The sequence below is a fragment of the Podarcis muralis genome, chromosome 13 (genome assembly GCF_964188315.1).
Source record: "Podarcis muralis chromosome 13, rPodMur119.hap1.1, whole genome shotgun sequence".
Classification (NCBI taxonomy): domain Eukaryota; kingdom Metazoa; phylum Chordata; class Lepidosauria; order Squamata; family Lacertidae; genus Podarcis; species Podarcis muralis.
Window position 1 is genome coordinate 43,582,296 of NC_135667.1, and position 143,063 is coordinate 43,725,358.

A 143,063-nucleotide genomic window follows, 5' to 3' on the forward strand; every position below is an offset into this window, starting at 1 on the left:
TTATTATGTTTTTATACATGATGGATGCCGCCCAGAGCGGCTGGGGCAACCCAGTCAGTTGTGTGGGGTATAAAGAATAAAATTATCATTATGGAATGGGGCGTCCCCGTGTCTCTGTGTGTGCGTGCTTGTGTAATGCACTTGGAGGGAAGAGCTGGCTGGAACTCTAAACAGAAGCAGCAGAACACACTGCAACAATTGGGTGCAGGTCCCATTTGTGACATACCACAGATGAAGTCCCCACTTTGAAGCATTTACCATATAGAAATCCTCCTCCTCCTTTTGTGCTGACCTCTGTAAAAGCAGGAGACAAAAGGACCAGGAAGGAAAGAGGAAACGTTGCACAATCTGGAAGAGTGTGAAAGAAGGAAAGAGTGGTAAAGGAAATAAAGAAAACAAAAAACCTGAGATTAGGTGGGGGGGGGGGGGAGAGAAGAGGAAAAGTCAAATCCAGAGGGAAAAGAGAGCGCAGGCCATTGGCCTGAGCGCAGGCCATTGGCCTGAGCGCAGGCCATTGGCCTGAGCGCAGGCCATTGGCCTGAGCGCAGGCCATTGGCCTGAGCGCAGGCCATTGGCCTGAGCGCAGGCCATTGGCCTGAGCGCAGGCCATTGGCCTGAGCGCAGGCCATTGGCCTGAGCGCAGGCCATTGGCCTGAGCGCAGGCCATTGGCCTGAGCGCAGGCCATTGGCCTGAGCGCAGGCCATTGGCCTGAGCGCAGGCCATTGGCCTGAGCGCAGGCCATTGGCCTGAGCGCAGGCCATTGGCCTGAGCGCAGGCCATTGGCCTGAGCGCAGGCCATTGGCCTGAGCGCAGGCCATTGGCCTGAGCGCAGGCCATTGGCCTGAGCGCAGGCCATTGGCCTGAGCGCAGGCCATTGGCCTGAGCGCAGGCCATTGGCCTGAGCGCAGGCCATTGGCCTGAGCGCAGGCCATTGGCCTGAGCGCAGGCCATTGGCCTGAGCGCAGGCCATTGGCCTGAGCGCAGGCCATTGGCCTGAGCGCAGGCCATTGGCCTGAGCGCAGGCCATTGGCCTGAGCGCAGGCCATTGGCCTGAGCGCAGGCCGGGCCTGCTGGTTTTATACCTACTGCTGGGAGTGAAAATGCTCCCTCTGATTGGTTGACAAGGCTGCTGGCATTGACAAACGGCTTCTGGTTGGTTGACAAGGCTGCTGGGTTTGCAAAGCTGCCTCTGGTTGGTTGACAAGGCATTCTTTGATTGACAAGGCATCTGACCCTCCCCTTTACCTCATAGCTCACCAATTAACCCATTAACCAACGCATAGCCAAACCACTTGAAGGATTACTGTTAATCTCTTTTCCTTAGGGTGTCCCTATTTTCAAAGGAGAAATGTTGGGGGGTATGGAGTTCTCCGACTCCCAAGCCGTCTGAAGGCAATCTTGTACACTGAAGGGTGTTTTTTTAAAAACATCTAGTGTTTTATTATGTTTTTATACATGATGGATGCCGCCCAGAGCGGCTGGGGCAACCCAGTCAGTTGTGTGGGGTATAAAGAATAAAATTATCATTATGGAATGGGGCGTCCCCGTGTCTCTGTGTGTGCGTGCTTGTGTAATGCACTTGGAGGGAAGAGCTGGCTGGAACTCTAAACAGAAGCAGCAGAACACACTGCAACAATTGGGTGCAGGTCCCATTTGTGACATACCACAGATGAAGTCCCCACTTTGAAACATTTACCATATAGAAATCCTCCTCCTCCTTTTGTGCTGACCTCTGTAAAAGCAGGAGACAAAAGGACCAGGAAGGAAAGAGGAAACGTTGCACAATCTGGAAGAGTGTGAAAGAAGGAAAGAGTGGTAAAGGAAATAAAGAAAACAAAAAACCTGAGATTAGGTGGGGGGGGGGGGGAGAGAAGAGGAAAAGTCAAATCCAGAGGGAAAGGAGAGCGCAGGCCATTGGCCTGAGCGCAGGCCATTGGCCTGAGCGCAGGCCATTGGCCTGAGCGCAGGCCATTGGCCTGAGCGCAGGCCATTGGCCTGAGCGCAGGCCATTGGCCTGAGCGCAGGCCATTGGCCTGAGCGCAGGCCATTGGCCTGAGCGCAGGCCATTGGCCTGAGCGCAGGCCATTGGCCTGAGCGCAGGCCATTGGCCTGAGCGCAGGCCATTGGCCTGAGCGCAGGCCATTGGCCTGAGCGCAGGCCATTGGCCTGAGCGCAGGCCATTGGCCTGAGCGCAGGCCATTGGCCTGAGCGCAGGCCATTGGCCTGAGCGCAGGCCATTGGCCTGAGCGCAGGCCATTGGCCTGAGCGCAGGCCATTGGCCTGAGCGCAGGCCATTGGCCTGAGCGCAGGCCATTGGCCTGAGCGCAGGCCATTGGCCTGAGCGCAGGCCATTGGCCTGAGCGCAGGCCATTGGCCTGAGCGCAGGCCGGGCCTGCTGGTTTTATACCTACTGCTGGGAGTGAAAATGCTCCCTCTGATTGGTTGACAAGGCTGCTGGCATTGACAAACGGCTTCTGGTTGGTTGACAAGGCTGCTGGGTTTGCAAAGCTGCCTCTGGTTGGTTGACAAGGCATTCTTTGATTGACAAGGCATCTGACCCTCCCCTTTACCTCATAGCTCACCAATTAACCCATTAACCAACGCATAGCCAAACCACTTGAAGGATTACTGTTAATCTCTTTTCCTTAGGGTGTCCCTATTTTCAAAGGAGAAATGTTGGGGGGTATGGAGTTCTCCGACTCCCAAGCCGTCTGAAGGCAATCTTGTACACTGAAGGGTGTTTTTTTAAAAACATCTAGTGTTTTATTATGTTTTTATACATGATGGATGCCGCCCAGAGCGGCTGGGGCAACCCAGTCAGTTGTGTGGGGTATAAAGAATAAAATTATCATTATGGAATGGGGCGTCCCCGTGTCTCTGTGTGTGCGTGCTTGTGTAATGCACTTGGAGGGAAGAGCTGGCTGGAACTCTAAACAGAAGCAGCAGAACACACTGCAACAATTGGGTGCAGGTCCCATTTGTGACATACCACAGATGAAGTCCCCACTTTGAAACATTTACCATATAGAAATCCTCCTCCTCCTTTTGTGCTGACCTCTGTAAAAGCAGGAGACAAAAGGACCAGGAAGGAAAGAGGAAACGTTGCACAATCTGGAAGAGTGTGAAAGAAGGAAAGAGTGGTAAAGGAAATAAAGAAAACAAAAAACCTGAGATTAGGGGGGGGGGGGAGAGAAGAGGAAAAGTCAAATCCAGAGGGAAAGGAGAGCGCAGGCCATTGGCCTGAGCGCAGGCCATTGGCCTGAGCGCAGGCCATTGGCCTGCTGGTTTTATACCTACTGCTGGGAGTGAAAATGCTCCCTCTGATTGGTTGACAAGGCTGCTGGCATTGACAAACGGCTTCTGGTTGGTTGACAAGGCTGCTGGGTTTGCAAAGCTGCCTCTGGTTGGTTGACAAGGCATTCTTTGATTGACAAGGCATCTGACCCTCCCCTTTACCTCATAGCTCACCAATTAACCCATTAACCAACGCATAGCCAAACCACTTGAAGGATTACTGTTAATCTCTTTTCCTTAGGGTGTCCCTATTTTCAAAGGAGAAATGTTGGGGGGTATGGAGTTCTCCGACTCCCAAGCCGTCTGAAGGCAATCTTGTACACTGAAGGGTGTTTTTTTAAAAACATCTAGTGTTTTATTATGTTTTTATACATGATGGATGCCGCCCAGAGCGGCTGGGGCAACCCAGTCAGTTGTGTGGGGTATAAAGAATAAAATTATCATTATGGAATGGGGCGTCCCCGTGTCTCTGTGTGTGCGTGCTTGTGTAATGCACTTGGAGGGAAGAGCTGGCTGGAACTCTAAACAGAAGCAGCAGAACACACTGCAACAATTGGGTGCAGGTCCCATTTGTGACATACCACAGATGAAGTCCCCACTTTGAAGCATTTACCATATAGAAATCCTCCTCCTCCTTTTGTGCTGACCTCTGTAAAAGCAGGAGACAAAAGGACCAGGAAGGAAAGAGGAAACGTTGCACAATCTGGAAGAGTGTGAAAGAAGGAAAGAGTGGTAAAGGAAATAAAGAAAACAAAAAACCTGAGATTAGGTGGGGGGGGGGGAGAGAAGAGGAAAAGTCAAATCCAGAGGGAAAAGAGAGCGCAGGCCATTGGCCTGAGTGCAGGCCATTGGCCTGAGCGCAGGCCATTGGCCTGCTGGTTTTATACCTACTGCTGGGAGTGAAAATGCTCCCTCTGATTGGTTGACAAGGCTGCTGGCATTGACAAACGGCTTCTGGTTGGTTGACAAGGCTGCTGGGTTTGCAAAGCTGCCTCTGGTTGGTTGACAAGGCATTCTTTGATTGACAAGGCATCTGACCCTCCCCTTTACCTCATAGCTCACCAATTAACCCATTAACCAACGCATAGCCAAACCACTTGAAGGATTACTGTTAATCTCTTTTCCTTAGGGTGTCCCTATTTTCAAAGGAGAAATGTTGGGGGGTATGGAGTTCTCCGACTCCCAAGCCGTCTGAAGGCAATCTTGTACACTGAAGGGTGTTTTTTTAAAAACATCTAGTGTTTTATTATGTTTTTATACATGATGGATGCCGCCCAGAGCGGCTGGGGCAACCCAGTCAGTTGTGTGGGGTATAAAGAATAAAATTATCATTATGGAATGGGGCGTCCCCGTGTCTCTGTGTGTGCGTGCTTGTGTAATGCACTTGGAGGGAAGAGCTGGCTGGAACTCTAAACAGAAGCAGCAGAACACACTGCAACAATTGGGTGCAGGTCCCATTTGTGACATACCACAGATGAAGTCCCCACTTTGAAACATTTACCATATAGAAATCCTCCTCCTCCTTTTGTGCTGACCTCTGTAAAAGCAGGAGACAAAAGGACCAGGAAGGAAAGAGGAAACGTTGCACAATCTGGAAGAGTGTGAAAGAAGGAAAGAGTGGTAAAGGAAATAAAGAAAACAAAAAACCTGAGATTAGGTGGGGGGGGGGGGGAGAGAAGAGGAAAAGTCAAATCCAGAGGGAAAGGAGAGCGCAGGCCATTGGCCTGAGCGCAGGCCATTGGCCTGAGCGCAGGCCATTGGCCTGCTGGTTTTATACCTACTGCTGGGAGTGAAAATGCTCCCTCTGATTGGTTGACAAGGCTGCTGGCATTGACAAACGGCTTCTGGTTGGTTGACAAGGCTGCTGGGTTTGCAAAGCTGCCTCTGGTTGGTTGACAAGGCATTCTTTGATTGACAAGGCATCTGACCCTCCCCTTTACCTCATAGCTCACCAATTAACCCATTAACCAACGCATAGCCAAACCACTTGAAGGATTACTGTTAATCTCTTTTCCTTAGGGTGTCCCTATTTTCAAAGGAGAAATGTTGGGGGGTATGGAGTTCTCCGACTCCCAAGCCGTCTGAAGGCAATCTTGTACACTGAAGGGTGTTTTTTTAAAAACATCTAGTGTTTTATTATGTTTTTATACATGATGGATGCCGCCCAGAGCGGCTGGGGCAACCCAGTCAGTTGTGTGGGGTATAAAGAATAAAATTATCATTATGGAATGGGGCGTCCCCGTGTCTCTGTGTGTGCGTGCTTGTGTAATGCACTTGGAGGGAAGAGCTGGCTGGAACTCTAAACAGAAGCAGCAGAACACACTGCAACAATTGGGTGCAGGTCCCATTTGTGACATACCACAGATGAAGTCCCCACTTTGAAGCATTTACCATATAGAAATCCTCCTCCTCCTTTTGTGCTGACCTCTGTAAAAGCAGGAGACAAAAGGACCAGGAAGGAAAGAGGAAACGTTGCACAATCTGGAAGAGTGTGAAAGAAGGAAAGAGTGGTAAAGGAAATAAAGAAAACAAAAAACCTGAGATTAGGTGGGGGGGGGGGGAGAGAAGAGGAAAAGTCAAATCCAGAGGGAAAAGAGAGCGCAGGCCATTGGCCTGAGCGCAGGCCATTGGCCTGCTGGTTTTATACCTACTGCTGGGAGTGAAAATGCTCCCTCTGATTGGTTGACAAGGCTGCTGGCATTGACAAACGGCTTCTGGTTGGTTGACAAGGCTGCTGGGTTTGCAAAGCTGCCTCTGGTTGGTTGACAAGGCATTCTTTGATTGACAAGGCATCTGACCCTCCCCTTTACCTCATAGCTCACCAATTAACCCATTAACCAACGCATAGCCAAACCACTTGAAGGATTACTGTTAATCTCTTTTCCTTAGGGTGTCCCTATTTTCAAAGGAGAAATGTTGGGGGGTATGGAGTTCTCCGACTCCCAAGCCGTCTGAAGGCAATCTTGTACACTGAAGGGTGTTTTTTTAAAAACATCTAGTGTTTTATTATGTTTTTATACATGATGGATGCCGCCCAGAGCGGCTGGGGCAACCCAGTCAGTTGTGTGGGGTATAAAGAATAAAATTATCATTATGGAATGGGGCGTCCCCGTGTCTCTGTGTGTGCGTGCTTGTGTAATGCACTTGGAGGGAAGAGCTGGCTGGAACTCTAAACAGAAGCAGCAGAACACACTGCAACAATTGGGTGCAGGTCCCATTTGTGACATACCACAGATGAAGTCCCCACTTTGAAGCATTTACCATATAGAAATCCTCCTCCTCCTTTTGTGCTGACCTCTGTAAAAGCAGGAGACAAAAGGACCAGGAAGGAAAGAGGAAACGTTGCACAATCTGGAAGAGTGTGAAAGAAGGAAAGAGTGGTAAAGGAAATAAAGAAAACAAAAAACCTGAGATTAGGTGGGGGGGGGGGGAGAGAAGAGGAAAAGTCAAATCCAGAGGGAAAAGAGAGCGCAGGCCATTGGCCTGAGCGCAGGCCATTGGCCTGCTGGTTTTATACCTACTGCTGGGAGTGAAAATGCTCCCTCTGATTGGTTGACAAGGCTGCTGGCATTGACAAACGGCTTCTGGTTGGTTGACAAGGCTGCTGGGTTTGCAAAGCTGCCTCTGGTTGGTTGACAAGGCATTCTTTGATTGACAAGGCATCTGACCCTCCCCTTTACCTCATAGCTCACCAATTAACCCATTAACCAACGCATAGCCAAACCACTTGAAGGATTACTGTTAATCTCTTTTCCTTAGGGTGTCCCTATTTTCAAAGGAGAAATGTTGGGGGGTATGGAGTTCTCCGACTCCCAAGCCGTCTGAAGGCAATCTTGTACACTGAAGGGTGTTTTTTTAAAAACATCTAGTGTTTTATTATGTTTTTATACATGATGGATGCCGCCCAGAGCGGCTGGGGCAACCCAGTCAGTTGTGTGGGGTATAAAGAATAAAATTATCATTATGGAATGGGGCGTCCCCGTGTCTCTGTGTGTGCGTGCTTGTGTAATGCACTTGGAGGGAAGAGCTGGCTGGAACTCTAAACAGAAGCAGCAGAACACACTGCAACAATTGGGTGCAGGTCCCATTTGTGACATACCACAGATGAAGTCCCCACTTTGAAGCATTTACCATATAGAAATCCTCCTCCTCCTTTTGTGCTGACCTCTGTAAAAGCAGGAGACAAAAGGACCAGGAAGGAAAGAGGAAACGTTGCACAATCTGGAAGAGTGTGAAAGAAGGAAAGAGTGGTAAAGGAAATAAAGAAAACAAAAAACCTGAGATTAGGTGGGGGGGGGGGAGAGAAGAGGAAAAGTCAAATCCAGAGGGAAAAGAGAGCGCAGGCCATTGGCCTGAGCGCAGGCCATTGGCCTGAGCGCAGGCCATTGGCCTGCTGGTTTTATACCTACTGCTGGGAGTGAAAATGCTCCCTCTGATTGGTTGACAAGGCTGCTGGCATTGACAAACGGCTTCTGGTTGGTTGACAAGGCTGCTGGGTTTGCAAAGCTGCCTCTGGTTGGTTGACAAGGCATTCTTTGATTGACAAGGCATCTGACCCTCCCCTTTACCTCATAGCTCACCAATTAACCCATTAACCAACGCATAGCCAAACCACTTGAAGGATTACTGTTAATCTCTTTTCCTTAGGGTGTCCCTATTTTCAAAGGAGAAATGTTGGGGGGTATGGAGTTCTCCGACTCCCAAGCCGTCTGAAGGCAATCTTGTACACTGAAGGGTGTTTTTTTAAAAACATCTAGTGTTTTATTATGTTTTTATACATGATGGATGCCGCCCAGAGCGGCTGGGGCAACCCAGTCAGTTGTGTGGGGTATAAAGAATAAAATTATCATTATGGAATGGGGCGTCCCCGTGTCTCTGTGTGTGCGTGCTTGTGTAATGCACTTGGAGGGAAGAGCTGGCTGGAACTCTAAACAGAAGCAGCAGAACACACTGCAACAATTGGGTGCAGGTCCCATTTGTGACATACCACAGATGAAGTCCCCACTTTGAAGCATTTACCATATAGAAATCCTCCTCCTCCTTTTGTGCTGACCTCTGTAAAAGCAGGAGACAAAAGGACCAGGAAGGAAAGAGGAAACGTTGCACAATCTGGAAGAGTGTGAAAGAAGGAAAGAGTGGTAAAGGAAATAAAGAAAACAAAAAACCTGAGATTAGGTGGGGGGGGGGGGAGAGAAGAGGAAAAGTCAAATCCAGAGGGAAAAGAGAGCGCAGGCCATTGGCCTGAGCGCAGGCCATTGGCCTGCTGGTTTTATACCTACTGCTGGGAGTGAAAATGCTCCCTCTGATTGGTTGACAAGGCTGCTGGCATTGACAAACGGCTTCTGGTTGGTTGACAAGGCTGCTGGGTTTGCAAAGCTGCCTCTGGTTGGTTGACAAGGCATTCTTTGATTGACAAGGCATCTGACCCTCCCCTTTACCTCATAGCTCACCAATTAACCCATTAACCAACGCATAGCCAAACCACTTGAAGGATTACTGTTAATCTCTTTTCCTTAGGGTGTCCCTATTTTCAAAGGAGAAATGTTGGGGGGTATGGAGTTCTCCGACTCCCAAGCCGTCTGAAGGCAATCTTGTACACTGAAGGGTGTTTTTTTAAAAACATCTAGTGTTTTATTATGTTTTTATACATGATGGATGCCGCCCAGAGCGGCTGGGGCAACCCAGTCAGTTGTGTGGGGTATAAAGAATAAAATTATCATTATGGAATGGGGCGTCCCCGTGTCTCTGTGTGTGCGTGCTTGTGTAATGCACTTGGAGGGAAGAGCTGGCTGGAACTCTAAACAGAAGCAGCAGAACACACTGCAACAATTGGGTGCAGGTCCCATTTGTGACATACCACAGATGAAGTCCCCACTTTGAAGCATTTACCATATAGAAATCCTCCTCCTCCTTTTGTGCTGACCTCTGTAAAAGCAGGAGACAAAAGGACCAGGAAGGAAAGAGGAAACGTTGCACAATCTGGAAGAGTGTGAAAGAAGGAAAGAGTGGTAAAGGAAATAAAGAAAACAAAAAACCTGAGATTAGGTGGGGGGGGGGGGAGAGAAGAGGAAAAGTCAAATCCAGAGGGAAAAGAGAGCGCAGGCCATTGGCCTGAGCGCAGGCCATTGGCCTGCTGGTTTTATACCTACTGCTGGGAGTGAAAATGCTCCCTCTGATTGGTTGACAAGGCTGCTGGCATTGACAAACGGCTTCTGGTTGGTTGACAAGGCTGCTGGGTTTGCAAAGCTGCCTCTGGTTGGTTGACAAGGCATTCTTTGATTGACAAGGCATCTGACCCTCCCCTTTACCTCATAGCTCACCAATTAACCCATTAACCAACGCATAGCCAAACCACTTGAAGGATTACTGTTAATCTCTTTTCCTTAGGGTGTCCCTATTTTCAAAGGAGAAATGTTGGGGGGTATGGAGTTCTCCGACTCCCAAGCCGTCTGAAGGCAATCTTGTACACTGAAGGGTGTTTTTTTAAAAACATCTAGTGTTTTATTATGTTTTTATACATGATGGATGCCGCCCAGAGCGGCTGGGGCAACCCAGTCAGTTGTGTGGGGTATAAAGAATAAAATTATCATTATGGAATGGGGCGTCCCCGTGTCTCTGTGTGTGCGTGCTTGTGTAATGCACTTGGAGGGAAGAGCTGGCTGGAACTCTAAACAGAAGCAGCAGAACACACTGCAACAATTGGGTGCAGGTCCCATTTGTGACATACCACAGATGAAGTCCCCACTTTGAAGCATTTACCATATAGAAATCCTCCTCCTCCTTTTGTGCTGACCTCTGTAAAAGCAGGAGACAAAAGGACCAGGAAGGAAAGAGGAAACGTTGCACAATCTGGAAGAGTGTGAAAGAAGGAAAGAGTGGTAAAGGAAATAAAGAAAACAAAAAACCTGAGATTAGGTGGGGGGGGGGGGGAGAGAAGAGGAAAAGTCAAATCCAGAGGGAAAAGAGAGCGCAGGCCATTGGCCTGAGCGCAGGCCATTGGCCTGAGCGCAGGCCATTGGCCTGCTGGTTTTATACCTACTGCTGGGAGTGAAAATGCTCCCTCTGATTGGTTGACAAGGCTGCTGGCATTGACAAACGGCTTCTGGTTGGTTGACAAGGCTGCTGGGTTTGCAAAGCTGCCTCTGGTTGGTTGACAAGGCATTCTTTGATTGACAAGGCATCTGACCCTCCCCTTTACCTCATAGCTCACCAATTAACCCATTAACCAACGCATAGCCAAACCACTTGAAGGATTACTGTTAATCTCTTTTCCTTAGGGTGTCCCTATTTTCAAAGGAGAAATGTTGGGGGGTATGGAGTTCTCCGACTCCCAAGCCGTCTGAAGGCAATCTTGTACACTGAAGGGTGTTTTTTTAAAAACATCTAGTGTTTTATTATGTTTTTATACATGATGGATGCCGCCCAGAGCGGCTGGGGCAACCCAGTCAGTTGTGTGGGGTATAAAGAATAAAATTATCATTATGGAATGGGGCGTCCCCGTGTCTCTGTGTGTGCGTGCTTGTGTAATGCACTTGGAGGGAAGAGCTGGCTGGAACTCTAAACAGAAGCAGCAGAACACACTGCAACAATTGGGTGCAGGTCCCATTTGTGACATACCACAGATGAAGTCCCCACTTTGAAGCATTTACCATATAGAAATCCTCCTCCTCCTTTTGTGCTGACCTCTGTAAAAGCAGGAGACAAAAGGACCAGGAAGGAAAGAGGAAACGTTGCACAATCTGGAAGAGTGTGAAAGAAGGAAAGAGTGGTAAAGGAAATAAAGAAAACAAAAAACCTGAGATTAGGTGGGGGGGGGGGGAGAGAAGAGGAAAAGTCAAATCCAGAGGGAAAAGAGAGCGCAGGCCATTGGCCTGAGCGCAGGCCATTGGCCTGCTGGTTTTATACCTACTGCTGGGAGTGAAAATGCTCCCTCTGATTGGTTGACAAGGCTGCTGGCATTGACAAACGGCTTCTGGTTGGTTGACAAGGCTGCTGGGTTTGCAAAGCTGCCTCTGGTTGGTTGACAAGGCATTCTTTGATTGACAAGGCATCTGACCCTCCCCTTTACCTCATAGCTCACCAATTAACCCATTAACCAACGCATAGCCAAACCACTTGAAGGATTACTGTTAATCTCTTTTCCTTAGGGTGTCCCTATTTTCAAAGGAGAAATGTTGGGGGGTATGGAGTTCTCCGACTCCCAAGCCGTCTGAAGGCAATCTTGTACACTGAAGGGTGTTTTTTTAAAAACATCTAGTGTTTTATTATGTTTTTATACATGATGGATGCCGCCCAGAGCGGCTGGGGCAACCCAGTCAGTTGTGTGGGGTATAAAGAATAAAATTATCATTATGGAATGGGGCGTCCCCGTGTCTCTGTGTGTGCGTGCTTGTGTAATGCACTTGGAGGGAAGAGCTGGCTGGAACTCTAAACAGAAGCAGCAGAACACACTGCAACAATTGGGTGCAGGTCCCATTTGTGACATACCACAGATGAAGTCCCCACTTTGAAGCATTTACCATATAGAAATCCTCCTCCTCCTTTTGTGCTGACCTCTGTAAAAGCAGGAGACAAAAGGACCAGGAAGGAAAGAGGAAACGTTGCACAATCTGGAAGAGTGTGAAAGAAGGAAAGAGTGGTAAAGGAAATAAAGAAAACAAAAAACCTGAGATTAGGTGGGGGGGGGGGGAGAGAAGAGGAAAAGTCAAATCCAGAGGGAAAAGAGAGCGCAGGCCATTGGCCTGAGCGCAGGCCATTGGCCTGCTGGTTTTATACCTACTGCTGGGAGTGAAAATGCTCCCTCTGATTGGTTGACAAGGCTGCTGGCATTGACAAACGGCTTCTGGTTGGTTGACAAGGCTGCTGGGTTTGCAAAGCTGCCTCTGGTTGGTTGACAAGGCATTCTTTGATTGACAAGGCATCTGACCCTCCCCTTTACCTCATAGCTCACCAATTAACCCATTAACCAACGCATAGCCAAACCACTTGAAGGATTACTGTTAATCTCTTTTCCTTAGGGTGTCCCTATTTTCAAAGGAGAAATGTTGGGGGGTATGGAGTTCTCCGACTCCCAAGCCGTCTGAAGGCAATCTTGTACACTGAAGGGTGTTTTTTTAAAAACATCTAGTGTTTTATTATGTTTTTATACATGATGGATGCCGCCCAGAGCGGCTGGGGCAACCCAGTCAGTTGTGTGGGGTATAAAGAATAAAATTATCATTATGGAATGGGGCGTCCCCGTGTCTCTGTGTGTGCGTGCTTGTGTAATGCACTTGGAGGGAAGAGCTGGCTGGAACTCTAAACAGAAGCAGCAGAACACACTGCAACAATTGGGTGCAGGTCCCATTTGTGACATACCACAGATGAAGTCCCCACTTTGAAGCATTTACCATATAGAAATCCTCCTCCTCCTTTTGTGCTGACCTCTGTAAAAGCAGGAGACAAAAGGACCAGGAAGGAAAGAGGAAACGTTGCACAATCTGGAAGAGTGTGAAAGAAGGAAAGAGTGGTAAAGGAAATAAAGAAAACAAAAAACCTGAGATTAGGTGGGGGGGGGGGAGAGAAGAGGAAAAGTCAAATCCAGAGGGAAAAGAGAGCGCAGGCCGAGCGCAGGCCATTGGCCTGCTGGTTTTATACCTACTGCTGGGAGTGAAAATGCTCCCTCTGATTGGTTGACAAGGCTGCTGGCATTGACAAACGGCTTCTGGTTGGTTGACAAGGCTGCTGGGTTTGCAAAGCTGCCTCTGGTTGGTTGACAAGGCATTCTTTGATTGACAAGGCATCTGACCCTCCCCTTTACCTCATAGCTCACCAATTAACCCATTAACCAACGCATAGCCAAACCACTTGAAGGATTACTGTTAATCTCTTTTCCTTAGGGTGTCCCTATTTTCAAAGGAGAAATGTTGGGGGGTATGGAGTTCTCCGACTCCCAAGCCGTCTGAAGGCAATCTTGTACACTGAAGGGTGTTTTTTTAAAAACATCTAGTGTTTTATTATGTTTTTATACATGATGGATGCCGCCCAGAGCGGCTGGGGCAACCCAGTCAGTTGTGTGGGGTATAAAGAATAAAATTATCATTATGGAATGGGGCGTCCCCGTGTCTCTGTGTGTGCGTGCTTGTGTAATGCACTTGGAGGGAAGAGCTGGCTGGAACTCTAAACAGAAGCAGCAGAACACACTGCAACAATTGGGTGCAGGTCCCATTTGTGACATACCACAGATGAAGTCCCCACTTTGAAGCATTTACCATATAGAAATCCTCCTCCTCCTTTTGTGCTGACCTCTGTAAAAGCAGGAGACAAAAGGACCAGGAAGGAAAGAGGAAACGTTGCACAATCTGGAAGAGTGTGAAAGAAGGAAAGAGTGGTAAAGGAAATAAAGAAAACAAAAAACCTGAGATTAGGTGGGGGGGGGGAGAGAAGAGGAAAAGTCAAATCCAGAGGGAAAAGAGAGCGCAGGCCATTGGCCTGAGCGCAGGCCATTGGCCTGAGCGCAGGCCATTGGCCTGCTGGTTTTATACCTACTGCTGGGAGTGAAAATGCTCCCTCTGATTGGTTGACAAGGCTGCTGGCATTGACAAACGGCTTCTGGTTGGTTGACAAGGCTGCTGGGTTTGCAAAGCTGCCTCTGGTTGGTTGACAAGGCATTCTTTGATTGACAAGGCATCTGACCCTCCCCTTTACCTCATAGCTCACCAATTAACCCATTAACCAACGCATAGCCAAACCACTTGAAGGATTACTGTTAATCTCTTTTCCTTAGGGTGTCCCTATTTTCAAAGGAGAAATGTTGGGGGGTATGGAGTTCTCCGACTCCCAAGCCGTCTGAAGGCAATCTTGTACACTGAAGGGTGTTTTTTTAAAAACATCTAGTGTTTTATTATGTTTTTATACATGATGGATGCCGCCCAGAGCGGCTGGGGCAACCCAGTCAGTTGTGTGGGGTATAAAGAATAAAATTATCATTATGGAATGGGGCGTCCCCGTGTCTCTGTGTGTGCGTGCTTGTGTAATGCACTTGGAGGGAAGAGCTGGCTGGAACTCTAAACAGAAGCAGCAGAACACACTGCAACAATTGGGTGCAGGTCCCATTTGTGACATACCACAGATGAAGTCCCCACTTTGAAGCATTTACCATATAGAAATCCTCCTCCTCCTTTTGTGCTGACCTCTGTAAAAGCAGGAGACAAAAGGACCAGGAAGGAAAGAGGAAACGTTGCACAATCTGGAAGAGTGTGAAAGAAGGAAAGAGTGGTAAAGGAAATAAAGAAAACAAAAAACCTGAGATTAGGTGGGGGGGGGGGAGAGAAGAGGAAAAGTCAAATCCAGAGGGAAAAGAGAGCGCAGGCCATTGGCCTGAGCGCAGGCCATTGGCCTGAGCGCAGGCCATTGGCCTGCTGGTTTTATACCTACTGCTGGGAGTGAAAATGCTCCCTCTGATTGGTTGACAAGGCTGCTGGCATTGACAAACGGCTTCTGGTTGGTTGACAAGGCTGCTGGGTTTGCAAAGCTGCCTCTGGTTGGTTGACAAGGCATTCTTTGATTGACAAGGCATCTGACCCTCCCCTTTACCTCATAGCTCACCAATTAACCCATTAACCAACGCATAGCCAAACCACTTGAAGGATTACTGTTAATCTCTTTTCCTTAGGGTGTCCCTATTTTCAAAGGAGAAATGTTGGGGGGTATGGAGTTCTCCGACTCCCAAGCCGTCTGAAGGCAATCTTGTACACTGAAGGGTGTTTTTTTAAAAACATCTAGTGTTTTATTATGTTTTTATACATGATGGATGCCGCCCAGAGCGGCTGGGGCAACCCAGTCAGTTGTGTGGGGTATAAAGAATAAAATTATCATTATGGAATGGGGCGTCCCCGTGTCTCTGTGTGTGCGTGCTTGTGTAATGCACTTGGAGGGAAGAGCTGGCTGGAACTCTAAACAGAAGCAGCAGAACACACTGCAACAATTGGGTGCAGGTCCCATTTGTGACATACCACAGATGAAGTCCCCACTTTGAAGCATTTACCATATAGAAATCCTCCTCCTCCTTTTGTGCTGACCTCTGTAAAAGCAGGAGACAAAAGGACCAGGAAGGAAAGAGGAAACGTTGCACAATCTGGAAGAGTGTGAAAGAAGGAAAGAGTGGTAAAGGAAATAAAGAAAACAAAAAACCTGAGATTAGGTGGGGGGGGGGGAGAGAAGAGGAAAAGTCAAATCCAGAGGGAAAAGAGAGCGCAGGCCATTGGCCTGAGCGCAGGCCATTGGCCTGAGCGCAGGCCATTGGCCTGCTGGTTTTATACCTACTGCTGGGAGTGAAAATGCTCCCTCTGATTGGTTGACAAGGCTGCTGGCATTGACAAACGGCTTCTGGTTGGTTGACAAGGCTGCTGGGTTTGCAAAGCTGCCTCTGGTTGGTTGACAAGGCATTCTTTGATTGACAAGGCATCTGACCCTCCCCTTTACCTCATAGCTCACCAATTAACCCATTAACCAACGCATAGCCAAACCACTTGAAGGATTACTGTTAATCTCTTTTCCTTAGGGTGTCCCTATTTTCAAAGGAGAAATGTTGGGGGGTATGGAGTTCTCCGACTCCCAAGCCGTCTGAAGGCAATCTTGTACACTGAAGGGTGTTTTTTTAAAAACATCTAGTGTTTTATTATGTTTTTATACATGATGGATGCCGCCCAGAGCGGCTGGGGCAACCCAGTCAGTTGTGTGGGGTATAAAGAATAAAATTATCATTATGGAATGGGGCGTCCCCGTGTCTCTGTGTGTGCGTGCTTGTGTAATGCACTTGGAGGGAAGAGCTGGCTGGAACTCTAAACAGAAGCAGCAGAACACACTGCAACAATTGGGTGCAGGTCCCATTTGTGACATACCACAGATGAAGTCCCCACTTTGAAGCATTTACCATATAGAAATCCTCCTCCTCCTTTTGTGCTGACCTCTGTAAAAGCAGGAGACAAAAGGACCAGGAAGGAAAGAGGAAACGTTGCACAATCTGGAAGAGTGTGAAAGAAGGAAAGAGTGGTAAAGGAAATAAAGAAAACAAAAAACCTGAGATTAGGTGGGGGGGGGGGAGAGAAGAGGAAAAGTCAAATCCAGAGGGAAAAGAGAGCGCAGGCCATTGGCCTGAGCGCAGGCCATTGGCCTGAGCGCAGGCCATTGGCCTGAGCGCAGGCCATTGGCCTGAGCGCAGGCCATTGGCCTGAGCGCAGGCCATTGGCCTGAGCGCAGGCCATTGGCCTGAGCGCAGGCCATTGGCCTGAGCGCAGGCCATTGGCCTGAGCGCAGGCCATTGGCCTGAGCGCAGGCCATTGGCCTGAGCGCAGGCCATTGGCCTGAGCGCAGGCCATTGGCCTGAGCGCAGGCCATTGGCCTGAGCGCAGGCCATTGGCCTGAGCGCAGGCCATTGGCCTGAGCGCAGGCCATTGGCCTGAGCGCAGGCCATTGGCCTGAGCGCAGGCCATTGGCCTGAGCGCAGGCCATTGGCCTGAGCGCAGGCCATTGGCCTGAGCGCAGGCCATTGGCCTGAGCGCAGGCCATTGGCCTGAGCGCAGGCCATTGGCCTGAGCGCAGGCCATTGGCCTGAGCGCAGGCCATTGGCCTGAGCGCAGGCCATTGGCCTGAGCGCAGGCCGGGCCTGCTGGTTTTATACCTACTGCTGGGAGTGAAAATGCTCCCTCTGATTGGTTGACAAGGCTGCTGGCATTGACAAACGGCTTCTGGTTGGTTGACAAGGCTGCTGGGTTTGCAAAGCTGCCTCTGGTTGGTTGACAAGGCATTCTTTGATTGACAAGGCATCTGACCCTCCCCTTTACCTCATAGCTCACCAATTAACCCATTAACCAACGCATAGCCAAACCACTTGAAGGATTACTGTTAATCTCTTTTCCTTAGGGTGTCCCTATTTTCAAAGGAGAAATGTTGGGGGGTATGGAGTTCTCCGACTCCCAAGCCGTCTGAAGGCAATCTTGTACACTGAAGGGTGTTTTTTTAAAAACATCTAGTGTTTTATTATGTTTTTATACATGATGGATGCCGCCCAGAGCGGCTGGGGCAACCCAGTCAGTTGTGTGGGGTATAAAGAATAAAATTATCATTATGGAATGGGGCGTCCCCGTGTCTCTGTGTGTGCGTGCTTGTGTAATGCACTTGGAGGGAAGAGCTGGCTGGAACTCTAAACAGAAGCAGCAGAACACACTGCAACAATTGGGTGCAGGTCCCATTTGTGACATACCACAGATGAAGTCCCCACTTTGAAACATTTACCATATAGAAATCCTCCTCCTCCTTTTGTGCTGACCTCTGTAAAAGCAGGAGACAAAAGGACCAGGAAGGAAAGAGGAAACGTTGCACAATCTGGAAGAGTGTGAAAGAAGGAAAGAGTGGTAAAGGAAATAAAGAAAACAAAAAACCTGAGATTAGGTGGGGGGGGGGGAGAGAAGAGGAAAAGTCAAATCCAGAGGGAAAGGAGAGCGCAGGCCATTGGCCTGAGCGCAGGCCATTGGCCTGAGCGCAGGCCATTGGCCTGCTGGTTTTATACCTACTGCTGGGAGTGAAAATGCTCCCTCTGATTGGTTGACAAGGCTGCTGGCATTGACAAACGGCTTCTGGTTGGTTGACAAGGCTGCTGGGTTTGCAAAGCTGCCTCTGGTTGGTTGACAAGGCATTCTTTGATTGACAAGGCATCTGACCCTCCCCTTTACCTCATAGCTCACCAATTAACCCATTAACCAACGCATAGCCAAACCACTTGAAGGATTACTGTTAATCTCTTTTCCTTAGGGTGTCCCTATTTTCAAAGGAGAAATGTTGGGGGGTATGGAGTTCTCCGACTCCCAAGCCGTCTGAAGGCAATCTTGTACACTGAAGGGTGTTTTTTTAAAAACATCTAGTGTTTTATTATGTTTTTATACATGATGGATGCCGCCCAGAGCGGCTGGGGCAACCCAGTCAGTTGTGTGGGGTATAAAGAATAAAATTATCATTATGGAATGGGGCGTCCCCGTGTCTCTGTGTGTGCGTGCTTGTGTAATGCACTTGGAGGGAAGAGCTGGCTGGAACTCTAAACAGAAGCAGCAGAACACACTGCAACAATTGGGTGCAGGTCCCATTTGTGACATACCACAGATGAAGTCCCCACTTTGAAGCATTTACCATATAGAAATCCTCCTCCTCCTTTTGTGCTGACCTCTGTAAAAGCAGGAGACAAAAGGACCAGGAAGGAAAGAGGAAACGTTGCACAATCTGGAAGAGTGTGAAAGAAGGAAAGAGTGGTAAAGGAAATAAAGAAAACAAAAAACCTGAGATTAGGTGGGGGGGGGGGAGAGAAGAGGAAAAGTCAAATCCAGAGGGAAAAGAGAGCGCAGGCCATTGGCCTGAGCGCAGGCCATTGGCCTGCTGGTTTTATACCTACTGCTGGGAGTGAAAATGCTCCCTCTGATTGGTTGACAAGGCTGCTGGCATTGACAAACGGCTTCTGGTTGGTTGACAAGGCTGCTGGGTTTGCAAAGCTGCCTCTGGTTGGTTGACAAGGCATTCTTTGATTGACAAGGCATCTGACCCTCCCCTTTACCTCATAGCTCACCAATTAACCCATTAACCAACGCATAGCCAAACCACTTGAAGGATTACTGTTAATCTCTTTTCCTTAGGGTGTCCCTATTTTCAAAGGAGAAATGTTGGGGGGTATGGAGTTCTCCGACTCCCAAGCCGTCTGAAGGCAATCTTGTACACTGAAGGGTGTTTTTTTAAAAACATCTAGTGTTTTATTATGTTTTTATACATGATGGATGCCGCCCAGAGCGGCTGGGGCAACCCAGTCAGTTGTGTGGGGTATAAAGAATAAAATTATCATTATGGAATGGGGCGTCCCCGTGTCTCTGTGTGTGCGTGCTTGTGTAATGCACTTGGAGGGAAGAGCTGGCTGGAACTCTAAACAGAAGCAGCAGAACACACTGCAACAATTGGGTGCAGGTCCCATTTGTGACATACCACAGATGAAGTCCCCACTTTGAAACATTTACCATATAGAAATCCTCCTCCTCCTTTTGTGCTGACCTCTGTAAAAGCAGGAGACAAAAGGACCAGGAAGGAAAGAGGAAACGTTGCACAATCTGGAAGAGTGTGAAAGAAGGAAAGAGTGGTAAAGGAAATAAAGAAAACAAAAAACCTGAGATTAGGTGGGGGGGGGGGGAGAGAAGAGGAAAAGTCAAATCCAGAGGGAAAGGAGAGCGCAGGCCATTGGCCTGAGCGCAGGCCATTGGCCTGAGCGCAGGCCATTGGCCTGAGCGCAGGCCATTGGCCTGAGCGCAGGCCATTGGCCTGAGCGCAGGCCATTGGCCTGAGCGCAGGCCATTGGCCTGAGCGCAGGCCATTGGCCTGAGCGCAGGCCATTGGCCTGAGCGCAGGCCATTGGCCTGAGCGCAGGCCATTGGCCTGAGCGCAGGCCATTGGCCTGAGCGCAGGCCATTGGCCTGAGCGCAGGCCATTGGCCTGAGCGCAGGCCATTGGCCTGAGCGCAGGCCATTGGCCTGAGCGCAGGCCATTGGCCTGAGCGCAGGCCATTGGCCTGAGCGCAGGCCATTGGCCTGAGCGCAGGCCATTGGCCTGAGCGCAGGCCATTGGCCTGAGCGCAGGCCATTGGCCTGAGCGCAGGCCATTGGCCTGAGCGCAGGCCATTGGCCTGAGCGCAGGCCATTGGCCTGAGCGCAGGCCATTGGCCTGAGCGCAGGCCATTGGCCTGAGCGCAGGCCGGGCCTGCTGGTTTTATACCTACTGCTGGGAGTGAAAATGCTCCCTCTGATTGGTTGACAAGGCTGCTGGCATTGACAAACGGCTTCTGGTTGGTTGACAAGGCTGCTGGGTTTGCAAAGCTGCCTCTGGTTGGTTGACAAGGCATTCTTTGATTGACAAGGCATCTGACCCTCCCCTTTACCTCATAGCTCACCAATTAACCCATTAACCAACGCATAGCCAAACCACTTGAAGGATTACTGTTAATCTCTTTTCCTTAGGGTGTCCCTATTTTCAAAGGAGAAATGTTGGGGGGTATGGAGTTCTCCGACTCCCAAGCCGTCTGAAGGCAATCTTGTACACTGAAGGGTGTTTTTTTAAAAACATCTAGTGTTTTATTATGTTTTTATACATGATGGATGCCGCCCAGAGCGGCTGGGGCAACCCAGTCAGTTGTGTGGGGTATAAAGAATAAAATTATCATTATGGAATGGGGCGTCCCCGTGTCTCTGTGTGTGCGTGCTTGTGTAATGCACTTGGAGGGAAGAGCTGGCTGGAACTCTAAACAGAAGCAGCAGAACACACTGCAACAATTGGGTGCAGGTCCCATTTGTGACATACCACAGATGAAGTCCCCACTTTGAAGCATTTACCATATAGAAATCCTCCTCCTCCTTTTGTGCTGACCTCTGTAAAAGCAGGAGACAAAAGGACCAGGAAGGAAAGAGGAAACGTTGCACAATCTGGAAGAGTGTGAAAGAAGGAAAGAGTGGTAAAGGAAATAAAGAAAACAAAAAACCTGAGATTAGGTGGGGGGGGGGAGAGAAGAGGAAAAGTCAAATCCAGAGGGAAAAGAGAGCGCAGGCCATTGCGTGAAAGAAGTGTGAAAGAAGGAAAGAGTGGTAAAGGAAATAAAGAAAACAAAAAACCTGAGATTAGGTGGGGGGGGGGGAGAGAAGAGGAAAAGTCAAATCCAGAGGGAAAAGAGAGCGCAGGCCATTGGCCTGAGCGCAGGCCATTGGCCTGAGCGCAGGCCATTGGCCTGCTGGTTTTATACCTACTGCTGGGAGTGAAAATGCTCCCTCTGATTGGTTGACAAGGCTGCTGGCATTGACAAACGGCTTCTGGTTGGTTGACAAGGCTGCTGGGTTTGCAAAGCTGCCTCTGGTTGGTTGACAAGGCATTCTTTGATTGACAAGGCATCTGACCCTCCCCTTTACCTCATAGCTCACCAATTAACCCATTAACCAACGCATAGCCAAACCACTTGAAGGATTACTGTTAATCTCTTTTCCTTAGGGTGTCCCTATTTTCAAAGGAGAAATGTTGGGGGGTATGGAGTTCTCCGACTCCCAAGCCGTCTGAAGGCAATCTTGTACACTGAAGGGTGTTTTTTTAAAAACATCTAGTGTTTTATTATGTTTTTATACATGATGGATGCCGCCCAGAGCGGCTGGGGCAACCCAGTCAGTTGTGTGGGGTATAAAGAATAAAATTATCATTATGGAATGGGGCGTCCCCGTGTCTCTGTGTGTGCGTGCTTGTGTAATGCACTTGGAGGGAAGAGCTGGCTGGAACTCTAAACAGAAGCAGCAGAACACACTGCAACAATTGGGTGCAGGTCCCATTTGTGACATACCACAGATGAAGTCCCCACTTTGAAACATTTACCATATAGAAATCCTCCTCCTCCTTTTGTGCTGACCTCTGTAAAAGCAGGAGACAAAAGGACCAGGAAGGAAAGAGGAAACGTTGCACAATCTGGAAGAGTGTGAAAGAAGGAAAGAGTGGTAAAGGAAATAAAGAAAACAAAAAACCTGAGATTAGGTGGGGGGGGGGGGAGAGAAGAGGAAAAGTCAAATCCAGAGGGAAAGGAGAGCGCAGGCCATTGGCCTGAGCGCAGGCCATTGGCCTGAGCGCAGGCCATTGGCCTGAGCGCAGGCCATTGGCCTGAGCGCAGGCCATTGGCCTGAGCGCAGGCCATTGGCCTGAGCGCAGGCCATTGGCCTGAGCGCAGGCCATTGGCCTGAGCGCAGGCCATTGGCCTGAGCGCAGGCCATTGGCCTGAGCGCAGGCCATTGGCCTGAGCGCAGGCCATTGGCCTGAGCGCAGGCCATTGGCCTGAGCGCAGGCCATTGGCCTGAGCGCAGGCCATTGGCCTGAGCGCAGGCCATTGGCCTGAGCGCAGGCCATTGGCCTGAGCGCAGGCCATTGGCCTGAGCGCAGGCCATTGGCCTGAGCGCAGGCCATTGGCCTGAGCGCAGGCCGGGCCTGCTGGTTTTATACCTACTGCTGGGAGTGAAAATGCTCCCTCTGATTGGTTGACAAGGCTGCTGGCATTGACAAACGGCTTCTGGTTGGTTGACAAGGCTGCTGGGTTTGCAAAGCTGCCTCTGGTTGGTTGACAATCATTCTTTGATTGACAAGGCATCTGACCCTCCCCTTTACCTCATAGCTCACCAATTAACCCATTAACCAACGCATAGCCAAACCACTTGAAGGATTACTGTTAATCTCTTTTCCTTAGGGTGTCCCTATTTTCAAAGGAGAAATGTTGGGGGGTATGGAGTTCTCCGACTCCCAAGCCGTCTGAAGGCAATCTTGTACACTGAAGGGTGTTTTTTTAAAAACATCTAGTGTTTTATTATGTTTTTATACATGATGGATGCCGCCCAGAGCGGCTGGGGCAACCCAGTCAGTTGTGTGGGGTATAAAGAATAAAATTATCATTATGGAATGGGGCGTCCCCGTGTCTCTGTGTGTGCGTGCTTGTGTAATGCACTTGGAGGGAAGAGCTGGCTGGAACTCTAAACAGAAGCAGCAGAACACACTGCAACAATTGGGTGCAGGTCCCATTTGTGACATACCACAGATGAAGTCCCCACTTTGAAACATTTACCATATAGAAATCCTCCTCCTCCTTTTGTGCTGACCTCTGTAAAAGCAGGAGACAAAAGGACCAGGAAGGAAAGAGGAAACGTTGCACAATCTGGAAGAGTGTGAAAGAAGGAAAGAGTGGTAAAGGAAATAAAGAAAACAAAAAACCTGAGATTAGGTGGGGGGGGGGAGAGAAGAGGAAAAGTCAAATCCAGAGGGAAAGGAGAGCGCAGGCCATTGGCCTGAGCGCAGGCCATTGGCCTGAGCGCAGGCCATTGGCCTGAGCGCAGGCCATTGGCCTGAGCGCAGGCCATTGGCCTGAGCGCAGGCCATTGGCCTGAGCGCAGGCCATTGGCCTGAGCGCAGGCCATTGGCCTGAGCGCAGGCCATTGGCCTGAGCGCAGGCCATTGGCCTGAGCGCAGGCCATTGGCCTGAGCGCAGGCCATTGGCCTGAGCGCAGGCCATTGGCCTGAGCGCAGGCCATTGGCCTGAGCGCAGGCCATTGGCCTGAGCGCAGGCCATTGGCCTGAGCGCAGGCCATTGGCCTGAGCGCAGGCCATTGGCCTGAGCGCAGGCCATTGGCCTGAGCGCAGGCCATTGGCCTGAGCGCAGGCCGGGCCTGCTGGTTTTATACCTACTGCTGGGAGTGAAAATGCTCCCTCTGATTGGTTGACAAGGCTGCTGGCATTGACAAACGGCTTCTGGTTGGTTGACAAGGCTGCTGGGTTTGCAAAGCTGCCTCTGGTTGGTTGACAAGGCATTCTTTGATTGACAAGGCATCTGACCCTCCCCTTTACCTCATAGCTCACCAATTAACCCATTAACCAACGCATAGCCAAACCACTTGAAGGATTACTGTTAATCTCTTTTCCTTAGGGTGTCCCTATTTTCAAAGGAGAAATGTTGGGGGGTATGGAGTTCTCCGACTCCCAAGCCGTCTGAAGGCAATCTTGTACACTGAAGGGTGTTTTTTTAAAAACATCTAGTGTTTTATTATGTTTTTATACATGATGGATGCCGCCCAGAGCGGCTGGGGCAACCCAGTCAGTTGTGTGGGGTATAAAGAATAAAATTATCATTATGGAATGGGGCGTCCCCGTGTCTCTGTGTGTGCGTGCTTGTGTAATGCACTTGGAGGGAAGAGCTGGCTGGAACTCTAAACAGAAGCAGCAGAACACACTGCAACAATTGGGTGCAGGTCCCATTTGTGACATACCACAGATGAAGTCCCCACTTTGAAGCATTTACCATATAGAAATCCTCCTCCTCCTTTTGTGCTGACCTCTGTAAAAGCAGGAGACAAAAGGACCAGGAAGGAAAGAGGAAACGTTGCACAATCTGGAAGAGTGTGAAAGAAGGAAAGAGTGGTAAAGGAAATAAAGAAAACAAAAAACCTGAGATTAGGTGGGGGGGGGGGGGAGAGAAGAGGAAAAGTCAAATCCAGAGGGAAAAGAGAGCGCAGGCCATTGGCCTGAGCGCAGGCCATTGGCCTGAGCGCAGGCCATTGGCCTGAGCGCAGGCCATTGGCCTGAGCGCAGGCCATTGGCCTGAGCGCAGGCCATTGGCCTGAGCGCAGGCCATTGGCCTGAGCGCAGGCCATTGGCCTGAGCGCAGGCCATTGGCCTGAGCGCAGGCCATTGGCCTGAGCGCAGGCCATTGGCCTGAGCGCAGGCCATTGGCCTGAGCGCAGGCCATTGGCCTGAGCGCAGGCCATTGGCCTGAGCGCAGGCCATTGGCCTGAGCGCAGGCCATTGGCCTGAGCGCAGGCCATTGGCCTGAGCGCAGGCCATTGGCCTGAGCGCAGGCCATTGGCCTGAGCGCAGGCCATTGGCCTGAGCGCAGGCCATTGGCCTGAGCGCAGGCCATTGGCCTGAGCGCAGGCCATTGGCCTGAGCGCAGGCCATTGGCCTGAGCGCAGGCCATTGGCCTGAGCGCAGGCCGGGCCTGCTGGTTTTATACCTACTGCTGGGAGTGAAAATGCTCCCTCTGATTGGTTGACAAGGCTGCTGGCATTGACAAACGGCTTCTGGTTGGTTGACAAGGCTGCTGGGTTTGCAAAGCTGCCTCTGGTTGGTTGACAAGGCATTCTTTGATTGACAAGGCATCTGACCCTCCCCTTTACCTCATAGCTCACCAATTAACCCATTAACCAACGCATAGCCAAACCACTTGAAGGATTACTGTTAATCTCTTTTCCTTAGGGTGTCCCTATTTTCAAAGGAGAAATGTTGGGGGGTATGGAGTTCTCCGACTCCCAAGCCGTCTGAAGGCAATCTTGTACACTGAAGGGTGTTTTTTTAAAAACATCTAGTGTTTTATTATGTTTTTATACATGATGGATGCCGCCCAGAGCGGCTGGGGCAACCCAGTCAGTTGTGTGGGGTATAAAGAATAAAATTATCATTATGGAATGGGGCGTCCCCGTGTCTCTGTGTGTGCGTGCTTGTGTAATGCACTTGGAGGGAAGAGCTGGCTGGAACTCTAAACAGAAGCAGCAGAACACACTGCAACAATTGGGTGCAGGTCCCATTTGTGACATACCACAGATGAAGTCCCCACTTTGAAGCATTTACCATATAGAAATCCTCCTCCTCCTTTTGTGCTGACCTCTGTAAAAGCAGGAGACAAAAGGACCAGGAAGGGAAGAGGAAACGTTGCACAATCTGGAAGAGTGTGAAAGAAGGAAAGAGTGGTAAAGGAAATAAAGAAAACAAAAAACCTGAGATTAGGTGGGGGGGGGGGGAGAGAAGAGGAAAAGTCAAATCCAGAGGGAAAAGAGAGCGCAGGCCATTGGCCTGAGCGCAGGCCATTGGCCTGCTGGTTTTATACCTACTGCTGGGAGTGAAAATGCTCCCTCTGATTGGTTGACAAGGCTGCTGGCATTGACAAACGGCTTCTGGTTGGTTGACAAGGCTGCTGGGTTTGCAAAGCTGCCTCTGGTTGGTTGACAAGGCATTCTTTGATTGACAAGGCATCTGACCCTCCCCTTTACCTCATAGCTCACCAATTAACCCATTAACCAACGCATAGCCAAACCACTTGAAGGATTACTGTTAATCTCTTTTCCTTAGGGTGTCCCTATTTTCAAAGGAGAAATGTTGGGGGGTATGGAGTTCTCCGACTCCCAAGCCGTCTGAAGGCAATCTTGTACACTGAAGGGTGTTTTTTTAAAAACATCTAGTGTTTTATTATGTTTTTATACATGATGGATGCCGCCCAGAGCGGCTGGGGCAACCCAGTCAGTTGTGTGGGGTATAAAGAATAAAATTATCATTATGGAATGGGGCGTCCCCGTGTCTCTGTGTGTGCGTGCTTGTGTAATGCACTTGGAGGGAAGAGCTGGCTGGAACTCTAAACAGAAGCAGCAGAACACACTGCAACAATTGGGTGCAGGTCCCATTTGTGACATACCACAGATGAAGTCCCCACTTTGAAACATTTACCATATAGAAATCCTCCTCCTCCTTTTGTGCTGACCTCTGTAAAAGCAGGAGACAAAAGGACCAGGAAGGAAAGAGGAAACGTTGCACAATCTGGAAGAGTGTGAAAGAAGGAAAGAGTGGTAAAGGAAATAAAGAAAACAAAAAACCTGAGATTAGGTGGGGGGGGGGGGAGAGAAGAGGAAAAGTCAAATCCAGAGGGAAAGGAGAGCGCAGGCCATTGGCCTGAGCGCAGGCCATTGGCCTGAGCGCAGGCCATTGGCCTGCTGGTTTTATACCTACTGCTGGGAGTGAAAATGCTCCCTCTGATTGGTTGACAAGGCTGCTGGCATTGACAAACGGCTTCTGGTTGGTTGACAAGGCTGCTGGGTTTGCAAAGCTGCCTCTGGTTGGTTGACAAGGCATTCTTTGATTGACAAGGCATCTGACCCTCCCCTTTACCTCATAGCTCACCAATTAACCCATTAACCAACGCATAGCCAAACCACTTGAAGGATTACTGTTAATCTCTTTTCCTTAGGGTGTCCCTATTTTCAAAGGAGAAATGTTGGGGGGTATGGAGTTCTCCGACTCCCAAGCCGTCTGAAGGCAATCTTGTACACTGAAGGGTGTTTTTTACACTGAAGGGTGTTTTTTTAAAAACATCTAGTGTTTTATTATGTTTTTATACATGATGGATGCCGCCCAGAGCGGCTGGGGCAACCCAGTCAGTTGTGTGGGGTATAAAGAATAAAATTATCATTATGGAATGGGGCGTCCCCGTGTCTCTGTGTGTGCGTGCTTGTGTAATGCACTTGGAGGGAAGAGCTGGCTGGAACTCTAAACAGAAGCAGCAGAACACACTGCAACAATTGGGTGCAGGTCCCATTTGTGACATACCACAGATGAAGTCCCCACTTTGAAGCATTTACCATATAGAAATCCTCCTCCTCCTTTTGTGCTGACCTCTGTAAAAGCAGGAGACAAAAGGACCAGGAAGGAAAGAGGAAACGTTGCACAATCTGGAAGAGTGTGAAAGAAGGAAAGAGTGGTAAAGGAAATAAAGAAAACAAAAAACCTGAGATTAGGTGGGGGGGGGGGGAGAGAAGAGGAAAAGTCAAATCCAGAGGGAAAAGAGAGCGCAGGCCATTGCGTGAAAGAAGTGTGAAAGAAGGAAAGAGTGGTAAAGGAAATAAAGAAAACAAAAAACCTGAGATTAGGTGGGGGGGGGGGGAGAGAAGAGGAAAAGTCAAATCCAGAGGGAAAAGAGAGCGCAGGCCATTGGCCTGAGCGCAGGCCATTGGCCTGAGCGCAGGCCATTGGCCTGCTGGTTTTATACCTACTGCTGGGAGTGAAAATGCTCCCTCTGATTGGTTGACAAGGCTGCTGGCATTGACAAACGGCTTCTGGTTGGTTGACAAGGCTGCTGGGTTTGCAAAGCTGCCTCTGGTTGGTTGACAAGGCATTCTTTGATTGACAAGGCATCTGACCCTCCCCTTTACCTCATAGCTCACCAATTAACCCATTAACCAACGCATAGCCAAACCACTTGAAGGATTACTGTTAATCTCTTTTCCTTAGGGTGTCCCTATTTTCAAAGGAGAAATGTTGGGGGGTATGGAGTTCTCCGACTCCCAAGCCGTCTGAAGGCAATCTTGTACACTGAAGGGTGTTTTTTTAAAAACATCTAGTGTTTTATTATGTTTTTATACATGATGGATGCCGCCCAGAGCGGCTGGGGCAACCCAGTCAGTTGTGTGGGGTATAAAGAATAAAATTATCATTATGGAATGGGGCGTCCCCGTGTCTCTGTGTGTGCGTGCTTGTGTAATGCACTTGGAGGGAAGAGCTGGCTGGAACTCTAAACAGAAGCAGCAGAACACACTGCAACAATTGGGTGCAGGTCCCATTTGTGACATACCACAGATGAAGTCCCCACTTTGAAACATTTACCATATAGAAATCCTCCTCCTCCTTTTGTGCTGACCTCTGTAAAAGCAGGAGACAAAAGGACCAGGAAGGAAAGAGGAAACGTTGCACAATCTGGAAGAGTGTGAAAGAAGGAAAGAGTGGTAAAGGAAATAAAGAAAACAAAAAACCTGAGATTAGGTGGGGGGGGGGGAGAGAAGAGGAAAAGTCAAATCCAGAGGGAAAGGAGAGCGCAGGCCATTGGCCTGAGCGCAGGCCATTGGCCTGAGCGCAGGCCATTGGCCTGAGCGCAGGCCATTGGCCTGAGCGCAGGCCATTGGCCTGAGCGCAGGCCATTGGCCTGAGCGCAGGCCATTGGCCTGAGCGCAGGCCATTGGCCTGAGCGCAGGCCATTGGCCTGAGCGCAGGCCATTGGCCTGAGCGCAGGCCATTGGCCTGAGCGCAGGCCATTGGCCTGAGCGCAGGCCATTGGCCTGAGCGCAGGCCATTGGCCTGAGCGCAGGCCATTGGCCTGAGCGCAGGCCATTGGCCTGAGCGCAGGCCATTGGCCTGAGCGCAGGCCATTGGCCTGAGCGCAGGCCATTGGCCTGAGCGCAGGCCATTGGCCTGAGCGCAGGCCATTGGCCTGAGCGCAGGCCATTGGCCTGAGCGCAGGCCATTGGCCTGAGCGCAGGCCATTGGCCTGAGCGCAGGCCATTGGCCTGAGCGCAGGCCATTGGCCTGAGCGCAGGCCATTGGCCTGAGCGCAGGCCGGGCCTGCTGGTTTTATACCTACTGCTGGGAGTGAAAATGCTCCCTCTGATTGGTTGACAAGGCTGCTGGCATTGACAAACGGCTTCTGGTTGGTTGACAAGGCTGCTGGGTTTGCAAAGCTGCCTCTGGTTGGTTGACAAGGCATTCTTTGATTGACAAGGCATCTGACCCTCCCCTTTACCTCATAGCTCACCAATTAACCCATTAACCAACGCATAGCCAAACCACTTGAAGGATTACTGTTAATCTCTTTTCCTTAGGGTGTCCCTATTTTCAAAGGAGAAATGTTGGGGGGTATGGAGTTCTCCGACTCCCAAGCCGTCTGAAGGCAATCTTGTACACTGAAGGGTGTTTTTTTAAAAACATCTAGTGTTTTATTATGTTTTTATACATGATGGATGCCGCCCAGAGCGGCTGGGGCAACCCAGTCAGTTGTGTGGGGTATAAAGAATAAAATTATCATTATGGAATGGGGCGTCCCCGTGTCTCTGTGTGTGCGTGCTTGTGTAATGCACTTGGAGGGAAGAGCTGGCTGGAACTCTAAACAGAAGCAGCAGAACACACTGCAACAATTGGGTGCAGGTCCCATTTGTGACATACCACAGATGAAGTCCCCACTTTGAAACATTTACCATATAGAAATCCTCCTCCTCCTTTTGTGCTGACCTCTGTAAAAGCAGGAGACAAAAGGACCAGGAAGGAAAGAGGAAACGTTGCACAATCTGGAAGAGTGTGAAAGAAGGAAAGAGTGGTAAAGGAAATAAAGAAAACAAAAAACCTGAGATTAGGTGGGGGGGGGGAGAGAAGAGGAAAAGTCAAATCCAGAGGGAAAGGAGAGCGCAGGCCATTGGCTTGAGCGCAGGCCATTGGCCTGAGCGCAGGCCATTGGCCTGAGCGCAGGCCATTGGCCTGCTGGTTTTATACCTACTGCTGGGAGTGAAAATGCTCCCTCTGATTGGTTGACAAGGCTGCTGGCATTGACAAACGGCTTCTGGTTGGTTGACAAGGCTGCTGGGTTTGCAAAGCTGCCTCTGGTTGGTTGACAAGGCATTCTTTGATTGACAAGGCATCTGACCCTCCCCTTTACCTCATAGCTCACCAATTAACCCATTAACCAACGCATAGCCAAACCACTTGAAGGATTACTGTTAATCTCTTTTCCTTAGGGTGTCCCTATTTTCAAAGGAGAAATGTTGGGGGGTATGGAGTTCTCCGACTCCCAAGCCGTCTGAAGGCAATCTTGTACACTGAAGGGTGTTTTTTTAAAAACATCTAGTGTTTTATTATGTTTTTATACATGATGGATGCCGCCCAGAGCGGCTGGGGCAACCCAGTCAGTTGTGTGGGGTATAAAGAATAAAATTATCATTATGGAATGGGGCGTCCCCGTGTCTCTGTGTGTGCGTGCTTGTGTAATGCACTTGGAGGGAAGAGCTGGCTGGAACTCTAAACAGAAGCAGCAGAACACACTGCAACAATTGGGTGCAGGTCCCATTTGTGACATACCACAGATGAAGTCCCCACTTTGAAGCATTTACCATATAGAAATCCTCCTCCTCCTTTTGTGCTGACCTCTGTAAAAGCAGGAGACAAAAGGACCAGGAAGGAAAGAGGAAACGTTGCACAATCTGGAAGAGTGTGAAAGAAGGAAAGAGTGGTAAAGGAAATAAAGAAAACAAAAAACCTGAGATTAGGTGGGGGGGGGGGGAGAGAAGAGGAAAAGTCAAATCCAGAGGGAAAAGAGAGCGCAGGCCATTGGCCTGAGCGCAGGCCATTGGCCTGAGCGCAGGCCATTGGCCTGAGCGCAGGCCATTGGCCTGAGCGCAGGCCATTGGCCTGAGCGCAGGCCATTGGCCTGAGCGCAGGCCATTGGCCTGAGCGCAGGCCATTGGCCTGAGCGCAGGCCATTGGCCTGAGCGCAGGCCATTGGCCTGAGCGCAGGCCATTGGCCTGAGCGCAGGCCATTGGCCTGAGCGCAGGCCATTGGCCTGAGCGCAGGCCATTGGCCTGAGCGCAGGCCATTGGCCTGAGCGCAGGCCATTGGCCTGAGCGCAGGCCATTGGCCTGAGCGCAGGCCATTGGCCTGAGCGCAGGCCATTGGCCTGAGCGCAGGCCATTGGCCTGAGCGCAGGCCATTGGCCTGAGCGCAGGCCATTGGCCTGAGCGCAGGCCATTGGCCTGAGCGCAGGCCATTGGCCTGAGCGCAGGCCGGGCCTGCTGGTTTTATACCTACTGCTGGGAGTGAAAATGCTCCCTCTGATTGGTTGACAAGGCTGCTGGCATTGACAAACGGCTTCTGGTTGGTTGACAAGGCTGCTGGGTTTGCAAAGCTGCCTCTGGTTGGTTGACAAGGCATTCTTTGATTGACAAGGCATCTGACCCTCCCCTTTACCTCATAGCTCACCAATTAACCCATTAACCAACGCATAGCCAAACCACTTGAAGGATTACTGTTAATCTCTTTTCCTTAGGGTGTCCCTATTTTCAAAGGAGAAATGTTGGGGGGTATGGAGTTCTCCGACTCCCAAGCCGTCTGAAGGCAATCTTGTACACTGAAGGGTGTTTTTTTAAAAACATCTAGTGTTTTATTATGTTTTTATACATGATGGATGCCGCCCAGAGCGGCTGGGGCAACCCAGTCAGTTGTGTGGGGTATAAAGAATAAAATTATCATTATGGAATGGGGCGTCCCCGTGTCTCTGTGTGTGCGTGCTTGTGTAATGCACTTGGAGGGAAGAGCTGGCTGGAACTCTAAACAGAAGCAGCAGAACACACTGCAACAATTGGGTGCAGGTCCCATTTGTGACATACCACAGATGAAGTCCCCACTTTGAAGCATTTACCATATAGAAATCCTCCTCCTCCTTTTGTGCTGACCTCTGTAAAAGCAGGAGACAAAAGGACCAGGAAGGAAAGAGGAAACGTTGCACAATCTGGAAGAGTGTGAAAGAAGGAAAGAGTGGTAAAGGAAATAAAGAAAACAAAAAACCTGAGATTAGGTGGGGGGGGGGGAGAGAAGAGGAAAAGTCAAATCCAGAGGGAAAAGAGAGCGCAGGCCATTGGCCTGAGCGCAGGCCATTGGCCTGAGCGCAGGCCATTGGCCTGCTGGTTTTATACCTACTGCTGGGAGTGAAAATGCTCCCTCTGATTGGTTGACAAGGCTGCTGGCATTGACAAACGGCTTCTGGTTGGTTGACAAGGCTGCTGGGTTTGCAAAGCTGCCTCTGGTTGGTTGACAAGGCATTCTTTGATTGACAAGGCATCTGACCCTCCCCTTTACCTCATAGCTCACCAATTAACCCATTAACCAACGCATAGCCAAACCACTTGAAGGATTACTGTTAATCTCTTTTCCTTAGGGTGTCCCTATTTTCAAAGGAGAAATGTTGGGGGGTATGGAGTTCTCCGACTCCCAAGCCGTCTGAAGGCAATCTTGTACACTGAAGGGTGTTTTTTTAAAAACATCTAGTGTTTTATTATGTTTTTATACATGATGGATGCCGCCCAGAGCGGCTGGGGCAACCCAGTCAGTTGTGTGGGGTATAAAGAATAAAATTATCATTATGGAATGGGGCGTCCCCGTGTCTCTGTGTGTGCGTGCTTGTGTAATGCACTTGGAGGGAAGAGCTGGCTGGAACTCTAAACAGAAGCAGCAGAACACACTGCAACAATTGGGTGCAGGTCCCATTTGTGACATACCACAGATGAAGTCCCCACTTTGAAGCATTTACCATATAGAAATCCTCCTCCTCCTTTTGTGCTGACCTCTGTAAAAGCAGGAGACAAAAGGACCAGGAAGGAAAGAGGAAACGTTGCACAATCTGGAAGAGTGTGAAAGAAGGAAAGAGTGGTAAAGGAAATAAAGAAAACAAAAAACCTGAGATTAGGTGGGGGGGGGGGAGAGAAGAGGAAAAGTCAAATCCAGAGGGAAAAGAGAGCGCAGGCCATTGGCCTGAGCGCAGGCCATTGGCCTGAGCGCAGGCCATTGGCCTGAGCGCAGGCCATTGGCCTGAGCGCAGGCCATTGGCCTGAGCGCAGGCCATTGGCCTGAGCGCAGGCCATTGGCCTGAGCGCAGGCCATTGGCCTGAGCGCAGGCCATTGGCCTGAGCGCAGGCCATTGGCCTGAGCGCAGGCCATTGGCCTGAGCGCAGGCCATTGGCCTGAGCGCAGGCCATTGGCCTGAGCGCAGGCCATTGGCCTGAGCGCAGGCCATTGGCCTGAGCGCAGGCCATTGGCCTGAGCGCAGGCCATTGGCCTGAGCGCAGGCCATTGGCCTGAGCGCAGGCCATTGGCCTGAGCGCAGGCCATTGGCCTGAGCGCAGGCCATTGGCCTGAGCGCAGGCCATTGGCCTGAGCGCAGGCCATTGGCCTGAGCGCAGGCCATTGGCCTGAGCGCAGGCCATTGGCCTGAGCGCAGGCCATTGGCCTGAGCGCAGGCCATTGGCCTGAGCGCAGGCCATTGGCCTGAGCGCAGGCCGGGCCTGCTGGTTTTATACCTACTGCTGGGAGTGAAAATGCTCCCTCTGATTGGTTGACAAGGCTGCTGGCATTGACAAACGGCTTCTGGTTGGTTGACAAGGCTGCTGGGTTTGCAAAGCTGCCTCTGGTTGGTTGACAAGGCATTCTTTGATTGACAAGGCATCTGACCCTCCCCTTTACCTCATAGCTCACCAATTAACCCATTAACCAACGCATAGCCAAACCACTTGAAGGATTACTGTTAATCTCTTTTCCTTAGGGTGTCCCTATTTTCAAAGGAGAAATGTTGGGGGGTATGGAGTTCTCCGACTCCCAAGCCGTCTGAAGGCAATCTTGTACACTGAAGGGTGTTTTTTTAAAAACATCTAGTCAAGCCGTCTGAAGGCAATCTTGTACACTGAAGGGTGTTTTTTTAAAAACATCTAGTGTTTTATTATGTTTTTATACATGATGGATGCCGCCCAGAGCGGCTGGGGCAACCCAGTCAGTTGTGTGGGGTATAAAGAATAAAATTATCATTATGGAATGGGGCGTCCCCGTGTCTCTGTGTGTGCGTGCTTGTGTAATGCACTTGGAGGGAAGAGCTGGCTGGAACTCTAAACAGAAGCAGCAGAACACACTGCAACAATTGGGTGCAGGTCCCATTTGTGACATACCACAGATGAAGTCCCCACTTTGAAACATTTACCATATAGAAATCCTCCTCCTCCTTTTGTGCTGACCTCTGTAAAAGCAGGAGACAAAAGGACCAGGAAGGAAAGAGGAAACGTTGCACAATCTGGAAGAGTGTGAAAGAAGGAAAGAGTGGTAAAGGAAATAAAGAAAACAAAAAACCTGAGATTAGGTGGGGGGGGGGAGAGAAGAGGAAAAGTCAAATCCAGAGGGAAAGGAGAGCGCAGGCCATTGGCCTGAGCGCAGGCCATTGGCCTGAGCGCAGGCCATTGGCCTGAGCGCAGGCCATTGGCCTGAGCGCAGGCCATTGGCCTGAGCGCAGGCCATTGGCCTGAGCGCAGGCCATTGGCCTGAGCGCAGGCCATTGGCCTGAGCGCAGGCCATTGGCCTGAGCGCAGGCCATTGGCCTGAGCGCAGGCCATTGGCCTGAGCGCAGGCCATTGGCCTGAGCGCAGGCCATTGGCCTGAGCGCAGGCCATTGGCCTGAGCGCAGGCCATTGGCCTGAGCGCAGGCCATTGGCCTGAGCGCAGGCCATTGGCCTGAGCGCAGGCCATTGGCCTGAGCGCAGGCCATTGGCCTGAGCGCAGGCCATTGGCCTGAGCGCAGGCCATTGGCCTGAGCGCAGGCCATTGGCCTGAGCGCAGGCCATTGGCCTGAGCGCAGGCCATTGGCCTGAGCGCAGGCCATTGGCCTGAGCGCAGGCCATTGGCCTGAGCGCAGGCCGGGCCTGCTGGTTTTATACCTACTGCTGGGAGTGAAAATGCTCCCTCTGATTGGTTGACAAGGCTGCTGGCATTGACAAACGGCTTCTGGTTGGTTGACAAGGCTGCTGGGTTTGCAAAGCTGCCTCTGGTTGGTTGACAAGGCATTCTTTGATTGACAAGGCATCTGATCCTCCCCTTTACCTCATAGCTCACCAATTAACCCATTAACCAACGCATAGCCAAACCACTTGAAGGATTACTGTTAATCTCTTTTCCTTAGGGTGTCCCTATTTTCAAAGGAGAAATGTTGGGGGGTATGGAGTTCTCCGACTCCCAAGCCGTCTGAAGGCAATCTTGTACACTGAAGGGTGTTTTTTTAAAAACATCTAGTGTTTTATTATGTTTTTATACATGATGGATGCCGCCCAGAGCGGCTGGGGCAACCCAGTCAGTTGTGTGGGGTATAAAGAATAAAATTATCATTATGGAATGGGGCGTCCCCGTGTCTCTGTGTGTGCGTGCTTGTGTAATGCACTTGGAGGGAAGAGCTGGCTGGAACTCTAAACAGAAGCAGCAGAACACACTGCAACAATTGGGTGCAGGTCCCATTTGTGACATACCACAGATGAAGTCCCCACTTTGAAGCATTTACCATATAGAAATCCTCCTCCTCCTTTTGTGCTGACCTCTGTAAAAGCAGGAGACAAAAGGACCAGGAAGGAAAGAGGAAACGTTGCACAATCTGGAAGAGTGTGAAAGAAGGAAAGAGTGGTAAAGGAAATAAAGAAAACAAAAAACCTGAGATTAGGTGGGGGGGGGGAGAGAAGAGGAAAAGTCAAATCCAGAGGGAAAAGAGAGCGCAGGCCATTGGCCTGAGCGCAGGCCATTGGCCTGAGCGCAGGCCATTGGCCTGAGCGCAGGCCATTGGCCTGAGCGCAGGCCATTGGCCTGAGCGCAGGCCATTGGCCTGAGCGCAGGCCATTGGCCTGAGCGCAGGCCATTGGCCTGAGCGCAGGCCATTGGCCTGAGCGCAGGCCATTGGCCTGAGCGCAGGCCATTGGCCTGAGCGCAGGCCATTGGCCTGAGCGCAGGCCATTGGCCTGAGCGCAGGCCATTGGCCTGAGCGCAGGCCATTGGCCTGAGCGCAGGCCATTGGCCTGAGCGCAGGCCATTGGCCTGAGCGCAGGCCGGGCCTGCTGGTTTTATACCTACTGCTGGGAGTGAAAATGCTCCCTCTGATTGGTTGACAAGGCTGCTGGCATTGACAAACGGCTTCTGGTTGGTTGACAAGGCTGCTGGGTTTGCAAAGCTGCCTCTGGTTGGTTGACAAGGCATTCTTTGATTGACAAGGCATCTGACCCTCCCCTTTACATCATAGCTCACCAATTAACCCATTAACCAACGCATAGCCAAACCACTTGAAGGATTACTGTTAATCTCTTTTCCTTAGGGTGTCCCTATTTTCAAAGGAGAAATGTTGGGGGGTATGGAGTTCTCCGACTCCCAAGCCGTCTGAAGGCAATCTTGTACACTGAAGGGTGTTTTTTTAAAAACATCTAGTGTTTTATTATGTTTTTATACATGATGGATGCCGCCCAGAGCGGCTGGGGCAACCCAGTCAGTTGTGTGGGGTATAAAGAATAAAATTATCATTATGGAATGGGGCGTCCCCGTGTCTCTGTGTGTGCGTGCTTGTGTAATGCACTTGGAGGGAAGAGCTGGCTGGAACTCTAAACAGAAGCAGCAGAACACACTGCAACAATTGGGTGCAGGTCCCATTTGTGACATACCACAGATGAAGTCCCCACTTTGAAGCATTTACCATATAGAAATCCTCCTCCTCCTTTTGTGCTGACCTCTGTAAAAGCAGGAGACAAAAGGACCAGGAAGGAAAGAGGAAACGTTGCACAATCTGGAAGAGTGTGAAAGAAGGAAAGAGTGGTAAAGGAAATAAAGAAAACAAAAAACCTGAGATTAGGTGGGGGGGGGGGGAGAGAAGAGGAAAAGTCAAATCCAGAGGGAAAAGAGAGCGCAGGCCATTGGCCTGAGCGCAGGCCATTGGCCTGCTGGTTTTATACCTACTGCTGGGAGTGAAAATGCTCCCTCTGATTGGTTGACAAGGCTGCTGGCATTGACAAACGGCTTCTGGTTGGTTGACAAGGCTGCTGGGTTTGCAAAGCTGCCTCTGGTTGGTTGACAAGGCATTCTTTGATTGACAAGGCATCTGACCCTCCCCTTTACCTCATAGCTCACCAATTAACCCATTAACCAACGCATAGCCAAACCACTTGAAGGATTACTGTTAATCTCTTTTCCTTAGGGTGTCCCTATTTTCAAAGGAGAAATGTTGGGGGGTATGGAGTTCTCCGACTCCCAAGCCGTCTGAAGGCAATCTTGTACACTGAAGGGTGTTTTTTTAAAAACATCTAGTGTTTTATTATGTTTTTATACATGATGGATGCCGCCCAGAGCGGCTGGGGCAACCCAGTCAGTTGTGTGGGGTATAAAGAATAAAATTATCATTATGGAATGGGGCGTCCCCGTGTCTCTGTGTGTGCGTGCTTGTGTAATGCACTTGGAGGGAAGAGCTGGCTGGAACTCTAAACAGAAGCAGCAGAACACACTGCAACAATTGGGTGCAGGTCCCATTTGTGACATACCACAGATGAAGTCCCCACTTTGAAGCATTTACCATATAGAAATCCTCCTCCTCCTTTTGTGCTGACCTCTGTAAAAGCAGGAGACAAAAGGACCAGGAAGGAAAGAGGAAACGTTGCACAATCTGGAAGAGTGTGAAAGAAGGAAAGAGTGGTAAAGGAAATAAAGAAAACAAAAAACCTGAGATTAGGTGGGGGGGGGGGAGAGAAGAGGAAAAGTCAAATCCAGAGGGAAAAGAGAGCGCAGGCCATTGGCCTGAGCGCAGGCCATTGGCCTGAGCGCAGGCCATTGGCCTGCTGGTTTTATACCTACTGCTGGGAGTGAAAATGCTCCCTCTGATTGGTTGACAAGGCTGCTGGCATTGACAAACGGCTTCTGGTTGGTTGACAAGGCTGCTGGGTTTGCAAAGCTGCCTCTGGTTGGTTGACAAGGCATTCTTTGATTGACAAGGCATCTGACCCTCCCCTTTACCTCATAGCTCACCAATTAACCCATTAACCAACGCATAGCCAAACCACTTGAAGGATTACTGTTAATCTCTTTTCCTTAGGGTGTCCCTATTTTCAAAGGAGAAATGTTGGGGGGTATGGAGTTCTCCGACTCCCAAGCCGTCTGAAGGCAATCTTGTACACTGAAGGGTGTTTTTTTAAAAACATCTAGTGTTTTATTATGTTTTTATACATGATGGATGCCGCCCAGAGCGGCTGGGGCAACCCAGTCAGTTGTGTGGGGTATAAAGAATAAAATTATCATTATGGAATGGGGCGTCCCCGTGTCTCTGTGTGTGCGTGCTTGTGTAATGCACTTGGAGGGAAGAGCTGGCTGGAACTCTAAACAGAAGCAGCAGAACACACTGCAACAATTGGGTGCAGGTCCCATTTGTGACATACCACAGATGAAGTCCCCACTTTGAAGCATTTACCATATAGAAATCCTCCTCCTCCTTTTGTGCTGACCTCTGTAAAAGCAGGAGACAAAAGGACCAGGAAGGAAAGAGGAAACGTTGCACAATCTGGAAGAGTGTGAAAGAAGGAAAGAGTGGTAAAGGAAATAAAGAAAACAAAAAACCTGAGATTAGGTGGGGGGGGGGGGAGAGAAGAGGAAAAGTCAAATCCAGAGGGAAAAGAGAGCGCAGGCCATTGGCCTGAGCGCAGGCCATTGGCCTGAGCGCAGGCCATTGGCCTGCTGGTTTTATACCTACTGCTGGGAGTGAAAATGCTCCCTCTGATTGGTTGACAAGGCTGCTGGCATTGACAAACGGCTTCTGGTTGGTTGACAAGGCTGCTGGGTTTGCAAAGCTGCCTCTGGTTGGTTGACAAGGCATTCTTTGATTGACAAGGCATCTGACCCTCCCCTTTACCTCATAGCTCACCAATTAACCCATTAACCAACGCATAGCCAAACCACTTGAAGGATTACTGTTAATCTCTTTTCCTTAGGGTGTCCCTATTTTCAAAGGAGAAATGTTGGGGGGTATGGAGTTCTCCGACTCCCAAGCCGTCTGAAGGCAATCTTGTACACTGAAGGGTGTTTTTTTAAAAACATCTAGTGTTTTATTATGTTTTTATACATGATGGATGCCGCCCAGAGCGGCTGGGGCAACCCAGTCAGTTGTGTGGGGTATAAAGAATAAAATTATCATTATGGAATGGGGCGTCCCCGTGTCTCTGTGTGTGCGTGCTTGTGTAATGCACTTGGAGGGAAGAGCTGGCTGGAACTCTAAACAGAAGCAGCAGAACACACTGCAACAATTGGGTGCAGGTCCCATTTGTGACATACCACAGATGAAGTCCCCACTTTGAAGCATTTACCATATAGAAATCCTCCTCCTCCTTTTGTGCTGACCTCTGTAAAAGCAGGAGACAAAAGGACCAGGAAGGAAAGAGGAAACGTTGCACAATCTGGAAGAGTGTGAAAGAAGGAAAGAGTGGTAAAGGAAATAAAGAAAACAAAAAACCTGAGATTAGGTGGGGGGGGGGAGAGAAGAGGAAAAGTCAAATCCAGAGGGAAAAGAGAGCGCAGGCCAGCCATTGGCCTGCTGGTTTTATACCTACTGCTGGGAGTGAAAATGCTCCCTCTGATTGGTTGACAAGGCTGCTGGCATTGACAAACGGCTTCTGGTTGGTTGACAAGGCTGCTGGGTTTGCAAAGCTGCCTCTGGTTGGTTGACAAGGCATTCTTTGATTGACAAGGCATCTGACCCTCCCCTTTACCTCATAGCTCACCAATTAACCCATTAACCAACGCATAGCCAAACCACTTGAAGGATTACTGTTAATCTCTTTTCCTTAGGGTGTCCCTATTTTCAAAGGAGAAATGTTGGGGGGTATGGAGTTCTCCGACTCCCAAGCCGTCTGAAGGCAATCTTGTACACTGAAGGGTGTTTTTTTAAAAACATCTAGTGTTTTATTATGTTTTTATACATGATGGATGCCGCCCAGAGCGGCTGGGGCAACCCAGTCAGTTGTGTGGGGTATAAAGAATAAAATTATCATTATGGAATGGGGCGTCCCCGTGTCTCTGTGTGTGCGTGCTTGTGTAATGCACTTGGAGGGAAGAGCTGGCTGGAACTCTAAACAGAAGCAGCAGAACACACTGCAACAATTGGGTGCAGGTCCCATTTGTGACATACCACAGATGAAGTCCCCACTTTGAAGCATTTACCATATAGAAATCCTCCTCCTCCTTTTGTGCTGACCTCTGTAAAAGCAGGAGACAAAAGGACCAGGAAGGAAAGAGGAAACGTTGCACAATCTGGAAGAGTGTGAAAGAAGGAAAGAGTGGTAAAGGAAATAAAGAAAACAAAAAACCTGAGATTAGGTGGGGGGGGGGGAGAGAAGAGGAAAAGTCAAATCCAGAGGGAAAAGAGAGCGCAGGCCATTGGCCTGAGCGCAGGCCATTGGCCTGAGCGTTTTATACCTACTGCTGGGAGTGAAAATGCTCCCTCTGATTGGTTGACAAGGCTGCTGGCATTGACAAACGGCTTCTGGTTGGTTGACAAGGCTGCTGGGTTTGCAAAGCTGCCTCTGGTTGGTTGACAAGGCATTCTTTGATTGACAAGGCATCTGACCCTCCCCTTTACCTCATAGCTCACCAATTAACCCATTAACCAACGCATAGCCAAACCACTTGAAGGATTACTGTTAATCTCTTTTCCTTAGGGTGTCCCTATTTTCAAAGGAGAAATGTTGGGGGGTATGGAGTTCTCCGACTCCCAAGCCGTCTGAAGGCAATCTTGTACACTGAAGGGTGTTTTTTTAAAAACATCTAGTGTTTTATTATGTTTTTATACATGATGGATGCCGCCCAGAGCGGCTGGGGCAACCCAGTCAGTTGTGTGGGGTATAAAGAATAAAATTATCATTATGGAATGGGGCGTCCCCGTGTCTCTGTGTGTGCGTGCTTGTGTAATGCACTTGGAGGGAAGAGCTGGCTGGAACTCTAAACAGAAGCAGCAGAACACACTGCAACAATTGGGTGCAGGTCCCATTTGTGACATACCACAGATGAAGTCCCCACTTTGAAGCATTTACCATATAGAAATCCTCCTCCTCCTTTTGTGCTGACCTCTGTAAAAGCAGGAGACAAAAGGACCAGGAAGGAAAGAGGAAACGTTGCACAATCTGGAAGAGTGTGAAAGAAGGAAAGAGTGGTAAAGGAAATAAAGAAAACAAAAAACCTGAGATTAGGTGGGGGGGGGGAGAGAAGAGGAAAAGTCAAATCCAGAGGGAAAAGAGAGCGCAGGCCATTGGCCTGAGCGCAGGCCATTGGCCTGAGCGCAGGCCATTGGCCTGCTGGTTTTATACCTACTGCTGGGAGTGAAAATGCTCCCTCTGATTGGTTGACAAGGCTGCTGGCATTGACAAACGGCTTCTGGTTGGTTGACAAGGCTGCTGGGTTTGCAAAGCTGCCTCTGGTTGGTTGACAAGGCATTCTTTGATTGACAAGGCATCTGACCCTCCCCTTTACCTCATAGCTCACCAATTAACCCATTAACCAACGCATAGCCAAACCACTTGAAGGATTACTGTTAATCTCTTTTCCTTAGGGTGTCCCTATTTTCAAAGGAGAAATGTTGGGGGGTATGGAGTTCTCCGACTCCCAAGCCGTCTGAAGGCAATCTTGTACACTGAAGGGTGTTTTTTTAAAAACATCTAGTGTTTTATTATGTTTTTATACATGATGGATGCCGCCCAGAGCGGCTGGGGCAACCCAGTCAGTTGTGTGGGGTATAAAGAATAAAATTATCATTATGGAATGGGGCGTCCCCGTGTCTCTGTGTGTGCGTGCTTGTGTAATGCACTTGGAGGGAAGAGCTGGCTGGAACTCTAAACAGAAGCAGCAGAACACACTGCAACAATTGGGTGCAGGTCCCATTTGTGACATACCACAGATGAAGTCCCCACTTTGAAGCATTTACCATATAGAAATCCTCCTCCTCCTTTTGTGCTGACCTCTGTAAAAGCAGGAGACAAAAGGACCAGGAAGGAAAGAGGAAACGTTGCACAATCTGGAAGAGTGTGAAAGAAGGAAAGAGTGGTAAAGGAAATAAAGAAAACAAAAAACCTGAGATTAGGTGGGGGGGGGGAGAGAAGAGGAAAAGTCAAATCCAGAGGGAAAAGAGAGCGCAGGCCATTGGCCTGAGCGCAGGCCATTGGCCTGCTGGTTTTATACCTACTGCTGGGAGTAAAAATGCTCCCTCTGATTGGTTGACAAGGCTGCTGGCATTGACAAACGGCTTCTGGTTGGTTGACAAGGCTGCTGGGTTTGCAAAGCTGCCTCTGGTTGGTTGACAAGGCATTCTTTGATTGACAAGGCATCTGACCCTCCCCTTTACCTCATAGCTCACCAATTAACCCATTAACCAACGCATAGCCAAACCACTTGAAGGATTACTGTTAATCTCTTTTCCTTAGGGTGTCCCTATTTTCAAAGGAGAAATGTTGGGGGGTATGGAGTTCTCCGACTCCCAAGCCGTCTGAAGGCAATCTTGTACACTGAAGGGTGTTTTTTTAAAAACATCTAGTGTTTTATTATGTTTTTATACATGATGGATGCCGCCCAGAGCGGCTGGGGCAACCCAGTCAGTTTTGTGGGGTATAAAGAATAAAATTATCATTATGGAATGGGGCGTCCCCGTGTCTCTGTGTGTGCGTGCTTGTGTAATGCACTTGGAGGGAAGAGCTGGCTGGAACTCTAAACAGAAGCAGCAGAACACACTGCAACAATTGGGTGCAGGTCCCATTTGTGACATACCACAGATGAAGTCCCCACTTTGAAGCATTTACCATATAGAAATCCTCCTCCTCCTTTTGTGCTGACCTCTGTAAAAGCAGGAGACAAAAGGACCAGGAAGGAAAGAGGAAACGTTGCACAATCTGGAAGAGTGTGAAAGAAGGAAAGAGTGGTAAAGGAAATAAAGAAAACAAAAAACCTGAGATTAGGTGGGGGGGGGGAGAGAAGAGGAAAAGTCAAATCCAGAGGGAAAAGAGAGCGCAGGCCATTGGCCTGAGCGCAGGCCATTGGCCTGCTGGTTTTATACCTACTGCTGGGAGTGAAAATGCTCCCTCTGATTGGTTGACAAGGCTGCTGGCATTGACAAACGGCTTCTGGTTGGTTGACAAGGCTGCTGGGTTTGCAAAGCTGCCTCTGGTTGGTTGACAAGGCATTCTTTGATTGACAAGGCATCTGACCCTCCCCTTTACCTCATAGCTCACCAATTAACCCATTAACCAACGCATAGCCAAACCACTTGAAGGATTACTGTTAATCTCTTTTCCTTAGGGTGTCCCTATTTTCAAAGGAGAAATGTTGGGGGGTATGGAGTTCTCCGACTCCCAAGCCGTCTGAAGGCAATCTTGTACACTGAAGGGTGTTTTTTTAAAAACATCTAGTGTTTTATTATGTTTTTATACATGATGGATGCCGCCCAGAGCGGCTGGGGCAACCCAGTCAGTTGTGTGGGGTATAAAGAATAAAATTATCATTATGGAATGGGGCGTCCCCGTGTCTCTGTGTGTGCGTGCTTGTGTAATGCACTTGGAGGGAAGAGCTGGCTGGAACTCTAAACAGAAGCAGCAGAACACACTGCAACAATTGGGTGCAGGTCCCATTTGTGACATACCACAGATGAAGTCCCCACTTTGAAGCATTTACCATATAGAAATCCTCCTCCTCCTTTTGTGCTGACCTCTGTAAAAGCAGGAGACAAAAGGACCAGGAAGGAAAGAGGAAACGTTGCACAATCTGGAAGAGTGTGAAAGAAGGAAAGAGTGGTAAAGGAAATAAAGAAAACAAAAAACCTGAGATTAGGTGGGGGGGGGGGGAGAGAAGAGGAAAAGTCAAATCCAGAGGGAAAAGAGAGCGCAGGCCATTGGCCTGAGCGCAGGCCATTGGCCTGAGCGCAGGCCATTGGCCTGAGCGCAGGCCATTGGCCTGAGCGCAGGCCATTGGCCTGAGCGCAGGCCATTGGCCTGAGCGCAGGCCATTGGCCTGAGCGCAGGCCATTGGCCTGAGCGCAGGCCATTGGCCTGAGCGCAGGCCATTGGCCTGAGCGCAGGCCATTGGCCTGAGCGCAGGCCATTGGCCTGAGCGCAGGCCATTGGCCTGAGCGCAGGCCATTGGCCTGAGCGCAGGCCATTGGCCTGAGCGCAGGCCATTGGCCTGAGCGCAGGCCATTGGCCTGAGCGCAGGCCATTGGCCTGAGCGCAGGCCATTGGCCTGAGCGCAGGCCATTGGCCTGAGCGCAGGCCATTGGCCTGAGCGCAGGCCATTGGCCTGAGCGCAGGCCATTGGCCTGAGCGCAGGCCGGGCCTGCTGGTTTTATACCTACTGCTGGGAGTGAAAATGCTCCCTCTGATTGGTTGACAAGGCTGCTGGCATTGACAAACGGCTTCTGGTTGGTTGACAAGGCTGCTGGGTTTGCAAAGCTGCCTCTGGTTGGTTGACAAGGCATTCTTTGATTGACAAGGCATCTGACCCTCCCCTTTACCTCATAGCTCACCAATTAACCCATTAACCAACGCATAGCCAAACCACTTGAAGGATTACTGTTAATCTCTTTTCCTTAGGGTGTCCCTATTTTCAAAGGAGAAATGTTGGGGGGTATGGAGTTCTCCGACTCCCAAGCCGTCTGAAGGCAATCTTGTACACTGAAGGGTGTTTTTTTAAAAACATCTAGTGTTTTATTATGTTTTTATACATGATGGATGCCGCCCAGAGCGGCTGGGGCAACCCAGTCAGTTGTGTGGGGTATAAAGAATAAAATTATCATTATGGAATGGGGCGTCCCCGTGTCTCTGTGTGTGCGTGCTTGTGTAATGCACTTGGAGGGAAGAGCTGGCTGGAACTCTAAACAGAAGCAGCAGAACACACTGCAACAATTGGGTGCAGGTCCCATTTGTGACATACCACAGATGAAGTCCCCACTTTGAAGCATTTACCATATAGAAATCCTCCTCCTCCTTTTGTGCTGACCTCTGTAAAAGCAGGAGACAAAAGGACCAGGAAGGAAAGAGGAAACGTTGCACAATCTGGAAGAGTGTGAAAGAAGGAAAGAGTGGTAAAGGAAATAAAGAAAACAAAAAACCTGAGATTAGGTGGGGGGGGGGGGAGAGAAGAGGAAAAGTCAAATCCAGAGGGAAAAGAGAGCGCAGGCCATTGGCCTGAGCGCAGGCCATTGGCCTGAGCGCAGGCCATTGGCCTGAGCGCAGGCCATTGGCCTGAGCGCAGGCCATTGGCCTGAGCGCAGGCCATTGGCCTGAGCGCAGGCCATTGGCCTGAGCGCAGGCCATTGGCCTGAGCGCAGGCCATTGGCCTGAGCGCAGGCCATTGGCCTGAGCGCAGGCCATTGGCCTGAGCGCAGGCCATTGGCCTGAGCGCAGGCCATTGGCCTGAGCGCAGGCCATTGGCCTGAGCGCAGGCCATTGGCCTGAGCGCAGGCCATTGGCCTGAGCGCAGGCCATTGGCCTGAGCGCAGGCCATTGGCCTGAGCGCAGGCCATTGGCCTGAGCGCAGGCCATTGGCCTGAGCGCAGGCCATTGGCCTGAGCGCAGGCCATTGGCCTGAGCGCAGGCCATTGGCCTGAGCGCAGGCCATTGGCCTGAGCGCAGGCCGGGCCTGCTGGTTTTATACCTACTGCTGGGAGTGAAAATGCTCCCTCTGATTGGTTGACAAGGCTGCTGGCATTGACAAACGGCTTCTGGTTGGTTGACAAGGCTGCTGGGTTTGCAAAGCTGCCTCTGGTTGGTTGACAAGGCATTCTTTGATTGACAAGGCATCTGACCCTCCCCTTTACCTCATAGCTCACCAATTAACCCATTAACCAACGCATAGCCAAACCACTTGAAGGATTACTGTTAATCTCTTTTCCTTAGGGTGTCCCTATTTTCAAAGGAGAAATGTTGGGGGGTATGGAGTTCTCCGACTCCCAAGCCGTCTGAAGGCAATCTTGTACACTGAAGGGTGTTTTTTTAAAAACATCTAGTGTTTTATTATGTTTTTATACATGATGGATGCCGCCCAGAGCGGCTGGGGCAACCCAGTCAGTTGTGTGGGGTATAAAGAATAAAATTATCATTATGGAATGGGGCGTCCCCGTGTCTCTGTGTGTGCGTGCTTGTGTAATGCACTTGGAGGGAAGAGCTGGCTGGAACTCTAAACAGAAGCAGCAGAACACACTGCAACAATTGGGTGCAGGTCCCATTTGTGACATACCACAGATGAAGTCCCCACTTTGAAGCATTTACCATATAGAAATCCTCCTCCTCCTTTTGTGCTGACCTCTGTAAAAGCAGGAGACAAAAGGACCAGGAAGGAAAGAGGAAACGTTGCACAATCTGGAAGAGTGTGAAAGAAGGAAAGAGTGGTAAAGGAAATAAAGAAAACAAAAAACCTGAGATTAGGTGGGGGGGGGGAGAGAAGAGGAAAAGTCAAATCCAGAGGGAAAAGAGAGCGCAGGCCATTGGCCTGAGCGCAGGCCATTGGCCTGCTGGTTTTATACCTACTGCTGGGAGTGAAAATGCTCCCTCTGATTGGTTGACAAGGCTGCTGGCATTGACAAACGGCTTCTGGTTGGTTGACAAGGCTGCTGGGTTTGCAAAGCTGCCTCTGGTTGGTTGACAAGGCATTCTTTGATTGACAAGGCATCTGACCCTCCCCTTTACCTCATAGCTCACCAATTAACCCATTAACCAACGCATAGCCAAACCACTTGAAGGATTACTGTTAATCTCTTTTCCTTAGGGTGTCCCTATTTTCAAAGGAGAAATGTTGGGGGGTATGGAGTTCTCCGACTCCCAAGCCGTCTGAAGGCAATCTTGTACACTGAAGGGTGTTTTTTTAAAAACATCTAGTGTTTTATTATGTTTTTATACATGATGGATGCCGCCCAGAGCGGCTGGGGCAACACAGTCAGTTGTGTGGGGTATAAAGAATAAAATTATCATTATGGAATGGGGCGTCCCCGTGTCTCTGTGTGTGCGTGCTTGTGTAATGCACTTGGAGGGAAGAGCTGGCTGGAACTCTAAACAGAAGCAGCAGAACACACTGCAACAATTGGGTGCAGGTCCCATTTGTGACATACCACAGATGAAGTCCCCACTTTGAAGCATTTACCATATAGAAATCCTCCTCCTCCTTTTGTGCTGACCTCTGTAAAAGCAGGAGACAAAAGGACCAGGAAGGAAAGAGGAAACGTTGCACAATCTGGAAGAGTGTGAAAGAAGGAAAGAGTGGTAAAGGAAATAAAGAAAACAAAAAACCTGAGATTAGGTGGGGGGGGGGAGAGAAGAGGAAAAGTCAAATCCAGAGGGAAAAGAGAGCGCAGGCCATTGGCCTGAGCGCAGGCCATTGGCCTGAGCGCAGGCCATTGGCCTGAGCGCAGGCCATTGGCCTGAGCGCAGGCCATTGGCCTGAGCGCAGGCCATTGGCCTGAGCGCAGGCCATTGGCCTGAGCGCAGGCCATTGGCCTGAGCGCAGGCCATTGGCCTGAGCGCAGGCCATTGGCCTGAGCGCAGGCCATTGGCCTGAGCGCAGGCCATTGGCCTGAGCGCAGGCCATTGGCCTGAGCGCAGGCCATTGGCCTGAGCGCAGGCCATTGGCCTGAGCGCAGGCCATTGGCCTGAGCGCAGGCCATTGGCCTGAGCGCAGGCCATTGGCCTGAGCGCAGGCCATTGGCCTGAGCGCAGGCCGGGCCTGCTGGTTTTATACCTACTGCTGGGAGTGAAAATGCTCCCTCTGATTGGTTGACAAGGCTGCTGGCATTGACAAACGGCTTCTGGTTGGTTGACAAGGCTGCTGGGTTTGCAAAGCTGCCTCTGGTTGGTTGACAAGGCATTCTTTGATTGACAAGGCATCTGACCCTCCCCTTTACCTCATAGCTCACCAATTAACCCATTAACCAACGCATAGCCAAACCACTTGAAGGATTACTGTTAATCTCTTTTCCTTAGGGTGTCCCTATTTTCAAAGGAGAAATGTTGGGGGGTATGGAGTTCTCCGACTCCCAAGCCGTCTGAAGGCAATCTTGTACACTGAAGGGTGTTTTTTTAAAAACATCTAGTGTTTTATTATGTTTTTATACATGATGGATGCCGCCCAGAGCGGCTGGGGCAACCCAGTCAGTTGTGTGGGGTATAAAGAATAAAATTATCATTATGGAATGGGGCGTCCCCGTGTCTCTGTGTGTGCGTGCTTGTGTAATGCACTTGGAGGGAAGAGCTGGCTGGAACTCTAAACAGAAGCAGCAGAACACACTGCAACAATTGGGTGCAGGTCCCATTTGTGACATACCACAGATGAAGTCCCCACTTTGAAGCATTTACCATATAGAAATCCTCCTCCTCCTTTTGTGCTGACCTCTGTAAAAGCAGGAGACAAAAGGACCAGGAAGGAAAGAGGAAACGTTGCACAATCTGGAAGAGTGTGAAAGAAGGAAAGAGTGGTAAAGGAAATAAAGAAAACAAAAAACCTGAGATTAGGTGGGGGGGGGGGAGAGAAGAGGAAAAGTCAAATCCAGAGGGAAAAGAGAGCGCAGGCCATTGGCCTGAGCGCAGGCCATTGGCCTGCTGGTTTTATACCTACTGCTGGGAGTGAAAATGCTCCCTCTGATTGGTTGACAAGGCTGCTGGCATTGACAAACGGCTTCTGGTTGGTTGACAAGGCTGCTGGGTTTGCAAAGCTGCCTCTGGTTGGTTGACAAGGCATTCTTTGATTGACAAGGCATCTGACCCTCCCCTTTACCTCATAGCTCACCAATTAACCCATTAACCAACGCATAGCCAAACCACTTGAAGGATTACTGTTAATCTCTTTTCCTTAGGGTGTCCCTATTTTCAAAGGAGAAATGTTGGGGGGTATGGAGTTCTCCGACTCCCAAGCCGTCTGAAGGCAATCTTGTACACTGAAGGGTGTTTTTTTAAAAACATCTAGTGTTTTATTATGTTTTTATACATGATGGATGCCGCCCAGAGCGGCTGGGGCAACCCAGTCAGTTGTGTGGGGTATAAAGAATAAAATTATCATTATGGAATGGGGCGTCCCCGTGTCTCTGTGTGTGCGTGCTTGTGTAATGCACTTGGAGGGAAGAGCTGGCTGGAACTCTAAACAGAAGCAGCAGAACACACTGCAACAATTGGGTGCAGGTCCCATTTGTGACATACCACAGATGAAGTCCCCACTTTGAAACATTTACCATATAGAAATCCTCCTCCTCCTTTTGTGCTGACCTCTGTAAAAGCAGGAGACAAAAGGACCAGGAAGGAAAGAGGAAACGTTGCACAATCTGGAAGAGTGTGAAAGAAGGAAAGAGTGGTAAAGGAAATAAAGAAAACAAAAAACCTGAGATTAGGTGGGGGGGGGGGGGAGAGAAGAGGAAAAGTCAAATCCAGAGGGAAAAGAGAGCGCAGGCCATTGGCCTGAGCGCAGGCCATTGGCCTGCTGGTTTTATACCTACTGCTGGGAGTGAAAATGCTCCCTCTGATTGGTTGACAAGGCTGCTGGCATTGACAAACGGCTTCTGGTTGGTTGACAAGGCTGCTGGGTTTGCAAAGCTGCCTCTGGTTGGTTGACAAGGCATTCTTTGATTGACAAGGCATCTGACCCTCCCCTTTACCTCATAGCTCACCAATTAACCCATTAACCAACGCATAGCCAAACCACTTGAAGGATTACTGTTAATCTCTTTTCCTTAGGGTGTCCCTATTTTCAAAGGAGAAATGTTGGGGGGTATGGAGTTCTCCGACTCCCAAGCCGTCTGAAGGCAATCTTGTACACTGAAGGGTGTTTTTTTAAAAACATCTAGTGTTTTATTATGTTTTTATACATGATGGATGCCGCCCAGAGCGGCTGGGGCAACCCAGTCAGTTGTGTGGGGTATAAAGAATAAAATTATCATTATGGAATGGGGCGTCCCCGTGTCTCTGTGTGTGCGTGCTTGTGTAATGCACTTGGAGGGAAGAGCTGGCTGGAACTCTAAACAGAAGCAGCAGAACACACTGCAACAATTGGGTGCAGGTCCCATTTGTGACATACCACAGATGAAGTCCCCACTTTGAAGCATTTACCATATAGAAATCCTCCTCCTCCTTTTGTGCTGACCTCTGTAAAAGCAGGAGACAAAAGGACCAGGAAGGAAAGAGGAAACGTTGCACAATCTGGAAGAGTGTGAAAGAAGGAAAGAGTGGTAAAGGAAATAAAGAAAACAAAAAACCTGAGATTAGGTGGGGGGGGGGAGAGAAGAGGAAAAGTCAAATCCAGAGGGAAAAGAGAGCGCAGGCCATTGGCCTGAGCGCAGGCCATTGGCCTGCTGGTTTTATACCTACTGCTGGGAGTGAAAATGCTCCCTCTGATTGGTTGACAAGGCTGCTGGCATTGACAAACGGCTTCTGGTTGGTTGACAAGGCTGCTGGGTTTGCAAAGCTGCCTCTGGTTGGTTGACAAGGCATTCTTTGATTGACAAGGCATCTGACCCTCCCCTTTAACTCATAGCCTCCCCTTTAACTCATAGCTCACCAATTAACCCATTAACCAACGCATAGCCAAACCACTTGAAGGATTACTGTTAATCTCTTTTCCTTAGGGTGTCCCTATTTTCAAAGGAGAAATGTTGGGGGGTATGGAGTTCTCCGACTCCCAAGCCGTCTGAAGGCAATCTTGTACACTGAAGGGTGTTTTTTTAAAAACATCTAGTGTTTTATTATGTTTTTATACATGATGGATGCCGCCCAGAGCGGCTGGGGCAACCCAGTCAGTTGTGTGGGGTATAAAGAATAAAATTATCATTATGGAATGGGGCGTCCCCGTGTCTCTGTGTGTGCGTGCTTGTGTAATGCACTTGGAGGGAAGAGCTGGCTGGAACTCTAAACAGAAGCAGCAGAACACACTGCAACAATTGGGTGCAGGTCCCATTTGTGACATACCACAGATGAAGTCCCCACTTTGAAGCATTTACCATATAGAAATCCTCCTCCTCCTTTTGTGCTGACCTCTGTAAAAGCAGGAGACAAAAGGACCAGGAAGGAAAGAGGAAACGTTGCACAATCTGGAAGAGTGTGAAAGAAGGAAAGAGTGGTAAAGGAAATAAAGAAAACAAAAAACCTGAGATTAGGTGGGGGGGGGGGAGAGAAGAGGAAAAGTCAAATCCAGAGGGAAAAGAGAGCGCAGGCCATTGGCCTGAGCGCAGGCCATTGGCCTGAGCGCAGGCCATTGGCCTGCTGGTTTTATACCTACTGCTGGGAGTGAAAATGCTCCCTCTGATTGGTTGACAAGGCTGCTGGCATTGACAAACGGCTTCTGGTTGGTTGACAAGGCTGCTGGGTTTGCAAAGCTGCCTCTGGTTGGTTGACAAGGCATTCTTTGATTGACAAGGCATCTGACCCTCCCCTTTACCTCATAGCTCACCAATTAACCCATTAACCAACGCATAGCCAAACCACTTGAAGGATTACTGTTAATCTCTTTTCCTTAGGGTGTCCCTATTTTCAAAGGAGAAATGTTGGGGGGTATGGAGTTCTCCGACTCCCAAGCCGTCTGAAGGCAATCTTGTACACTGAAGGGTGTTTTTTTAAAAACATCTAGTGTTTTATTATGTTTTTATACATGATGGATGCCGCCCAGAGCGGCTGGGGCAACCCAGTCAGTTGTGTGGGGTATAAAGAATAAAATTATCATTATGGAATGGGGCGTCCCCGTGTCTCTGTGTGTGCGTGCTTGTGTAATGCACTTGGAGGGAAGAGCTGGCTGGAACTCTAAACAGAAGCAGCAGAACACACTGCAACAATTGGGTGCAGGTCCCATTTGTGACATACCACAGATGAAGTCCCCACTTTGAAGCATTTACCATATAGAAATCCTCCTCCTCCTTTTGTGCTGACCTCTGTAAAAGCAGGAGACAAAAGGACCAGGAAGGAAAGAGGAAACGTTGCACAATCTGGAAGAGTGTGAAAGAAGGAAAGAGTGGTAAAGGAAATAAAGAAAACAAAAAACCTGAGATTAGGTGGGGGGGGGGAGAGAAGAGGAAAAGTCAAATCCAGAGGGAAAAGAGAGCGCAGGCCATTGGCCTGAGCGCAGGCCATTGGCCTGAGCGCAGGCCATTGGCCTGAGCGCAGGCCATTGGCCTGAGCGCAGGCCATTGGCCTGAGCGCAGGCCATTGGCCTGAGCGCAGGCCATTGGCCTGAGCGCAGGCCATTGGCCTGAGCGCAGGCCATTGGCCTGAGCGCAGGCCATTGGCCTGAGCGCAGGCCATTGGCCTGAGCGCAGGCCATTGGCCTGAGCGCAGGCCATTGGCCTGAGCGCAGGCCATTGGCCTGAGCGCAGGCCATTGGCCTGAGCGCAGGCCATTGGCCTGAGCGCAGGCCATTGGCCTGAGCGCAGGCCATTGGCCTGAGCGCAGGCCATTGGCCTGAGCGCAGGCCATTGGCCTGAGCGCAGGCCATTGGCCTGAGCGCAGGCCATTGGCCTGAGCGCAGGCCGGGCCTGCTGGTTTTATACCTACTGCTGGGAGTGAAAATGCTCCCTCTGATTGGTTGACAAGGCTGCTGGCATTGACAAACGGCTTCTGGTTGGTTGACAAGGCTGCTGGGTTTGCAAAGCTGCCTCTGGTTGGTTGACAAGGCATTCTTTGATTGACAAGGCATCTGACCCTCCCCTTTACCTCATAGCTCACCAATTAACCCATTAACCAACGCATAGCCAAACCACTTGAAGGATTACTGTTAATCTCTTTTCCTTAGGGTGTCCCTATTTTCAAAGGAGAAATGTTGGGGGGTATGGAGTTCTCCGACTCCCAAGCCGTCTGAAGGCAATCTTGTACACTGAAGGGTGTTTTTTTAAAAACATCTAGTGTTTTATTATGTTTTTATACATGATGGATGCCGCCCAGAGCGGCTGGGGCAACCCAGTCAGTTGTGTGGGGTATAAAGAATAAAATTATCATTATGGAATGGGGCGTCCCCGTGTCTCTGTGTGTGCGTGCTTGTGTAATGCACTTGGAGGGAAGAGCTGGCTGGAACTCTAAACAGAAGCAGCAGAACACACTGCAACAATTGGGTGCAGGTCCCATTTGTGACATACCACAGATGAAGTCCCCACTTTGAAGCATTTACCATATAGAAATCCTCCTCCTCCTTTTGTGCTGACCTCTGTAAAAGCAGGAGACAAAAGGACCAGGAAGGAAAGAGGAAACGTTGCACAATCTGGAAGAGTGTGAAAGAAGGAAAGAGTGGTAAAGGAAATAAAGAAAACAAAAAACCTGAGATTAGGTGGGGGGGGGGAGAGAAGAGGAAAAGTCAAATCCAGAGGGAAAGGAGAGCGCAGGCCATTGGCCTGAGCGCAGGCCATTGGCCTGAGCGCAGGCCATTGGCCTGAGCGCAGGCCATTGGCCTGAGCGCAGGCCATTGGCCTGAGCGCAGGCCATTGGCCTGAGCGCAGGCCATTGGCCTGAGCGCAGGCCATTGGCCTGAGCGCAGGCCATTGGCCTGAGCGCAGGCCATTGGCCTGAGCGCAGGCCATTGGCCTGAGCGCAGGCCATTGGCCTGAGCGCAGGCCATTGGCCTGAGCGCAGGCCATTGGCCTGAGCGCAGGCCATTGGCCTGAGCGCAGGCCATTGGCCTGAGCGCAGGCCATTGGCCTGAGCGCAGGCCATTGGCCTGAGCGCAGGCCATTGGCCTGAGCGCAGGCCATTGGCCTGAGCGCAGGCCATTGGCCTGAGCGCAGGCCATTGGCCTGAGCGCAGGCCATTGGCCTGAGCGCAGGCCATTGGCCTGAGCGCAGGCCATTGGCCTGAGCGCAGGCCGGGCCTGCTGGTTTTATACCTACTGCTGGGAGTGAAAATGCTCCCTCTGATTGGTTGACAAGGCTGCTGGCATTGACAAACGGCTTCTGGTTGGTTGACAAGGCTGCTGGGTTTGCAAAGCTGCCTCTGGTTGGTTGACAAGGCATTCTTTGATTGACAAGGCATCTGACCCTCCCCTTTACCTCATAGCTCACCAATTAACCCATTAACCAACGCATAGCCAAACCACTTGAAGGATTACTGTTAATCTCTTTTCCTTAGGGTGTCCCTATTTTCAAAGGAGAAATGTTGGGGGGTATGGAGTTCTCCGACTCCCAAGCCGTCTGAAGGCAATCTTGTACACTGAAGGGTGTTTTTTTAAAAACATCTAGTGTTTTATTATGTTTTTATACATGATGGATGCCGCCCAGAGCGGCTGGGGCAACCCAGTCAGTTGTGTGGGGTATAAAGAATAAAATTATCATTATGGAATGGGGCGTCCCCGTGTCTCTGTGTGTGCGTGCTTGTGTAATGCACTTGGAGGGAAGAGCTGGCTGGAACTCTAAACAGAAGCAGCAGAACACACTGCAACAATTGGGTGCAGGTCCCATTTGTGACATACCACAGATGAAGTCCCCACTTTGAAGCATTTACCATATAGAAATCCTCCTCCTCCTTTTGTGCTGACCTCTGTAAAAGCAGGAGACAAAAGGACCAGGAAGGAAAGAGGAAACGTTGCACAATCTGGAAGAGTGTGAAAGAAGGAAAGAGTGGTAAAGGAAATAAAGAAAACAAAAAACCTGAGATTAGGTGGGGGGGGGGGGAGAGAAGAGGAAAAGTCAAATCCAGAGGGAAAAGAGAGCGCAGGCCATTGGCCTGAGCGCAGGCCATTGGCCTGAGCGCAGGCCATTGGCCTGCTGGTTTTATACCTACTGCTGGGAGTGAAAATGCTCCCTCTGATTGGTTGACAAGGCTGCTGGCATTGACAAACGGCTTCTGGTTGGTTGACAAGGCTGCTGGGTTTGCAAAGCTGCCTCTGGTTGGTTGACAAGGCATTCTTTGATTGACAAGGCATCTGACCCTCCCCTTTACCTCATAGCTCACCAATTAACCCATTAACCAACGCATAGCCAAACCACTTGAAGGATTACTGTTAATCTCTTTTCCTTAGGGTGTCCCTATTTTCAAAGGAGAAATGTTGGGGGGTATGGAGTTCTCCAACTCCCAAGCCGTCTGAAGGCAATCTTGTACACTGAAGGGTGTTTTTTTAAAAACATCTAGTGTTTTATTATGTTTTTATACATGATGGATGCCGCCCAGAGCGGCTGGGGCAACCCAGTCAGTTGTGTGGGGTATAAAGAATAAAATTATCATTATGGAATGGGGCGTCCCCGTGTCTCTGTGTGTGCGTGCTTGTGTAATGCACTTGGAGGGAAGAGCTGGCTGGAACTCTAAACAGAAGCAGCAGAACACACTGCAACAATTGGGTGCAGGTCCCATTTGTGACATACCACAGATGAAGTCCCCACTTTGAAGCATTTACCATATAGAAATCCTCCTCCTCCTTTTGTGCTGACCTCTGTAAAAGCAGGAGACAAAAGGACCAGGAAGGAAAGAGGAAACGTTGCACAATCTGGAAGAGTGTGAAAGAAGGAAAGAGTGGTAAAGGAAATAAAGAAAACAAAAAACCTGAGATTAGGTGGGGGGGGGGGAGAGAAGAGGAAAAGTCAAATCCAGAGGGAAAAGAGAGCGCAGGCCATTGGCCTGAGCGCAGGCCATTGGCCTGCTGGTTTTATACCTACTGCTGGGAGTGAAAATGCTCCCTCTGATTGGTTGACAAGGCTGCTGGCATTGACAAACGGCTTCTGGTTGGTTGACAAGGCTGCTGGGTTTGCAAAGCTGCCTCTGGTTGGTTGACAAGGCATTCTTTGATTGACAAGGCATCTGACCCTCCCCTTTACCTCATAGCTCACCAATTAACCCATTAACCAACGCATAGCCAAACCACTTGAAGGATTACTGTTAATCTCTTTTCCTTAGGGTGTCCCTATTTTCAAAGGAGAAATGTTGGGGGGTATGGAGTTCTCCGACTCCCAAGCCGTCTGAAGGCAATCTTGTACACTGAAGGGTGTTTTTTTAAAAACATCTAGTGTTTTATTATGTTTTTATACATGATGGATGCCGCCCAGAGCGGCTGGGGCAACACAGTCAGTTGTGTGGGGTATAAAGAATAAAATTATCATTATGGAATGGGGCGTCCCCGTGTCTCTGTGTGTGCGTGCTTGTGTAATGCACTTGGAGGGAAGAGCTGGCTGGAACTCTAAACAGAAGCAGCAGAACACACTGCAACAATTGGGTGCAGGTCCCATTTGTGACATACCACAGATGAAGTCCCCACTTTGAAGCATTTACCATATAGAAATCCTCCTCCTCCTTTTGTGCTGACCTCTGTAAAAGCAGGAGACAAAAGGACCAGGAAGGAAAGAGGAAACGTTGCACAATCTGGAAGAGTGTGAAAGAAGGAAAGAGTGGTAAAGGAAATAAAGAAAACAAAAAACCTGAGATTAGGTGGGGGGGGGGAGAGAAGAGGAAAAGTCAAATCCAGAGGGAAAAGAGAGCGCAGGCCATTGGCCTGAGCGCAGGCCACTGGCCTGAGCGCAGGCCACTGGCCTGAGCGCAGGCCACTGGCCTGAGCGCAGGCCACTGGCCTGAGCGCAGGCCACTGGCCTGAGCGCAGGCCACTGGCCTGAGCGCAGGCCACTGGCCTGAGCGCAGGCCACTGGCCTGAGCGCAGGCCACTGGCCTGAGCGCAGGCCACTGGCCTGAGCGCAGGCCACTGGCCTGAGCGCAGGCCACTGGCCTGAGCGCAGGCCACTGGCCTGAGCGCAGGCCACTGGCCTGAGCGCAGGCCACTGGCCTGAGCGCAGGCCACTGGCCTGAGCGCAGGCCACTGGCCTGAGCGCAGGCCACTGGCCTGAGCGCAGGCCACTGGCCTGAGCGCAGGCCACTGGCCTGAGCGCAGGCCACTGGCCTGAGCGCAGGCCACTGGCCTGAGCGCAGGCCACTGGCCTGAGCGCAGGCCGGGCCTGCTGGTTTTATACCTACTGCTGGGAGTGAAAATGCTCCCTCTGATTGGTTGACAAGGCTGCTGGCATTGACAAACGGCTTCTGGTTGGTTGACAAGGCTGCTGGGTTTGCAAAGCTGCCTCTGGTTGGTTGACAAGGCATTCTTTGATTGACAAGGCATCTGACCCTCCCCTTTACCTCATAGCTCACCAATTAACCCATTAACCAACGCATAGCCAAACCACTTGAAGGATTACTGTTAATCTCTTTTCCTTAGGGTGTCCCTATTTTCAAAGGAGAAATGTTGGGGGGTATGGAGTTCTCCGACTCCCAAGCCGTCTGAAGGCAATCTTGTACACTGAAGGGTGTTTTTTTAAAAACATCTAGTGTTTTATTATGTTTTTATACATGATGGATGCCGCCCAGAGCGGCTGGGGCAACCCAGTCAGTTGTGTGGGGTATAAAGAATAAAATTATCATTATGGAATGGGGCGTCCCCGTGTCTCTGTGTGTGCGTGCTTGTGTAATGCACTTGGAGGGAAGAGCTGGCTGGAACTCTAAACAGAAGCAGCAGAACACACTGCAACAATTGGGTGCAGGTCCCATTTGTGACATACCACAGATGAAGTCCCCACTTTGAAGCATTTACCATATAGAAATCCTCCTCCTCCTTTTGTGCTGACCTCTGTAAAAGCAGGAGACAAAAGGACCAGGAAGGAAAGAGGAAACGTTGCACAATCTGGAAGAGTGTGAAAGAAGGAAAGAGTGGTAAAGGAAATAAAGAAAACAAAAAACCTGAGATTAGGTGGGGGGGGGGGGAGAGAAGAGGAAAAGTCAAATCCAGAGGGAAAAGAGAGCGCAGGCCATTGGCCTGAGCGCAGGCCATTGGCCTGCTGGTTTTATACCTACTGCTGGGAGTGAAAATGCTCCCTCTGATTGGTTGACAAGGCTGCTGGCATTGACAAACGGCTTCTGGTTGGTTGACAAGGCTGCTGGGTTTGCAAAGCTGCCTCTGGTTGGTTGACAAGGCATTCTTTGATTGACAAGGCATCTGACCCTCCCCTTTACCTCATAGCTCACCAATTAACCCATTAACCAACGCATAGCCAAACCACTTGAAGGATTACTGTTAATCTCTTTTCCTTAGGGTGTCCCTATTTTCAAAGGAGAAATGTTGGGGGGTATGGAGTTCTCCGACTCCCAAGCCGTCTGAAGGCAATCTTGTACACTGAAGGGTGTTTTTTTAAAAACATCTAGTGTTTTATTATGTTTTTATACATGATGGATGCCGCCCAGAGCGGCTGGGGCAACCCAGTCAGTTGTGTGGGGTATAAAGAATAAAATTATCATTATGGAATGGGGCGTCCCCGTGTCTCTGTGTGTGCGTGCTTGTGTAATGCACTTGGAGGGAAGAGCTGGCTGGAACTCTAAACAGAAGCAGCAGAACACACTGCAACAATTGGGTGCAGGTCCCATTTGTGACATACCACAGATGAAGTCCCCACTTTGAAACATTTACCATATAGAAATCCTCCTCCTCCTTTTGTGCTGACCTCTGTAAAAGCAGGAGACAAAAGGACCAGGAAGGAAAGAGGAAACGTTGCACAATCTGGAAGAGTGTGAAAGAAGGAAAGAGTGGTAAAGGAAATAAAGAAAACAAAAAACCTGAGATTAGGTGGGGGGGGGGGGGGGAGAGAAGAGGAAAAGTCAAATCCAGAGGGAAAAGAGAGCGCAGGCCATTGGCCTGAGCGCAGGCCATTGGCCTGCTGGTTTTATACCTACTGCTGGGAGTGAAAATGCTCCCTCTGATTGGTTGACAAGGCTGCTGGCATTGACAAACGGCTTCTGGTTGGTTGACAAGGCTGCTGGGTTTGCAAAGCTGCCTCTGGTTGGTTGACAAGGCATTCTTTGATTGACAAGGCATCTGACCCTCCCCTTTACCTCATAGCTCACCAATTAACCCATTAACCAACGCATAGCCAAACCACTTGAAGGATTACTGTTAATCTCTTTTCCTTAGGGTGTCCCTATTTTCAAAGGAGAAATGTTGGGGGGTATGGAGTTCTCCGACTCCCAAGCCGTCTGAAGGCAATCTTGTACACTGAAGGGTGTTTTTTTAAAAACATCTAGTGTTTTATTATGTTTTTATACATGATGGATGCCGCCCAGAGCGGCTGGGGCAACCCAGTCAGTTGTGTGGGGTATAAAGAATAAAATTATCATTATGGAATGGGGCGTCCCCGTGTCTCTGTGTGTGCGTGCTTGTGTAATGCACTTGGAGGGAAGAGCTGGCTGGAACTCTAAACAGAAGCAGCAGAACACACTGCAACAATTGGGTGCAGGTCCCATTTGTGACATACCACAGATGAAGTCCCCACTTTGAAGCATTTACCATATAGAAATCCTCCTCCTCCTTTTGTGCTGACCTCTGTAAAAGCAGGAGACAAAAGGACCAGGAAGGAAAGAGGAAACGTTGCACAATCTGGAAGAGTGTGAAAGAAGGAAAGAGTGGTAAAGGAAATAAAGAAAACAAAAAACCTGAGATTAGGTGGGGGGGGGGAGAGAAGAGGAAAAGTCAAATCCAGAGGGAAAAGAGAGCGCAGGCCATTGGCCTGAGCGCAGGCCATTGGCCTGCTGGTTTTATACCTACTGCTGGGAGTGAAAATGCTCCCTGATTGGTTGACAAGGCTGCTGGCATTGACAAACGGCTTCTGGTTGGTTGACAAGGCTGCTGGGTTTGCAAAGCTGCCTCTGGTTGGTTGACAAGGCATTCTTTGATTGACAAGGCATCTGACCCTCCCCTTTACCTCATAGCTCACCAATTAACCCATTAACCAACGCATAGCCAAACCACTTGAAGGATTACTGTTAATCTCTTTTCCTTAGGGTGTCCCTATTTTCAAAGGAGAAATGTTGGGGGGTATGGAGTTCTCCGACTCCCAAGCCGTCTGAAGGCAATCTTGTACACTGAAGGGTGTTTTTTTAAAAACATCTAGTGTTTTATTATGTTTTTATACATGATGGATGCCGCCCAGAGCGGCTGGGGCAACCCAGTCAGTTGTGTGGGGTATAAAGAATAAAATTATCATTATGGAATGGGGCGTCCCCGTGTCTCTGTGTGTGCGTGCTTGTGTAATGCACTTGGAGGGAAGAGCTGGCTGGAACTCTAAACAGAAGCAGCAGAACACACTGCAACAATTGGGTGCAGGTCCCATTTGTGACATACCACAGATGAAGTCCCCACTTTGAAGCATTTACCATATAGAAATCCTCCTCCTCCTTTTGTGCTGACCTCTGTAAAAGCAGGAGACAAAAGGACCAGGAAGGAAAGAGGAAACGTTGCACAATCTGGAAGAGTGTGAAAGAAGGAAAGAGTGGTAAAGGAAATAAAGAAAACAAAAAACCTGAGATTAGGTGGGGGGGGGGGAGAGAAGAGGAAAAGTCAAATCCAGAGGGAAAAGAGAGCGCAGGCCATTGGCCTGAGCGCAGGCCATTGGCCTGAGCGCAGGCCATTGGCCTGCTGGTTTTATACCTACTGCTGGGAGTGAAAATGCTCCCTCTGATTGGTTGACAAGGCTGCTGGCATTGACAAACGGCTTCTGGTTGGTTGACAAGGCTGCTGGGTTTGCAAAGCTGCCTCTGGTTGGTTGACAAGGCATTCTTTGATTGACAAGGCATCTGACCCTCCCCTTTACCTCATAGCTCACCAATTAACCCATTAACCAACGCATAGCCAAACCACTTGAAGGATTACTGTTAATCTCTTTATCTTAGGGTGTCCCTATTTTCAAAGGAGAAATGTTGGGGGGTATGGAGTTCTCCGACTCCCAAGCCGTCTGAAGGCAATCTTGTACACTGAAGGGTGTTTTTTTAAAAACATCTAGTGTTTTATTATGTTTTTATACATGATGGATGCCGCCCAGAGCGGCTGGGGCAACCCAGTCAGTTGTGTGGGGTATAAAGAATAAAATTATCATTATGGAATGGGGCGTCCCCGTGTCTCTGTGTGTGCGTGCTTGTGTAATGCACTTGGAGGGAAGAGCTGGCTGGAACTCTAAACAGAAGCAGCAGAACACACTGCAACAATTGGGTGCAGGTCCCATTTGTGACATACCACAGATGAAGTCCCCACTTTGAAGCATTTACCATATAGAAATCCTCCTCCTCCTTTTGTGCTGACCTCTGTAAAAGCAGGAGACAAAAGGACCAGGAAGGAAAGAGGAAACGTTGCACAATCTGGAAGAGTGTGAAAGAAGGAAAGAGTGGTAAAGGAAATAAAGAAAACAAAAAACCTGAGATTAGGTGGGGGGGGGGGAGAGAAGAGGAAAAGTCAAATCCAGAGGGAAAAGAGAGCGCAGGCCATTGGCCTGAGCGCAGGCCATTGGCCTGAGCGCAGGCCATTGGCCTGCTGGTTTTATACCTACTGCTGGGAGTGAAAATGCTCCCTCTGATTGGTTGACAAGGCTGCTGGCATTGACAAACGGCTTCTGGTTGGTTGACAAGGCTGCTGGGTTTGCAAAGCTGCCTCTGGTTGGTTGACAAGGCATTCTTTGATTGACAAGGCATCTGACCCTCCCCTTTACCTCATAGCTCACCAATTAACCCATTAACCAACGCATAGCCAAACCACTTGAAGGATTACTGTTAATCTCTTTTCCTTAGGGTGTCCCTATTTTCAAAGGAGAAATGTTGGGGGGTATGGAGTTCTCCGACTCCCAAGCCGTCTGAAGGCAATCTTGTACACTGAAGGGTGTTTTTTTAAAAACATCTAGTGTTTTATTATGTTTTTATACATGATGGATGCCGCCCAGAGCGGCTGGGGCAACCCAGTCAGTTGTGTGGGGTATAAAGAATAAAATTATCATTATGGAATGGGGCGTCCCCGTGTCTCTGTGTGTGCGTGCTTGTGTAATGCACTTGGAGGGAAGAGCTGGCTGGAACTCTAAACAGAAGCAGCAGAACACACTGCAACAATTGGGTGCAGGTCCCATTTGTGACATACCACAGATGAAGTCCCCACTTTGAAACATTTACCATATAGAAATCCTCCTCCTCCTTTTGTGCTGACCTCTGTAAAAGCAGGAGACAAAAGGACCAGGAAGGAAAGAGGAAACGTTGCACAATCTGGAAGAGTGTGAAAGAAGGAAAGAGTGGTAAAGGAAATAAAGAAAACAAAAAACCTGAGATTAGGTGGGGGGGGGGAGAGAAGAGGAAAAGTCAAATCCAGAGGGAAAGGAGAGCGCAGGCCATTGGCCTGAGCGCAGGCCATTGGCCTGCTGGTTTTATACCTACTGCTGGGAGTGAAAATGCTCCCTCTGATTGGTTGACAAGGCTGCTGGCATTGACAAACGGCTTCTGGTTGGTTGACAAGGCTGCTGGGTTTGCAAAGCTGCCTCTGGTTGGTTGACAAGGCATTCTTTGATTGACAAGGCATCTGACCCTCCCCTTTACCTCATAGCTCACCAATTAACCCATTAACCAACGCATAGCCAAACCACTTGAAGGATTACTGTTAATCTCTTTTCCTTAGGGTGTCCCTATTTTCAAAGGAGAAATGTTGGGGGGTATGGAGTTCTCCGACTCCCAAGCCGTCTGAAGGCAATCTTGTACACTGAAGGGTTTTTTTTTAAAAACATCTAGTGTTTTATTATGTTTTTATACATGATGGATGCCGCCCAGAGCGGCTGGGGCAACCCAGTCAGTTGTGTGGGGTATAAAGAATAAAATTATCATTATGGAATGGGGCGTCCCCGTGTCTCTGTGTGTGCGTGCTTGTGTAATGCACTTGGAGGGAAGAGCTGGCTGGAACTCTAAACAGAAGCAGCAGAACACACTGCAACAATTGGGTGCAGGTCCCATTTGTGACATACCACAGATGAAGTCCCCACTTTGAAGCATTTACCATATAGAAATCCTCCTCCTCCTTTTGTGCTGACCTCTGTAAAAGCAGGAGACAAAAGGACCAGGAAGAAAGAGGAAACGTTGCACAATCTGGAAGAGTGTGAAAGAAGGAAAGAGTGGTAAAGGAAATAAAGAAAACAAAAAACCTGAGATTAGGTGGGGGGGGGGGAGAGAAGAGGAAAAGTCAAATCCAGAGGGAAAAGAGAGCGCAGGCCATTGGCCTGAGCGCAGGCCATTGGCCTGCTGGTTTTATACCTACTGCTGGGAGTGAAAATGCTCCCTCTGATTGGTTGACAAGGCTGCTGGCATTGACAAACGGCTTCTGGTTGGTTGACAAGGCTGCTGGGTTTGCAAAGCTGCCTCTGGTTGGTTGACAAGGCATTCTTTGATTGACAAGGCATCTGACCCTCCCCTTTACCTCATAGCTCACCAATTAACCCATTAACCAACGCATAGCCAAACCACTTGAAGGATTACTGTTAATCTCTTTTCCTTAGGGTGTCCCTATTTTCAAAGGAGAAATGTTGGGGGGTATGGAGTTCTCCGACTCCCAAGCCGTCTGAAGGCAATCTTGTACACTGAAGGGTGTTTTTTTAAAAACATCTAGTGTTTTATTATGTTTTTATACATGATGGATGCCGCCCAGAGCGGCTGGGGCAACCCAGTCAGTTGTGTGGGGTATAAAGAATAAAATTATCATTATGGAATGGGGCGTCCCCGTGTCTCTGTGTGTGCGTGCTTGTGTAATGCACTTGGAGGGAAGAGCTGGCTGGAACTCTAAACAGAAGCAGCAGAACACACTGCAACAATTGGGTGCAGGTCCCATTTGTGACATACCACAGATGAAGTCCCCACTTTGAAGCATTTACCATATAGAAATCCTCCTCCTCCTTTTGTGCTGACCTCTGTAAAAGCAGGAGACAAAAGGACCAGGAAGGAAAGAGGAAACGTTGCACAATCTGGAAGAGTGTGAAAGAAGGAAAGAGTGGTAAAGGAAATAAAGAAAACAAAAAACCTGAGATTAGGTGGGGGGGGGGGAGAGAAGAGGAAAAGTCAAATCCAGAGGGAAAAGAGAGCGCAGGCCATTGGCCTGAGCGCAGGCCATTGGCCTGCTGGTTTTATACCTACTGCTGGGAGTGAAAATGCTCCCTCTGATTGGTTGACAAGGCTGCTGGCATTGACAAACGGCTTCTGGTTGGTTGACAAGGCTGCTGGGTTTGCAAAGCTGCCTCTGGTTGGTTGACAAGGCATTCTTTGATTGACAAGGCATCTGACCCTCCCCTTTACCTCATAGCTCACCAATTAACCCATTAACCAACGCATAGCCAAACCACTTGAAGGATTACTGTTAATCTCTTTTCCTTAGGGTGTCCCTATTTTCAAAGGAGAAATGTTGGGGGGTATGGAGTTCTCCGACTCCCAAGCCGTCTGAAGGCAATCTTGTACACTGAAGGGTGTTTTTTTAAAAACATCTAGTGTTTTATTATGTTTTTATACATGATGGATGCCGCCCAGAGCGGCTGGGGCAAACCCAGTCAGTTGTGTGGGGTATAAAGAATAAAATTATCATTATGGAATGGGGCGTCCCCGTGTCTCTGTGTGTGCGTGCTTGTGTAATGCACTTGGAGGGAAGAGCTGGCTGGAACTCTAAACAGAAGCAGCAGAACACACTGCAACAATTGGGTGCAGGTCCCATTTGTGACATACCACAGATGAAGTCCCCACTTTGAAGCATTTACCATATAGAAATCCTCCTCCTCCTTTTGTGCTGACCTCTGTAAAAGCAGGAGACAAAAGGACCAGGAAGGAAAGAGGAAACGTTGCACAATCTGGAAGAGTGTGAAAGAAGGAAAGAGTGGTAAAGGAAATAAAGAAAACAAAAAACCTGAGATTAGGTGGGGGGGGGGGGAGAGAAGAGGAAAAGTCAAATCCAGAGGGAAAAGAGAGCGCAGGCCATTGGCCTGAGCGCAGGCCATTGGCCTGAGCGCAGGCCATTGGCCTGCTGGTTTTATACCTACTGCTGGGAGTGAAAATGCTCCCTCTGATTGGTTGACAAGGCTGCTGGCATTGACAAACGGCTTCTGGTTGGTTGACAAGGCTGCTGGGTTTGCAAAGCTGCCTCTGGTTGGTTGACAAGGCATTCTTTGATTGACAAGGCATCTGACCCTCCCCTTTACCTCATAGCTCACCAATTAACCCATTAACCAACGCATAGCCAAACCACTTGAAGGATTACTGTTAATCTCTTTTCCTTAGGGTGTCCCTATTTTCAAAGGAGAAATGTTGGGGGGTATGGAGTTCTCCGACTCCCAAGCCGTCTGAAGGCAATCTTGTACACTGAAGGGTGTTTTTTTAAAAACATCTAGTGTTTTATTATGTTTTTATACATGATGGATGCCGCCCAGAGCGGCTGGGGCAACCCAGTCAGTTGTGTGGGGTATAAAGAATAAAATTATCATTATGGAATGGGGCGTCCCCGTGTCTCTGTGTGTGCGTGCTTGTGTAATGCACTTGGAGGGAAGAGCTGGCTGGAACTCTAAACAGAAGCAGCAGAACACACTGCAACAATTGGGTGCAGGTCCCATTTGTGACATACCACAGATGAAGTCCCCACTTTGAAGCATTTACCATATAGAAATCCTCCTCCTCCTTTTGTGCTGACCTCTGTAAAAGCAGGAGACAAAAGGACCAGGAAGGAAAGAGGAAACGTTGCACAATCTGGAAGAGTGTGAAAGAAGGAAAGAGTGGTAAAGGAAATAAAGAAAACAAAAAACCTGAGATTAGGTGGGGGGGGGGGGAGAGAAGAGGAAAAGTCAAATCCAGAGGGAAAAGAGAGCGCAGGCCATTGGCCTGAGCGCAGGCCATTGGCCTGAGCGCAGGCCATTGGCCTGAGCGCAGGCCATTGGCCTGAGCGCAGGCCATTGGCCTGAGCGCAGGCCATTGGCCTGAGCGCAGGCCATTGGCCTGAGCGCAGGCCATTGGCCTGAGCGCAGGCCATTGGCCTGAGCGCAGGCCATTGGCCTGAGCGCAGGCCATTGGCCTGAGCGCAGGCCATTGGCCTGAGCGCAGGCCATTGGCCTGAGCGCAGGCCATTGGCCTGAGCGCAGGCCATTGGCCTGAGCGCAGGCCATTGGCCTGAGCGCAGGCCATTGGCCTGAGCGCAGGCCATTGGCCTGAGCGCAGGCCATTGGCCTGAGCGCAGGCCATTGGCCTGAGCGCAGGCCGGGCCTGCTGGTTTTATACCTACTGCTGGGAGTGAAAATGCTCCCTCTGATTGGTTGACAAGGCTGCTGGCATTGACAAACGGCTTCTGGTTGGTTGACAAGGCTGCTGGGTTTGCAAAGCTGCCTCTGGTTGGTTGACAAGGCATTCTTTGATTGACAAGGCATCTGACCCTCCCCTTTACCTCATAGCTCACCAATTAACCCATTAACCAACGCATAGCCAAACCACTTGAAGGATTACTGTTAATCTCTTTTCCTTAGGGTGTCCCTATTTTCAAAGGAGAAATGTTGGGGGGTATGGAGTTCTCCGACTCCCAAGCCGTCTGAAGGCAATCTTGTACACTGAAGGGTGTTTTTTTAAAAACATCTAGTGTTTTATTATGTTTTTATACATGATGGATGCCGCCCAGAGCGGCTGGGGCAACCCAGTCAGTTGTGTGGGGTATAAAGAATAAAATTATCATTATGGAATGGGGCGTCCCCGTGTCTCTGTGTGTGCGTGCTTGTGTAATGCACTTGGAGGGAAGAGCTGGCTGGAACTCTAAACAGAAGCAGCAGAACACACTGCAACAATTGGGTGCAGGTCCCATTTGTGACATACCACAGATGAAGTCCCCACTTTGAAACATTTACCATATAGAAATCCTCCTCCTCCTTTTGTGCTGACCTCTGTAAAAGCAGGAGACAAAAGGACCAGGAAGGAAAGAGGAAACGTTGCACAATCTGGAAGAGTGTGAAAGAAGGAAAGAGTGGTAAAGGAAATAAAGAAAACAAAAAACCTGAGATTAGGTGGGGGGGGGGAGAGAAGAGGAAAAGTCAAATCCAGAGGGAAAGGAGAGCGCAGGCCATTGGCCTGAGCGCAGGCCATTGGCCTGCTGGTTTTATACCTACTGCTGGGAGTGAAAATGCTCCCTCTGATTGGTTGACAAGGCTGCTGGCATTGACAAACGGCTTCTGGTTGGTTGACAAGGCTGCTGGGTTTGCAAAGCTGCCTCTGGTTGGTTGACAAGGCATTCTTTGATTGACAAGGCATCTGACCCTCCCCTTTACCTCATAGCTCACCAATTAACCCATTAACCAACGCATAGCCAAACCACTTGAAGGATTACTGTTAATCTCTTTTCCTTAGGGTGTCCCTATTTTCAAAGGAGAAATGTTGGGGGGTATGGAGTTCTCCGACTCCCAAGCCGTCTGAAGGCAATCTTGTACACTGAAGGGTGTTTTTTTAAAAACATCTAGTGTTTTATTATGTTTTTATACATGATGGATGCCGCCCAGAGCGGCTGGGGCAACCCAGTCAGTTGTGTGGGGTATAAAGAATAAAATTATCATTATGGAATGGGGCGTCCCCGTGTCTCTGTGTGTGCGTGCTTGTGTAATGCACTTGGAGGGAAGAGCTGGCTGGAACTCTAAACAGAAGCAGCAGAACACACTGCAACAATTGGGTGCAGGTCCCATTTGTGACATACCACAGATGAAGTCCCCACTTTGAAACATTTACCATATAGAAATCCTCCTCCTCCTTTTGTGCTGACCTCTGTAAAAGCAGGAGACAAAAGGACCAGGAAGGAAAGAGGAAACGTTGCACAATCTGGAAGAGTGTGAAAGAAGGAAAGAGTGGTAAAGGAAATAAAGAAAACAAAAAACCTGAGATTAGGTGGGGGGGGGGGAGAGAAGAGGAAAAGTCAAATCCAGAGGGAAAAGAGAGCGCAGGCCATTGGCCTGAGCGCAGGCCATTGGCCTGAGCGCAGGCCATTGGCCTGCTGGTTTTATACCTACTGCTGGGAGTGAAAATGCTCCCTCTGATTGGTTGACAAGGCTGCTGGCATTGACAAACGGCTTCTGGTTGGTTGACAAGGCTGCTGGGTTTGCAAAGCTGCCTCTGGTTGGTTGACAAGGCATTCTTTGATTGACAAGGCATCTGACCCTCCCCTTTACCTCATAGCTCACCAATTAACCCATTAACCAACGCATAGCCAAACCACTTGAAGGATTACTGTTAATCTCTTTTCCTTAGGGTGTCCCTATTTTCAAAGGAGAAATGTTGGGGGGTATGGAGTTCTCCGACTCCCAAGCCGTCTGAAGGCAATCTTGTACACTGAAGGGTGTTTTTTTAAAAACATCTAGTGTTTTATTATGTTTTTATACATGATGGATGCCGCCCAGAGCGGCTGGGGCAACCCAGTCAGTTGTGTGGGGTATAAAGAATAAAATTATCATTATGGAATGGGGCGTCCCCGTGTCTCTGTGTGTGCGTGCTTGTGTAATGCACTTGGAGGGAAGAGCTGGCTGGAACTCTAAACAGAAGCAGCAGAACACACTGCAACAATTGGGTGCAGGTCCCATTTGTGACATACCACAGATGAAGTCCCCACTTTGAAGCATTTACCATATAGAAATCCTCCTCCTCCTTTTGTGCTGACCTCTGTAAAAGCAGGAGACAAAAGGACCAGGAAGGAAAGAGGAAACGTTGCACAATCTGGAAGAGTGTGAAAGAAGGAAAGAGTGGTAAAGGAAATAAAGAAAACAAAAAACCTGAGATTAGGTGGGGGGGGGGGAGAGAAGAGGAAAAGTCAAATCCAGAGGGAAAAGAGAGCGCAGGCCATTGGCCTGAGCGCAGGCCATTGGCCTGCTGGTTTTATACCTACTGCTGGGAGTGAAAATGCTCCCTCTGATTGGTTGACAAGGCTGCTGGCATTGACAAACGGCTTCTGGTTGGTTGACAAGGCTGCTGGGTTTGCAAAGCTGCCTCTGGTTGGTTGACAAGGCATTCTTTGATTGACAAGGCATCTGACCCTCCCCTTTACCTCATAGCTCACCAATTAACCCATTAACCAACGCATAGCCAAACCACTTGAAGGATTACTGTTAATCTCTTTTCCTTAGGGTGTCCCTATTTTCAAAGGAGAAATGTTGGGGGGTATGGAGTTCTCCGACTCCCAAGCCGTCTGAAGGCAATCTTGTACACTGAAGGGTGTTTTTTTAAAAACATCTAGTGTTTTATTATGTTTTTATACATGATGGATGCCGCCCAGAGCGGCTGGGGCAACCCAGTCAGTTGTGTGGGGTATAAAGAATAAAATTATCATTATGGAATGGGGCGTCCCCGTGTCTCTGTGTGTGCGTGCTTGTGTAATGCACTTGGAGGGAAGAGCTGGCTGGAACTCTAAACAAAAGCAGCAGAACACACTGCAACAATTGGGTGCAGGTCCCATTTGTGACATACCACAGATGAAGTCCCCACTTTGAAGCATTTACCATATAGAAATCCTCCTCCTCCTTTTGTGCTGACCTCTGTAAAAGCAGGAGACAAAAGGACCAGGAAGGAAAGAGGAAACGTTGCACAATCTGGAAGAGTGTGAAAGAAGGAAAGAGTGGTAAAGGAAATAAAGAAAACAAAAAACCTGAGATTAGGTGGGGGGGGGGGAGAGAAGAGGAAAAGTCAAATCCAGAGGGAAAAGAGAGCGCAGGCCATTGGCCTGAGCGCAGGCCATTGGCCTGAGCGCAGGCCATTGGCCTGAGCGCAGGCCATTGGCCTGCTGGTTTTATACCTACTGCTGGGAGTGAAAATGCTCCCTCTGATTGGTTGACAAGGCTGCTGGCATTGACAAACGGCTTCTGGTTGGTTGACAAGGCTGCTGGGTTTGCAAAGCTGCCTCTGGTTGGTTGACAAGGCATTCTTTGATTGACAAGGCATCTGACCCTCCCCTTTACCTCATAGCTCACCAATTAACCCATTAACCAACGCATAGCCAAACCACTTGAAGGATTACTGTTAATCTCTTTTCCTTAGGGTGTCCCTATTTTCAAAGGAGAAATGTTGGGGGGTATGGAGTTCTCCGACTCCCAAGCCGTCTGAAGGCAATCTTGTACACTGAAGGGTGTTTTTTTAAAAACATCTAGTGTTTTATTATGTTTTTATACATGATGGATGCCGCCCAGAGCGGCTGGGGCAACCCAGTCAGTTGTGTGGGGTATAAAGAATAAAATTATCATTATGGAATGGGGCGTCCCCGTGTCTCTGTGTGTGCGTGCTTGTGTAATGCACTTGGAGGGAAGAGCTGGCTGGAACTCTAAACAGAAGCAGCAGAACACACTGCAACAATTGGGTGCAGGTCCCATTTGTGACATACCACAGATGAAGTCCCCACTTTGAAACATTTACCATATAGAAATCCTCCTCCTCCTTTTGTGCTGACCTCTGTAAAAGCAGGAGACAAAAGGACCAGGAAGGAAAGAGGAAACGTTGCACAATCTGGAAGAGTGTGAAAGAAGGAAAGAGTGGTAAAGGAAATAAAGAAAACAAAAAACCTGAGATTAGGTGGGGGGGGGGGAGAGAAGAGGAAAAGTCAAATCCAGAGGGAAAGGAGAGCGCAGGCCATTGGCCTGAGCGCAGGCCATTGGCCTGAGCGCAGGCCATTGGCCTGAGCGCAGGCCATTGGCCTGAGCGCAGGCCATTGGCCTGAGCGCAGGCCATTGGCCTGAGCGCAGGCCATTGGCCTGAGCGCAGGCCATTGGCCTGAGCGCAGGCCATTGGCCTGAGCGCAGGCCATTGGCCTGAGCGCAGGCCATTGGCCTGAGCGCAGGCCATTGGCCTGAGCGCAGGCCATTGGCCTGAGCGCAGGCCATTGGCCTGAGCGCAGGCCATTGGCCTGAGCGCAGGCCATTGGCCTGAGCGCAGGCCATTGGCCTGAGCGCAGGCCATTGGCCTGAGCGCAGGCCGGGCCTGCTGGTTTTATACCTACTGCTGGGAGTGAAAATGCTCCCTCTGATTGGTTGACAAGGCTGCTGGCATTGACAAACGGCTTCTGGTTGGTTGACAAGGCTGCTGGGTTTGCAAAGCTGCCTCTGGTTGGTTGACAAGGCATTCTTTGATTGACAAGGCATCTGACCCTCCCCTTTACCTCATAGCTCACCAATTAACCCATTAACCAACGCATAGCCAAACCACTTGAAGGATTACTGTTAATCTCTTTTCCTTAGGGTGTCCCTATTTTCAAAGGAGAAATGTTGGGGGGTATGGAGTTCTCCGACTCCCAAGCCGTCTGAAGGCAATCTTGTACACTGAAGGGTGTTTTTTTAAAAACATCTAGTGTTTTATTATGTTTTTATACATGATGGATGCCGCCCAGAGCGGCTGGGGCAACCCAGTCAGTTGTGTGGGGTATAAAGAATAAAATTATCATTATGGAATGGGGCGTCCCCGTGTCTCTGTGTGTGCGTGCTTGTGTAATGCACTTGGAGGGAAGAGCTGGCTGGAACTCTAAACAGAAGCAGCAGAACACACTGCAACAATTGGGTGCAGGTCCCATTTGTGACATACCACAGATGAAGTCCCCACTTTGAAACATTTACCATATAGAAATCCTCCTCCTCCTTTTGTGCTGACCTCTGTAAAAGCAGGAGACAAAAGGACCAGGAAGGAAAGAGGAAACGTTGCACAATCTGGAAGAGTGTGAAAGAAGGAAAGAGTGGTAAAGGAAATAAAGAAAACAAAAAACCTGAGATTAGGTGGGGGGGGGGGAGAGAAGAGGAAAAGTCAAATCCAGAGGGAAAGGAGAGCGCAGGCCATTGGCCTGAGCGCAGGCCATTGGCCTGCTGGTTTTATACCTACTGCTGGGAGTGAAAATGCTCCCTCTGATTGGTTGACAAGGCTGCTGGCATTGACAAACGGCTTCTGGTTGGTTGACAAGGCTGCTGGGTTTGCAAAGCTGCCTCTGGTTGGTTGACAAGGCATTCTTTGATTGACAAGGCATCTGACCCTCCCCTTTACCTCATAGCTCACCAATTAACCCATTAACCAACGCATAGCCAAACCACTTGAAGGATTACTGTTAATCTCTTTTCCTTAGGGTGTCCCTATTTTCAAAGGAGAAATGTTGGGGGGTATGGAGTTCTCCGACTCCCAAGCCGTCTGAAGGCAATCTTGTACACTGAAGGGTGTTTTTTTAAAAACATCTAGTGTTTTATTATGTTTTTATACATGATGGATGCCGCCCAGAGCGGCTGGGGCAACCCAGTCAGTTGTGTGGGGTATAAAGAATAAAATTATCATTATGGAATGGGGCGTCCCCGTGTCTCTGTGTGTGCGTGCTTGTGTAATGCACTTGGAGGGAAGAGCTGGCTGGAACTCTAAACAGAAGCAGCAGAACACACTGCAACAATTGGGTGCAGGTCCCATTTGTGACATACCACAGATGAAGTCCCCACTTTGAAGCATTTACCATATAGAAATCCTCCTCCTCCTTTTGTGCTGACCTCTGTAAAAGCAGGAGACAAAAGGACCAGGAAGGAAAGAGGAAACGTTGCACAATCTGGAAGAGTGTGAAAGAAGGAAAGAGTGGTAAAGGAAATAAAGAAAACAAAAAACCTGAGATTAGGTGGGGGGGGGGAGAGAAGAGGAAAAGTCAAATCCAGAGGGAAAAGAGAGCGCAGGCCATTGGCCTGAGCGCAGGCCATTGGCCTGAGCGCAGGCCATTGGCCTGCTGGTTTTATACCTACTGCTGGGAGTGAAAATGCTCCCTCTGATTGGTTGACAAGGCTGCTGGCATTGACAAACGGCTTCTGGTTGGTTGACAAGGCTGCTGGGTTTGCAAAGCTGCCTCTGGTTGGTTGACAAGGCATTCTTTGATTGACAAGGCATCTGACCCTCCCCTTTACCTCATAGCTCACCAATTAACCCATTAACCAACGCATAGCCAAACCACTTGAAGGATTACTGTTAATCTCTTTTCCTTAGGGTGTCCCTATTTTCAAAGGAGAAATGTTGGGGGGTATGGAGTTCTCCGACTCCCAAGCCGTCTGAAGGCAATCTTGTACACTGAAGGGTGTTTTTTTAAAAACATCTAGTGTTTTATTATGTTTTTATACATGATGGATGCCGCCCAGAGCGGCTGGGGCAACCCAGTCAGTTGTGTGGGGTATAAAGAATAAAATTATCATTATGGAATGGGGCGTCCCCGTGTCTCTGTGTGTGCGTGCTTGTGTAATGCACTTGGAGGGAAGAGCTGGCTGGAACTCTAAACAGAAGCAGCAGAACACACTGCAACAATTGGGTGCAGGTCCCATTTGTGACATACCACAGATGAAGTCCCCACTTTGAAGCATTTACCATATAGAAATCCTCCTCCTCCTTTTGTGCTGACCTCTGTAAAAGCAGGAGACAAAAGGACCAGGAAGGAAAGAGGAAACGTTGCACAATCTGGAAGAGTGTGAAAGAAGGAAAGAGTGGTAAAGGAAATAAAGAAAACAAAAAACCTGAGATTAGGTGGGGGGGGGGAGAGAAGAGGAAAAGTCAAATCCAGAGGGAAAAGAGAGCGCAGGCCATTGGCCTGAGCGCAGGCCATTGGCCTGAGCGCAGGCCATTGGCCTGAGCGCAGGCCATTGGCCTGAGCGCAGGCCATTGGCCTGAGCGCAGGCCATTGGCCTGAGCGCAGGCCATTGGCCTGAGCGCAGGCCATTGGCCTGAGCGCAGGCCATTGGCCTGAGCGCAGGCCATTGGCCTGAGCGCAGGCCATTGGCCTGAGCGCAGGCCATTGGCCTGAGCGCAGGCCATTGGCCTGAGCGCAGGCCATTGGCCTGAGCGCAGGCCATTGGCCTGAGCGCAGGCCATTGGCCTGAGCGCAGGCCATTGGCCTGAGCGCAGGCCATTGGCCTGAGCGCAGGCCGGGCCTGCTGGTTTTATACCTACTGCTGGGAGTGAAAATGCTCCCTCTGATTGGTTGACAAGGCTGCTGGCATTGACAAACGGCTTCTGGTTGGTTGACAAGGCTGCTGGGTTTGCAAAGCTGCCTCTGGTTGGTTGACAAGGCATTCTTTGATTGACAAGGCATCTGACCCTCCCCTTTACCTCATAGCTCACCAATTAACCCATTAACCAACGCATAGCCAAACCACTTGAAGGATTACTGTTAATCTCTTTTCCTTAGGGTGTCCCTATTTTCAAAGGAGAAATGTTGGGGGGTATGGAGTTCTCCGACTCCCAAGCCGTCTGAAGGCAATCTTGTACACTGAAGGGTGTTTTTTTAAAAACATCTAGTGTTTTATTATGTTTTTATACATGATGGATGCCGCCCAGAGCGGCTGGGGCAACCCAGTCAGTTGTGTGGGGTATAAAGAATAAAATTATCATTATGGAATGGGGCGTCCCCGTGTCTCTGTGTGTGCGTGCTTGTGTAATGCACTTGGAGGGAAGAGCTGGCTGGAACTCTAAACAGAAGCAGCAGAACACACTGCAACAATTGGGTGCAGGTCCCATTTGTGACATACCACAGATGAAGTCCCCACTTTGAAACATTTACCATATAGAAATCCTCCTCCTCCTTTTGTGCTGACCTCTGTAAAAGCAGGAGACAAAAGGACCAGGAAGGAAAGAGGAAACGTTGCACAATCTGGAAGAGTGTGAAAGAAGGAAAGAGTGGTAAAGGAAATAAAGAAAACAAAAAACCTGAGATTAGGTGGGGGGGGGGAGAGAAGAGGAAAAGTCAAATCCAGAGGGAAAGGAGAGCGCAGGCCATTGGCCTGAGCGCAGGCCATTGGCCTGCTGGTTTTATACCTACTGCTGGGAGTGAAAATGCTCCCTCTGATTGGTTGACAAGGCTGCTGGCATTGACAAACGGCTTCTGGTTGGTTGACAAGGCTGCTGGGTTTGCAAAGCTGCCTCTGGTTGGTTGACAAGGCATTCTTTGATTGACAAGGCATCTGACCCTCCCCTTTACCTCATAGCTCACCAATTAACCCATTAACCAACGCATAGCCAAACCACTTGAAGGATTACTGTTAATCTCTTTTCCTTAGGGTGTCCCTATTTTCAAAGGAGAAATGTTGGGGGGTATGGAGTTCTCCGACTCCCAAGCCGTCTGAAGGCAATCTTGTACACTGAAGGGTGTTTTTTTAAAAACATCTAGTGTTTTATTATGTTTTTATACATGATGGATGCCGCCCAGAGCGGCTGGGGCAACCCAGTCAGTTGTGTGGGGTATAAAGAATAAAATTATCATTATGGAATGGGGCGTCCCCGTGTCTCTGTGTGTGCGTGCTTGTGTAATGCACTTGGAGGGAAGAGCTGGCTGGAACTCTAAACAGAAGCAGCAGAACACACTGCAACAATTGGGTGCAGGTCCCATTTGTGACATACCACAGATGAAGTCCCCACTTTGAAGCATTTACCATATAGAAATCCTCCTCCTCCTTTTGTGCTGACCTCTGTAAAAGCAGGAGACAAAAGGACCAGGAAGGAAAGAGGAAACGTTGCACAATCTGGAAGAGTGTGAAAGAAGGAAAGAGTGGTAAAGGAAATAAAGAAAACAAAAAACCTGAGATTAGGTGGGGGGGGGGAGAGAAGAGGAAAAGTCAAATCCAGAGGGAAAAGAGAGCGCAGGCCATTGGCCTGCTGGTTTTATACCTACTGCTGGGAGTGAAAATGCTCCCTCTGATTGGTTGACAAGGCTGCTGGCATTGACAAACGGCTTCTGGTTGGTTGACAAGGCTGCTGGGTTTGCAAAGCTGCCTCTGGTTGGTTGACAAGGCATTCTTTGATTGACAAGGCATCTGACCCTCCCCTTTACCTCATAGCTCACCAATTAACCCATTAACCAACGCATAGCCAAACCACTTGAAGGATTACTGTTAATCTCTTTTCCTTAGGGTGTCCCTATTTTCAAAGGAGAAATGTTGGGGGGTATGGAGTTCTCCGACTCCCAAGCCGTCTGAAGGCAATCTTGTACACTGAAGGGTGTTTTTTTAAAAACATCTAGTGTTTTATTATGTTTTTATACATGATGGATGCCGCCCAGAGCGGCTGGGGCAACCCAGTCAGTTGTGTGGGGTATAAAGAATAAAATTATCATTATGGAATGGGGCGTCCCCGTGTCTCTGTGTGTGCGTGCTTGTGTAATGCACTTGGAGGGAAGAGCTGGCTGGAACTCTAAACAGAAGCAGCAGAACACACTGCAACAATTGGGTGCAGGTCCCATTTGTGACATACCACAGATGAAGTCCCCACTTTGAAACATTTACCATATAGAAATCCTCCTCCTCCTTTTGTGCTGACCTCTGTAAAAGCAGGAGACAAAAGGACCAGGAAGGAAAGAGGAAACGTTGCACAATCTGGAAGAGTGTGAAAGAAGGAAAGAGTGGTAAAGGAAATAAAGAAAACAAAAAACCTGAGATTAGGTGGGGGGGGGGGAGAGAAGAGGAAAAGTCAAATCCAGAGGGAAAGGAGAGCGCAGGCCATTGGCCTGAGCGCAGGCCATTGGCCTGCTGGTTTTATACCTACTGCTGGGAGTGAAAATGCTCCCTCTGATTGGTTGACAAGGCTGCTGGCATTGACAAACGGCTTCTGGTTGGTTGACAAGGCTGCTGGGTTTGCAAAGCTGCCTCTGGTTGGTTGACAAGGCATTCTTTGATTGACAAGGCATCTGACCCTCCCCTTTACCTCATAGCTCACCAATTAACCCATTAACCAACGCATAGCCAAACCACTTGAAGGATTACTGTTAATCTCTTTTCCTTAGGGTGTCCCTATTTTCAAAGGAGAAATGTTGGGGGGTATGGAGTTCTCCGACTCCCAAGCCGTCTGAAGGCAATCTTGTACACTGAAGGGTGTTTTTTTAAAAACATCTAGTGTTTTATTATGTTTTTATACATGATGGATGCCGCCCAGAGCGGCTGGGGCAACCCAGTCAGTTGTGTGGGGTATAAAGAATAAAATTATCATTATGGAATGGGGCGTCCCCGTGTCTCTGTGTGTGCGTGCTTGTGTAATGCACTTGGAGGGAAGAGCTGGCTGGAACTCTAAACAGAAGCAGCAGAACACACTGCAACAATTGGGTGCAGGTCCCATTTGTGACATACCACAGATGAAGTCCCCACTTTGAAGCATTTACCATATAGAAATCCTCCTCCTCCTTTTGTGCTGACCTCTGTAAAAGCAGGAGACAAAAGGACCAGGAAGGAAAGAGGAAACGTTGCACAATCTGGAAGAGTGTGAAAGAAGGAAAGAGTGGTAAAGGAAATAAAGAAAACAAAAAACCTGAGATTAGGTGGGGGGGGGGAGAGAAGAGGAAAAGTCAAATCCAGAGGGAAAAGAGAGCGCAGGCCATTGGCCTGAGCGCAGGCCATTGGCCTGAGCGCAGGCCATTGGCCTGCTGGTTTTATACCTACTGCTGGGAGTGAAAATGCTCCCTCTGATTGGTTGACAAGGCTGCTGGCATTGACAAACGGCTTCTGGTTGGTTGACAAGGCTGCTGGGTTTGCAAAGCTGCCTCTGGTTGGTTGACAAGGCATTCTTTGATTGACAAGGCATCTGACCCTCCCCTTTACCTCATAGCTCACCAATTAACCCATTAACCAACGCATAGCCAAACCACTTGAAGGATTACTGTTAATCTCTTTTCCTTAGGGTGTCCCTATTTTCAAAGGAGAAATGTTGGGGGGTATGGAGTTCTCCGACTCCCAAGCCGTCTGAAGGCAATCTTGTACACTGAAGGGTGTTTTTTTAAAAACATCTAGTGTTTTATTATGTTTTTATACATGATGGATGCCGCCCAGAGCGGCTGGGGCAACCCAGTCAGTTGTGTGGGGTATAAAGAATAAAATTATCATTATGGAATGGGGCGTCCCCGTGTCTCTGTGTGTGCGTGCTTGTGTAATGCACTTGGAGGGAAGAGCTGGCTGGAACTCTAAACAGAAGCAGCAGAACACACTGCAACAATTGGGTGCAGGTCCCATTTGTGACATACCACAGATGAAGTCCCCACTTTGAAGCATTTACCATATAGAAATCCTCCTCCTCCTTTTGTGCTGACCTCTGTAAAAGCAGGAGACAAAAGGACCAGGAAGGAAAGAGGAAACGTTGCACAATCTGGAAGAGTGTGAAAGAAGGAAAGAGTGGTAAAGGAAATAAAGAAAACAAAAAACCTGAGATTAGGTGGGGGGGGGGAGAGAAGAGGAAAAGTCAAATCCAGAGGGAAAAGAGAGCGCAGGCCATTGGCCTGAGCGCAGGCCATTGGCCTGAGCGCAGGCCATTGGCCTGAGCGCAGGCCATTGGCCTGAGCGCAGGCCATTGGCCTGAGCGCAGGCCATTGGCCTGAGCGCAGGCCATTGGCCTGAGCGCAGGCCATTGGCCTGAGCGCAGGCCATTGGCCTGAGCGCAGGCCATTGGCCTGAGCGCAGGCCATTGGCCTGAGCGCAGGCCATTGGCCTGAGCGCAGGCCATTGGCCTGAGCGCAGGCCATTGGCCTGAGCGCAGGCCATTGGCCTGAGCGCAGGCCATTGGCCTGAGCGCAGGCCATTGGCCTGAGCGCAGGCCATTGGCCTGAGCGCAGGCCATTGGCCTGAGCGCAGGCCGGGCCTGCTGGTTTTATACCTACTGCTGGGAGTGAAAATGCTCCCTCTGATTGGTTGACAAGGCTGCTGGCATTGACAAACGGCTTCTGGTTGGTTGACAAGGCTGCTGGGTTTGCAAAGCTGCCTCTGGTTGGTTGACAAGGCATTCTTTGATTGACAAGGCATCTGACCCTCCCCTTTACCTCATAGCTCACCAATTAACCCATTAACCAACGCATAGCCAAACCACTTGAAGGATTACTGTTAATCTCTTTTCCTTAGGGTGTCCCTATTTTCAAAGGAGAAATGTTGGGGGGTATGGAGTTCTCCGACTCCCAAGCCGTCTGAAGGCAATCTTGTACACTGAAGGGTGTTTTTTTAAAACATCTAGTGTTTTATTATGTTTTTATACATGATGGATGCCGCCCAGAGCGGCTGGGGCAACCCAGTCAGTTGTGTGGGGTATAAAGAATAAAATTATCATTATGGAATGGGGCGTCCCCGTGTCTCTGTGTGTGCGTGCTTGTGTAATGCACTTGGAGGGAAGAGCTGGCTGGAACTCTAAACAGAAGCAGCAGAACACACTGCAACAATTGGGTGCAGGTCCCATTTGTGACATACCACAGATGAAGTCCCCACTTTGAAACATTTACCATATAGAAATCCTCCTCCTCCTTTTGTGCTGACCTCTGTAAAAGCAGGAGACAAAAGGACCAGGAAGGAAAGAGGAAACGTTGCACAATCTGGAAGAGTGTGAAAGAAGGAAAGAGTGGTAAAGGAAATAAAGAAAACAAAAAACCTGAGATTAGGTGGGGGGGGGGAGAGAAGAGGAAAAGTCAAATCCAGAGGGAAAGGAGAGCGCAGGCCATTGGCCTGAGCGCAGGCCATTGGCCTGCTGGTTTTATACCTACTGCTGGGAGTGAAAATGCTCCCTCTGATTGGTTGACAAGGCTGCTGGCATTGACAAACGGCTTCTGGTTGGTTGACAAGGCTGCTGGGTTTGCAAAGCTGCCTCTGGTTGGTTGACAAGGCATTCTTTGATTGACAAGGCATCTGACCCTCCCCTTTACCTCATAGCTCACCAATTAACCCATTAACCAACGCATAGCCAAACCACTTGAAGGATTACTGTTAATCTCTTTTCCTTAGGGTGTCCCTATTTTCAAAGGAGAAATGTTGGGGGGTATGGAGTTCTCCGACTCCCAAGCCGTCTGAAGGCAATCTTGTACACTGAAGGGTGTTTTTTTAAAAACATCTAGTGTTTTATTATGTTTTTATACATGATGGATGCCGCCCAGAGCGGCTGGGGCAACCCAGTCAGTTGTGTGGGGTATAAAGAATAAAATTATCATTATGGAATGGGGCGTCCCCGTGTCTCTGTGTGTGCGTGCTTGTGTAATGCACTTGGAGGGAAGAGCTGGCTGGAACTCTAAACAGAAGCAGCAGAACACACTGCAACAATTGGGTGCAGGTCCCATTTGTGACATACCACAGATGAAGTCCCCACTTTGAAGCATTTACCATATAGAAATCCTCCTCCTCCTTTTGTGCTGACCTCTGTAAAAGCAGGAGACAAAAGGACCAGGAAGGAAAGAGGAAACGTTGCACAATCTGGAAGAGTGTGAAAGAAGGAAAGAGTGGTAAAGGAAATAAAGAAAACAAAAAACCTGAGATTAGGTGGGGGGGGGGAGAGAAGAGGAAAAGTCAAATCCAGAGGGAAAAGAGAGCGCAGGCCATTGGCCTGCTGGTTTTATACCTACTGCTGGGAGTGAAAATGCTCCCTCTGATTGGTTGACAAGGCTGCTGGCATTGACAAACGGCTTCTGGTTGGTTGACAAGGCTGCTGGGTTTGCAAAGCTGCCTCTGGTTGGTTGACAAGGCATTCTTTGATTGACAAGGCATCTGACCCTCCCCTTTACCTCATAGCTCACCAATTAACCCATTAACCAACGCATAGCCAAACCACTTGAAGGATTACTGTTAATCTCTTTTCCTTAGGGTGTCCCTATTTTCAAAGGAGAAATGTTGGGGGGTATGGAGTTCTCCGACTCCCAAGCCGTCTGAAGGCAATCTTGTACACTGAAGGGTGTTTTTTTAAAAACATCTAGTGTTTTATTATGTTTTTATACATGATGGATGCCGCCCAGAGCGGCTGGGGCAACCCAGTCAGTTGTGTGGGGTATAAAGAATAAAATTATCATTATGGAATGGGGCGTCCCCGTGTCTCTGTGTGTGCGTGCTTGTGTAATGCACTTGGAGGGAAGAGCTGGCTGGAACTCTAAACAGAAGCAGCAGAACACACTGCAACAATTGGGTGCAGGTCCCATTTGTGACATACCACAGATGAAGTCCCCACTTTGAAGCATTTACCATATAGAAATCCTCCTCCTCCTTTTGTGCTGACCTCTGTAAAAGCAGGAGACAAAAGGACCAGGAAGGAAAGAGGAAACGTTGCACAATCTGGAAGAGTGTGAAAGAAGGAAAGAGTGGTAAAGGAAATAAAGAAAACAAAAAACCTGAGATTAGGTGGGGGGGGGGGGAGAGAAGAGGAAAAGTCAAATCCAGAGGGAAAAGAGAGCGCAGGCCATTGGCCTGAGCGCAGGCCATTGGCCTGCTGGTTTTATACCTACTGCTGGGAGTGAAAATGCTCCCTCTGATTGGTTGACAAGGCTGCTGGCATTGACAAACGGCTTCTGGTTGGTTGACAAGGCTGCTGGGTTTGCAAAGCTGCCTCTGGTTGGTTGACAAGGCATTCTTTGATTGACAAGGCATCTGACCCTCCCCTTTACCTCATAGCTCACCAATTAACCCATTAACCAACGCATAGCCAAACCACTTGAAGGATTACTGTTAATCTCTTTTCCTTAGGGTGTCCCTATTTTCAAAGGAGAAATGTTGGGGGGTATGGAGTTCTCCGACCCCAAGCCGTCTGAAGGCAATCTTGTACACTGAAGGGTGTTTTTTTAAAAACATCTAGTGTTTTATTATGTTTTTATACATGATGGATGCCGCCCAGAGCGGCTGGGGCAACCCAGTCAGTTGTGTGGGGTATAAAGAATAAAATTATCATTATGGAATGGGGCGTCCCCGTGTCTCTGTGTGTGCGTGCTTGTGTAATGCACTTGGAGGGAAGAGCTGGCTGGAACTCTAAACAGAAGCAGCAGAACACACTGCAACAATTGGGTGCAGGTCCCATTTGTGACATACCACAGATGAAGTCCCCACTTTGAAACATTTACCATATAGAAATCCTCCTCCTCCTTTTGTGCTGACCTCTGTAAAAGCAGGAGACAAAAGGACCAGGAAGGAAAGAGGAAACGTTGCACAATCTGGAAGAGTGTGAAAGAAGGAAAGAGTGGTAAAGGAAATAAAGAAAACAAAAAACCTGAGATTAGGTGGGGGGGGGGGAGAGAAGAGGAAAAGTCAAATCCAGAGGGAAAGGAGAGCGCAGGCCATTGGCCTGAGCGCAGGCCGGGCCTGCTGGTTTTATACCTACTGCTGGGAGTGAAAATGCTCCCTCTGATTGGTTGACAAGGCTGCTGGCATTGACAAACGGCTTCTGGTTGGTTGACAAGGCTGCTGGGTTTGCAAAGCTGCCTCTGGTTGGTTGACAAGGCATTCTTTGATTGACAAGGCATCTGACCCTCCCCTTTACCTCATAGCTCACCAATTAACCCATTAACCAACGCATAGCCAAACCACTTGAAGGATTACTGTTAATCTCTTTTCCTTAGGGTGTCCCTATTTTCAAAGGAGAAATGTTGGGGGGTATGGAGTTCTCCGACTCCCAAGCCGTCTGAAGGCAATCTTGTACACTGAAGGGTGTTTTTTTAAAAACATCTAGTGTTTTATTATGTTTTTATACATGATGGATGCCGCCCAGAGCGGCTGGGGCAACCCAGTCAGTTGTGTGGGGTATAAAGAATAAAATTATCATTATGGAATGGGGCGTCCCCGTGTCTCTGTGTGTGCGTGCTTGTGTAATGCACTTGGAGGGAAGAGCTGGCTGGAACTCTAAACAGAAGCAGCAGAACACACTGCAACAATTGGGTGCAGGTCCCATTTGTGACATACCACAGATGAAGTCCCCACTTTGAAACATTTACCATATAGAAATCCTCCTCCTCCTTTTGTGCTGACCTCTGTAAAAGCAGGAGACAAAAGGACCAGGAAGGAAAGAGGAAACGTTGCACAATCTGGAAGAGTGTGAAAGAAGGAAAGAGTGGTAAAGGAAATAAAGAAAACAAAAAACCTGAGATTAGGTGGGGGGGGGGGGAGAGAAGAGGAAAAGTCAAATCCAGAGGGAAAGGAGCGCGCAGGCCATTGGCCTGAGCGCAGGCCATTGGCCTGAGCGCAGGCCATTGGCCTGCTGGTTTTATACCTACTGCTGGGAGTGAAAATGCTCCCTCTGATTGGTTGACAAGGCTGCTGGCATTGACAAACGGCTTCTGGTTGGTTGACAAGGCTGCTGGGTTTGCAAAGCTGCCTCTGGTTGGTTGACAAGGCATTCTTTGATTGACAAGGCATCTGACCCTCCCCTTTACCTCATAGCTCACCAATTAACCCATTAACCAACGCATAGCCAAACCACTTGAAGGATTACTGTTAATCTCTTTTCCTTAGGGTGTCCCTATTTTCAAAGGAGAAATGTTGGGGGGTATGGAGTTCTCCGACTCCCAAGCCGTCTGAAGGCAATCTTGTACACTGAAGGGTGTTTTTTTAAAAACATCTAGTGTTTTATTATGTTTTTATACATGATGGATGCCGCCCAGAGCGGCTGGGGCAACCCAGTCAGTTGTGTGGGGTATAAAGAATAAAATTATCATTATGGAATGGGGCGTCCCCGTGTCTCTGTGTGTGCGTGCTTGTGTAATGCACTTGGAGGGAAGAGCTGGCTGGAACTCTAAACAGAAGCAGCAGAACACACTGCAACAATTGGGTGCAGGTCCCATTTGTGACATACCACAGATGAAGTCCCCACTTTGAAACATTTACCATATAGAAATCCTCCTCCTCCTTTTGTGCTGACCTCTGTAAAAGCAGGAGACAAAAGGACCAGGAAGGAAAGAGGAAACGTTGCACAATCTGGAAGAGTGTGAAAGAAGGAAAGAGTGGTAAAGGAAATAAAGAAAACAAAAAACCTGAGATTAGGTGGGGGGGGGGGAGAGAAGAGGAAAAGTCAAATCCAGAGGGAAAGGAGCGCGCAGGCCATTGGCCTGAGCGCAGGCCATTGGCCTGAGCGCAGGCCATTGGCCTGCTGGTTTTATACCTACTGCTGGGAGTGAAAATGCTCCCTCTGATTGGTTGACAAGGCTGCTGGCATTGACAAACGGCTTCTGGTTGGTTGACAAGGCTGCTGGGTTTGCAAAGCTGCCTCTGGTTGGTTGACAAGGCATTCTTTGATTGACAAGGCATCTGACCCTCCCCTTTACCTCATAGCTCACCAATTAACCCATTAACCAACGCATAGCCAAACCACTTGAAGGATTACTGTTAATCTCTTTTCCTTAGGGTGTCCCTATTTTCAAAGGAGAAATGTTGGGGGGTATGGAGTTCTCCGACTCCCAAGCCGTCTGAAGGCAATCTTGTACACTGAAGGGTGTTTTTTTAAAAACATCTAGTGTTTTATTATGTTTTTATACATGATGGATGCCGCCCAGAGCGGCTGGGGCAACCCAGTCAGTTGTGTGGGGTATAAAGAATAAAATTATCGTTATGGAATGGGGCGTCCCCGTGTCTCTGTGTGTGCGTGCTTGTGTAATGCACTTGGAGGGAAGAGCTGGCTGGAACTCTAAACAGAAGCAGCAGAACACACTGCAACAATTGGGTGCTGGTCCCATTTGTGACATACCACAGATGAAGTCCCCACTTTGAAACATTTACCATATAGAAATCCTCCTCCTCCTTTTGTGCTGACCTCTGTAAAAGCAGGAGACAAAAGGACCAGGAAGGAAAGAGGAAACGTTGCACAATCTGGAAGAGTGTGAAAGAAGGAAAGAGTGGTAAAGGAAATAAAGAAAACAAAAAACCTGAGATTAGGTGGGGGGGGGGGAGAGAAGAGGAAAAGTCAAATCCAGAGGGAAAGGAGCGCGCAGGCCATTGGCCTGAGCGCAGGCCATTGGCCTGCTGGTTTTATACCTACTGCTGGGAGTGAAAATGCTCCCTCTGATTGGTTGACAAGGCTGCTGGCATTGACAAACGGCTTCTGGTTGGTTGACAAGGCTGCTGGGTTTGCAAAGCTGCCTCTGGTTGGTTGACAAGGCATTCTTTGATTGACAAGGCATCTGACCCTCCCCTTTACCTCATAGCTCACCAATTAACCCATTAACCAACGCATAGCCAAACCACTTGAAGGATTACTGTTAATCTCTTTTCCTTAGGGTGTCCCTATTTTCAAAGGAGAAATGTTGGGGGGTATGGAGTTCTCCGACTCCCAAGCCGTCTGAAGGCAATCTTGTACACTGAAGGGTGTTTTTTTAAAAACATCTAGTGTTTTATTATGTTTTTATACATGATGGATGCCGCCCAGAGCGGCTGGGGCAACCCAGTCAGTTGTGTGGGGTATAAAGAATAAAATTATCATTATGGAATGGGGCGTCCCCGTGTCTCTGTGTGTGCGTGCTTGTGTAATGCACTTGGAGGGAAGAGCTGGCTGGAACTCTAAACAGAAGCAGCAGAACACACTGCAACAATTGGGTGCAGGTCCCATTTGTGACATACCACAGATGAAGTCCCCACTTTGAAACATTTACCATATAGAAATCCTCCTCCTCCTTTTGTGCTGACCTCTGTAAAAGCAGGAGACAAAAGGACCAGGAAGGAAAGAGGAAACGTTGCACAATCTGGAAGAGTGTGAAAGAAGGAAAGAGTGGTAAAGGAAATAAAGAAAACAAAAAACCTGAGATTAGGTGGGGGGGGGGGAGAGAAGAGGAAAAGTCAAATCCAGAGGGAAAGGAGAGCGCAGGCCATTGGCCTGAGCGCAGGCCATTGGCCTGAGCGCAGGCCATTGGCCTGAGCGCAGGCCATTGGCCTGCTGGTTTTATACCTACTGCTGGGAGTGAAAATGCTCCCTCTGATTGGTTGACAAGGCTGCTGGCATTGACAAACGGCTTCTGGTTGGTTGACAAGGCTGCTGGGTTTGCAAAGCTGCCTCTGGTTGGTTGACAAGGCATTCTTTGATTGACAAGGCATCTGACCCTCCCCTTTACCTCATAGCTCACCAATTAACCCATTAACCAACGCATAGCCAAACCACTTGAAGGATTACTGTTAATCTCTTTTCCTTAGGGTGTCCCTATTTTCAAAGGAGAAATGTTGGGGGGTATGGAGTTCTCCGACTCCCAAGCCGTCTGAAGGCAATCTTGTACACTGAAGGGTGTTTTTTTAAAAACATCTAGTGTTTTATTATGTTTTTATACATGATGGATGCCGCCCAGAGCGGCTGGGGCAACCCAGTCAGTTGTGTGGGGTATAAAGAATAAAATTATCATTATGGAATGGGGCGTCCCCGTGTCTCTGTGTGTGCGTGCTTGTGTAATGCACTTGGAGGGAAGAGCTGGCTGGAACTCTAAACAGAAGCAGCAGAACACACTGCAACAATTGGGTGCAGGTCCCATTTGTGACATACCACAGATGAAGTCCCCACTTTGAAACATTTACCATATAGAAATCCTCCTCCTCCTTTTGTGCTGACCTCTGTAAAAGCAGGAGACAAAAGGACCAGGAAGGAAAGAGGAAACGTTGCACAATCTGGAAGAGTGTGAAAGAAGGAAAGAGTGGTAAAGGAAATAAAGAAAACAAAAAACCTGAGATTAGGTGGGGGGGGGGGAGAGAAGAGGAAAAGTCAAATCCAGAGGGAAAGGAGCGCGCAGGCCATTGGCCTGAGCGCAGGCCATTGGCCTGAGCGCAGGCCATTGGCCTGCTGGTTTTATACCTACTGCTGGGAGTGAAAATGCTCCCTCTGATTGGTTGACAAGGCTGCTGGCATTGACAAACGGCTTCTGGTTGGTTGACAAGGCTGCTGGGTTTGCAAAGCTGCCTCTGGTTGGTTGACAAGGCATTCTTTGATTGACAAGGCATCTGACCCTCCCCTTTACCTCATAGCTCACCAATTAACCCATTAACCAACGCATAGCCAAACCACTTGAAGGATTACTGTTAATCTCTTTTCCTTAGGGTGTCCCTATTTTCAAAGGAGAAATGTTGGGGGGTATGGAGTTCTCCGACTCCCAAGCCGTCTGAAGGCAATCTTGTACACTGAAGGGTGTTTTTTTAAAAACATCTAGTGTTTTATTATGTTTTTATACATGATGGATGCCGCCCAGAGCGGCTGGGGCAACCCAGTCAGTTGTGTGGGGTATAAAGAATAAAATTATCATTATGGAATGGGGCGTCCCCGTGTCTCTGTGTGTGCGTGCTTGTGTAATGCACTTGGAGGGAAGAGCTGGCTGGAACTCTAAACAGAAGCAGCAGAACACACTGCAACAATTGGGTGCAGGTCCCATTTGTGACATACCACAGATGAAGTCCCCACTTTGAAACATTTACCATATAGAAATCCTCCTCCTCCTTTTGTGCTGACCTCTGTAAAAGCAGGAGACAAAAGGACCAGGAAGGAAAGAGGAAACGTTGCACAATCTGGAAGAGTGTGAAAGAAGGAAAGAGTGGTAAAGGAAATAAAGAAAACAAAAAACCTGAGATTAGGTGGGGGGGGGGAGAGAAGAGGAAAAGTCAAATCCAGAGGGAAAGGAGCGCGCAGGCCATTGGCCTGAGCGCAGGCCATTGGCCTGAGCGCAGGCCATTGGCCTGCTGGTTTTATACCTACTGCTGGGAGTGAAAATGCTCCCTCTGATTGGTTGACAAGGCTGCTGGCATTGACAAACGGCTTCTGGTTGGTTGACAAGGCTGCTGGGTTTGCAAAGCTGCCTCTGGTTGGTTGACAAGGCATTCTTTGATTGACAAGGCATCTGACCCTCCCCTTTACCTCATAGCTCACCAATTAACCCATTAACCAACGCATAGCCAAACCACTTGAAGGATTACTGTTAATCTCTTTTCCTTAGGGTGTCCCTATTTTCAAAGGAGAAATGTTGGGGGGTATGGAGTTCTCCGACTCCCAAGCCGTCTGAAGGCAATCTTGTACACTGAAGGGTGTTTTTTTAAAAACATCTAGTGTTTTATTATGTTTTTATACATGATGGATGCCGCCCAGAGCGGCTGGGGCAACCCAGTCAGTTGTGTGGGGTATAAAGAATAAAATTATCATTATGGAATGGGGCGTCCCCGTGTCTCTGTGTGTGCGTGCTTGTGTAATGCACTTGGAGGGAAGAGCTGGCTGGAACTCTAAACAGAAGCAGCAGAACACACTGCAACAATTGGGTGCAGGTCCCATTTGTGACATACCACAGATGAAGTCCCCACTTTGAAACATTTACCATATAGAAATCCTCCTCCTCCTTTTGTGCTGACCTCTGTAAAAGCAGGAGACAAAAGGACCAGGAAGGAAAGAGGAAACGTTGCACAATCTGGAAGAGTGTGAAAGAAGGAAAGAGTGGTAAAGGAAATAAAGAAAACAAAAAACCTGAGATTAGGTGGGGGAGGGGAGAGAAGAGGAAAAGTCAAATCCAGAGGGAAAGGAGCGCGCAGGCCATTGGCCTGAGCGCAGGCCATTGGCCTGCTGGTTTTATACCTACTGCTGGGAGTGAAAATGCTCCCTCTGATTGGTTGACAAGGCTGCTGGCATTGACAAACGGCTTCTGGTTGGTTGACAAGGCTGCTGGGTTTGCAAAGCTGCCTCTGGTTGGTTGACAAGGCATTCTTTGATTGACAAGGCATCTGACCCTCCCCTTTACCTCATAGCTCACCAATTAACCCATTAACCAACGCATAGCCAAACCACTTGAAGGATTACTGTTAATCTCTTTTCCTTAGGGTGTCCCTATTTTCAAAGGAGAAATGTTGGGGGGTATGGAGTTCTCCGACTCCCAAGCCGTCTGAAGGCAATCTTGTACACTGAAGGGTGTTTTTTTAAAAACATCTAGTGTTTTATTATGTTTTTATACATGATGGATGCCGCCCAGAGCGGCTGGGGCAACCCAGTCAGTTGTGTGGGGTATAAAGAATAAAATTATCATTATGGAATGGGGCGTCCCCGTGTCTCTGTGTGTGCGTGCTTGTGTAATGCACTTGGAGGGAAGAGCTGGCTGGAACTCTAAACAGAAGCAGCAGAACACACTGCAACAATTGGGTGCAGGTCCCATTTGTGACATACCACAGATGAAGTCCCCACTTTGAAACATTTACCATATAGAAATCCTCCTCCTCCTTTTGTGCTGACCTCTGTAAAAGCAGGAGACAAAAGGACCAGGAAGGAAAGAGGAAACGTTGCACAATCTGGAAGAGTGTGAAAGAAGGAAAGAGTGGTAAAGGAAATAAAGAAAACAAAAAACCTGAGATTAGGTGGGGGGGGGGAGAGAAGAGGAAAAGTCAAATCCAGAGGGAAAGGAGAGCGCAGGCCATTGGCCTGAGCGCAGGCCATTGGCCTGAGCGCAGGCCATTGGCCTGAGCGCAGGCCATTGGCCTGAGCGCAGGCCATTGGCCTGAGCGCAGGCCATTGGCCTGAGCGCAGGCCATTGGCCTGAGCGCAGGCCATTGGCCTGAGCGCAGGCCATTGGCCTGAGCGCAGGCCATTGGCCTGAGCGCAGGCCATTGGCCTGAGCGCAGGCCATTGGCCTGAGCGCAGGCCATTGGCCTGAGCGCAGGCCATTGGCCTGAGCGCAGGCCATTGGCCTGAGCGCAGGCCATTGGCCTGAGCGCAGGCCATTGGCCTGAGCGCAGGCCATTGGCCTGAGCGCAGGCCATTGGCCTGAGCGCAGGCCGGGCCTGCTGGTTTTATACCTACTGCTGGGAGTGAAAATGCTCCCTCTGATTGGTTGACAAGGCTGCTGGCATTGACAAACGGCTTCTGGTTGGTTGACAAGGCTGCTGGGTTTGCAAAGCTGCCTCTGGTTGGTTGACAAGGCATTCTTTGATTGACAAGGCATCTGACCCTCCCCTTTACCTCATAGCTCACCAATTAACCCATTAACCAACGCATAGCCAAACCACTTGAAGGATTACTGTTAATCTCTTTTCCTTAGGGTGTCCCTATTTTCAAAGGAGAAATGTTGGGGGGTATGGAGTTCTCCGACTCCCAAGCCGTCTGAAGGCAATCTTGTACACTGAAGGGTGTTTTTTTAAAAACATCTAGTGTTTTATTATGTTTTTATACATGATGGATGCCGCCCAGAGCGGCTGGGGCAACCCAGTCAGTTGTGTGGGGTATAAAGAATAAAATTATCATTATGGAATGGGGCGTCCCCGTGTCTCTGTGTGTGCGTGCTTGTGTAATGCACTTGGAGGGAAGAGCTGGCTGGAACTCTAAACAGAAGCAGCAGAACACACTGCAACAATTGGGTGCAGGTCCCATTTGTGACATACCACAGATGAAGTCCCCACTTTGAAACATTTACCATATAGAAATCCTCCTCCTCCTTTTGTGCTGACCTCTGTAAAAGCAGGAGACAAAAGGACCAGGAAGGAAAGAGGAAACGTTGCACAATCTGGAAGAGTGTGAAAGAAGGAAAGAGTGGTAAAGGAAATAAAGAAAACAAAAAACCTGAGATTAGGTGGGGGGGGGGGGAGAGAAGAGGAAAAGTCAAATCCAGAGGGAAAGGAGCGCGCAGGCCATTGGCCTGAGCGCAGGCCATTGGCCTGAGCGCAGGCCATTGGCCTGCTGGTTTTATACCTACTGCTGGGAGTGAAAATGCTCCCTCTGATTGGTTGACAAGGCTGCTGGCATTGACAAACGGCTTCTGGTTGGTTGACAAGGCTGCTGGGTTTGCAAAGCTGCCTCTGGTTGGTTGACAAGGCATTCTTTGATTGACAAGGCATCTGACCCTCCCCTTTACCTCATAGCTCACCAATTAACCCATTAACCAACGCATAGCCAAACCACTTGAAGGATTACTGTTAATCTCTTTTCCTTAGGGTGTCCCTATTTTCAAAGGAGAAATGTTGGGGGGTATGGAGTTCTCCGACTCCCAAGCCGTCTGAAGGCAATCTTGTACACTGAAGGGTGTTTTTTTAAAAACATCTAGTGTTTTATTATGTTTTTATACATGATGGATGCCGCCCAGAGCGGCTGGGGCAACCCAGTCAGTTGTGTGGGGTATAAAGAATAAAATTATCATTATGGAATGGGGCGTCCCCGTGTCTCTGTGTGTGCGTGCTTGTGTAATGCACTTGGAGGGAAGAGCTGGCTGGAACTCTAAACAGAAGCAGCAGAACACACTGCAACAATTGGGTGCAGGTCCCATTTGTGACATACCACAGATGAAGTCCCCACTTTGAAACATTTACCATATAGAAATCCTCCTCCTCCTTTTGTGCTGACCTCTGTAAAAGCAGGAGACAAAAGGACCAGGAAGGAAAGAGGAAACGTTGCACAATCTGGAAGAGTGTGAAAGAAGGAAAGAGTGGTAAAGGAAATAAAGAAAACAAAAAACCTGAGATTAGGTGGGGGGGGGGGAGAGAAGAGGAAAAGTCAAATCCAGAGGGAAAGGAGCGCGCAGGCCATTGGCCTGAGCGCAGGCCATTGGCCTGAGCGCAGGCCATTGGCCTGCTGGTTTTATACCTACTGCTGGGAGTGAAAATGCTCCCTCTGATTGGTTGACAAGGCTGCTGGCATTGACAAACGGCTTCTGGTTGGTTGACAAGGCTGCTGGGTTTGCAAAGCTGCCTCTGGTTGGTTGACAAGGCATTCTTTGATTGACAAGGCATCTGACCCTCCCCTTTACCTCATAGCTCACCAATTAACCCATTAACCAACGCATAGCCAAACCACTTGAAGGATTACTGTTAATCTCTTTTCCTTAGGGTGTCCCTATTTTCAAAGGAGAAATGTTGGGGGGTATGGAGTTCTCCGACTCCCAAGCCGTCTGAAGGCAATCTTGTACACTGAAGGGTGTTTTTTTAAAAACATCTAGTGTTTTATTATGTTTTTATACATGATGGATGCCGCCCAGAGCGGCTGGGGCAACCCAGTCAGTTGTGTGGGGTATAAAGAATAAAATTATCGTTATGGAATGGGGCGTCCCCGTGTCTCTGTGTGTGCGTGCTTGTGTAATGCACTTGGAGGGAAGAGCTGGCTGGAACTCTAAACAGAAGCAGCAGAACACACTGCAACAATTGGGTGCTGGTCCCATTTGTGACATACCACAGATGAAGTCCCCACTTTGAAACATTTACCATATAGAAATCCTCCTCCTCCTTTTGTGCTGACCTCTGTAAAAGCAGGAGACAAAAGGACCAGGAAGGAAAGAGGAAACGTTGCACAATCTGGAAGAGTGTGAAAGAAGGAAAGAGTGGTAAAGGAAATAAAGAAAACAAAAAACCTGAGATTAGGTGGGGGGGGGGGAGAGAAGAGGAAAAGTCAAATCCAGAGGGAAAGGAGCGCGCAGGCCATTGGCCTGAGCGCAGGCCATTGGCCTGCTGGTTTTATACCTACTGCTGGGAGTGAAAATGCTCCCTCTGATTGGTTGACAAGGCTGCTGGCATTGACAAACGGCTTCTGGTTGGTTGACAAGGCTGCTGGGTTTGCAAAGCTGCCTCTGGTTGGTTGACAAGGCATTCTTTGATTGACAAGGCATCTGACCCTCCCCTTTACCTCATAGCTCACCAATTAACCCATTAACCAACGCATAGCCAAACCACTTGAAGGATTACTGTTAATCTCTTTTCCTTAGGGTGTCCCTATTTTCAAAGGAGAAATGTTGGGGGGTATGGAGTTCTCCGACTCCCAAGCCGTCTGAAGGCAATCTTGTACACTGAAGGGTGTTTTTTTAAAAACATCTAGTGTTTTATTATGTTTTTATACATGATGGATGCCGCCCAGAGCGGCTGGGGCAACCCAGTCAGTTGTGTGGGGTATAAAGAATAAAATTATCATTATGGAATGGGGCGTCCCCGTGTCTCTGTGTGTGCGTGCTTGTGTAATGCACTTGGAGGGAAGAGCTGGCTGGAACTCTAAACAGAAGCAGCAGAACACACTGCAACAATTGGGTGCAGGTCCCATTTGTGACATACCACAGATGAAGTCCCCACTTTGAAACATTTACCATATAGAAATCCTCCTCCTCCTTTTGTGCTGACCTCTGTAAAAGCAGGAGACAAAAGGACCAGGAAGGAAAGAGGAAACGTTGCACAATCTGGAAGAGTGTGAAAGAAGGAAAGAGTGGTAAAGGAAATAAAGAAAACAAAAAACCTGAGATTAGGTGGGGGGGGGGAGAGAAGAGGAAAAGTCAAATCCAGAGGGAAAGGAGAGCGCAGGCCATTGGCCTGAGCGCAGGCCATTGGCCTGAGCGCAGGCCATTGGCCTGAGCGCAGGCCATTGGCCTGAGCGCAGGCCATTGGCCTGAGCGCAGGCCATTGGCCTGAGCGCAGGCCATTGGCCTGAGCGCAGGCCATTGGCCTGAGCGCAGGCCATTGGCCTGAGCGCAGGCCATTGGCCTGAGCGCAGGCCATTGGCCTGAGCGCAGGCCAGGCCTGCTGGTTTTATACCTACTGCTGGGAGTGAAAATGCTCCCTCTGATTGGTTGACAAGGCTGCTGGCATTGACAAACGGCTTCTGGTTGGTTGACAAGGCTGCTGGGTTTGCAAAGCTGCCTCTGGTTGGTTGACAAGGCATTCTTTGATTGACAAGGCATCTGACCCTCCCCTTTACCTCATAGCTCACCAATTAACCCATTAACCAACGCATAGCCAAACCACTTGAAGGATTACTGTTAATCTCTTTTCCTTAGGGTGTCCCTATTTTCAAAGGAGAAATGTTGGGGGGTATGGAGTTCTCCGACTCCCAAGCCGTCTGAAGGCAATCTTGTACACTGAAGGGTGTTTTTTTAAAAACATCTAGTGTTTTATTATGTTTTTATACATGATGGATGCCGCCCAGAGCGGCTGGGGCAACCCAGTCAGTTGTGTGGGGTATAAAGAATAAAATTATCATTATGGAATGGGGCGTCCCCGTGTCTCTGTGTGTGCGTGCTTGTGTAATGCACTTGGAGGGAAGAGCTGGCTGGAACTCTAAACAGAAGCAGCAGAACACACTGCAACAATTGGGTGCAGGTCCCATTTGTGACATACCACAGATGAAGTCCCCACTTTGAAACATTTACCATATAGAAATCCTCCTCCTCCTTTTGTGCTGACCTCTGTAAAAGCAGGAGACAAAAGGACCAGGAAGGAAAGAGGAAACGTTGCACAATCTGGAAGAGTGTGAAAGAAGGAAAGAGTGGTAAAGGAAATAAAGAAAACAAAAAACCTGAGATTAGGTGGGGGGGGGGGAGAGAAGAGGAAAAGTCAAATCCAGAGGGAAAGGAGCGCGCAGGCCATTGGCCTGAGCGCAGGCCATTGGCCTGCTGGTTTTATACCTACTGCTGGGAGTGAAAATGCTCCCTCTGATTGGTTGACAAGGCTGCTGGCATTGACAAACGGCTTCTGGTTGGTTGACAAGGCTGCTGGGTTTGCAAAGCTGCCTCTGGTTGGTTGACAAGGCATTCTTTGATTGACAAGGCATCTGACCCTCCCCTTTACCTCATAGCTCACCAATTAACCCATTAACCAACGCATAGCCAAACCACTTGAAGGATTACTGTTAATCTCTTTTCCTTAGGGTGTCCCTATTTTCAAAGGAGAAATGTTGGGGGGTATGGAGTTCTCCGACTCCCAAGCCGTCTGAAGGCAATCTTGTACACTGAAGGGTGTTTTTTTAAAAACATCTAGTGTTTTATTATGTTTTTATACATGATGGATGCCGCCCAGAGCGGCTGGGGCAACCCAGTCAGTTGTGTGGGGTATAAAGAATAAAATTATCATTATGGAATGGGGCGTCCCCGTGTCTCTGTGTGTGCGTGCTTGTGTAATGCACTTGGAGGGAAGAGCTGGCTGGAACTCTAAACAGAAGCAGCAGAACACACTGCAACAATTGGGTGCAGGTCCCATTTGTGACATACCACAGATGAAGTCCCCACTTTGAAACATTTACCATATAGAAATCCTCCTCCTCCTTTTGTGCTGACCTCTGTAAAAGCAGGAGACAAAAGGACCAGGAAGGAAAGAGGAAACGTTGCACAATCTGGAAGAGTGTGAAAGAAGGAAAGAGTGGTAAAGGAAATAAAGAAAACAAAAAACCTGAGATTAGGTGGGGGGGGGGAGAGAAGAGGAAAAGTCAAATCCAGAGGGAAAGGAGCGCGCAGGCCATTGGCCTGAGCGCAGGCCATTGGCCTGCTGGTTTTATACCTACTGCTGGGAGTGAAAATGCTCCCTCTGATTGGTTGACAAGGCTGCTGGCATTGACAAACGGCTTCTGGTTGGTTGACAAGGCTGCTGGGTTTGCAAAGCTGCCTCTGGTTGGTTGACAAGGCATTCTTTGATTGACAAGGCATCTGACCCTCCCCTTTACCTCATAGCTCACCAATTAACCCATTAACCAACGCATAGCCAAACCACTTGAAGGATTACTGTTAATCTCTTTTCCTTAGGGTGTCCCTATTTTCAAAGGAGAAATGTTGGGGGGTATGGAGTTCTCCGACTCCCAAGCCGTCTGAAGGCAATCTTGTACACTGAAGGGTGTTTTTTTAAAAACATCTAGTGTTTTATTATGTTTTTATACATGATGGATGCCGCCCAGAGCGGCTGGGGCAACCCAGTCAGTTGTGTGGGGTATAAAGAATAAAATTATCATTATGGAATGGGGCGTCCCCGTGTCTCTGTGTGTGCGTGCTTGTGTAATGCACTTGGAGGGAAGAGCTGGCTGGAACTCTAAACAGAAGCAGCAGAACACACTGCAACAATTGGGTGCAGGTCCCATTTGTGACATACCACAGATGAAGTCCCCACTTTGAAACATTTACCATATAGAAATCCTCCTCCTCCTTTTGTGCTGACCTCTGTAAAAGCAGGAGACAAAAGGACCAGGAAGGAAAGAGGAAACGTTGCACAATCTGGAAGAGTGTGAAAGAAGGAAAGAGTGGTAAAGGAAATAAAGAAAACAAAAAACCTGAGATTAGGTGGGGGGGGGGGAGAGAAGAGGAAAAGTCAAATCCAGAGGGAAAGGAGCGCGCAGGCCATTGGCCTGAGCGCAGGCCATTGGCCTGAGCGCAGGCCATTGGCCTGAGCGCAGGCCATTGGCCTGAGCGCAGGCCATTGGCCTGAGCGCAGGCCATTGGCCTGAGCGCAGGCCATTGGCCTGAGCGCAGGCCATTGGCCTGAGCGCAGGCCATTGGCCTGAGCGCAGGCCATTGGCCTGAGCGCAGGCCATTGGCCTGAGCGCAGGCCATTGGCCTGAGCGCAGGCCATTGGCCTGAGCGCAGGCCATTGGCCTGAGCGCAGGCCATTGGCCTGAGCGCAGGCCATTGGCCTGAGCGCAGGCCGGGCCTGCTGGTTTTATACCTACTGCTGGGAGTGAAAATGCTCCCTCTGATTGGTTGACAAGGCTGCTGGCATTGACAAACGGCTTCTGGTTGGTTGACAAGGCTGCTGGGTTTGCAAAGCTGCCTCTGGTTGGTTGACAAGGCATTCTTTGATTGACAAGGCATCTGACCCTCCCCTTTACCTCATAGCTCACCAATTAACCCATTAACCAACGCATAGCCAAACCACTTGAAGGATTACTGTTAATCTCTTTTCCTTAGGGTGTCCCTATTTTCAAAGGAGAAATGTTGGGGGGTATGGAGTTCTCCGACTCCCAAGCCGTCTGAAGGCAATCTTGTACACTGAAGGGTGTTTTTTTAAAAACATCTAGTGTTTTATTATGTTTTTATACATGATGGATGCCGCCCAGAGCGGCTGGGGCAACCCAGTCAGTTGTGTGGGGTATAAAGAATAAAATTATCATTATGGAATGGGGCGTCCCCGTGTCTCTGTGTGTGCGTGCTTGTGTAATGCACTTGGAGGGAAGAGCTGGCTGGAACTCTAAACAGAAGCAGCAGAACACACTGCAACAATTGGGTGCAGGTCCCATTTGTGACATACCACAGATGAAGTCCCCACTTTGAAACATTTACCATATAGAAATCCTCCTCCTCCTTTTGTGCTGACCTCTGTAAAAGCAGGAGACAAAAGGACCAGGAAGGAAAGAGGAAACGTTGCACAATCTGGAAGAGTGTGAAAGAAGGAAAGAGTGGTAAAGGAAATAAAGAAAACAAAAAACCTGAGATTAGGTGGGGGGGGGGAGAGAAGAGGAAAAGTCAAATCCAGAGGGAAAGGAGCGCGCAGGCCATTGGCCTGAGCGCAGGCCATTGGCCTGAGCGCAGGCCATTGGCCTGAGCGCAGGCCATTGGCCTGAGCGCAGGCCATTGGCCTGAGCGCAGGCCATTGGCCTGAGCGCAGGCCATTGGCCTGAGCGCAGGCCATTGGCCTGAGCGCAGGCCATTGGCCTGAGCGCAGGCCATTGGCCTGAGCGCAGGCCATTGGCCTGAGCGCAGGCCATTGGCCTGAGCGCAGGCCATTGGCCTGAGCGCAGGCCATTGGCCTGAGCGCAGGCCATTGGCCTGAGCGCAGGCCATTGGCCTGAGCGCAGGCCGGGCCTGCTGGTTTTATACCTACTGCTGGGAGTGAAAATGCTCCCTCTGATTGGTTGACAAGGCTGCTGGCATTGACAAACGGCTTCTGGTTGGTTGACAAGGCTGCTGGGTTTGCAAAGCTGCCTCTGGTTGGTTGACAAGGCATTCTTTGATTGACAAGGCATCTGACCCTCCCCTTTACCTCATAGCTCACCAATTAACCCATTAACCAACGCATAGCCAAACCACTTGAAGGATTACTGTTAATCTCTTTTCCTTAGGGTGTCCCTATTTTCAAAGGAGAAATGTTGGGGGGTATGGAGTTCTCCGACTCCCAAGCCGTCTGAAGGCAATCTTGTACACTGAAGGGTGTTTTTTTAAAAACATCTAGTGTTTTATTATGTTTTTATACATGATGGATGCCGCCCAGAGCGGCTGGGGCAACCCAGTCAGTTGTGTGGGGTATAAAGAATAAAATTATCATTATGGAATGGGGCGTCCCCGTGTCTCTGTGTGTGCGTGCTTGTGTAATGCACTTGGAGGGAAGAGCTGGCTGGAACTCTAAACAGAAGCAGCAGAACACACTGCAACAATTGGGTGCAGGTCCCATTTGTGACATACCACAGATGAAGTCCCCACTTTGAAACATTTACCATATAGAAATCCTCCTCCTCCTTTTGTGCTGACCTCTGTAAAAGCAGGAGACAAAAGGACCAGGAAGGAAAGAGGAAACGTTGCACAATCTGGAAGAGTGTGAAAGAAGGAAAGAGTGGTAAAGGAAATAAAGAAAACAAAAAACCTGAGATTAGGTGGGGGGGGGGGAGAGAAGAGGAAAAGTCAAATCCAGAGGGAAAGGAGTGCGCAGGCCATTGGCCTGAGCGCAGGCCATTGGCCTGCTGGTTTTATACCTACTGCTGGGAGTGAAAATGCTCCCTCTGATTGGTTGACAAGGCTGCTGGCATTGACAAACGGCTTCTGGTTGGTTGACAAGGCTGCTGGGTTTGCAAAGCTGCCTCTGGTTGGTTGACAAGGCATTCTTTGATTGACAAGGCATCTGACCCTCCCCTTTACCTCATAGCTCACCAATTAACCCATTAACCAACGCATAGCCAAACCACTTGAAGGATTACTGTTAATCTCTTTTCCTTAGGGTGTCCCTATTTTCAAAGGAGAAATGTTGGGGGGTATGGAGTTCTCCGACTCCCAAGCCGTCTGAAGGCAATCTTGTACACTGAAGGGTGTTTTTTTAAAAACATCTAGTGTTTTATTATGTTTTTATACATGATGGATGCCGCCCAGAGCGGCTGGGGCAACCCAGTCAGTTGTGTGGGGTATAAAGAATAAAATTATCATTATGGAATGGGGCGTCCCCGTGTCTCTGTGTGTGCGTGCTTGTGTAATGCACTTGGAGGGAAGAGCTGGCTGGAACTCTAAACAGAAGCAGCAGAACACACTGCAACAATTGGGTGCAGGTCCCATTTGTGACATACCACAGATGAAGTCCCCACTTTGAAACATTTACCATATAGAAATCCTCCTCCTCCTTTTGTGCTGACCTCTGTAAAAGCAGGAGACAAAAGGACCAGGAAGGAAAGAGGAAACGTTGCACAATCTGGAAGAGTGTGAAAGAAGGAAAGAGTGGTAAAGGAAATAAAGAAAACAAAAAACCTGAGATTAGGTGGGGGGGGGGGAGAGAAGAGGAAAAGTCAAATCCAGAGGGAAAGGAGCGCGCAGGCCATTGGCCTGAGCGCAGGCCATTGGCCTGAGCGCAGGCCATTGGCCTGCTGGTTTTATACCTACTGCTGGGAGTGAAAATGCTCCCTCTGATTGGTTGACAAGGCTGCTGGCATTGACAAACGGCTTCTGGTTGGTTGACAAGGCTGCTGGGTTTGCAAAGCTGCCTCTGGTTGGTTGACAAGGCATTCTTTGATTGACAAGGCATCTGACCCTCCCCTTTACCTCATAGCTCACCAATTAACCCATTAACCAACGCATAGCCAAACCACTTGAAGGATTACTGTTAATCTCTTTTCCTTAGGGTGTCCCTATTTTCAAAGGAGAAATGTTGGGGGGTATGGAGTTCTCCGACTCCCAAGCCGTCTGAAGGCAATCTTGTACACTGAAGGGTGTTTTTTTAAAAACATCTAGTGTTTTATTATGTTTTTATACATGATGGATGCCGCCCAGAGCGGCTGGGGCAACCCAGTCAGTTGTGTGGGGTATAAAGAATAAAATTATCATTATGGAATGGGGCGTCCCCGTGTCTCTGTGTGTGCGTGCTTGTGTAATGCACTTGGAGGGAAGAGCTGGCTGGAACTCTAAACAGAAGCAGCAGAACACACTGCAACAATTGGGTGCAGGTCCCATTTGTGACATACCACAGATGAAGTCCCCACTTTGAAACATTTACCATATAGAAATCCTCCTCCTCCTTTTGTGCTGACCTCTGTAAAAGCAGGAGACAAAAGGACCAGGAAGGAAAGAGGAAACGTTGCACAATCTGGAAGAGTGTGAAAGAAGGAAAGAGTGGTAAAGGAAATAAAGAAAACAAAAAACCTGAGATTAGGTGGGGGGGGGGAGAGAAGAGGAAAAGTCAAATCCAGAGGGAAAGGAGCGCGCAGGCCATTGGCCTGAGCGCAGGCCATTGGCCTGAGCGCAGGCCATTGGCCTGAGCGCAGGCCATTGGCCTGAGCGCAGGCCATTGGCCTGAGCGCAGGCCATTGGCCTGAGCGCAGGCCATTGGCCTGAGCGCAGGCCATTGGCCTGAGCGCAGGCCATTGGCCTGAGCGCAGGCCATTGGCCTGAGCGCAGGCCATTGGCCTGAGCGCAGGCCATTGGCCTGAGCGCAGGCCATTGGCCTGAGCGCAGGCCATTGGCCTGAGCGCAGGCCATTGGCCTGAGCGCAGGCCATTGGCCTGAGCGCAGGCCATTGGCCTGAGCGCAGGCCATTGGCCTGAGCGCAGGCCATTGGCCTGAGCGCAGGCCATTGGCCTGAGCGCAGGCCATTGGCCTGAGCGCAGGCCATTGGCCTGAGCGCAGGCCATTGGCCTGAGCGCAGGCCGGGCCTGCTGGTTTTATACCTACTGCTGGGAGTGAAAATGCTCCCTCTGATTGGTTGACAAGGCTGCTGGCATTGACAAACGGCTTCTGGTTGGTTGACAAGGCTGCTGGGTTTGCAAAGCTGCCTCTGGTTGGTTGACAAGGCATTCTTTGATTGACAAGGCATCTGACCCTCCCCTTTACCTCATAGCTCACCAATTAACCCATTAACCAACGCATAGCCAAACCACTTGAAGGATTACTGTTAATCTCTTTTCCTTAGGGTGTCCCTATTTTCAAAGGAGAAATGTTGGGGGGTATGGAGTTCTCCGACTCCCAAGCCGTCTGAAGGCAATCTTGTACACTGAAGGGTGTTTTTTTAAAAACATCTAGTGTTTTATTATGTTTTTATACATGATGGATGCCGCCCAGAGCGGCTGGGGCAACCCAGTCAGTTGTGTGGGGTATAAAGAATAAAATTATCATTATGGAATGGGGCGTCCCCGTGTCTCTGTGTGTGCGTGCTTGTGTAATGCACTTGGAGGGAAGAGCTGGCTGGAACTCTAAACAGAAGCAGCAGAACACACTGCAACAATTGGGTGCAGGTCCCATTTGTGACATACCACAGATGAAGTCCCCACTTTGAAACATTTACCATATAGAAATCCTCCTCCTCCTTTTGTGCTGACCTCTGTAAAAGCAGGAGACAAAAGGACCAGGAAGGAAAGAGGAAACGTTGCACAATCTGGAAGAGTGTGAAAGAAGGAAAGAGTGGTAAAGGAAATAAAGAAAACAAAAAACCTGAGATTAGGTGGGGGGGGGGGAGAGAAGAGGAAAAGTCAAATCCAGAGGGAAAGGAGCGCGCAGGCCATTGGCCTGAGCGCAGGCCATTGGCCTGAGCGCAGGCCATTGGCCTGAGCGCAGGCCATTGGCCTGAGCGCAGGCCATTGGCCTGAGCGCAGGCCATTGGCCTGAGCGCAGGCCATTGGCCTGAGCGCAGGCCATTGGCCTGAGCGCAGGCCATTGGCCTGAGCGCAGGCCATTGGCCTGAGCGCAGGCCATTGGCCTGAGCGCAGGCCATTGGCCTGAGCGCAGGCCATTGGCCTGAGCGCAGGCCATTGGCCTGAGCGCAGGCCATTGGCCTGAGCGCAGGCCATTGGCCTGAGCGCAGGCCATTGGCCTGAGCGCAGGCCATTGGCCTGAGCGCAGGCCATTGGCCTGAGCGCAGGCCATTGGCCTGAGCGCAGGCCGGGCCTGCTGGTTTTATACCTACTGCTGGGAGTGAAAATGCTCCCTCTGATTGGTTGACAAGGCTGCTGGCATTGACAAACGGCTTCTGGTTGGTTGACAAGGCTGCTGGGTTTGCAAAGCTGCCTCTGGTTGGTTGACAAGGCATTCTTTGATTGACAAGGCATCTGACCCTCCCCTTTACCTCATAGCTCACCAATTAACCCATTAACCAACGCATAGCCAAACCACTTGAAGGATTACTGTTAATCTCTTTTCCTTAGGGTGTCCCTATTTTCAAAGGAGAAATGTTGGGGGGTATGGAGTTCTCCGACTCCCAAGCCGTCTGAAGGCAATCTTGTACACTGAAGGGTGTTTTTTTAAAAACATCTAGTGTTTTATTATGTTTTTATACATGATGGATGCCGCCCAGAGCGGCTGGGGCAACCCAGTCAGTTGTGTGGGGTATAAAGAATAAAATTATCATTATGGAATGGGGCGTCCCCGTGTCTCTGTGTGTGCGTGCTTGTGTAATGCACTTGGAGGGAAGAGCTGGCTGGAACTCTAAACAGAAGCAGCAGAACACACTGCAACAATTGGGTGCAGGTCCCATTTGTGACATACCACAGATGAAGTCCCCACTTTGAAACATTTGCCATATAGAAATCCTCCTCCTCCTTTTGTGCTGACCTCTGTAAAAGCAGGAGACAAAAGGACCAGGAAGGAAAGAGGAAACGTTGCACAATCTGGAAGAGTGTGAAAGAAGGAAAGAGTGGTAAAGGAAATAAAGAAAACAAAAAACCTGAGATTAGGTGGGGGGGGGGGGGAGAGAAGAGGAAAAGTCAAATCCAGAGGGAAAGGAGCGCGCAGGCCATTGGCCTGAGCGCAGGCCATTGGCCTGCTGGTTTTATACCTACTGCTGGGAGTGAAAATGCTCCCTCTGATTGGTTGACAAGGCTGCTGGCATTGACAAACGGCTTCTGGTTGGTTGACAAGGCTGCTGGGTTTGCAAAGCTGCCTCTGGTTGGTTGACAAGGCATTCTTTGATTGACAAGGCATCTGACCCTCCCCTTTACCTCATAGCTCACCAATTAACCCATTAACCAACGCATAGCCAAACCACTTGAAGGATTACTGTTAATCTCTTTTCCTTAGGGTGTCCCTATTTTCAAAGGAGAAATGTTGGGGGGTATGGAGTTCTCCGACTCCCAAGCCGTCTGAAGGCAATCTTGTACACTGAAGGGTGTTTTTTTAAAAACATCTAGTGTTTTATTATGTTTTTATACATGATGGATGCTGCCCAGAGCGGCTGGGGCAACCCAGTCAGTTGTGTGGGGTATAAAGAATAAAATTATCATTATGGAATGGGGCGTCCCCGTGTCTCTGTGTGTGCGTGCTTGTGTAATGCACTTGGAGGGAAGAGCTGGCTGGAACTCTAAACAGAAGCAGCAGAACACACTGCAACAATTGGGTGCAGGTCCCATTTGTGACATACCACAGATGAAGTCCCCACTTTGAAACATTTACCATATAGAAATCCTCCTCCTCCTTTTGTGCTGACCTCTGTAAAAGCAGGAGACAAAAGGACCAGGAAGGAAAGAGGAAACGTTGCACAATCTGGAAGAGTGTGAAAGAAGGAAAGAGTGGTAAAGGAAATAAAGAAAACAAAAAACCTGAGATTAGGTGGGGGGGGGGAGAGAAGAGGAAAAGTCAAATCCAGAGGGAAAGGAGCGCGCAGGCCATTGGCCTGAGCGCAGGCCATTGGCCTGAGCGCAGGCCATTGGCCTGCTGGTTTTATACCTACTGCTGGGAGTGAAAATGCTCCCTCTGATTGGTTGACAAGGCTGCTGGCATTGACAAACGGCTTCTGGTTGGTTGACAAGGCTGCTGGGTTTGCAAAGCTGCCTCTGGTTGGTTGACAAGGCATTCTTTGATTGACAAGGCATCTGACCCTCCCCTTTACCTCATAGCTCACCAATTAACCCATTAACCAACGCATAGCCAAACCACTTGAAGGATTACTGTTAATCTCTTTTCCTTAGGGTGTCCCTATTTTCAAAGGAGAAATGTTGGGGGGTATGGAGTTCTCCGACTCCCAAGCCGTCTGAAGGCAATCTTGTACACTGAAGGGTGTTTTTTTAAAAACATCTAGTGTTTTATTATGTTTTTATACATGATGGATGCCGCCCAGAGCGGCTGGGGCAACCCAGTCAGTTGTGTGGGGTATAAAGAATAAAATTATCATTATGGAATGGGGCGTCCCCGTGTCTCTGTGTGTGCGTGCTTGTGTAATGCACTTGGAGGGAAGAGCTGGCTGGAACTCTAAACAGAAGCAGCAGAACACACTGCAACAATTGGGTGCAGGTCCCATTTGTGACATACCACAGATGAAGTCCCCACTTTGAAACATTTACCATATAGAAATCCTCCTCCTCCTTTTGTGCTGACCTCTGTAAAAGCAGGAGACAAAAGGACCAGGAAGGAAAGAGGAAACGTTGCACAATCTGGAAGAGTGTGAAAGAAGGAAAGAGTGGTAAAGGAAATAAAGAAAACAAAAAACCTGAGATTAGGTGGGGGGGGGGGAGAGAAGAGGAAAAGTCAAATCCAGAGGGAAAGGAGAGCGCAGGCCATTGGCCTGAGCGCAGGCCATTGGCCTGAGCGCAGGCCATTGGCCTGCTGGTTTTATACCTACTGCTGGGAGTGAAAATGCTCCCTCTGATTGGTTGACAAGGCTGCTGGCATTGACAAACGGCTTCTGGTTGGTTGACAAGGCTGCTGGGTTTGCAAAGCTGCCTCTGGTTGGTTGACAAGGCATTCTTTGATTGACAAGGCATCTGACCCTCCCCTTTACCTCATAGCTCACCAATTAACCCATTAACCAACGCATAGCCAAACCACTTGAAGGATTACTGTTAATCTCTTTTCCTTAGGGTGTCCCTATTTTCAAAGGAGAAATGTTGGGGGGTATGGAGTTCTCCGACTCCCAAGCCGTCTGAAGGCAATCTTGTACACTGAAGGGTGTTTTTTTAAAAACATCTAGTGTTTTATTATGTTTTTATACATGATGGATGCCGCCCAGAGCGGCTGGGGCAACCCAGTCAGTTGTGTGGGGTATAAAGAATAAAATTATCATTATGGAATGGGGCGTCCCCGTGTCTCTGTGTGTGCGTGCTTGTGTAATGCACTTGGAGGGAAGAGCTGGCTGGAACTCTAAACAGAAGCAGCAGAACACACTGCAACAATTGGGTGCAGGTCCCATTTGTGACATACCACAGATGAAGTCCCCACTTTGAAACATTTACCATATAGAAATCCTCCTCCTCCTTTTGTGCTGACCTCTGTAAAAGCAGGAGACAAAAGGACCAGGAAGGAAAGAGGAAACGTTGCACAATCTGGAAGAGTGTGAAAGAAGGAAAGAGTGGTAAAGGAAATAAAGAAAACAAAAAACCTGAGATTAGGTGGGGGGGGGGGAGAGAAGAGGAAAAGTCAAATCCAGAGGGAAAGGAGCGCGCAGGCCATTGGCCTGAGCGCAGGCCATTGGCCTGCTGGTTTTATACCTACTGCTGGGAGTGAAAATGCTCCCTCTGATTGGTTGACAAGGCTGCTGGCATTGACAAACGGCTTCTGGTTGGTTGACAAGGCTGCTGGGTTTGCAAAGCTGCCTCTGGTTGGTTGACAAGGCATTCTTTGATTGACAAGGCATCTGACCCTCCCCTTTACCTCATAGCTCACCAATTAACCCATTAACCAACGCATAGCCAAACCACTTGAAGGATTACTGTTAATCTCTTTTCCTTAGGGTGTCCCTATTTTCAAAGGAGAAATGTTGGGGGGTATGGAGTTCTCCGACTCCCAAGCCGTCTGAAGGCAATCTTGTACACTGAAGGGTGTTTTTTTAAAAACATCTAGTGTTTTATTATGTTTTTATACATGATGGATGCCGCCCAGAGCGGCTGGGGCAACCCAGTCAGTTGTGTGGGGTATAAAGAATAAAATTATCATTATGGAATGGGGCGTCCCCGTGTCTCTGTGTGTGCGTGCTTGTGTAATGCACTTGGAGGGAAGAGCTGGCTGGAACTCTAAACAGAAGCAGCAGAACACACTGCAACAATTGGGTGCAGGTCCCATTTGTGACATACCACAGATGAAGTCCCCACTTTGAAACATTTACCATATAGAAATCCTCCTCCTCCTTTTGTGCTGACCTCTGTAAAAGCAGGAGACAAAAGGACCAGGAAGGAAAGAGGAAACGTTGCACAATCTGGAAGAGTGTGAAAGAAGGAAAGAGTGGTAAAGGAAATAAAGAAAACAAAAAACCTGAGATTAGGTGGGGGGGGGGAGAGAAGAGGAAAAGTCAAATCCAGAGGGAAAGGAGCGCGCAGGCCATTGGCCTGAGCGCAGGCCATTGGCCTGCTGGTTTTATACCTACTGCTGGGAGTGAAAATGCTCCCTCTGATTGGTTGACAAGGCTGCTGGCATTGACAAACGGCTTCTGGTTGGTTGACAAGGCTGCTGGGTTTGCAAAGCTGCCTCTGGTTGGTTGACAAGGCATTCTTTGATTGACAAGGCATCTGACCCTCCCCTTTACCTCATAGCTCACCAATTAACCCATTAACCAACGCATAGCCAAACCACTTGAAGGATTACTGTTAATCTCTTTTCCTTAGGGTGTCCCTATTTTCAAAGGAGAAATGTTGGGGGGTATGGAGTTCTCCGACTCCCAAGCCGTCTGAAGGCAATCTTGTACACTGAAGGGTGTTTTTTTAAAAACATCTAGTGTTTTATTATGTTTTTATACATGATGGATGCCGCCCAGAGCGGCTGGGGCAACCCAGTCAGTTGTGTGGGGTATAAAGAATAAAATTATCATTATGGAATGGGGCGTCCCCGTGTCTCTGTGTGTGCGTGCTTGTGTAATGCACTTGGAGGGAAGAGCTGGCTGGAACTCTAAACAGAAGCAGCAGAACACACTGCAACAATTGGGTGCAGGTCCCATTTGTGACATACCACAGATGAAGTCCCCACTTTGAAACATTTACCATATAGAAATCCTCCTCCTCCTTTTGTGCTGACCTCTGTAAAAGCAGGAGACAAAAGGACCAGGAAGGAAAGAGGAAACGTTGCACAATCTGGAAGAGTGTGAAAGAAGGAAAGAGTGGTAAAGGAAATAAAGAAAACAAAAAACCTGAGATTAGGTGGGGGGGGGGGAGAGAAGAGGAAAAGTCAAATCCAGAGGGAAAGGAGAGCGCAGGCCATTGGCCTGAGCGCAGGCCATTGGCCTGAGCGCAGGCCATTGGCCTGAGCGCAGGCCATTGGCCTGAGCGCAGGCCATTGGCCTGAGCGCAGGCCATTGGCCTGAGCGCAGGCCATTGGCCTGAGCGCAGGCCATTGGCCTGAGCGCAGGCCATTGGCCTGAGCGCAGGCCATTGGCCTGAGCGCAGGCCATTGGCCTGAGCGCAGGCCATTGGCCTGAGCGCAGGCCATTGGCCTGAGCGCAGGCCATTGGCCTGAGCGCAGGCCATTGGCCTGAGCGCAGGCCATTGGCCTGAGCGCAGGCCATTGGCCTGAGCGCAGGCCATTGGCCTGAGCGCAGGCCATTGGCCTGAGCGCAGGCCATTGGCCTGAGCGCAGGCCGGGCCTGCTGGTTTTATACCTACTGCTGGGAGTGAAAATGCTCCCTCTGATTGGTTGACAAGGCTGCTGGCATTGACAAACGGCTTCTGGTTGGTTGACAAGGCTGCTGGGTTTGCAAAGCTGCCTCTGGTTGGTTGACAAGGCATTCTTTGATTGACAAGGCATCTGACCCTCCCCTTTACCTCATAGCTCACCAATTAACCCATTAACCAACGCATAGCCAAACCACTTGAAGGATTACTGTTAATCTCTTTTCCTTAGGGTGTCCCTATTTTCAAAGGAGAAATGTTGGGGGGTATGGAGTTCTCCGACTCCCAAGCCGTCTGAAGGCAATCTTGTACACTGAAGGGTGTTTTTTTAAAAACATCTAGTGTTTTATTATGTTTTTATACATGATGGATGCCGCCCAGAGCGGCTGGGGCAACCCAGTCAGTTGTGTGGGGTATAAAGAATAAAATTATCATTATGGAATGGGGCGTCCCCGTGTCTCTGTGTGTGCGTGCTTGTGTAATGCACTTGGAGGGAAGAGCTGGCTGGAACTCTAAACAGAAGCAGCAGAACACACTGCAACAATTGGGTGCAGGTCCCATTTGTGACATACCACAGATGAAGTCCCCACTTTGAAACATTTACCATATAGAAATCCTCCTCCTCCTTTTGTGCTGACCTCTGTAAAAGCAGGAGACAAAAGGACCAGGAAGGAAAGAGGAAACGTTGCACAATCTGGAAGAGTGTGAAAGAAGGAAAGAGTGGTAAAGGAAATAAAGAAAACAAAAAACCTGAGATTAGGTGGGGGGGGGGGAGAGAAGAGGAAAAGTCAAATCCAGAGGGAAAGGAGCGCGCAGGCCATTGGCCTGAGCGCAGGCCATTGGCCTGAGCGCAGGCCATTGGCCTGCTGGTTTTATACCTACTGCTGGGAGTGAAAATGCTCCCTCTGATTGGTTGACAAGGCTGCTGGCATTGACAAACGGCTTCTGGTTGGTTGACAAGGCTGCTGGGTTTGCAAAGCTGCCTCTGGTTGGTTGACAAGGCATTCTTTGATTGACAAGGCATCTGACCCTCCCCTTTACCTCATAGCTCACCAATTAACCCATTAACCAACGCATAGCCAAACCACTTGAAGGATTACTGTTAATCTCTTTTCCTTAGGGTGTCCCTATTTTCAAAGGAGAAATGTTGGGGGGTATGGAGTTCTCCGACTCCCAAGCCGTCTGAAGGCAATCTTGTACCCTGAAGGGTGTTTTTTTAAAAACATCTAGTGTTTTATTATGTTTTTATACATGATGGATGCCGCCCAGAGCGGCTGGGGCAACCCAGTCAGTTGTGTGGGGTATAAAGAATAAAATTATCATTATGGAATGGGGCGTCCCCGTGTCTCTGTGTGTGCGTGCTTGTGTAATGCACTTGGAGGGAAGAGCTGGCTGGAACTCTAAACAGAAGCAGCAGAACACACTGCAACAATTGGGTGCAGGTCCCATTTGTGACATACCACAGATGAAGTCCCCACTTTGAAACATTTACCATATAGAAATCCTCCTCCTCCTTTTGTGCTGACCTCTGTAAAAGCAGGAGACAAAAGGACCAGGAAGGAAAGAGGAAACGTTGCACAATCTGGAAGAGTGTGAAAGAAGGAAAGAGTGGTAAAGGAAATAAAGAAAACAAAAATCCTGAGATTAGGTGGGGGGGGGGAGAGAAGAGGAAAAGTCAAATCCAGAGGGAAAAGAGAGCGCAGGCCATGGCCTGCTGGTTTTATACCTACTGCTGGGAGTGAAAATGCTCCCTCTGATTGGTTGACAAGGCTGCTGGCATTGACAAACGGCTTCTGGTTGGTTGACAAGGCTGCTGGGTTTGCAAAGCTGCCTCTGGTTGGTTGACAAGGCATTCTTTGATTGACAAGGCATCTGACCCTCCCCTTTACCTCATAGCTCACCAATTAACCCATTAACCAACGCATAGCCAAACCACTTGAAGGATTACTGTTAATCTCTTTTCCTTAGGGTGTCCCTATTTTCAAAGGAGAAATGTTGGGGGGTATGGAGTTCTCCGACTCCCAAGCCGTCTGAAGGCAATCTTGTACACTGAAGGGTGTTTTTTTAAAAACATCTAGTGTTTTATTATGTTTTTATACATGATGGATGCCGCCCAGAGCGGCTGGGGCAACCCAGTCAGTTGTGTGGGGTATAAAGAATAAAATTATCATTATGGAATGGGGCGTCCCCGTGTCTCTGTGTGTGCGTGCTTGTGTAATGCACTTGGAGGGAAGAGCTGGCTGGAACTCTAAACAGAAGCAGCAGAACACACTGCAACAATTGGGTGCAGGTCCCATTTGTGACATACCACAGATGAAGTCCCCACTTTGAAACATTTACCATATAGAAATCCTCCTCCTCCTTTTGTGCTGACCTCTGTAAAAGCAGGAGACAAAAGGACCAGGAAGGAAAGAGGAAACGTTGCACAATCTGGAAGAGTGTGAAAGAAGGAAAGAGTGGTAAAGGAAATAAAGAAAACAAAAAACCTGAGATTAGGTGGGGGGGGGGGAGAGAAGAGGAAAAGTCAAATCCAGAGGGAAAGGAGCGCGCAGGCCATTGGCCTGAGCGCAGGCCATTGGCCTGAGCGCAGGCCATTGGCCTGAGCGCAGGCCATTGGCCTGAGCGCAGGCCATTGGCCTGAGCGCAGGCCATTGGCCTGAGCGCAGGCCATTGGCCTGAGCGCAGGCCATTGGCCTGAGCGCAGGCCATTGGCCTGAGCGCAGGCCATTGGCCTGAGCGCAGGCCATTGGCCTGAGCGCAGGCCATTGGCCTGAGCGCAGGCCATTGGCCTGAGCGCAGGCCATTGGCCTGAGCGCAGGCCATTGGCCTGAGCGCAGGCCATTGGCCTGAGCGCAGGCCGGGCCTGCTGGTTTTATACCTACTGCTGGGAGTGAAAATGCTCCCTCTGATTGGTTGACAAGGCTGCTGGCATTGACAAACGGCTTCTGGTTGGTTGACAAGGCTGCTGGGTTTGCAAAGCTGCCTCTGGTTGGTTGACAAGGCATTCTTTGATTGACAAGGCATCTGACCCTCCCCTTTACCTCATAGCTCACCAATTAACCCATTAACCAACGCATAGCCAAACCACTTGAAGGATTACTGTTAATCTCTTTTCCTTAGGGTGTCCCTATTTTCAAAGGAGAAATGTTGGGGGGTATGGAGTTCTCCGACTCCCAAGCCGTCTGAAGGCAATCTTGTACACTGAAGGGTGTTTTTTTAAAAACATCTAGTGTTTTATTATGTTTTTATACATGATGGATGCCGCCCAGAGCGGCTGGGGCAACCCAGTCAGTTGTGTGGGGTATAAAGAATAAAATTATCATTATGGAATGGGGCGTCCCCGTGTCTCTGTGTGTGCGTGCTTGTGTAATGCACTTGGAGGGAAGAGCTGGCTGGAACTCTAAACAGAAGCAGCAGAACACACTGCAACAATTGGGTGCAGGTCCCATTTGTGACATACCACAGATGAAGTCCCCACTTTGAAACATTTACCATATAGAAATCCTCCTCCTCCTTTTGTGCTGACCTCTGTAAAAGCAGGAGACAAAAGGACCAGGAAGGAAAGAGGAAACGTTGCACAATCTGGAAGAGTGTGAAAGAAGGAAAGAGTGGTAAAGGAAATAAAGAAAACAAAAAACCTGAGATTAGGTGGGGGGGGGGGGAGAGAAGAGGAAAAGTCAAATCCAGAGGGAAAGGAGCGCGCAGGCCATTGGCCTGAGCGCAGGCCATTGGCCTGAGCGCAGGCCATTGGCCTGCTGGTTTTATACCTACTGCTGGGAGTGAAAATGCTCCCTCTGATTGGTTGACAAGGCTGCTGGCATTGACAAACGGCTTCTGGTTGGTTGACAAGGCTGCTGGGTTTGCAAAGCTGCCTCTGGTTGGTTGACAAGGCATTCTTTGATTGACAAGGCATCTGACCCTCCCCTTTACCTCATAGCTCACCAATTAACCCATTAACCAACGCATAGCCAAACCACTTGAAGGATTACTGTTAATCTCTTTTCCTTAGGGTGTCCCTATTTTCAAAGGAGAAATGTTGGGGGGTATGGAGTTCTCCGACTCCCAAGCCGTCTGAAGGCAATCTTGTACACTGAAGGGTGTTTTTTTAAAAACATCTAGTGTTTTATTATGTTTTTATACATGATGGATGCCGCCCAGAGCGGCTGGGGCAACCCAGTCAGTTGTGTGGGGTATAAAGAATAAAATTATCATTATGGAATGGGGCGTCCCCGTGTCTCTGTGTGTGCGTGCTTGTGTAATGCACTTGGAGGGAAGAGCTGGCTGGAACTCTAAACAGAAGCAGCAGAACACACTGCAACAATTGGGTGCAGGTCCCATTTGTGACATACCACAGATGAAGTCCCCACTTTGAAACATTTACCATATAGAAATCCTCCTCCTCCTTTTGTGCTGACCTCTGTAAAAGCAGGAGACAAAAGGACCAGGAAGGAAAGAGGAAACGTTGCACAATCTGGAAGAGTGTGAAAGAAGGAAAGAGTGGTAAAGGAAATAAAGAAAACAAAAAACCTGAGATTAGGTGGGGGGGGGGGGGAGAGAAGAGGAAAAGTCAAATCCAGAGGGAAAGGAGCGCGCAGGCCATTGGCCTGAGCGCAGGCCATTGGCCTGCTGGTTTTATACCTACTGCTGGGAGTGAAAATGCTCCCTCTGATTGGTTGACAAGGCTGCTGGCATTGACAAACGGCTTCTGGTTGGTTGACAAGGCTGCTGGGTTTGCAAAGCTGCCTCTGGTTGGTTGACAAGGCATTCTTTGATTGACAAGGCATCTGACCCTCCCCTTTACCTCATAGCTCACCAATTAACCCATTAACCAACGCATAGCCAAACCACTTGAAGGATTACTGTTAATCTCTTTTCCTTAGGGTGTCCCTATTTTCAAAGGAGAAATGTTGGGGGGTATGGAGTTCTCCGACTCCCAAGCCGTCTGAAGGCAATCTTGTACACTGAAGGGTGTTTTTTTAAAAACATCTAGTGTTTTATTATGTTTTTATACATGATGGATGCCGCCCAGAGCGGCTGGGGCAACCCAGTCAGTTGTGTGGGGTATAAAGAATAAAATTATCATTATGGAATGGGGCGTCCCCGTGTCTCTGTGTGTGCGTGCTTGTGTAATGCACTTGGAGGGAAGAGCTGGCTGGAACTCTAAACAGAAGCAGCAGAACACACTGCAACAATTGGGTGCAGGTCCCATTTGTGACATACCACAGATGAAGTCCCCACTTTGAAACATTTACCATGTAGAAATCCTCCTCCTCCTTTTGTGCTGACCTCTGTAAAAGCAGGAGACAAAAGGACCAGGAAGGAAAGAGGAAACGTTGCACAATCTGGAAGAGTGTGAAAGAAGGAAAGAGTGGTAAAGGAAATAAAGAAAACAAAAAACCTGAGATTAGGTGGGGGGGGGGGAGAGAAGAGGAAAAGTCAAATCCAGAGGGAAAGGAGAGCGCAGGCCATTGGCCTGAGCGCAGGCCATTGGCCTGAGCGCAGGCCATTGGCCTGAGCGCAGGCCATTGGCCTGAGCGCAGGCCATTGGCCTGAGCGCAGGCCATTGGCCTGAGCGCAGGCCATTGGCCTGAGCGCAGGCCATTGGCCTGAGCGCAGGCCATTGGCCTGAGCGCAGGCCATTGGCCTGAGCGCAGGCCATTGGCCTGAGCGCAGGCCATTGGCCTGAGCGCAGGCCATTGGCCTGAGCGCAGGCCATTGGCCTGAGCGCAGGCCATTGGCCTGAGCGCAGGCCATTGGCCTGAGCGCAGGCCATTGGCCTGAGCGCAGGCCATTGGCCTGAGCGCAGGCCGGGCCTGCTGGTTTTATACCTACTGCTGGGAGTGAAAATGCTCCCTCTGATTGGTTGACAAGGCTGCTGGCATTGACAAACGGCTTCTGGTTGGTTGACAAGGCTGCTGGGTTTGCAAAGCTGCCTCTGGTTGGTTGACAAGGCATTCTTTGATTGACAAGGCATCTGACCCTCCCCTTTACCTCATAGCTCACCAATTAACCCATTAACCAACGCATAGCCAAACCACTTGAAGGATTACTGTTAATCTCTTTTCCTTAGGGTGTCCCTATTTTCAAAGGAGAAATGTTGGGGGGTATGGAGTTCTCCGACTCCCAAGCCGTCTGAAGGCAATCTTGTACACTGAAGGGTGTTTTTTTAAAAACATCTAGTGTTTTATTATGTTTTTATACATGATGGATGCCGCCCAGAGCGGCTGGGGCAACCCAGTCAGTTGTGTGGGGTATAAAGAATAAAATTATCATTATGGAATGGGGCGTCCCCGTGTCTCTGTGTGTGCGTGCTTGTGTAATGCACTTGGAGGGAAGAGCTGGCTGGAACTCTAAACAGAAGCAGCAGAACACACTGCAACAATTGGGTGCAGGTCCCATTTGTGACATACCACAGATGAAGTCCCCACTTTGAAACATTTACCATATAGAAATCCTCCTCCTCCTTTTGTGCTGACCTCTGTAAAAGCAGGAGACAAAAGGACCAGGAAGGAAAGAGGAAACGTTGCACAATCTGGAAGAGTGTGAAAGAAGGAAAGAGTGGTAAAGGAAATAAAGAAAACAAAAAACCTGAGATTAGGTGGGGGGGGGGGGGAGAGAAGAGGAAAAGTCAAATCCAGAGGGAAAGGAGCGCGCAGGCCATTGGCCTGAGCGCAGGCCATTGGCCTGCTGGTTTTATACCTACTGCTGGGAGTGAAAATGCTCCCTCTGATTGGTTGACAAGGCTGCTGGCATTGACAAACGGCTTCTGGTTGGTTGACAAGGCTGCTGGGTTTGCAAAGCTGCCTCTGGTTGGTTGACAAGGCATTCTTTGATTGACAAGGCATCTGACCCTCCCCTTTACCTCATAGCTCACCAATTAACCCATTAACCAACGCATAGCCAAACCACTTGAAGGATTACTGTTAATCTCTTTTCCTTAGGGTGTCCCTATTTTCAAAGGAGAAATGTTGGGGGGTATGGAGTTCTCCGACTCCCAAGCCGTCTGAAGGCAATCTTGTACCCTGAAGGGTGTTTTTTTAAAAACATCTAGTGTTTTATTATGTTTTTATACATGATGGATGCCGCCCAGAGCGGCTGGGGCAACCCAGTCAGTTGTGTGGGGTATAAAGAATAAAATTATCATTATGGAATGGGGCGTCCCCGTGTCTCTGTGTGTGCGTGCTTGTGTAATGCACTTGGAGGGAAGAGCTGGCTGGAACTCTAAACAGAAGCAGCAGAACACACTGCAACAATTGGGTGCAGGTCCCATTTGTGACATACCACAGATGAAGTCCCCACTTTGAAACATTTACCATATAGAAATCCTCCTCCTCCTTTTGTGCTGACCTCTGTAAAAGCAGGAGACAAAAGGACCAGGAAGGAAAGAGGAAACGTTGCACAATCTGGAAGAGTGTGAAAGAAGGAAAGAGTGGTAAAGGAAATAAAGAAAACAAAAAACCTGAGATTAGGTGGGGGGGGGGGAGAGAAGAGGAAAAGTCAAATCCAGAGGGAAAGGAGCGCGCAGGCCATTGGCCTGAGCGCAGGCCATTGGCCTGAGCGCAGGCCATTGGCCTGAGCGCAGGCCATTGGCCTGAGCGCAGGCCATTGGCCTGAGCGCAGGCCATTGGCCTGAGCGCAGGCCATTGGCCTGAGCGCAGGCCATTGGCCTGAGCGCAGGCCATTGGCCTGAGCGCAGGCCATTGGCCTGCTGGTTTTATACCTACTGCTGGGAGTGAAAATGCTCCCTCTGATTGGTTGACAAGGCTGCTGGCATTGACAAACGGCTTCTGGTTGGTTGACAAGGCTGCTGGGTTTGCAAAGCTGCCTCTGGTTGGTTGACAAGGCATTCTTTGATTGACAAGGCATCTGACCCTCCCCTTTACCTCATAGCTCACCAATTAACCCATTAACCAACGCATAGCCAAACCACTTGAAGGATTACTGTTAATCTCTTTTCCTTAGGGTGTCCCTATTTTCAAAGGAGAAATGTTGGGGGGTATGGAGTTCTCCGACTCCCAAGCCGTCTGAAGGCAATCTTGTACACTGAAGGGTGTTTTTTTAAAAACATCTAGTGTTTTATTATGTTTTTATACATGATGGATGCCGCCCAGAGCGGCTGGGGCAACCCAGTCAGTTGTGTGGGGTATAAAGAATAAAATTATCATTATGGAATGGGGCGTCCCCGTGTCTCTGTGTGTGCGTGCTTGTGTAATGCACTTGGAGGGAAGAGCTGGCTGGAACTCTAAACAGAAGCAGCAGAACACACTGCAACAATTGGGTGCAGGTCCCATTTGTGACATACCACAGATGAAGTCCCCACTTTGAAACATTTACCATATAGAAATCCTCCTCCTCCTTTTGTGCTGACCTCTGTAAAAGCAGGAGACAAAAGGACCAGGAAGGAAAGAGGAAACGTTGCACAATCTGGAAGAGTGTGAAAGAAGGAAAGAGTGGTAAAGGAAATAAAGAAAACAAAAATCCTGAGATTAGGTGGGGGGGGGGGAGAGAAGAGGAAAAGTCAAATCCAGAGGGAAAAGAGAGCGCAGGCCATTGGCCTGAGCGCAGGCCATTGGCCTGAGCGCAGGCCATTGGCCTGCTGGTTTTATACCTACTGCTGGGAGTGAAAATGCTCCCTCTGATTGGTTGACAAGGCTGCTGGCATTGACAAACGGCTTCTGGTTGGTTGACAAGGCTGCTGGGTTTGCAAAGCTGCCTCTGGTTGGTTGACAAGGCATTCTTTGATTGACAAGGCATCTGACCCTCCCCTTTACCTCATAGCTCACCAATTAACCCATTAACCAACGCATAGCCAAACCACTTGAAGGATTACTGTTAATCTCTTTTCCTTAGGGTGTCCCTATTTTCAAAGGAGAAATGTTGGGGGGTATGGAGTTCTCCGACTCCCAAGCCGTCTGAAGGCAATCTTGTACACTGAAGGGTGTTTTTTTAAAAACATCTAGTGTTTTATTATGTTTTTATACATGATGGATGCCGCCCAGAGCGGCTGGGGCAACCCAGTCAGTTGTGTGGGGTATAAAGAATAAAATTATCATTATGGAATGGGGCGTCCCCGTGTCTCTGTGTGTGCGTGCTTGTGTAATGCACTTGGAGGGAAGAGCTGGCTGGAACTCTAAACAGAAGCAGCAGAACACACTGCAACAATTGGGTGCAGGTCCCATTTGTGACATACCACAGATGAAGTCCCCACTTTGAAACATTTACCATATAGAAATCCTCCTCCTCCTTTTGTGCTGACCTCTGTAAAAGCAGGAGACAAAAGGACCAGGAAGGAAAGAGGAAACGTTGCACAATCTGGAAGAGTGTGAAAGAAGGAAAGAGTGGTAAAGGAAATAAAGAAAACAAAAAACCTGAGATTAGGTGGGGGGGGGGGAGAGAAGAGGAAAAGTCAAATCCAGAGGGAAAGGAGAGCGCAGGCCATTGGCCTGAGCGCAGGCCATTGGCCTGAGCGCAGGCCATTGGCCTGAGCGCAGGCCATTGGCCTGAGCGCAGGCCATTGGCCTGAGCGCAGGCCATTGGCCTGAGCGCAGGCCATTGGCCTGAGCGCAGGCCATTGGCCTGAGCGCAGGCCATTGGCCTGAGCGCAGGCCATTGGCCTGAGCGCAGGCCATTGGCCTGAGCGCAGGCCATTGGCCTGAGCGCAGGCCATTGGCCTGAGCGCAGGCCATTGGCCTGAGCGCAGGCCATTGGCCTGAGCGCAGGCCATTGGCCTGAGCGCAGGCCATTGGCCTGAGCGCAGGCCATTGGCCTGAGCGCAGGCCATTGGCCTGAGCGCAGGCCATTGGCCTGAGCGCAGGCCGGGCCTGCTGGTTTTATACCTACTGCTGGGAGTGAAAATGCTCCCTCTGATTGGTTGACAAGGCTGCTGGCATTGACAAACGGCTTCTGGTTGGTTGACAAGGCTGCTGGGTTTGCAAAGCTGCCTCTGGTTGGTTGACAAGGCATTCTTTGATTGACAAGGCATCTGACCCTCCCCTTTACCTCATAGCTCACCAATTAACCCATTAACCAACGCATAGCCAAACCACTTGAAGGATTACTGTTAATCTCTTTTCCTTAGGGTGTCCCTATTTTCAAAGGAGAAATGTTGGGGGGTATGGAGTTCTCCGACTCCCAAGCCGTCTGAAGGCAATCTTGTACACTGAAGGGTGTTTTTTTAAAAACATCTAGTGTTTTATTATGTTTTTATACATGATGGATGCCGCCCAGAGCGGCTGGGGCAACCCAGTCAGTTGTGTGGGGTATAAAGAATAAAATTATCATTATGGAATGGGGCGTCCCCGTGTCTCTGTGTGTGCGTGCTTGTGTAATGCACTTGGAGGGAAGAGCTGGCTGGAACTCTAAACAGAAGCAGCAGAACACACTGCAACAATTGGGTGCAGGTCCCATTTGTGACATACCACAGATGAAGTCCCCACTTTGAAACATTTACCATATAGAAATCCTCCTCCTCCTTTTGTGCTGACCTCTGTAAAAGCAGGAGACAAAAGGACCAGGAAGGAAAGAGGAAACGTTGCACAATCTGGAAGAGTGTGAAAGAAGGAAAGAGTGGTAAAGGAAATAAAGAAAACAAAAAACCTGAGATTAGGTGGGGGGGGGGGAGAGAAGAGGAAAAGTCAAATCCAGAGGGAAAGGAGCGCGCAGGCCATTGGCCTGAGCGCAGGCCATTGGCCTGCTGGTTTTATACCTACTGCTGGGAGTGAAAATGCTCCCTCTGATTGGTTGACAAGGCTGCTGGCATTGACAAACGGCTTCTGGTTGGTTGACAAGGCTGCTGGGTTTGCAAAGCTGCCTCTGGTTGGTTGACAAGGCATTCTTTGATTGACAAGGCATCTGACCCTCCCCTTTACCTCATAGCTCACCAATTAACCCATTAACCAACGCATAGCCAAACCACTTGAAGGATTACTGTTAATCTCTTTTCCTTAGGGTGTCCCTATTTTCAAAGGAGAAATGTTGGGGGGTATGGAGTTCTCCGACTCCCAAGCCGTCTGAAGGCAATCTTGTACACTGAAGGGTGTTTTTTTAAAAACATCTAGTGTTTTATTATGTTTTTATACATGATGGATGCCGCCCAGAGCGGCTGGGGCAACCCAGTCAGTTGTGTGGGGTATAAAGAATAAAATTATCATTATGGAATGGGGCGTCCCCGTGTCTCTGTGTGTGCGTGCTTGTGTAATGCACTTGGAGGGAAGAGCTGGCTGGAACTCTAAACAGAAGCAGCAGAACACACTGCAACAATTGGGTGCAGGTCCCATTTGTGACATACCACAGATGAAGTCCCCACTTTGAAACATTTACCATATAGAAATCCTCCTCCTCCTTTTGTGCTGACCTCTGTAAAAGCAGGAGACAAAAGGACCAGGAAGGAAAGAGGAAACGTTGCACAATCTGGAAGAGTGTGAAAGAAGGAAAGAGTGGTAAAGGAAATAAAGAAAACAAAAAACCTGAGATTAGGTGGGGGGGGGGGAGAGAAGAGGAAAAGTCAAATCCAGAGGGAAAGGAGCGCGCAGGCCATTGGCCTGAGCGCAGGCCATTGGCCTGCTGGTTTTATACCTACTGCTGGGAGTGAAAATGCTCCCTCTGATTGGTTGACAAGGCTGCTGGCATTGACAAACGGCTTCTGGTTGGTTGACAAGGCTGCTGGGTTTGCAAAGCTGCCTCTGGTTGGTTGACAAGGCATTCTTTGATTGACAAGGCATCTGACCCTCCCCTTTACCTCATAGCTCACCAATTAACCCATTAACCAACGCATAGCCAAACCACTTGAAGGATTACTGTTAATCTCTTTTCCTTAGGGTGTCCCTATTTTCAAAGGAGAAATGTTGGGGGGTATGGAGTTCTCCGACTCCCAAGCCGTCTGAAGGCAATCTTGTACACTGAAGGGTGTTTTTTTAAAAACATCTAGTGTTTTATTATGTTTTTATACATGATGGATGCCGCCCAGAGCGGCTGGGGCAACCCAGTCAGTTGTGTGGGGTATAAAGAATAAAATTATCATTATGGAATGGGGCGTCCCCGTGTCTCTGTGTGTGCGTGCTTGTGTAATGCACTTGGAGGGAAGAGCTGGCTGGAACTCTAAACAGAAGCAGCAGAACACACTGCAACAATTGGGTGCAGGTCCCATTTGTGACATACCACAGATGAAGTCCCCACTTTGAAACATTTACCATATAGAAATCCTCCTCCTCCTTTTGTGCTGACCTCTGTAAAAGCAGGAGACAAAAGGACCAGGAAGGAAAGAGGAAACGTTGCACAATCTGGAAGAGTGTGAAAGAAGGAAAGAGTGGTAAAGGAAATAAAGAAAACAAAAAACCTGAGATTAGGTGGGGGGGGGGGAGAGAAGAGGAAAAGTCAAATCCAGAGGGAAAGGAGAGCGCAGGCCATTGGCCTGAGCGCAGGCCATTGGCCTGAGCGCAGGCCATTGGCCTGAGCGCAGGCCATTGGCCTGAGCGCAGGCCATTGGCCTGAGCGCAGGCCATTGGCCTGAGCGCAGGCCATTGGCCTGAGCGCAGGCCATTGGCCTGAGCGCAGGCCATTGGCCTGAGCGCAGGCCATTGGCCTGAGCGCAGGCCATTGGCCTGAGCGCAGGCCATTGGCCTGAGCGCAGGCCATTGGCCTGAGCGCAGGCCAGGCCTGCTGGTTTTATACCTACTGCTGGGAGTGAAAATGCTCCCTCTGATTGGTTGACAAGGCTGCTGGCATTGACAAACGGCTTCTGGTTGGTTGACAAGGCTGCTGGGTTTGCAAAGCTGCCTCTGGTTGGTTGACAAGGCATTCTTTGATTGACAAGGCATCTGACCCTCCCCTTTACCTCATAGCTCACCAATTAACCCATTAACCAACGCATAGCCAAACCACTTGAAGGATTACTGTTAATCTCTTTTCCTTAGGGTGTCCCTATTTTCAAAGGAGAAATGTTGGGGGGTATGGAGTTCTCCGACTCCCAAGCCGTCTGAAGGCAATCTTGTACACTGAAGGGTGTTTTTTTAAAAACATCTAGTGTTTTATTATGTTTTTATACATGATGGATGCCGCCCAGAGCGGCTGGGGCAACCCAGTCAGTTGTGTGGGGTATAAAGAATAAAATTATCATTATGGAATGGGGCGTCCCCGTGTCTCTGTGTGTGCGTGCTTGTGTAATGCACTTGGAGGGAAGAGCTGGCTGGAACTCTAAACAGAAGCAGCAGAACACACTGCAACAATTGGGTGCAGGTCCCATTTGTGACATACCACAGATGAAGTCCCCACTTTGAAACATTTACCATATAGAAATCCTCCTCCTCCTTTTGTGCTGACCTCTGTAAAAGCAGGAGACAAAAGGACCAGGAAGGAAAGAGGAAACGTTGCACAATCTGGAAGAGTGTGAAAGAAGGAAAGAGTGGTAAAGGAAATAAAGAAAACAAAAAACCTGAGATTAGGTGGGGGGGGGGGAGAGAAGAGGAAAAGTCAAATCCAGAGGGAAAGGAGCGCGCAGGCCATTGGCCTGAGCGCAGGCCGGGCCTGCTGGTTTTATACCTACTGCTGGGAGTGAAAATGCTCCCTCTGATTGGTTGACAAGGCTGCTGGCATTGACAAACGGCTTCTGGTTGGTTGACAAGGCTGCTGGGTTTGCAAAGCTGCCTCTGGTTGGTTGACAAGGCATTCTTTGATTGACAAGGCATCTGACCCTCCCCTTTACCTCATAGCTCACCAATTAACCCATTAACCAACGCATAGCCAAACCACTTGAAGGATTACTGTTAATCTCTTTTCCTTAGGGTGTCCCTATTTTCAAAGGAGAAATGTTGGGGGGTATGGAGTTCTCCGACTCCCAAGCCGTCTGAAGGCAATCTTGTACACTGAAGGGTGTTTTTTTAAAAACATCTAGTGTTTTATTATGTTTTTATACATGATGGATGCCGCCCAGAGCGGCTGGGGCAACCCAGTCAGTTGTGTGGGGTATAAAGAATAAAATTATCATTATGGAATGGGGCGTCCCCGTGTCTCTGTGTGTGCGTGCTTGTGTAATGCACTTGGAGGGAAGAGCTGGCTGGAACTCTAAACAGAAGCAGCAGAACACACTGCAACAATTGGGTGCAGGTCCCATTTGTGACATACCACAGATGAAGTCCCCACTTTGAAACATTTACCATATAGAAATCCTCCTCCTCCTTTTGTGCTGACCTCTGTAAAAGCAGGAGACAAAAGGACCAGGAAGGAAAGAGGAAACGTTGCACAATCTGGAAGAGTGTGAAAGAAGGAAAGAGTGGTAAAGGAAATAAAGAAAACAAAAAACCTGAGATTAGGTGGGGGGGGGGAGAGAAGAGGAAAAGTCAAATCCAGAGGGAAAGGAGCGCGCAGGCCATTGGCCTGAGCGCAGGCCATTGGCCTGCTGGTTTTATACCTACTGCTGGGAGTGAAAATGCTCCCTCTGATTGGTTGACAAGGCTGCTGGCATTGACAAACGGCTTCTGGTTGGTTGACAAGGCTGCTGGGTTTGCAAAGCTGCCTCTGGTTGGTTGACAAGGCATTCTTTGATTGACAAGGCATCTGACCCTCCCCTTTACCTCATAGCTCACCAATTAACCCATTAACCAACGCATAGCCAAACCACTTGAAGGATTACTGTTAATCTCTTTTCCTTAGGGTGTCCCTATTTTCAAAGGAGAAATGTTGGGGGGTATGGAGTTCTCCGACTCCCAAGCCGTCTGAAGGCAATCTTGTACACTGAAGGGTGTTTTTTTAAAAACATCTAGTGTTTTATTATGTTTTTATACATGATGGATGCCGCCCAGAGCGGCTGGGGCAACCCAGTCAGTTGTGTGGGGTATAAAGAATAAAATTATCATTATGGAATGGGGCGTCCCCGTGTCTCTGTGTGTGCGTGCTTGTGTAATGCACTTGGAGGGAAGAGCTGGCTGGAACTCTAAACAGAAGCAGCAGAACACACTGCAACAATTGGGTGCAGGTCCCATTTGTGACATACCACAGATGAAGTCCCCACTTTGAAACATTTACCATATAGAAATCCTCCTCCTCCTTTTGTGCTGACCTCTGTAAAAGCAGGAGACAAAAGGACCAGGAAGGAAAGAGGAAACGTTGCACAATCTGGAAGAGTGTGAAAGAAGGAAAGAGTGGTAAAGGAAATAAAGAAAACAAAAAACCTGAGATTAGGTGGGGGGGGGGGGAGAGAAGAGGAAAAGTCAAATCCAGAGGGAAAGGAGCGCGCAGGCCATTGGCCTGAGCGCAGGCCATTGGCCTGAGCGCAGGCCATTGGCCTGCTGGTTTTATACCTACTGCTGGGAGTGAAAATGCTCCCTCTGATTGGTTGACAAGGCTGCTGGCATTGACAAACGGCTTCTGGTTGGTTGACAAGGCTGCTGGGTTTGCAAAGCTGCCTCTGGTTGGTTGACAAGGCATTCTTTGATTGACAAGGCATCTGACCCTCCCCTTTACCTCATAGCTCACCAATTAACCCATTAACCAACGCATAGCCAAACCACTTGAAGGATTACTGTTAATCTCTTTTCCTTAGGGTGTCCCTATTTTCAAAGGAGAAATGTTGGGGGGTATGGAGTTCTCCGACTCCCAAGCCGTCTGAAGGCAATCTTGTACACTGAAGGGTGTTTTTTTAAAAACATCTAGTGTTTTATTATGTTTTTATACATGATGGATGCCGCCCAGAGCGGCTGGGGCAACCCAGTCAGTTGTGTGGGGTATAAAGAATAAAATTATCATTATGGAATGGGGCGTCCCCGTGTCTCTGTGTGTGCGTGCTTGTGTAATGCACTTGGAGGGAAGAGCTGGCTGGAACTCTAAACAGAAGCAGCAGAACACACTGCAACAATTGGGTGCAGGTCCCATTTGTGACATACCACAGATGAAGTCCCCACTTTGAAACATTTACCATATAGAAATCCTCCTCCTCCTTTTGTGCTGACCTCTGTAAAAGCAGGAGACAAAAGGACCAGGAAGGAAAGAGGAAACGTTGCACAATCTGGAAGAGTGTGAAAGAAGGAAAGAGTGGTAAAGGAAATAAAGAAAACAAAAATCCTGAGATTAGGTGGGGGGGGGGGAGAGAAGAGGAAAAGTCAAATCCAGAGGGAAAGGAGCGCGCAGGCCATTGGCCTGAGCGCAGGCCATTGGCCTGCTGGTTTTATACCTACTGCTGGGAGTGAAAATGCTCCCTCTGATTGGTTGACAAGGCTGCTGGCATTGACAAACGGCTTCTGGTTGGTTGAGAAGGCTGCTGGGTTTGCAAAGCTGCCTCTGGTTGGTTGACAAGGCATTCTTTGATTGACAAGGCATCTGACCCTCCCCTTTACCTCATAGCTCACCAATTAACCCATTAACCAACGCATAGCCAAACCACTTGAAGGATTACTGTTAATCTCTTTTCCTTAGGGTGTCCCTATTTTCAAAGGAGAAATGTTGGGGGGTATGGAGTTCTCCGACTCCCAAGCCGTCTGAAGGCAATCTTGTACACTGAAGGGTGTTTTTTTAAAAACATCTAGTGTTTTATTATGTTTTTATACATGATGGATGCCGCCCAGAGCGGCTGGGGCAACCCAGTCAGTTGTGTGGGGTATAAAGAATAAAATTATCATTATGGAATGGGGCGTCCCCGTGTCTCTGTGTGTGCGTGCTTGTGTAATGCACTTGGAGGGAAGAGCTGGCTGGAACTCTAAACAGAAGCAGCAGAACACACTGCAACAATTGGGTGCAGGTCCCATTTGTGACATACCACAGATGAAGTCCCCACTTTGAAACATTTACCATATAGAAATCCTCCTCCTCCTTTTGTGCTGACCTCTGTAAAAGCAGGAGACAAAAGGACCAGGAAGGAAAGAGGAAACGTTGCACAATCTGGAAGAGTGTGAAAGAAGGAAAGAGTGGTAAAGGAAATAAAGAAAACAAAAAACCTGAGATTAGGTGGGGGGGGGGGAGAGAAGAGGAAAAGTCAAATCCAGAGGGAAAGGAGAGCGCAGGCCATTGGCCTGAGCGCAGGCCATTGGCCTGAGCGCAGGCCATTGGCCTGAGCGCAGGCCATGCCTGCTGGTTTTATACCTACTGCTGGGAGTGAAAATGCTCCCTCTGATTGGTTGACAAGGCTGCTGGCATTGACAAACGGCTTCTGGTTGGTTGACAAGGCTGCTGGGTTTGCAAAGCTGCCTCTGGTTGGTTGACAAGGCATTCTTTGATTGACAAGGCATCTGACCCTCCCCTTTACCTCATAGCTCACCAATTAACCCATTAACCAACGCATAGCCAAACCACTTGAAGGATTACTGTTAATCTCTTTTCCTTAGGGTGTCCCTATTTTCAAAGGAGAAATGTTGGGGGGTATGGAGTTCTCCGACTCCCAAGCCGTCTGAAGGCAATCTTGTACACTGAAGGGTGTTTTTTTAAAAACATCTAGTGTTTTATTATGTTTTTATACATGATGGATGCCGCCCAGAGCGGCTGGGGCAACCCAGTCAGTTGTGTGGGGTATAAAGAATAAAATTATCATTATGGAATGGGGCGTCCCCGTGTCTCTGTGTGTGCGTGCTTGTGTAATGCACTTGGAGGGAAGAGCTGGCTGGAACTCTAAACAGAAGCAGCAGAACACACTGCAACAATTGGGTGCAGGTCCCATTTGTGACATACCACAGATGAAGTCCCCACTTTGAAACATTTACCATATAGAAATCCTCCTCCTCCTTTTGTGCTGACCTCTGTAAAAGCAGGAGACAAAAGGACCAGGAAGGAAAGAGGAAACGTTGCACAATCTGGAAGAGTGTGAAAGAAGGAAAGAGTGGTAAAGGAAATAAAGAAAACAAAAAACCTGAGATTAGGTGGGGGGGGGGAGAGAAGAGGAAAAGTCAAATCCAGAGGGAAAGGAGCGCGCAGGCCATTGGCCTGAGCGCAGGCCGGGCCTGCTGGTTTTATACCTACTGCTGGGAGTGAAAATGCTCCCTCTGATTGGTTGACAAGGCTGCTGGCATTGACAAACGGCTTCTGGTTGGTTGACAAGGCTGCTGGGTTTGCAAAGCTGCCTCTGGTTGGTTGACAAGGCATTCTTTGATTGACAAGGCATCTGACCCTCCCCTTTACCTCATAGCTCACCAATTAACCCATTAACCAACGCATAGCCAAACCACTTGAAGGATTACTGTTAATCTCTTTTCCTTAGGGTGTCCCTATTTTCAAAGGAGAAATGTTGGGGGGTATGGAGTTCTCCGACTCCCAAGCCGTCTGAAGGCAATCTTGTACACTGAAGGGTGTTTTTTTAAAAACATCTAGTGTTTTATTATGTTTTTATACATGATGGATGCCGCCCAGAGCGGCTGGGGCAACCCAGTCAGTTGTGTGGGGTATAAAGAATAAAATTATCATTATGGAATGGGGCGTCCCCGTGTCTCTGTGTGTGCGTGCTTGTGTAATGCACTTGGAGGGAAGAGCTGGCTGGAACTCTAAACAGAAGCAGCAGAACACACTGCAACAATTGGGTGCAGGTCCCATTTGTGACATACCACAGATGAAGTCCCCACTTTGAAACATTTACCATATAGAAATCCTCCTCCTCCTTTTGTGCTGACCTCTGTAAAAGCAGGAGACAAAAGGACCAGGAAGGAAAGAGGAAACGTTGCACAATCTGGAAGAGTGTGAAAGAAGGAAAGAGTGGTAAAGGAAATAAAGAAAACAAAAATCCTGAGATTAGGTGGGGGGGGGGGAGAGAAGAGGAAAAGTCAAATCCAGAGGGAAAAGAGAGCGCAGGCCATTGGCCTGAGCGCAGGCCATTGGCCTGCTGGTTTTATACCTACTGCTGGGAGTGAAAATGCTCCCTCTGATTGGTTGACAAGGCTGCTGGCATTGACAAACGGGTTCTGGTTGGTTGACAAGGCTGCTGGGTTTGCAAAGCTGCCTCTGGTTGGTTGACAAGGCATTCTTTGATTGACAAGGCATCTGACCCTCCCCTTTACCTCATAGCTCACCAATTAACCCATTAACCAACGCATAGCCAAACCACTTGAAGGATTACTGTTAATCTCTTTTCCTTAGGGTGTCCCTATTTTCAAAGGAGAAATGTTGGGGGGTATGGAGTTCTCCGACTCCCAAGCCGTCTGAAGGCAATCTTGTACACTGAAGGGTGTTTTTTTAAAAACATCTAGTGTTTTATTATGTTTTTATACATGATGGATGCCGCCCAGAGCGGCTGGGGCAACCCAGTCAGTTGTGTGGGGTATAAAGAATAAAATTATCATTATGGAATGGGGCGTCCCCGTGTCTCTGTGTGTGCGTGCTTGTGTAATGCACTTGGAGGGAAGAGCTGGCTGGAACTCTAAACAGAAGCAGCAGAACACACTGCAACAATTGGGTGCAGGTCCCATTTGTGACATACCACAGATGAAGTCCCCACTTTGAAACATTTACCATATAGAAATCCTCCTCCTCCTTTTGTGCTGACCTCTGTAAAAGCAGGAGACAAAAGGACCAGGAAGGAAAGAGGAAACGTTGCACAATCTGGAAGAGTGTGAAAGAAGGAAAGAGTGGTAAAGGAAATAAAGAAAACAAAAAACCTGAGATTAGGTGGGGGGGGGGGAGAGAAGAGGAAAAGTCAAATCCAGAGGGAAAGGAGCGCGCAGGCCATTGGCCTGAGCGCAGGCCATTGGCCTGAGCGCAGGCCATTGGCCTGCTGGTTTTATACCTACTGCTGGGAGTGAAAATGCTCCCTCTGATTGGTTGACAAGGCTGCTGGCATTGACAAACGGCTTCTGGTTGGTTGACAAGGCTGCTGGGTTTGCAAAGCTGCCTCTGGTTGGTTGACAAGGCATTCTTTGATTGACAAGGCATCTGACCCTCCCCTTTACCTCATAGCTCACCAATTAACCCATTAACCAACGCATAGCCAAACCACTTGAAGGATTACTGTTAATCTCTTTTCCTTAGGGTGTCCCTATTTTCAAAGGAGAAATGTTGGGGGGTATGGAGTTCTCCGACTCCCAAGCCGTCTGAAGGCAATCTTGTACACTGAAGGGTGTTTTTTTAAAAACATCTAGTGTTTTATTATGTTTTTATACATGATGGATGCCGCCCAGAGCGGCTGGGGCAACCCAGTCAGTTGTGTGGGGTATAAAGAATAAAATTATCATTATGGAATGGGGCGTCCCCGTGTCTCTGTGTGTGCGTGCTTGTGTAATGCACTTGGAGGGAAGAGCTGGCTGGAACTCTAAACAGAAGCAGCAGAACACACTGCAACAATTGGGTGCAGGTCCCATTTGTGACATACCACAGATGAAGTCCCCACTTTGAAACATTTACCATATAGAAATCCTCCTCCTCCTTTTGTGCTGACCTCTGTAAAAGCAGGAGACAAAAGGACCAGGAAGGAAAGAGGAAACGTTGCACAATCTGGAAGAGTGTGAAAGAAGGAAAGAGTGGTAAAGGAAATAAAGAAAACAAAAATCCTGAGATTAGGTGGGGGGGGGGGAGAGAAGAGGAAAAGTCAAATCCAGAGGGAAAGGAGCGCGCAGGCCATTGGCCTGAGCGCAGGCCATTGGCCTGCTGGTTTTATACCTACTGCTGGGAGTGAAAATGCTCCCTCTGATTGGTTGACAAGGCTGCTGGCATTGACAAACGGCTTCTGGTTGGTTGAGAAGGCTGCTGGGTTTGCAAAGCTGCCTCTGGTTGGTTGACAAGGCATTCTTTGATTGACAAGGCATCTGACCCTCCCCTTTACCTCATAGCTCACCAATTAACCCATTAACCAACGCATAGCCAAACCACTTGAAGGATTACTGTTAATCTCTTTTCCTTAGGGTGTCCCTATTTTCAAAGGAGAAATGTTGGGGGGTATGGAGTTCTCCGACTCCCAAGCCGTCTGAAGGCAATCTTGTACACTGAAGGGTGTTTTTTTAAAAACATCTAGTGTTTTATTATGTTTTTATACATGATGGATGCCGCCCAGAGCGGCTGGGGCAACCCAGTCAGTTGTGTGGGGTATAAAGAATAAAATTATCATTATGGAATGGGGCGTCCCCGTGTCTCTGTGTGTGCGTGCTTGTGTAATGCACTTGGAGGGAAGAGCTGGCTGGAACTCTAAACAGAAGCAGCAGAACACACTGCAACAATTGGGTGCAGGTCCCATTTGTGACATACCACAGATGAAGTCCCCACTTTGAAACATTTACCATATAGAAATCCTCCTCCTCCTTTTGTGCTGACCTCTGTAAAAGCAGGAGACAAAAGGACCAGGAAGGAAAGAGGAAACGTTGCACAATCTGGAAGAGTGTGAAAGAAGGAAAGAGTGGTAAAGGAAATAAAGAAAACAAAAATCCTGAGATTAGGTGGGGGGGGGGGGAGAGAAGAGGAAAAGTCAAATCCAGAGGGAAAAGAGAGCGCAGGCCATTGGCCTGAGCGCAGGCCATTGGCCTGCTGGTTTTATACCTACTGCTGGGAGTGAAAATGCTCCCTCTGATTGGTTGACAAGGCTGCTGGCATTGACAAACGGCTTCTGGTTGCTTGACAAGGCTGCTGGGTTTGCAAAGCTGCCTCTGGTTGGTTGACAAGGCATTCTTTGATTGACAAGGCATCTGACCCTCCCCTTTACCTCATAGCTCACCAATTAACCCATTAACCAACGCATAGCCAAACCACTTGAAGGATTACTGTTAATCTCTTTTCCTTAGGGTGTCCCTATTTTCAAAGGAGAAATGTTGGGGGGTATGGAGTTCTCCGACTCCCAAGCCGTCTGAAGGCAATCTTGTACACTGAAGGGTGTTTTTTTAAAAACATCTAGTGTTTTATTATGTTTTTATACATGATGGATGCCGCCCAGAGCGGCTGGGGCAACCCAGTCAGTTGTGTGGGGTATAAAGAATAAAATTATCATTATGGAATGGGGCGTCCCCGTGTCTCTGTGTGTGCGTGCTTCTGTAATGCACTTGGAGGGAAGAGCTGGCTGGAACTCTAAACAGAAGCAGCAGAACACACTGCAACAATTGGGTGCAGGTCCCATTTGTGACATACCACAGATGAAGTCCCCACTTTGAAACATTTACCATATAGAAATCCTCCTCCTCCTTTTGTGCTGACCTCTGTAAAAGCAGGAGACAAAAGGACCAGGAAGGAAAGAGGAAACGTTGCACAATCTGGAAGAGTGTGAAAGAAGGAAAGAGTGGTAAAGGAAATAAAGAAAACAAAAAACCTGAGATTAGGTGGGGGGGGGGGAGAGAAGAGGAAAAGTCAAATCCAGAGGGAAAGGAGCGCGCAGGCCATTGGCCTGAGCGCAGGCCATTGGCCTGAGCGCAGGCCATTGGCCTGAGCGCAGGCCATTGGCCTGAGCGCAGGCCATTGGCCTGAGCGCAGGCCATTGGCCTGAGCGCAGGCCATTGGCCTGAGCGCAGGCCATTGGCCTGAGCGCAGGCCATTGGCCTGAGCGCAGGCCATTGGCCTGAGCGCAGGCCATTGGCCTGAGCGCAGGCCATTGGCCTGAGCGCAGGCCATTGGCCTGAGCGCAGGCCATTGGCCTGAGCGCAGGCCATTGGCCTGAGCGCAGGCCATTGGCCTGAGCGCAGGCCATTGGCCTGAGCGCAGGCCGGGCCTGCTGGTTTTATACCTACTGCTGGGAGTGAAAATGCTCCCTCTGATTGGTTGACAAGGCTGCTGGCATTGACAAACGGCTTCTGGTTGGTTGACAAGGCTGCTGGGTTTGCAAAGCTGCCTCTGGTTGGTTGACAAGGCATTCTTTGATTGACAAGGCATCTGACCCTCCCCTTTACCTCATAGCTCACCAATTAACCCATTAACCAACGCATAGCCAAACCACTTGAAGGATTACTGTTAATCTCTTTTCCTTAGGGTGTCCCTATTTTCAAAGGAGAAATGTTGGGGGGTATGGAGTTCTCCGACTCCCAAGCCGTCTGAAGGCAATCTTGTACACTGAAGGGTGTTTTTTTAAAAACATCTAGTGTTTTATTATGTTTTTATACATGATGGATGCCGCCCAGAGCGGCTGGGGCAACCCAGTCAGTTGTGTGGGGTATAAAGAATAAAATTATCATTATGGAATGGGGCGTCCCCGTGTCTCTGTGTGTGCGTGCTTGTGTAATGCACTTGGAGGGAAGAGCTGGCTGGAACTCTAAACAGAAGCAGCAGAACACACTGCAACAATTGGGTGCAGGTCCCATTTGTGACATACCACAGATGAAGTCCCCACTTTGAAACATTTACCATATAGAAATCCTCCTCCTCCTTTTGTGCTGACCTCTGTAAAAGCAGGAGACAAAAGGACCAGGAAGGAAAGAGGAAACGTTGCACAATCTGGAAGAGTGTGAAAGAAGGAAAGAGTGGTAAAGGAAATAAAGAAAACAAAAAACCTGAGATTAGGTGGGGGGGGGGAGAGAAGAGGAAAAGTCAAATCCAGAGGGAAAGGAGCGCGCAGGCCATTGGCCTGAGCGCAGGCCATTGGCCTGAGCGCAGGCCATTGGCCTGCTGGTTTTATACCTACTGCTGGGAGTGAAAATGCTCCCTCTGATTGGTTGACAAGGCTGCTGGCATTGACAAACGGCTTCTGGTTGGTTGACAAGGCTGCTGGGTTTGCAAAGCTGCCTCTGGTTGGTTGACAAGGCATTCTTTGATTGACAAGGCATCTGACCCTCCCCTTTACCTCATAGCTCACCAATTAACCCATTAACCAACGCATAGCCAAACCACTTGAAGGATTACTGTTAATCTCTTTTCCTTAGGGTGTCCCTATTTTCAAAGGAGAAATGTTGGGGGGTATGGAGTTCTCCGACTCCCAAGCCGTCTGAAGGCAATCTTGTACACTGAAGGGTGTTTTTTTAAAAACATCTAGTGTTTTATTATGTTTTTATACATGATGGATGCCGCCCAGAGCGGCTGGGGCAACCCAGTCAGTTGTGTGGGGTATAAAGAATAAAATTATCATTATGGAATGGGGCGTCCCCGTGTCTCTGTGTGTGCGTGCTTGTGTAATGCACTTGGAGGGAAGAGCTGGCTGGAACTCTAAACAGAAGCAGCAGAACACACTGCAACAATTGGGTGCAGGTCCCATTTGTGACATACCACAGATGAAGTCCCCACTTTGAAACATTTACCATATAGAAATCCTCCTCCTCCTTTTGTGCTGACCTCTGTAAAAGCAGGAGACAAAAGGACCAGGAAGGAAAGAGGAAACGTTGCACAATCTGGAAGAGTGTGAAAGAAGGAAAGAGTGGTAAAGGAAATAAAGAAAACAAAAAACCTGAGATTAGGTGGGGGGGGGGGAGAGAAGAGGAAAAGTCAAATCCAGAGGGAAAGGAGCGCGCAGGCCATTGGCCTGAGCGCAGGCCATTGGCCTGAGCGCAGGCCATTGGCCTGCTGGTTTTATACCTACTGCTGGGAGTGAAAATGCTCCCTCTGATTGGTTGACAAGGCTGCTGGCATTGACAAACGGCTTCTGGTTGGTTGACAAGGCTGCTGGGTTTGCAAAGCTGCCTCTGGTTGGTTGACAAGGCATTCTTTGATTGACAAGGCATCTGACCCTCCCCTTTACCTCATAGCTCACCAATTAACCCATTAACCAACGCATAGCCAAACCACTTGAAGGATTACTGTTAATCTCTTTTCCTTAGGGTGTCCCTATTTTCAAAGGAGAAATGTTGGGGGGTATGGAGTTCTCCGACTCCCAAGCCGTCTGAAGGCAATCTTGTACACTGAAGGGTGTTTTTTTAAAAACATCTAGTGTTTTATTATGTTTTTATACATGATGGATGCCGCCCAGAGCGGCTGGGGCAACCCAGTCAGTTGTGTGGGGTATAAAGAATAAAATTATCATTATGGAATGGGGCGTCCCCGTGTCTCTGTGTGTGCGTGCTTGTGTAATGCACTTGGAGGGAAGAGCTGGCTGGAACTCTAAACAGAAGCAGCAGAACACACTGCAACAATTGGGTGCAGGTCCCATTTGTGACATACCACAGATGAAGTCCCCACTTTGAAACATTTACCATATAGAAATCCTCCTCCTCCTTTTGTGCTGACCTCTGTAAAAGCAGGAGACAAAAGGACCAGGAAGGAAAGAGGAAACGTTGCACAATCTGGAAGAGTGTGAAAGAAGGAAAGAGTGGTAAAGGAAATAAAGAAAACAAAAAACCTGAGATTAGGTGGGGGGGGGGGGAGAGAAGAGGAAAAGTCAAATCCAGAGGGAAAGGAGCGCGCAGGCCATTGGCCTGAGCGCAGGCCATTGGCCTGCTGGTTTTATACCTACTGCTGGGAGTGAAAATGCTCCCTCTGATTGGTTGACAAGGCTGCTGGCATTGACAAACGGCTTCTGGTTGGTTGACAAGGCTGCTGGGTTTGCAAAGCTGCCTCTGGTTGGTTGACAAGGCATTCTTTGATTGACAAGGCATCTGACCCTCCCCTTTACCTCATAGCTCACCAATTAACCCATTAACCAACGCATAGCCAAACCACTTGAAGGATTACTGTTAACCTCTTTTCCTTAGGGTGTCCCTATTTTCAAAGGAGAAATGTTGGGGGGTATGGAGTTCTCCGACTCCCAAGCCGTCTGAAGGCAATCTTGTACACTGAAGGGTGTTTTTTTAAAAACATCTAGTGTTTTATTATGTTTTTATACATGATGGATGCCGCCCAGAGCGGCTGGGGCAACCCAGTCAGTTGTGTGGGGTATAAAGAATAAAATTATCATTATGGAATGGGGCGTCCCCGTGTCTCTGTGTGTGCGTGCTTGTGTAATGCACTTGGAGGGAAGAGCTGGCTGGAACTCTAAACAGAAGCAGCAGAACACACTGCAACAATTGGGTGCAGGTCCCATTTGTGACATACCACAGATGAAGTCCCCACTTTGAAACATTTACCATATAGAAATCCTCCTCCTCCTTTTGTGCTGACCTCTGTAAAAGCAGGAGACAAAAGGACCAGGAAGGAAAGAGGAAACGTTGCACAATCTGGAAGAGTGTGAAAGAAGGAAAGAGTGGTAAAGGAAATAAAGAAAACAAAAAACCTGAGATTAGGTGGGGGGGGGGGGAGAGAAGAGGAAAAGTCAAATCCAGAGGGAAAGGAGCGCGCAGGCCATTGGCCTGAGCGCAGGCCATTGGCCTGAGCGCAGGCCATTGGCCTGAGCGCAGGCCATTGGCCTGAGCGCAGGCCATTGGCCTGAGCGCAGGCCATTGGCCTGAGCGCAGGCCATTGGCCTGAGCGCAGGCCATTGGCCTGAGCGCAGGCCATTGGCCTGAGCGCAGGCCATTGGCCTGAGCGCAGGCCATTGGCCTGAGCGCAGGCCATTGGCCTGAGCGCAGGCCATTGGCCTGAGCGCAGGCCATTGGCCTGAGCGCAGGCCATTGGCCTGAGCGCAGGCCATTGGCCTGAGCGCAGGCCATTGGCCTGAGCGCAGGCCATTGGCCTGAGCGCAGGCCATTGGCCTGAGCGCAGGCCATTGGCCTGAGCGCAGGCCATTGGCCTGAGCGCAGGCCATTGGCCTGAGCGCAGGCCGGGCCTGCTGGTTTTATACCTACTGCTGGGAGTGAAAATGCTCCCTCTGATTGGTTGACAAGGCTGCTGGCATTGACAAACGGCTTCTGGTTGGTTGACAAGGCTGCTGGGTTTGCAAAGCTGCCTCTGGTTGGTTGACAAGGCATTCTTTGATTGACAAGGCATCTGACCCTCCCCTTTACCTCATAGCTCACCAATTAACCCATTAACCAACGCATAGCCAAACCACTTGAAGGATTACTGTTAATCTCTTTTCCTTAGGGTGTCCCTATTTTCAAAGGAGAAATGTTGGGGGGTATGGAGTTCTCCGACTCCCAAGCCGTCTGAAGGCAATCTTGTACACTGAAGGGTGTTTTTTTAAAAACATCTAGTGTTTTATTATGTTTTTATACATGATGGATGCCGCCCAGAGCGGCTGGGGCAACCCAGTCAGTTGTGTGGGGTATAAAGAATAAAATTATCATTATGGAATGGGGCGTCCCCGTGTCTCTGTGTGTGCGTGCTTGTGTAATGCACTTGGAGGGAAGAGCTGGCTGGAACTCTAAACAGAAGCAGCAGAACACACTGCAACAATTGGGTGCAGGTCCCATTTGTGACATACCACAGATGAAGTCCCCACTTTGAAACATTTACCATATAGAAATCCTCCTCCTCCTTTTGTGCTGACCTCTGTAAAAGCAGGAGACAAAAGGACCAGGAAGGAAAGAGGAAACGTTGCACAATCTGGAAGAGTGTGAAAGAAGGAAAGAGTGGTAAAGGAAATAAAGAAAACAAAAAACCTGAGATTAGGTGGGGGGGGGGAGAGAAGAGGAAAAGTCAAATCCAGAGGGAAAGGAGCGCGCAGGCCATTGGCCTGAGCGCAGGCCATTGGCCTGAGCGCAGGCCATTGGCCTGCTGGTTTTATACCTACTGCTGGGAGTGAAAATGCTCCCTCTGATTGGTTGACAAGGCTGCTGGCATTGACAAACGGCTTCTGGTTGGTTGACAAGGCTGCTGGGTTTGCAAAGCTGCCTCTGGTTGGTTGACAAGGCATTCTTTGATTGACAAGGCATCTGACCCTCCCCTTTACCTCATAGCTCACTAATTAACCCATTAACCAACGCATAGCCAAACCACTTGAAGGATTACTGTTAATCTCTTTTCCTTAGGGTGTCCCTATTTTCAAAGGAGAAATGTTGGGGGGTATGGAGTTCTCCGACTCCCAAGCCGTCTGAAGGCAATCTTGTACACTGAAGGGTGTTTTTTTAAAAACATCTAGTGTTTTATTATGTTTTTATACATGATGGATGCCGCCCAGAGCGGCTGGGGCAACCCAGTCAGTTGTGTGGGGTATAAAGAATAAAATTATCATTATGGAATGGGGCGTCCCCGTGTCTCTGTGTGTGCGTGCTTGTGTAATGCACTTGGAGGGAAGAGCTGGCTGGAACTCTAAACAGAAGCAGCAGAACACACTGCAACAATTGGGTGCAGGTCCCATTTGTGACATACCACAGATGAAGTCCCCACTTTGAAACATTTACCATATAGAAATCCTCCTCCTCCTTTTGTGCTGACCTCTGTAAAAGCAGGAGACAAAAGGACCAGGAAGGAAAGAGGAAACGTTGCACAATCTGGAAGAGTGTGAAAGAAGGAAAGAGTGGTAAAGGAAATAAAGAAAACAAAAATCCTGAGATTAGGTGGGGGGGGGAGAGAAGAGGAAAAGTCAAATCCAGAGGGAAAGGAGCGCGCAGGCCATTGGCCTGAGCGCAGGCCATTGGCCTGAGCGCAGGCCATTGGCCTGCTGGTTTTATACCTACTGCTGGGAGTGAAAATGCTCCCTCTGATTGGTTGACAAGGCTGCTGGCATTGACAAACGGCTTCTGGTTGGTTGAGAAGGCTGCTGGGTTTGCAAAGCTGCCTCTGGTTGGTTGACAAGGCATTCTTTGATTGACAAGGCATCTGACCCTCCCCTTTACCTCATAGCTCACCAATTAACCCATTAACCAACGCATAGCCAAACCACTTGAAGGATTACTGTTAATCTCTTTTCCTTAGGGTGTCCCTATTTTCAAAGGAGAAATGTTGGGGGGTATGGAGTTCTCCGACTCCCAAGCCGTCTGAAGGCAATCTTGTACACTGAAGGGTGTTTTTTTAAAAACATCTAGTGTTTTATTATGTTTTTATACATGATGGATGCCGCCCAGAGCGGCTGGGGCAACCCAGTCAGTTGTGTGGGGTATAAAGAATAAAATTATCATTATGGAATGGGGCGTCCCCGTGTCTCTGTGTGTGCGTGCTTGTGTAATGCACTTGGAGGGAAGAGCTGGCTGGAACTCTAAACAGAAGCAGCAGAACACACTGCAACAATTGGGTGCAGGTCCCATTTGTGACATACCACAGATGAAGTCCCCACTTTGAAACATTTACCATATAGAAATCCTCCTCCTCCTTTTGTGCTGACCTCTGTAAAAGCAGGAGACAAAAGGACCAGGAAGGAAAGAGGAAACGTTGCACAATCTGGAAGAGTGTGAAAGAAGGAAAGAGTGGTAAAGGAAATAAAGAAAACAAAAAACCTGAGATTAGGTGGGGGGGGGGGAGAGAAGAGGAAAAGTCAAATCCAGAGGGAAAGGAGCGCGCAGGCCATTGGCCTGAGCGCAGGCCATTGGCCTGAGCGCAGGCCATTGGCCTGCTGGTTTTATACCTACTGCTGGGAGTGAAAATGCTCCCTCTGATTGGTTGACAAGGCTGCTGGCATTGACAAACGGCTTCTGGTTGGTTGACAAGGCTGCTGGGTTTGCAAAGCTGCCTCTGGTTGGTTGACAAGGCATTCTTTGATTGACAAGGCATCTGACCCTCCCCTTTACCTCATAGCTCACCAATTAACCCATTAACCAACGCATAGCCAAACCACTTGAAGGATTACTGTTAATCTCTTTTCCTTAGGGTGTCCCTATTTTCAAAGGAGAAATGTTGGGGGGTATGGAGTTCTCCGACTCCCAAGCCGTCTGAAGGCAATCTTGTACACTGAAGGGTGTTTTTTTAAAAACATCTAGTGTTTTATTATGTTTTTATACATGATGGATGCCGCCCAGAGCGGCTGGGGCAACCCAGTCAGTTGTGTGGGGTATAAAGAATAAAATTATCATTATGGAATGGGGCGTCCCCGTGTCTCTGTGTGTGCGTGCTTGTGTAATGCACTTGGAGGGAAGAGCTGGCTGGAACTCTAAACAGAAGCAGCAGAACACACTGCAACAATTGGGTGCAGGTCCCATTTGTGACATACCACAGATGAAGTCCCCACTTTGAAACATTTACCATATAGAAATCCTCCTCCTCCTTTTGTGCTGACCTCTGTAAAAGCAGGAGACAAAAGGACCAGGAAGGAAAGAGGAAACGTTGCACAATCTGGAAGAGTGTGAAAGAAGGAAAGAGTGGTAAAGGAAATAAAGAAAACAAAAAACCTGAGATTAGGTGGGGGGGGGGGGAGAGAAGAGGAAAAGTCAAATCCAGAGGGAAAGGAGCGCGCAGGCCACTGGCCTGAGCGCAGGCCACTGGCCTGAGCGCAGGCCACTGGCCTGAGCGCAGGCCACTGGCCTGAGCGCAGGCCACTGGCCTGAGCGCAGGCCACTGGCCTGAGCGCAGGCCACTGGCCTGAGCGCAGGCCACTGGCCTGAGCGCAGGCCACTGGCCTGAGCGCAGGCCACTGGCCTGAGCGCAGGCCACTGGCCTGAGCGCAGGCCACTGGCCTGAGCGCAGGCCACTGGCCTGAGCGCAGGCCACTGGCCTGAGCGCAGGCCACTGGCCTGAGCGCAGGCCACTGGCCTGAGCGCAGGCCACTGGCCTGAGCGCAGGCCACTGGCCTGAGCGCAGGCCACTGGCCTGAGCGCAGGCCACTGGCCTGAGCGCAGGCCACTGGCCTGAGCGCAGGCCACTGGCCTGAGCGCAGGCCGGGCCTGCTGGTTTTATACCTACTGCTGGGAGTGAAAATGCTCCCTCTGATTGGTTGACAAGGCTGCTGGCATTGACAAACGGCTTCTGGTTGGTTGACAAGGCTGCTGGGTTTGCAAAGCTGCCTCTGGTTGGTTGACAAGGCATTCTTTGATTGACAAGGCATCTGACCCTCCCCTTTACCTCATAGCTCACCAATTAACCCATTAACCAACGCATAGCCAAACCACTTGAAGGATTACTGTTAATCTCTTTTCCTTAGGGTGTCCCTATTTTCAAAGGAGAAATGTTGGGGGGTATGGAGTTCTCCGACTCCCAAGCCGTCTGAAGGCAATCTTGTACACTGAAGGGTGTTTTTTTAAAAACATCTAGTGTTTTATTATGTTTTTATACATGATGGATGCCGCCCAGAGCGGCTGGGGCAACCCAGTCAGTTGTGTGGGGTATAAAGAATAAAATTATCATTATGGAATGGGGCGTCCCCGTGTCTCTGTGTGTGCGTGCTTGTGTAATGCACTTGGAGGGAAGAGCTGGCTGGAACTCTAAACAGAAGCAGCAGAACACACTGCAACAATTGGGTGCAGGTCCCATTTGTGACATACCACAGATGAAGTCCCCACTTTGAAACATTTACCATATAGAAATCCTCCTCCTCCTTTTGTGCTGACCTCTGTAAAAGCAGGAGACAAAAGGACCAGGAAGGAAAGAGGAAACGTTGCACAATCTGGAAGAGTGTGAAAGAAGGAAAGAGTGGTAAAGGAAATAAAGAAAACAAAAAACCTGAGATTAGGTGGGGGGGGGGGGAGAGAAGAGGAAAAGTCAAATCCAGAGGGAAAGGAGCGCGCAGGCCACTGGCCTGAGCGCAGGCCACTGGCCTGAGCGCAGGCCACTGGCCTGAGCGCAGGCCACTGGCCTGAGCGCAGGCCACTGGCCTGAGCGCAGGCCACTGGCCTGAGCGCAGGCCACTGGCCTGAGCGCAGGCCACTGGCCTGAGCGCAGGCCACTGGCCTGAGCGCAGGCCACTGGCCTGAGCGCAGGCCACTGGCCTGAGCGCAGGCCACTGGCCTGAGCGCAGGCCACTGGCCTGAGCGCAGGCCACTGGCCTGAGCGCAGGCCACTGGCCTGAGCGCAGGCCACTGGCCTGAGCGCAGGCCGGGCCTGCTGGTTTTATACCTACTGCTGGGAGTGAAAATGCTCCCTCTGATTGGTTGACAAGGCTGCTGGCATTGACAAACGGCTTCTGGTTGGTTGACAAGGCTGCTGGGTTTGCAAAGCTGCCTCTGGTTGGTTGACAAGGCATTCTTTGATTGACAAGGCATCTGACCCTCCCCTTTACCTCATAGCTCACCAATTAACCCATTAACCAACGCATAGCCAAACCACTTGAAGGATTACTGTTAATCTCTTTTCCTTAGGGTGTCCCTATTTTCAAAGGAGAAATGTTGGGGGGTATGGAGTTCTCCGACTCCCAAGCCGTCTGAAGGCAATCTTGTACACTGAAGGGTGTTTTTTTAAAAACATCTAGTGTTTTATTATGTTTTTATACATGATGGATGCCGCCCAGAGCGGCTGGGGCAACCCAGTCAGTTGTGTGGGGTATAAAGAATAAAATTATCATTATGGAATGGGGCGTCCCCGTGTCTCTGTGTGTGCGTGCTTGTGTAATGCACTTGGAGGGAAGAGCTGGCTGGAACTCTAAACAGAAGCAGCAGAACACACTGCAACAATTGGGTGCAGGTCCCATTTGTGACATACCACAGATGAAGTCCCCACTTTGAAACATTTACCATATAGAAATCCTCCTCCTCCTTTTGTGCTGACCTCTGTAAAAGCAGGAGACAAAAGGACCAGGAAGGAAAGAGGAAACGTTGCACAATCTGGAAGAGTGTGAAAGAAGGAAAGAGTGGTAAAGGAAATAAAGAAAACAAAAAACCTGAGATTAGGTGGGGGGGGGGGGAGAGAAGAGGAAAAGTCAAATCCAGAGGGAAAGGAGCGCGCAGGCCATTGGCCTGCTGGTTTTATACCTACTGCTGGGAGTGAAAATGCTCCCTCTGATTGGTTGACAAGGCTGCTGGCATTGACAAACGGCTTCTGGTTGGTTGACAAGGCTGCTGGGTTTGCAAAGCTGCCTCTGGTTGGTTGACAAGGCATTCTTTGATTGACAAGGCATCTGACCCTCCCCTTTACCTCATAGCTCACCAATTAACCCATTAACCAACGCATAGCCAAACCACTTGAAGGATTACTGTTAATCTCTTTTCCTTAGGGTGTCCCTATTTTCAAAGGAGAAATGTTGGGGGGTATGGAGTTCTCCGACTCCCAAGCCGTCTGAAGGCAATCTTGTACACTGAAGGGTGTTTTTTTAAAAACATCTAGTGTTTTATTATGTTTTTATACATGATGGATGCCGCCCAGAGCGGCTGGGGCAACCCAGTCAGTTGTGTGGGGTATAAAGAATAAAATTATCATTATGGAATGGGGCGTCCCCGTGTCTCTGTGTGTGCGTGCTTGTGTAATGCACTTGGAGGGAAGAGCTGGCTGGAACTCTAAACAGAAGCAGCAGAACACACTGCAACAATTGGGTGCAGGTCCCATTTGTGACATACCACAGATGAAGTCCCCACTTTGAAACATTTACCATATAGAAATCCTCCTCCTCCTTTTGTGCTGACCTCTGTAAAAGCAGGAGACAAAAGGACCAGGAAGGAAAGAGGAAACGTTGCACAATCTGGAAGAGTGTGAAAGAAGGAAAGAGTGGTAAAGGAAATAAAGAAAACAAAAAACCTGAGATTAGGTGGGGGGGGGGGAGAGAAGAGGAAAAGTCAAATCCAGAGGGAAAGGAGCGCGCAGGCCATTGGCCTGAGCGCAGGCCATTGGCCTGCTGGTTTTATACCTACTGCTGGGAGTGAAAATGCTCCCTCTGATTGGTTGACAAGGCTGCTGGCATTGACAAACGGCTTCTGGTTGGTTGACAAGGCTGCTGGGTTTGCAAAGCTGCCTCTGGTTGGTTGACAAGGCATTCTTTGATTGACAAGGCATCTGACCCTCCCCTTTACCTCATAGCTCACCAATTAACCCATTAACCAACGCATAGCCAAACCACTTGAAGGATTACTGTTAATCTCTTTTCCTTAGGGTGTCCCTATTTTCAAAGGAGAAATGTTGGGGGGTATGGAGTTCTCCGACTCCCAAGCCGTCTGAAGGCAATCTTGTACACTGAAGGGTGTTTTTTTAAAAACATCTAGTGTTTTATTATGTTTTTATACATGATGGATGCCGCCCAGAGCGGCTGGGGCAACCCAGTCAGTTGTGTGGGGTATAAAGAATAAAATTATCATTATGGAATGGGGCGTCCCCGTGTCTCTGTGTGTGCGTGCTTGTGTAATGCACTTGGAGGGAAGAGCTGGCTGGAACTCTAAACAGAAGCAGCAGAACACACTGCAACAATTGGGTGCAGGTCCCATTTGTGACATACCACAGATGAAGTCCCCACTTTGAAACATTTACCATATAGAAATCCTCCTCCTCCTTTTGTGCTGACCTCTGTAAAAGCAGGAGACAAAAGGACCAGGAAGGAAAGAGGAAACGTTGCACAATCTGGAAGAGTGTGAAAGAAGGAAAGAGTGGTAAAGGAAATAAAGAAAACAAAAATCCTGAGATTAGGTGGGGGGGGGGGAGAGAAGAGGAAAAGTCAAATCCAGAGGGAAAGGAGCGCGCAGGCCATTGGCCTGAGCGCAGGCCATTGGCCTGCTGGTTTTATACCTACTGCTGGGAGTGAAAATGCTCCCTCTGATTGGTTGACAAGGCTGCTGGCATTGACAAACGGCTTCTGGTTGGTTGACAAGGCTGCTGGGTTTGCAAAGCTGCCTCTGGTTGGTTGACAAGGCATTCTTTGATTGACAAGGCATCTGACCCTCCCCTTTACCTCATAGCTCACCAATTAACCCATTAACCAACGCATAGCCAAACCACTTGAAGGATTACTGTTAATCTCTTTTCCTTAGGGTGTCCCTATTTTCAAAGGAGAAATGTTGGGGGGTATGGAGTTCTCCGACTCCCAAGCCGTCTGAAGGCAATCTTGTACACTGAAGGGTGTTTTTTTAAAAACATCTAGTGTTTTATTATGTTTTTATACATGATGGATGCCGCCCAGAGCGGCTGGGGCAACCCAGTCAGTTGTGTGGGGTATAAAGAATAAAATTATCATTATGGAATGGGGCGTCCCCGTGTCTCTGTGTGTGCGTGCTTCTGTAATGCACTTGGAGGGAAGAGCTGGCTGGAACTCTAAACAGAAGCAGCAGAACACACTGCAACAATTGGGTGCAGGTCCCATTTGTGACATACCACAGATGAAGTCCCCACTTTGAAACATTTACCATATAGAAATCCTCCTCCTCCTTTTGTGCTGACCTCTGTAAAAGCAGGAGACAAAAGGACCAGGAAGGAAAGAGGAAACGTTGCACAATCTGGAAGAGTGTGAAAGAAGGAAAGAGTGGTAAAGGAAATAAAGAAAACAAAAAACCTGAGATTAGGTGGGGGGGGGGAGAGAAGAGGAAAAGTCAAATCCAGAGGGAAAGGAGCGCGCAGGCCATTGGCCTGAGCGCAGGCCATTGGCCTGCTGGTTTTATACCTACTGCTGGGAGTGAAAATGCTCCCTCTGATTGGTTGACAAGGCTGCTGGCATTGACAAACGGCTTCTGGTTGGTTGACAAGGCTGCTGGGTTTGCAAAGCTGCCTCTGGTTGGTTGACAAGGCATTCTTTGATTGACAAGGCATCTGACCCTCCCCTTTACCTCATAGCTCACCAATTAACCCATTAACCAACGCATAGCCAAACCACTTGAAGGATTACTGTTAATCTCTTTTCCTTAGGGTGTCCCTATTTTCAAAGGAGAAATGTTGGGGGGTATGGAGTTCTCCGACTCCCAAGCCGTCTGAAGGCAATCTTGTACACTGAAGGGTGTTTTTTTAAAAACATCTAGTGTTTTATTATGTTTTTATACATGATGGATGCCGCCCAGAGCGGCTGGGGCAACCCAGTCAGTTGTGTGGGGTATAAAGAATAAAATTATCATTATGGAATGGGGCGTCCCCGTGTCTCTGTGTGTGCGTGCTTGTGTAATGCACTTGGAGGGAAGAGCTGGCTGGAACTCTAAACAGAAGCAGCAGAACACACTGCAACAATTGGGTGCAGGTCCCATTTGTGACATACCACAGATGAAGTCCCCACTTTGAAACATTTACCATATAGAAATCCTCCTCCTCCTTTTGTGCTGACCTCTGTAAAAGCAGGAGACAAAAGGACCAGGAAGGAAAGAGGAAACGTTGCACAATCTGGAAGAGTGTGAAAGAAGGAAAGAGTGGTAAAGGAAATAAAGAAAACAAAAAACCTGAGATTAGGTGGGGGGGGGGGGAGAGAAGAGGAAAAGTCAAATCCAGAGGGAAAGGAGAGCGCAGGCCATTGGCCTGAGCGCAGGCCATTGGCCTGAGCGCAGGCCATTGGCCTGAGCGCAGGCCATTGGCCTGAGCGCAGGCCATTGGCCTGAGCGCAGGCCATTGGCCTGAGCGCAGGCCATTGGCCTGAGCGCAGGCCATTGGCCTGAGCGCAGGCCATTGGCCTGAGCGCAGGCCATTGGCCTGAGCGCAGGCCATTGGCCTGAGCGCAGGCCATTGGCCTGAGCGCAGGCCATTGGCCTGAGCGCAGGCCATTGGCCTGAGCGCAGGCCATTGGCCTGAGCGCAGGCCATTGGCCTGAGCGCAGGCCATTGGCCTGAGCGCAGGCCATTGGCCTGAGCGC